Source organism: Dipodomys merriami, unplaced genomic scaffold, assembly GCF_024711535.1.
Source record: "Dipodomys merriami isolate MVZ:Mamm:240054 unplaced genomic scaffold, mDipMer1.0.p SCAF_10, whole genome shotgun sequence".
Taxonomy (NCBI): Eukaryota; Metazoa; Chordata; class Mammalia; order Rodentia; family Heteromyidae; genus Dipodomys; species Dipodomys merriami.
The window spans coordinates 51567041-51711219 of record NW_027202271.1 but is presented as its reverse complement, the minus strand read 5'-3'; the positions used below and the strand labels follow the sequence as shown (position 1 = coordinate 51711219).

Genomic DNA, 144179 nt, shown 5'->3' with positions numbered 1-144179 from the left:
GTGGACAGAGGGACAGAGATACACAGACAGATGTTTATTTGTGCCCAGTTAGACTTTAAACTTCCCAACAGTGTCTGATACATTATTTAATAAATATTTTCTACAGTTAGCTTTTATTGAATAGATATTCATAGTACTTTCAGGATGAATTTTTTAAGTTTATTTCTTGTCTGCATGTTGCCTCAAATTTGTTCTTTTATTCTCATTTTTCTATTTCTTTTCATAATTAGGAATTAATTGTTACAGAAGTAAACATTTTAACATCTACATTCCTAACCTTCACCTTAAGAATTTCCACTTTGGACTTCTTTTTCATTCCAATGGACTTGTCACATGTATATATGCTGTTAAAACTGTCTGTCGGTGGGCATCAGTGGCTCATACCTATAATCCTACTACTCAAGAGGCTTCATCTGAGGATCACAGTTAAAAGCCAGCCCAAGCAGGAAAGTCTGTAAGACTCTTAGCTCCAATACTACTCAGAAAAAGCCAGAAGTGGTGCTGTGGTTCCAATGGTAAAATGTTAGCCTTGAGTACAAAGAGGTTTAGGGACAGAACCCAGACCCTAAGTTCAAGCCCCAGGACAGGCAAAGACACACACACACACACACACACACACACACACACACACACACACACACACACACACACACACACACACACACACACACACACACACACACACACACACACACACACACACACACACACACACACACGGAATAATATCCAACAAAATTTTTTAAAAAATCATAGTTCCTATAAACAAACACGGCATGGAGTATAAAGTATACAAAAAAAGAAAGAAATAAAAAGACCCTCAAAAATAACCAGAGCAGCCAGGCATCAGTGGCTCATACCTGTAATACTAGCTACCCAGGAGACTGAGATCTGAGGATCCCAGTTCAAAGCCAGCCGGGGCAGGAAAGTCAGTGAAACACTCATCTCCAATAAACCACCAGGTAAGTTCACAAAACCCCTTCTCAATTCATAACTGGGTTGGTGGCACATACCATCATTCCAAGGTAGGTGGGAGGCTGAAGTAGATTGAATCCTGATTCCAGACCAGCCTGGGGCAGAAAAGTCCACAAGACTCCATCTCCACTGAATGAAGTTTACAACAATAAATTTTCCTTCCCCATTGAGAAAGATTTAACATAAAAATAAGATGACTTACTCTCTCACTGCTTACTTCTACTCCTAGTTAGAACATTATAGAAGAGCTGTAGTTTTTTGTTTTTGTTTATGTCAGTTGTGGGGCTTGAACTCTGGGCCTGGGTGCTGTCCCCCAACTCTTCAGCTCAAGGTAAGCACTCTACCGCTTGAGCCACAGTGCCACTTTCAGTTTTCTGGTGGTTTATTGGAGATAAGAGTGCTACAGACTTTCCTGCCCAGGCTGGCTTTGAGCCACAATTCTCAGATCTCAGCCTCCTGAGTAGCTAGGATTACAGGCATGAGCCACCAGCATCCAGCAAGAGCTGTAGTTTTAAAGTGGAAATCTTCACTAACTAAATATATATATAATTAATTATCATTCAACATCCTTCCTCAGCTAATACCAAAAATATCTATCCTCATAGAAAATCAGTCAGTCTTTACAACAAGTGTTATGTTGTCAGGATTCAACACTTGAAGGACAAACTTAAATTTGCAAAAAGAAAAAGATAAAAAGAGGAAATTTGGAAGTGATGTTGTGGCTCAAAGTGGTAAAAGCTCAGGGAAAGTGCCCTGAGTTCAATCACAAAAGACAAAAAAGAAAAAGAAAAAAGAGGAAATTTAAATTTGAAAAAAAATTGAAGGTGAAATTTAAATCTTGCAAAAAGAGAAAGATAAAACAGTTCAAAGAAGATAATTGGAAAATAAAAGTTGGAAATAAGGCCTTTAAGTAAACTGATGAAACCCTTAAACTTTTTTTGGCAAAAATTGACTACAAACATAACCACACTGAAGAAAATCAAAAGCATATATAAAGACTATTGTCAAACCATTTGTCAAAATTTTTATAATAAAAAATATTTGTCATTCCTTGTTTCAAATCAATACATAGTTACAAGCAAGATTTTATGTTGTGAAATACAATAAACTTGTCTTAATGAGGTTTGATGAATGATATGGATTCCTAACGAATGTCATAGTTAAGCCTTTTTTATATATCTCCAAATTTCTGTCCCCATTTAAAATGAATTTCTCTTAAAAGCAAACTTTTTCTGCTCTCCGCAGAATCCTGGGCCTTTCAAAGTCAAACCTGAAGTCCTTATTCCTTGTTCTCAGTTGAGAATCACACACACAAAAAAAGAAGTCTTCATTATTTTCCAAAACCTCAGAACATAATGCACAGAAGAGAACTGGGCACAATGTGCTCAACTTTTGAACAGTGTGTTCCATTTTACAGCCTTAAATTATAAGATGCCATGATGCTTAGAAAAAACACCAGATCTCACATCTTAAATCTACTTTCCACTGAGGTGGTCCCTATTCTACACAAATTTTAAGTTTAGATGTTTGGAAAACTAAAAACACATTATGGGATTTAACTCAATCTAAGGCCTCAGAAAAAGACAATTCACACACACACACACACACACACACACACACACACACACACACACACCATCTCCATTAACACCAAAAAGTGACTAAACAAATCCAAATTAACTATTTTGATTAAAACCACAAATTCAGAGTAAGCTTGGAGACTAACCCTGTTAGACTTACTATACCTCTGGGAGCTTTACATCATACCATGTGTCTCTGATTCAGATCTTTCCCTGAAAGATCTGTGGTTGACAAAGGGAAAGAGTCAGCATGGAAACAAAAGTGGGCTCAACTTTTCTCAAGTCCTGAGGAAAAGCAGGGCAAGTCTGTTCTTACAGCATCACTTTTTTTTTTAATCTGAAAACAACCAGACTCCATGGCTTTTGGCCTAGTTCACTCTTCTCAGATTTCACCATCTAAAATGTAATATCTTTGCCAAAACACCTTCTTCAAGATTCAATAGCAATTAAACTAAAGCACTATGGCAGAGAAGGAATTGAGACTGGCTCCAATGTTATTGTCTAACACTCCATGACTAATACAGTACAGGTCATGAGCAAGAGTAGAATAAAGAATCTAAAGTAAATCTGATTAATCTAGGATCCCAGTATAGTATATGAGAGGTCTGTGAGTAGGGGTGGGGGAAATATTAACATCATTTTCCCCCCACTGAACTCTAAAGTGACATTTCCCTTAATTATAAATGCAGGCAACAAACTACATCAATATCAGCAGCATCTATGACTTTGTTACCAAGAGAAAGCACAATTGTTGCTACTGATCTATAACAATATCACTTACACTTACCCTATGTGTGTTTAACTTTGTCAACCTGTTTGGAATGATAAGTGCATACATTAGTAAAGCACACATCTGGATGTGTCTGTGACGGCATGTCCAAAGACAATTATCTAATGGGAAACATCTACCCTGAATGTGGGTAGCACCATCACCAAGTTGGAATGATGGATAGAATAAAATGGGAACCTGGACACTGGTGTCTCACACTTGTAATCCTAGCTACTCAGGTGGCTGAGATCTGAGGAAAGCAGTTCAAAGCCAGCCTGGGGAAGGACAGTCCATGAGACTCTTATCTCCAATTAACCATCAAAAAACTGAAAGTGAAGCTGTGGCTCAAAGTGGTAGAATACTAGCCTTAAGCAAAAAGAGCTCAGGGAAAGCTTGAGTTCAGGGAAAGGCCTTGAGTTCAACCCCAGTGACGAACGAAAAAAGAAATAAGGAAGGGGTAACTGTAGAGAGAACTCCCATAGCATAGGCATTTTTCTGACTGCCATGAAGTGAGTAGCCTCTGTCTCCTGCTCCTGCCACCATGATTTTCTGACTCACTCTGGGCTCAAAAGCAAATGACAATATACTAAAACCTCTAAAATCATGAGCCAATTAATTTTCCTCCATCTGTTCTTTAATAAATCTTTCTAAAATAAATGATTCAATTAATCTTTACTCAAGTTATGTGAAGTATTTTGTCACAGTAACAAAATGTCTGGTTAATACATCTACTTCAAAATTATGGTAGCAGTTATCCTGTAGCTAGAATTGCGTGTCATTACCACTTTCCTGCTCATCACGCAATGTGTGTGGCCAACCACTGACTTCATAGCCACTCAGAAAGTGTATTCTCTCATGTTTTCACATTGAATTTGCACCTTCTCATGTGGACCCAAACCTTTGTTGCTTTCTAGTATTCCCTGTCTACAATTATGACTAGTTACTGAAAAGGGAAAGTCAGAGATTATTGAGGTTTACTTCTTCATGGAACCTAAGTAACCACAGCTTTCACACTAGTGTCTTTAAGAAATAAAGTTGACATTAATTAAGCTATACTTTAAATTCATTATTTTACAAGAAAATAATAGGTTAATAAAGAAGCAAACTTATAAGGATGGAACAGTTCAAATTTTAAGACTAGTAAATCTAATCCATTTTCTTAGTATTTCCCTTTTTCAGTTAAAAACATTATTCTGAGTAATGCTCTATAAACTTTCACCAGATGGCTAAAAAGGCCCATCACACTAACAGTCAAGATCTGCTGACAAACAGATTATGACAAAAACATTAGAATCAAGCAAAATACACTTTTCTAAGGTGAATTTGGGTCTATCAATATAGTCAATTATATGAGTTAGCCTATATATATACTCATTGGACTTGTATATACAATTCTTTCTAATACTTCAAGCATTAATATTACATCTGGCCAGTAACTATTAACATGCATTTCCTTATTTTTAGTTATCATTACAAGCACTGTGAACCAAGGCTGGAATCCTAGAGAATGTTTTGTTCAAACGCCCTTCTCTACCCACCACCCAACATGTTATATACAAAGGCAGACATTAAGTTCTTCTATCAACACAGAAATATATGAAATTCCTTTCTACCCATTCTCAGTTGAGTTCAATGCTACACCGCTTCATTCAGAGCTGCCAAAACCACTATGTCTCATGTGAAGTCAAAACCCCTTTCTTAACTAAATAGACAGTAAACAGCAGCAAGAATTTTAAGGCTCAATTTAGAATGGAATGATTCAAAGTAGGATTAACTGGCAGTTTGTTTATTAGACTATTTCCCTACCTAATATAATTTGCTAGTCTTTCTTTACAAGTCAATGTACATGTTCTTTTAACTTAGTAAAAGTCTCTCCTTGAACTCTGGTAAATGCTCTTAAACACTCCTTTTCATGCCTCTTCTACTCTTCTTCTCATTTGATTATAACTTTTTTTTTTAAAGTATGCAATTTGCTAGGACAAGTCGTCTTGTATTCAGGACCTTTTATTTTCATTTCATTTCTCCTTCACCTTGTCAGAAACCTGGCACTCTGGATTACATTCTCTGTTTGACTTATTTATTCTCCTGACAAATTAACTGCATCAGTGGGCCAGACACATACAATATACATCCCTAATCAATCTACATTCAGAGTAGAAATGTGAGATTTTCATTGGCAAAGCATTATGATAAGGGCTTCAGTAGAAGAATATTAAAATAGCTATAGTGATATAGAAAATGTAGAGATTAGCTATCTGGGGAAAGATGGATTTATTCATAGGGAAGGTAATTCCAGAGCTAGTTTTATTTTAAAGGGTCATAAAAAACATACACACTAAAACCAAAAATGTGGTAAGAAAATATTTCCTGATCTGAAAAGATACATATCTAAGACCAAAATGGCTCCACAGTCATCCAGAAAGAAAGAAAAACAGAGAGGAAAAAATCAGTATTTCTATAAAGAATAAGTATTTCTATAAGAAAATAAAGCAAGGAGAGGGGGTACACACAGAGGGATGCAGAGTGAGAAAATACAGCCATTATATTCAATTTACATAATGTAAAATTGAATTATGTAACTTGAGGATAGGGATGGGATAGAGAGAGATGGAAGATAAAAATGAAAGGAATGACTGATTAAGATGCATTGCATTTGTAACCTGACTTATAGAAATGAAACTCCTTTGTACACTACTTAATAAAAAATAAAACAGGGCTAAGAAGGTGGCTTAGTGGTAGAGTGCTTGATTTGCTTGCATGAGGCCCTGGGTTCGATTCCTCAGTACCACATAAGCAGAAAAGGCTGGAAGTGGCCCTGTGGTTCAAGCAGTAGAGTGCTAGCCATGAGCTGAAGAGCTGAGGGACAGTGCCCAGGCCCAGAGTTCAGGCCCCACGACCAACATAAATAAATTAAATAAATAAATAAAATTAAAAACAAGTTATTAGATGTGTAAGTTGAATAGAGAAAACAGAATAAAACTAGCATTGATCTTAGCTTACTCCCCCTCTCACTAAAATGGCAGAATAGTTCATTTTAAAACTATCAACTCATAGGTATAAAGACAATCATAAAGGAGATATAAACAATTCAGATTTAGAAACAAGAAAGCATATAAACAAATAGAAATGCCTAGTAGATCACAGAAGCACAAATACCAAGGCAGAAACATGAGGGGAAAAAAATGTATGTAAACATTTCTCCTCCAGGTCAACAATGCCACAAAATGGACTCTAACCATGATGAAGTAGATGAAATCTCAAACAAAAATTCCAAAGAATGAGTATACAAATTTGCATGAATAAGGGCCATGCACATTGACTCACACATACATTACATCGTTAGAATAAAAGTTTTTATATGGTGTAATAGAAAGTATTGAGAGAGGAGGGAGGAGTTGGGGAGGTGGGGAGGAAAAGGATGGTAGGGGAAAAATAAAGGAGGGGGTAATAATGCTTGACAGGAAATGTGCTCATTACCTTGCTCATGTAACTGTAACCCCTCTGTACAGTATCTTTACAATAAAAATAGATATTTTTAAAAAAGAAAAGAAAGTATTGACACAGAAGCTGTCTGGGATACCATTAAAAGATAAAAGATACAAATCATGGCCAAAGAAGAAGGAGGAGGAGGAGGAAGAGGAGGAGGACGAGGAGGAGGAGGAGGATGAGCAGGAGGAGGAGGAGAAAAGAAATGAAAGTTAAATGCATAGAAAACATATTAAATAAATAGGGAAACAAAGGAGGAGGCAACAATGCTTGATAAGAAATGCACTCATTACCTTGCTCATGTAATTGTAACCCCTCTGTACGGTATTTTCACAATAAAAAAGAAAAAAATATTAGCACAAATTTTCCAAAATCTTGATAAATGGTTGGGCATTTTATTCAGCTACAGGAGGCTTTTAAGAGAGCAATCAGACAAAAAACTAGATTACTAAAAGAAACTGTTCCAAGGCAAACTAGTTAAAATACTAGGTATACAGAATTAGGAAAGACTATTGAAGGCTGCAAGAGTCAAGTTAAATATAAAGGGAAAACACTTCAGAATAACAGCCAATTTCTAAACAGAAACTATAAGTACAAGAAAGGCAGAACACTTTGTATTGTAATTCATGACAATTATTAAAATTATTGTACCCTGCAAACAATCTTTCATAATCAAAGAAGGAATCAAAATCTTCCATGATAAACAAAATATGCAACATGATAGCTATAATATTGTAGTTGTGCGATAGGAACAAGTGAAGAGTGGAAAATTATCTGTTCAACTTGGGGGTGGGGGTGAGAGATGGAAAACAGGAGAAAAATGAGGGAAGGGGTAACAAGTTTGACAAGAAATGTACTTATTACCTTACTTATGAAACCGTAACCCCTCTGTACATCACCTTGACAATAAATATATATATATATATACATATAACTCCTTATCTATTAAAATATGACAATTCCTAGGGAAAAAATTTAAAACTGTTTTGTATATATGTAATATTTATGTGTTAATGGTGGCATATGAAATATAGCAAAACAAATTAATGCATAAATGGTGATTAAATATGTAGCTAACAATTTTAAGAATAATAAGCTAACTTTATATTACATTAGACAAAAATTTCAGACTTATACAAAAATATCAAAGAAATACATAAACATATATATGTAGATATGTGATGTTAGCATTTGACACAGATAGCTCCTAAATTTGAAACCATTTGAAAAAATTCTGAAGTTGTTATAATGGAACATTTTTATTTCATGAAAAATTATACTAAAAACATTTTTAACTGAAAATATATGTGAAAAATATAGATCATATAGCTTTGAGAAAAAGCTCATTTCAATCCATAGGAAGCTGGCTATAGCACCAAAAGTAACAAAAATCACTGAAGGAAAATAATAGAAAATTCCCCAAAGAATATCTATTTTCTACCTAATAATTAAAAGGGCAAACTAGAAAAGTATGTCATATTAGAATGTTAAATAGGCAAAGTTCTAAGCATTTACTAGTAAAAATATAGAAATTATCATGCACTAATACATGAGTATAGATTTGTATGATTTTTCTAAAAGGCAGACTTGAATTTTTTAAATTTAATAAATATACCAGTTTTTGATATTAATCCTAACAAAATAATAATAGATCTCTCAAAATGGATGTGCATGATACCTCTAAGGTTTTAGAGTCAGCTTGCTGATTAAGTCCCTGCCCTGTGTCCCTACCTGTTTACAAAAATCTGTTAAGTTTCTATTTCCCTGATGTTGTATTGTTTTCCCAGTGTGATGTACAAATTCCTGCCCCAGATGCAACAATCTCGTTACACTCCTTCTCAGAATATGACTCTCCCCCCAATTCCTATAGTCCATGTAACACCTTCATAACACTTCATAACACTTCTTCTTGGAATTGACTCTACTCCCCTCCCCCATTGACTCTACTCCCCCCCCACCCCCGAATACCCATAGAACAAGTAATATGACCCATGTGATGTGACCCATGTGATTGCCCAATAAAGCCTTGAGCTCCTATTGGTAGCTCTCGCTCCAGTCTTATTTTTTACAATACCTGCTCACAAAATGCCAGACTAAGACTGACTCTTCATTGGAATAAGGATACTTCTGGCACCTTGATAGAAATTAAGATGGGCACTTTCTGAGAACTCTAGAGGTGATAGAGAACATTCTTCAGATTGCAAATATGTCATGAGTCTTTAAGCTCCAGGAAAGTCATGCTTCCCCTAGACAACTTGGGTCCCTATAGCCCTGATTGTTCCCTTGGATAGTTGGTTTTGCCTATGTATAAGATTTTTACTAGCAATAAGTATTGCCATCTAGTTTGTTCTGCCTATGTATAACACTTTTGTTACGGCTGTTCAGGTTTGGTCTCCACATCAAGCATGTGGTTTTTGTCTTTAAAAGCTGTGTGCTAGCTCTGTTGTGGGCTGCAGATCTTTGAGACAGGAGTCCATCTGCAGACCACCAATGCTCTAATAAAGACTCCTGATTTGACCTCTCAAAATGTGGCTTCACTGTTTTTTCTCCATCTAACAACACAACTTTCTCTAAGAAATCATCTCAAATCATCATTGAAAACTAAAAAAGGAGGAATTCTATTTTATATATATATAAGTACATACTATATTATGAATATAATTATATATAATTATATTATGTATAATATGTATCATGTATAACATATAGCATAATATATAATTATATATAACACATATTATATATAATGTTATATATATATATATATATATATATATATATATAATTCTTACTAAAGCTAAGAGATACTTGATCAACTTGACCTACAAATTTTGAGGATGATAGCTTTAGTATGGCCTTGTTTGTGATCATTTGGGTAAATGCCCCAAAGTGGGATTGCTGGGTCATAGGGGAGCTCTATGTATAGTCTTTTTGTTGTTGTTGGTGGTGGTGGTGGTGGTGGTGGTCATGGGACCTGAACGCTAGGCCTGAGTGCTGTCTCTCAGCTCTTCAGCTCAAGGCTAGCACTCTACCACTTCAGCCATAGCTCCACTTCCGGCTTTTTCTGCTTATGTGGTGCTGAGGAATTGAAAACAGGGCCTCATGCACACAAGGCAAGTACTCTACCCCTGAGCCACCTTCCCAGCCATATGTGTAGTCTTTTGAGGAGCCTCCATACTGCTTTCCAAAGTGGTTGAACAAGTTTACACTCCCACCAACAAGGCAGTAGGATTCCCTTTTGGCCACATCCCCTCCAGTATCTGTTGTTATTAGATTTCTTGATTATAGCCATTCTAACTGGGGTGAGGTAGAATCTCAATGTTGTTTAGATTTGCATTTCTTTTATGGCTAGAGAAGTTGAGCATTTCTTCATGTGTCTATTGGCCATTCATACTCATCATAACTAGGATATGGAACCAACCCAGATGCCCCTCAGTAGATGAAGGGATCAAGAAAATGTGGTGTATATATATATATGTATATATATATATATGCATATATATGTATATATAGACATGTATCTATACACATATATATATTTAATGGAATTGTATGCCTCCATCAAAAAGAAAGACACCCCCCCCCATTTGTTACGAAATGGAAAGACTTGGAAAAAAATTATATTTAGTGAAGTAAGCCAGGCCAAAGAAACTTAGGTCCATGGTTTCCCTTATTTGCAATAACTAGTATATGTCAAGAACAAGCAGAAAAAGTCAAAAGCTATGTACATATGACCATATAAGCTAATGCTAAGCGAAATGAACCCCAAGATAGGGATACAAGTAGATTTTTCTTTCTTGCTGTTGTTTTTAATATATTTATAATGTACTATATAATTTTTTTGTTTCTGTTGTATGTTCTTGCCCCATGGTATAACCCCTGTTGTCACTGTATTTGATTCCGGTGCCCTGCATCTTGAATATACATTTTTCTAATTTGGGGAGGGGAAGGGAAATAACAAAATGCTGAAATATGGATACAGGTTGACCCATTGTAACAATGAGATGTACAAGACACTATGTTGAAAATGAACTTTACAACTCAACTTCAGGGGCAGGGTGGTGGAGCCCAGGGAGGTGGGGGAAGGAGCTCGGGAATTGGGGAGGGAAGGGATGGTAGGGGAAAAGAAACAAAGGAGAAGGTAACAATGCTCTATAGGAAATGTACTCATTGCCTTACTCATGTAACTGTAACCCTTCTGTACAGTATCTTTACAATTAAAAATATATACTAAAAATAATAATAATTCAAAAAATTGAGGATGAGCTGCCTACAAGAGAAGGTTAAAGAAGAAACAGGGAACTATCTACAAAGGCATTTGTGGATGAAAATCTCAAATAAATCAGGGAGAGCAAAGTTATCCAAACTATGTGGCATGACAGGAAAGGGCATACCGCAAGCCTTCTCTGGAACAAGGGAACAAAATGCCTAGGTTCTTTGGAGGCAGGGGAAGGGACCACGAGTTTCTCTGGATTCTTTGAACCCACAGAATAGGCAGGGAATGTAGGACTGCACAAAGAAACACACGTCTCTGAAAAGGAATGTATCATTGAGGAAGAGGAACAGAAATGGATCTGAAATTATGAGCAGCTCAGAAACTGCTGATTTCTCTGAATTAAAGGAAAAAAAAAGATCCAGACAATTTACATTCATGTATGCACAGCAAACCCTGATTCATAAAGAGCTTAGCAGTGAATGAAAGAAAGTTACTGTTTGTCTAGAAATGTGTTCTCCTTCCCAGGAACTTCTGGCCTATAACTGGAAGAATCTACCCCATTCACAAAAATGATAGCAGAAAATAAAAAGAACCATCCAAGTATCTATGCAAAGTTACTTTCAGGAAAAGAAAAAAAACAATGTGGGAAAGGCAAGTGATAGATGAAGAAGACACACCAGAATATTGCAATTACTCAGATGAAAGTTATGACCAAATATAAGGTCATGAGTATGAGGCACCTAATGAATCAAAATGCTGAAACCAGAGAACCAGAGTTGATGAAACATCAGCTGTCAAAACTTAAGATATAAATAGAAGAAAAAAAGCCATCCAAAAAAACCAAAGCCACATTGGGTAATACAAAGAACCATCACTGAAATCATACTGAGATGGAAGAGTACAATTGAAAAAAGTACTCAACATGATATGAAAGATAGACTCCATTCCCCCAAAAGGCTAACACAAAACTAAAACACAGAAGAAAATTTCAAAACATACTTTTGAAGAATTAAATGATTCAAAGCAATAGCTTGAACTAGAAATCTGTACCTAAAGAAAGTAACAACAAAAAATACAACCAATTAAAAACCAAACTAACAACAACAACAAAAAAACCCTAATGCGATCAGACTAAACTATATCATTGACAAAGTACTGAATTTCAGTGATTTTAAACAAACAAACCAGTTTTCATTTGCTCATGCCAACTGATTTTTAAGCATGTAAAACATCATTCCTGATGATAAAATTAATCAGGCCAGCTCTATGTGAATAAACTGAATTTTTAAATGATATTATTTTCTATAAAAGTAGATCACTAAAATTTACCTCAAAAGAGACTAAAAAAAAGCCTTTGAAGATTATTCCACCAAAAATATATATAGTCTATAAATACCGTAGTCTATAAAAACCATTAGGCTTTATAGACTATTATATTCTCTTAACCAGTAACAAGAGTGTTAATTAAACTCTGACAAAGCATTCTTAAAACAACTTACATTTGTGATGAAAACATAATAATAATACTAAAAACCTGAAATAGGCATTCCACAAAGACAACTAGATCGGTTTTACTTATTACTAAATGCAAAAAAGTTTAAGTAAATTATTAATAAACAAAAGATAGCCAAATTATTAAATCGTATTTCTACCAGGGCAATTATGATTGAACATGAGAAAGAATATTAATATAATTGTCATATTAACATATAAACATGAACATCCTATGATCTTCACAGATGCTACACAATTGTTCAGTAACATTTGAAATTAATTCTGGATTAAATAAAACTCTTGATTAAAAAGGAAAAGATGGGGCTGGGAAGGTGGCTCAGTGGTAGAGCGCTTGCCTTGCATGCTCGAGGCCCTGGGTTCGATTCCTCAGCACCACATAAGCAAAAAGAAAAAAGCCGGAAGTGGCACTGTGGCTCAAGTGGTAGAGCGCTAGCCTTGAGCTGAAGAGCTGAGGGACAGCGCCCAGACCCAGAGTTCAGGCCCCACAACCGGACCCCCCAAAAAATAAATAAATAAAAAATAAAAAGGAAAAGATACATGTATCTTTGTATGAATAACATGACCAATGAAAAATTTGGTGCTTAATGGGAGAACCATAGAAACATCCCTATTACAATCTGACAGATATCCAGATATCCATATCATCTTCTTCATCGCCATCATCATCACTGTCCTCATCATCAGTACCACACCACCATTACCACCAGCAGCAGCATTGATATTCTTACCATCATCTTTATCATTCTTTCCTAGAACTTTATATATCTTAATTGCCAAAAGAGAGATAGGTCAAAATTATTTTTACCTATTGACAACTATTACTTGAAATTTTTTGGAGATACTAGCCTATGAATTTCATCTATGCAAAATGAAAAATACAAAAGTTCTTAAATGATAATTATCTATTGTTTGAAAAATATTTGATGATATAGTCAGGAAATATACAAGACCCCACCAAGGTCAGGTATTGTAATTAATGCATGTAATCCCAGCCCTTGAGAAGGTGAAACAGGATCATGAATTCGAGGCTAGCCTGAGCTACATAGGGAGATTCTGTCTCCCATACCTAGTAAAGTCCATATAAAAACATTCCCATTTCCAGTTTTGATGGAAAAGCTTATAGGAAATGAGACTTTACTTCAGCAAGACTAGAAAGTTAGATAAAATTAAACCAACGTGCATTTGAATGCATTAGAAATGATTAAAACAACCAGAACCTGAGAGAGGAATCTGAAGCAAGAAAGGAATTGAGAATAAAACCAACATGATTCTTCCCTTTTCCTCAGAGCACTCGCTGACTGGTTATTAACACAGGACCTCCAGCAGAAAGAATGGCTATGAGGATGAGAAGCTATAGCCTAAGTTTCTGTTGACTCATGGGACTGAGGAGAAAAACAGGGAACTAACAAGACAGCAGGATTTAAGAAGCCAAGAGGAATTCCATTTTCAGAAGGAATGGAAGTGTATTAAGATGAACCCAACTTTCAACAATACAAATAGCCTCCTAGGCATAGGGTAATTTACAAATAATAGGGAACTAAGATCTCAAGAAGCCAAGCATAAAGTTATAATTAGGATATTAGTTCTCTGAGAAATGTCACAATGAAGTACTATAGACTTTTACTTGTGCCAATCCTGGGGCTTGAACTCAGGGCCTGAGCACTGTTGTAAGCTTTTATACTCGAGGCTAGGACTCTACTACTTTGAGCCACAACTCCATTTCCAGCTTTTTGGTGTAACTATCAAAAAGATAAGCGTCTCATGAACTTGCCTGCCCAGGCTGGCTTTGAACCTTGATCCTCAGATTTCAGGATTACAGACATGAGCCACCAGCACTCAGCTTTAAACTTCTTTTCTGTACAAATCACTCAGATTTGGATTTTTATTGTAGCAATAAAAAACTGACTAATATAGCCAGTTTACGGATAACTAGAGAGACTAAGTTGGAGTCCAGGACTCAACAAAGAAAAGAAAGATGCCAAGTACGTAGTTAGGCCCCCTGGAAAATTACACTTTTAAGAAATAAGCCAAATTAAGAGATCAGCATTCAGATATGTAAAACTTAATCTTTGAACCAGGTAAGTGCCAGACTCAGTTTAAGTGAACTTTTGTCAGAGGCTACCATTTCAATATGATGTTGACTATAAACTGTTGAGACATCCTAGATAAACATGGAGGTTTGCAGAATTAATGAAAATATTTAAAACTTCATTCATAATAAAAGAAATGCAAAGTGGGATTGTAAGGAGAAGAAATATTAAACTGGCATTTAAGATTTGGATAAAGAAAGCATGCTATTCAATACTAGCATTATGCAGGTGTAGGGAAACAATAAGCTACGAATGCAGAGCATTTCAACTAGTTGCAACTCAGTATTCTTGGTAACTGCAAGAATAAATAAAAAAGCAGAATGTTGGTCTTTTCTTGGTTGCCCTCTTCCAGTCTCATAATATTGAGAAGGAGGGGGAAAAAGGCTAGTTTTTTGTTTGTTTTTTGTTTTATTTGGGAGGTGGGGGTGTTTTTTTGGCAGGAGATGTTCAGGGGTATGGTGAGGTGTGCTAGGGTTTGAACTGAGGGCCTGGGCAGAGTCCCTTAGCTTTTTCACTCAAAGCTGGCACACTAACACTTCAACTACAGCTCCACTTCTGGCTTTTTTTGTAGTGAATTAGAGATAAGAGTTTCATGGACCTTCCTTAGACACCAAGTTGCAAGAATTACAGGCATGAGCCACTGGCACCTGGCTGAAAAGAAAGCTACTTGAGAAGTAGTCTCAAAGGGAATTAAATTCTACTAACAATAAGAAGATGGAGGTAACCTTTATTTTAGAAGTTTATATAGAACCATGAAGGAGATTTTTGGTTCTAACTACTCATGGGGAGGTTCTGCTATTAATTCATGATTGTTTCTCCAGTTTATTTTTCCCAGACTGGTCCGGGCTTCTTTTAAAGCCCACACACTTCTATGATCCCAACCCTTATTTTTTTTTCAACAGATGATGATAATTCCCTTTATTTACTGAAAAGATTGAAACCATCCAACATAAACAATCTGATTGAATCTGGGCCCCTAAGTGTTGCAGAAGATTGAGACTCTCTTATATAGGTAAGGATAAGGCCTCATTCTGAGGACATCATTTCTGGTTTCTCAGAAAAGAGAATTCTGCTCTTTCCATTCATGTGCAATATTTTCTTTGCTGTACTGAAAATTAACACTTTGATTCTGTGGTCTCTCAGCTTTGCCCCCTCCCATACTCTCCTCCTTCAGACCAAGAAATCTTTCTCAAGATCCTGAGGTAAATATTACCAGATGTAGAAAATTCCCAGTTCTCTGGCTGCTACGTTAAAAGCATCAACAGTCCATGTGAACTACTGTTACGCTATACATTGTATAGGAAAAGGAACAAAGGCATTAAACCTTAATTATACTCACTATGCAAACAGGATCAAAGCTGGAAACTGCATTTCAAGATTCTTGACCTTCATCAACTCTGTTTCCAACCCTGTTTACACTGGCTTTTTAAATTATTATTAATTTGTACTGGTGCTGGTACTTGAACTCCAGGCAGGGCACCCTCCCTTAGCTTTTTTTGCTCAAGGCTGGTACTCTACCACTTGAGCCACATCTCCACTTCCAGATTTTTGCTAGTTAATTAAAGAGTCTCACAGATTTTTCTACTTAAGCTAGCTTCAAACAGGGATCCTCAGATCTCAGCCTCCTGAGCTGGTAGGATTATAGGTACAAGCCAGACAACACTTGGCTTCCTATATCATTTTCTTGATAAGCACCTTTATTATGAGATCTTGAATTGTATCCTAATTCTTTGTAAGCTGTGAGAGTATTTACAAAACAATACCCCCCCTTCATATTCACTATCATCTAATACGACAAGTGTAGCTGATCACATTTGTCCCACAGACTGTTAAGTGAAATGGATTTTCTTAGTGTGAATATGCAGAAATCCAAAGTGCTTCCTGAGATTATTGCAAATCCCCAAACTTAAGTTGTTCTGATCTCTTCTACTCAATTCTAATCATGTCAATCCCAAAGTGAAACTTGGCCTCTTTACTAATTCTTGTAGAAAATCCTCCAGTCATATAAATTATAGGTATTTCAGTGAATATATAGGGATCACAAAACCAACTTCTGAAAACTCTTTCTCCTGAAAACTCACTTCTCCAGAATCCCTTCTGGCCACCCACCACTAGGCTGTCCTCTGTTCATCTCTACCCTACACAGCACCCAACTTCATGTCTTTCTATAAAAGGGTCTCCCCTTTTATAGAGATCTTTTCTACTTCTTACATATTTGTCTAGGAAAATACTATTTCTTCCATAATAGGACTTTTGATGGGAGCAAATTTTATAGTAGATTTAAAATCTACATCAATTTCTGGAGATAATTTAGCAAGACATTCAAGTCTTGCTTTCATTATCTTTTGAATGAGGAAACTGAAGCTTAGATATCTTAAGTGCCTTGGTTACTCTGGCTTTTAGAATAGTGTTTATTTAGAACTCGTGATTCAGAATCAGGTGAGAAGTTTATGGCTTTGATTTTTTTTTTCATGCTGAATTTGGAGCTGCATCTTTGATGTACAGGACCAAAATCTACTAAACAAGTTCCCCCAAATAATTTAGACACACAAGATCAATACTGTAGATGTGTCACTTGGGGCCTAGAAGAAAAACACTAAAATATGTTAGGAGTTTAATTGAAATCCAAGCTCTAAGAATGACAGCTTGGATTCAGGAAGCTCCTGAAAATACTTTTAGACAACTCTGACACAGGACAAAGTAAATAAGTAAACTCTGGTGTCATTTTGGTGGTAAATACACACACACACACACACACACACACACACACACACACACACACACACACACACACACACACACACACACACACATCAGACTAAGAATCAAGGCTAATTGGATGGCCTTGAACAAGAAGTTACCTAACATCTCTGAATCTCAGGTTCCTAGCAGAAAATACTACTTTCTGTACTTAACTCCAGGACTGTTTGAAGGATAAAATGAGGTCATATATGTGAAAACTCTTGTGAGGCAAGAGGAAAATAAATACCTCTCTACCACTGCAAGGTATTATTTCAAAGTCTTATGTGGGCCTGGAAAATATCTTCTGCATGTTACCAGTATGCTAGTAAGGCAGCCTGTGGAGTTTTTCAAGAAATCTGCAGGATCCAAGTTAGGCAGCTCGTTGCTCAGGCAAATAAGGGAATTCTTGATTCAGAGCAGCATCTGCTTGTAATTAAGGTTTCAGAGGCATGTGTCTGAACTGAAAGCAATGCCACAGAATTTGTCATAGCAACAGTCCCCATTGTAAAACAGATTCCATCCTTTTAAAGTGAATATGAAAGGTAAACATGAAAGCATTAGTCCTTAATTTCTTGAAACAAAACCATGCTTGTTAAACATTTCCTTACAACACAAACACAAGTACACACAAAGACAAACAACAGGCAGAGGCTGCTGTGAAAGAGAGCAGTACCCTACAAAGACCACCACACCAAGCTCAAAAGAAACTCACTCATACTCCATTAATTGCAAAATATATTTGCAGAGTGGGTCTCCCTGGCATCCACCCTTCACATGTTCTTCCTTTAAAGTTCAAATTTGTTCAATTTGGACCCTTGAGGGGAAAAAAAGCTAAAGAGAACAAAAGAAAACCTCTTATCCAAAACTCACTATTAATTCTGTGTCAGAGATCTGACTGTAGTCAAAGCAAGGATGATTCTTGAAACTCAGAAGTCACAAACAGAGACAACAAATACCAGTGTGCTGAAAATGATCCTAGGAAATCCAGGTGAGCTGAGTGAATGAGAAGTTCTGAGAAAGGTTAGGGGTTAGAGGCAGAATGAGAGCCCATGGTTTTTATTAGGGTTATTTCATGAAATAACCCTGGGCTGTGGACCCAGATGAGTGGACCATTATTTGTAGTATGTATACACAATGGAATTTTATTCATCCATTAGAAAGAATAAGATGTCATTTGCAGGAAAATGGATAGATCTACAACAAATCATGCCAAGATTAGAGAGACAAACATGTTTTCTCCAATAGGTAGAAGCCAGATCTAAACTACAACTGGACAATAAACTTAATAGCAAGACTCTGGACATTCACACACAAACAGTCAGACTAAATAAAAGAGGATACCCTTAGGGGAGGAACACAAAGGTATAACTTCTCTGAATATTTAAAATACTATTTATCAAAATGAATTCCAGGAAATGGAAACTTGGGATTCTGTTTTGTTTTGTTTTATTGTTGTTGTTGATAGGAGTGGTGGTGTTTGTTTTAGCTTTGGGCTTTTTTTTTTTCCTTTTAAGTGGGGAAAGGGGGAGGATAAAGAGGGAAGGAGTAAAGGTGAGCAAATATAAGCACAGTATTCAGTATATAGTATGTGGAAAATGACCTGGATAACTTGTGAGCAAGGATGGGGCTGGTAGACTAGGGGGAAAACAAAGAAAGGGGAGTCATTGTCCAAAAATAGAAGAATATCCGTTACCTGACTTATGAAATGGTAACTCCAGCTGGGTGCTGGTGGCTCATGCCTGTAATCCTAGCTACTTAGGAGGCTGAGATCTGAGGATAACGGTTCAAAGTCAGCCTGGGCAGGAAAGTTGTTGAGACTGTTATCTCCAATTAACCACTAGAAAACCAGAAGTGGCAATGTGGCTCAAAGTGGTAGGGTAGGGGGCTAGCCTTGAGCCAAAGAGCTCAGGGACAGTACCTAGGCCCTGAGTTGAAGCCCCACAACTGACAAAATAAAGAGAAAGAAATGGTAACCCCTCTGTGTAACACATTACTAATAACAACAAAGGTTTATATATATATATATATTTTTTTTTTAACTCAACCAACCAAAATAAAGGTGTGGGGGGAATGTGGGAAATGCTAACTTGGACTTAGAATGAAAGGTTGAGGAATTAATCTGTTTACAAATATTAAAAAAGGCCAGACTAGAAGTTTGAGATAAGCCAAAATTTACTGAGCAAGCTATAAATTTGAGCTGAAGGTACATGAGTAAAAAAAAAAAAAAAAACATGATGTTCTGCACCAGGAGAAAATCCTGTTTTTTTATGGGGAACATTGAGAAGATATCCAGAGATTCAGCAACTTGAACAGCCTGCCTGGGCTCAGCTCATTCTTCTAGAAGCACTTCAAGCAAAAGCAAGGAGTGTTGTGCCTATGCCCAAAACAAGTGAGAAAAAAGAAGTTACTGTAAGCTAGATAGCCCTAAGGACAATCTTTACACAAGAAACTTCCCCAGGTTAGCTGAGCATCAGACCTGGGCTCTGCTCAAGGAGGAGTAGAGTAGATGGACCATAAGTGTTTCTATTCAGTATGGGGTTTGTTTTCTTTCCATCAGAAAATGGATGATCAGTTTGTAAATTAAAATTGCATAAACCATATAAGAAATTTTTATTTTGCAATACTGGAGTTTGAATTCAGGACCTTGTACTTGCTAAGTGCCAGAAACTACTTCTTTAGGGCATTTAACACATTAAGGCATAAACTGTGAAATAAGGTTAGAAAGTTTCCATATGACTAAAAAGACCTGGGTTCTAAAGTTGGGTGCCAGTGGCTAACACTTGTAATTATAACTATTCAAGATGCTGAAATCTAAGGATCACAGTTTGAAGCCAGCCCATGCAGGATAGTCCATAAGACTCCTATCTCCAATTAATGACCAAGAGGGGAAATAAAAACAAGCAGAGTTGTGCATCAAGTGGTAGTTCATCAGCCTTGAGCCAAAAAGCTAAGAGACAGCACCCCAGTTCTTGAATTCAAGCCTCAGTACCAGAATTTTTTTTTAAAAAAAAAGACCTAACTAAGTTTTAATCCAAGTTTTGTAAAGTCCTATCCAAAAATGCCTGTCCAAGGTGAGATTTCATTCAAGTGGAGCAGTTAGCTTTATCTATATACTTTCTGGAATGGGTGGACAATGAGAGGAGGTGGAGAGAGATGGAAAAATGATCTCCAAAATCCCTTCCAGCTAAAACAGTCCATGGTTCTGGTTGGCATATAAAATAATTGAAGAAGTTTGGAAGACTATATATCAAAATATTACCAGAGGCTACTCTGGGGAAATGAGATTTGGGTTGGGGTAAAGAGACAATTGGAAAGAACACAATTGGAGAACACTTTCAGAAAAGAAAGAAAATACAAAGGCAGAGGGATTTAAAATGAAATATTAAGCTGGGAAAAGGTCCAGTTAGATATAAAACAATAAAGAATGTGCAGAAGGCCAGATATCAAAACATGACTGGTAGTCAAATAGTCTAAGCAAAAGGAGAGAAAGGTCTTGGGAGAGCCAACAACAGTAGGATTTTATTTCTCCTCTTTCTCTTTTGCTCTTATTAGAAGAGTCTTTTGTGGAGCCATTGGATGCCGCTGATTCCAACTAACTGCTCTTTGTGCTCTAGGGAGTAACACCCCATGGTGAGTGATAGGAAAGGAGGAGGGAAGCTACATGGAAGCCAGTCCTTTCGTTTCCTGTGAAATACAACTTCTGAGTTTGTCCCACCATGTGAACAAAAGCAGAGCTTCTCTTCTGCCCAGCACTAATCCTGCGTGTTTCCCTGAAGATTTCAGGATCACCAGTCAGGCTTTGTATTTCATCTTGGATTTCCTCCTTATCAGTATCAGCTTCAGGGCTATTAAGCTGACATCCAAATTGTTTAAAATACAAAAGAAGGGCCAGGTATGGTGGCACACATTTGTCATCCCAACTACTCAAGGGGTAAAAGTAAGGATTTTACAAAAGCATGAGACTTTAGCAGAAAATGAATTAAAGACAGAAGGGCTAGGAGTGCTTGTCTTTGCCTAGTTAAAACCCCAGTACCTCAAAAAAAAAAAAGTCAAAAGAAGGGTATACAATCAAACTCCTTTTTCCAAAAATTTTTCATAATTATCAGAATGACCTGGTCAATTCTCTGTTTTCATAGAAGATCTGTCTTCATGTGGCAGAAGAGCTTTGTTGGAACAGTTCTAATGAGGTTATTTATCAATGAAAGATCTTTCCATCTTTGCTGATTGCAAATTTGGTGTTCTTATGAAAAGTGCAAAAGCCAGATTGACCATTGTATTTGCATCACTGTGGATCAGCCCAAGTCCATTGTTGAAAGACCCAAACTAAAATCTCTGGCTTTCCAAAGAAAAATGAAGAATAAATACACTGGAAAACAACAGTTACTAAAGCACTACTGAAGTTATAACACTGCAAGTATCACATGAAGGAATATGTCCAGGGACGACTTCCAAACTTCTATGTTTCTCTCTCTGTACTCTCGGTACCAGGTTCCAAGAATATGTAGATCAAATAGGAACTGACATCCTGAAACCAAAAGAGTAAGAAAACAAACCTGGTGCTCACTTCAGCAGCACAAATACTAAAATTGGAACGATACAGAGAAGATTGGCATGGACCTTGCACAAGGATGACACGCAAATTCATGAAGCGTTCCATATTTTTATTTCAGTATGTGAAAAAATCAGTATCATAATGTAATTTTGGAATATTTTAATCTCTCTTTAAAAAGTACTTGTATGCAATAAATTTTACTTCCTTATTGCTGCTCAATATCCAAACTTTATGCAACAACCTCTTGCTCTATTATGGATAATCTGCTTGTTCTAGATATTTAACCAACTTCAATTGCACAACATGTTTTATCATTTTATAACTTCTTTCACTTAGAATAATATTTTTAGAATCAGTTTTGCTCTTGTATATGTTAAATTCCTCTTTATGCTAACCTTTCTACCTTAATCTATGAAAATGCTGACAGTCACTATGAAATAATGATTTACATAATTGGATAGCAAACAGGGCATGATTATAATCTCTGAGAGAATTTGATTGACAAGGTAAATCCTATAAATGCAATAGCTTACATTATAAAGGTAGTTTTCAGGTGATGAAAGTCAGGTTAACTTCAGAAATGTCCACTAATACAGAGACAAGAGATTAGGTCTACAGATACTGAAGTAGACATTATTACTTGTGAGAAAGAATACTTTGAAGGAAAGAAGCTACATATTTATGCATACACACACAAACACACACACACACACACACACACGCACACACACACACACACACACACACACACACACACACACACACACACACACACACACACACACACACACACACACACACACACACACACACACACACACACACACACACACACACACACCCCAGACAGTAGTAGGTTACCTAGAAATGTGTATAACATATTCCCCAAACCAGACTGGAAATATTAAATACAGAGCACATCTAGTAGAGTTTTCAAGTTCTTTCCTTAGAAATAGAGGTAAATTAGAACTAAGCCAGGTTTGGAATTTACCACAATCAATATTAAGATGAAGTTGTTATCCAAATGATGGAGGCTTTATGAATTTTTGTTGTATTTATAAATATCTGCTGGGTTACCAAAGTGATATCTTGCTGAATATTGATACATACTTGTTGAATGTTTGAATGAAGTGACAAGATCTTGCCAACCTTATAAAAGTTTAATTAACAAGGCTTCTGGCTTAAAGAAATGTCCCTATTCTCTGCTTCTCCATGACACTTTAATCTGCTGGTTTATATCTATCCATTTACCCACCTCTTTGCTACTTGTATTTCCATCAATTTTTATTGGTAAAATAAACTTGTAAAACAAAGCCTTCCTAAAAAAAAAAAAAAGAAAGAAAGAAAAAAGAAAAGAAAACAAACCTGATGGCTCACACTTGTAATCCTAGCTACTCAGGAGGCAGAGATCTGATTATCATAATTCTAAGCCAGCCCACCAGCCTGGGCAGACAAATCCAAGACTCTTATCTCCAATTAATCAACAAAAAGCCAGAAGTAGAGGTGTGATTCAAGTGGTAGAGTGTCATCCTTGAGCAAGAAAAAAAAACTAAGGGAAAATATGAGGAACTGAATTCAAACCCCCAAATTGGCACATTTTTAAAAGAAGAAGAAGAAAGGAAGGAAGATTCAAACCTATAGGACAAGCTAGAACTTTAACAGCATGGAGCTTTTACTTGTACTTTGGAATAATGATAAACACAAAAAAATGAAATAGAAAACACACTTCCAGTTATCTAATACTCAAATACTTGTCTTAACCCAATTTTGCACTGTAGTTTTATCATTATTCTTAAGTTAAGAATTACAACACAAAAATTATTTGGGAGCAGGACTAGGATAGTGCCTAGCCAGTTAACTCTTAAATTTTTTTTGGTCAGTCATGGGGCCTGAACTCTGGGCTCGGGCACTGTCCCTCAGTTCTTAAGCTCAAGGCTAGCACTCTACCACTTGAGCCACAGCGCCACTTCTGCCTTTTTCTGCTTATGTGGTGCTGAGGAATCGAATGCAGGGCTTCATGCATGCAAGGTAAGCACTCTACCACTGAGCCACCTTCCCAGCCCTAACTTGTAATTCTTTACATACATTATTTATACTCTCCCTTGATTTCATCTTCTTGTCCCATAATATGACAAGTTCTAATTACAGTCTCTCTTCCTCCATCTCACTAGTCAAAATAACATTTAGTTATTAGCTGACATTGATAATCCTTGATAACTAAAATACACTCTGATGAATGAGACTGGAAACAGAAATGAGAGACACTGAGGAGTCTACCGCTCCTTTCTCTGGAAGGAAATGCAAAGATTCACCACTGCTTCCTTTCCTCCACACACAATTCTCAGCTAGAGTGTGAGAACAGTGTTTCCTGCTTTATTCTTTATCTACCTCACTCTAAGCTTAACAAGCAAGGTTGTGTGTATGAAGTTAAGTGCCTCTAGCCTGTATAAAAATAATACTCATGACAGGATAAAGCCCTTGCTTAACATGCACAAAGCCTGGGTTTGATCCTAGTACTACAAAGATAAATAAAAGATGAAGGTAGTAGTGATGATAATGGTGATGATGTTGATATGACAGTTGCCTCCAAGCAATGGAAGAATTTCACAGGAAGTTATTACAATGAGTGTATGTCAATAGTTGTACTGAGTTGACTCATAAATTGCAAGAGAGCTAAATAGGGAAGGACTCCTGGATACTTACTCCCTAAACAAGAAAAATGAATTGAAAGTGAAAGGTCTATTAGGTATATTTTATTTAAAAACACACACATCTTTATCTACTATCTCTTCAAACTGCAAGAAGCTTATATGTGGCCATCTAATTCCCTTGGGTCACCAAGTGTGATTTGATAGGGTCAGTGGCCTCATTTAGCCCCTATGTGATAAGCAGTCTCCTCAGTAACTCAGGTCCCCAAGCTTTTCAGATATACATGCATATAGTGGATTAAGCTTAATAATATAGGTAAATAGCATATACACAGATACTTTGAGCTGATAATGCTTCCAGTCTAGTCTGAAACTTCATTGCCTCAGTGGCCAAAGAATGAGAACAAGTGACAAAATCAAGGCAGTGTTCTGGTATTGCACACTAACACTGAGTACTAAATATGTGTTAATGAATAAAATGCGATGTAACTTAAAAGAATGGGTCAAATCACAAACCACAAAAATAAGAGTTCTGATAACACAAATGAGAAAATATCAAGTAGCCCATAGAGCTAAATATTGTCCTTATTCAGTTCATTTTTCTTTCTACAGACACTAAACCCACAGAAGCAGAAACAAATGGGTTCTGTGCAACTCTGGCCTTTTCCGAGAGCATAATTGTTTCTTCTCAGAAAATCAAACCACTTCACTATTCCCAAACAGGCCAGAAAGTTTGCAGGTAGCATGAGCCAAAGAGCCTGGTTTGGTTATAAGGGCCAAAACATGAAGCGACCCATTTAAGCTGACTAGACACATAGGCAGAAGAAAATCTTAGTTTATATACCGCGTGTGCATATACGTTGATCCAGATAGTATTGTGCGTATGTATGGTCACTGGGGCTGACAGAAAGAAAGAACAGTGTTTTTCCTGGCTTGTCTTTTTGGATGGCTTGTTCTTTACTATTGAAGGTAGAGCTGCAGTACTGAGTGACTAATTTGCCTACCTCATTGCTTGACAAGAAGGAATAGAAATTATGGCATTCTTTGTTATTTCTGCAGCTGATATAACCATTTAGAGGTTCCCTGCCCCCCTCAAAGCATCCTTCTTCTAAACTCAAATACATGTCCAAGATTCTGTGTGGTGTATGAATAAAAGAGAGGCTATTATTTATTTATTCAATAAATTATTCACCTGCCTAACATGTATATTGAACTGTGGCTATGGGCAAGGGCAAGTAAAAAGCAAAGCATAACACAAAATCTGAGGGTTCTGGTTCTGATTTTGGGTGTGTGTGTGTGTGTGTGTGTGTGTGTGTGTGTGTGTGTGTGTGTGTGTGTGTGTGTGTGTGTGTGTGTGTGTGTGTGTGTGTGTGTGTGTGTGTGTGTGTGTGTGTGTGTGTGTGTGTGTGTGTGTGTGTGTGTGTGTGTGTGTGTGTATATGTGTGTGTTGGTCCTGAGGCTTGAACTAAAGGCCTGGGCACTGTTCCTGAGCTTTTTTGCTCAAGACTAGCACTCGGCCATTTGAGCCACAACTCTACTTCCACATTAATTGGAGATAAGTCACAATCTTCCCTTCCCTAACTGGCTTTGAACCTTGATTCTCACATCTCAGCGTCCTGAGGAGGTAGGATTACTGGCATGAGCACAGACACCTGGTAACCCGTAAAGTTTTTAATTCTTATGATAGGATATGAAAATATATACTAAGGTATATGTATATGCATAGATATAGAATTAGATGATACATAATTATAGATATAAAAATATAAATATAGGTGCCAGTGGCTCATGCCTATAATTGTAGCTACTCAGGAGGCTGAGATCTGAGGATGGTGGTTTGCAGCCAGCCCAGGCAGGAAAATCCATTAGACCTTTATCTCTAACAAACTATCATAAAGCCAGAAGTGGAGCTATGGATCAATTGGTAGAGCATCAGTCTTAACTAAAAAGCTAAAGGAAGTGTCAGGCCCTGAGTTCAAGCCTCAGCAGTGGCAAATACAAAAAAAATACATATAGATTTATAACTCTTACTTATACATAAGGATTTTCTTCTTTTATTAAGAAGTTTTTATTGTGAAAATACTGTACAGAGGGGTTACAATTACATGAGCGAGGTAAAGAGTACATTTCTTTTGGGGGTTTTTTGGGGGTGTTTTTCATGAGTACATTTCTTATCAAGCATTGCTGCCTCCTCCTTTGTTTCCCCTTACCATCCCTGCCCTTCCATCCCCTCCTTTGCCAAAGTTGTAAAATTAGTTTTTTCGACATAGCATCTTGTACATTTCATTTTTGCAATGGGTCCACCTGTATCCTTATTTAAACAATTTGTTTTTTTCCCTTCCCCTTCCCAAATTATACCAACATTAAATACAGTGAAAACAGGAGTTATACCATGGGGGAGGGACATACAAAGCAACAAAAAAAAATCACGTGGTACCTTATAAATAGGTTAGAAACAATAGCAAGAAAGAAAAACTATTTGAGACATATCTTGGGGTTCATTTCACCTAACATCAACTTATCAGACCATTTCTGCTTGTCTCAGACATTATTGCAAATAAGGGAAACCATGGGACCTATGTTTCTTTGGGCCTGGCTTACTTCACTGGCGATCTGGCTGCGACATCTGTCACCCACTGATGGCCAGGGTTGATTGGGCTGATCCGGCTGGTGAGGCGAGTGTCCCCTTCCTCCCTCACCACTGGCTCCTTGTGTGTCCCTCCCGAAGCTGCGGGCTCGGTGGAAGAGGACGACCATCCCTGATGGAGGAGGACCAGTCTTCGGTCAAGGGCATATGAGTAGCTGCACTCCCCTGCTACAGCCTCCAAACAAGCTCTCAAGGATTTTCCTTGTGTATTCCATATAGAAGCATATGTCCATAAACACCCAGACTTGGAGAAAACAGTGAACTAGTGGCCTTGAGCCTTCCCTGTGGTCCCTTTAGCTTTTCTGTTCTCTCAAGATCCATTTTGCTCACAATTACCTGATTGCCAAGGATCCTGCACAGTGCCCCTGGGCTCAACCATCCACCAAGACCTCGCAAATTCCCTCTCCCCTCACTCCACCTTTCTGAGTGTAGAGTTCTCAGGAGGCTATTCAGAAACACCAATTTTGCTAAAGCCTTAAGAAATGCTGGTAGATTACCACCAGGAAGTCTGGTGAGTTGGCTATACGTGTGGGTGCTGGATTGAGTTAAACAGTTGTATAGAATCCTGGCTCAAGCATCTTCCAGTTCTGTGATTTATGAGTAGCTTATTTAACCCCTTCCTGTCTTGGGGAATTTTTTTTAGGTTATATCAGGCAAGGGAGGATAGTGGGTATGTGAGTTACTTTTGCATAGCTATGACCAAAATACCTGAGAAAAACAACTTAATTTTTTGTTGTTGTTGTTGGTTGTGGGGCCTGAACCTGGGCCTGGGCACTGTCCCTCAGCTTTCAGCTCAAGGCTAGCACTCTACCACCACTTCCAGCTTTTTCTGCTTATGTGGTACTGAGGAATTGAACCCAGGGCCTCATGCATGTGAGGCAAGCACCACAGAGCCACCTTCCCAGCCCTGAGGGAAACAAAAGCAGAAAAAGTTATTTTGGCTCACTATCTCAGAGGGTTCAATCCATAGTCTCTTAGTCCCGTGTGCTTGGACAAAACATCATGGTGACAGGAATGTTACAAGTGGTAAAATGTGGAGCCACATTATAGCAGACAAGAAGCAGAGAAAAGGGATATAGTAGAAGATACAGTCTCCAAGCCAGAGCCACACGAACCTACTTCCTCCAGCTAGGCTCTACCTCCGACCTTTTATCACCTATAATAATCCCATCCTATTTAAGGGACTTGTCCTTTGATTAAATGTAATAATCTCTGGAAATGGCCTCATAGACACAACCAGAAGCACTCTTTATTACTCTCTTAGTTATTAATCAAATCAAGTTGATGATCAATATTAATGATCACAATGGCTAATATCATATTTATTTTTTGGCAGTACGAGCTTGATAAGTAGGTGCTCTTGAGCCATGCCTCAGCCCATTTTTTCTTTTAGTTATTGTTTGGATAGGGGTTTAAGCTTTTTGTCTGGGGCTGGCCTCAGACTGCAGTCTTCCTGCCAATGTCTCCCACCTATCTGGGACATAATCACATACCTACTTCCAGCCTCTAATATCTAGCACATTTCATCTGATCTAGAATGCCTTCTCATTATTAGGCTTACCATGATTTTACATGTCACTAAGTAAGAAAAGAATGTTCTAAATCATGATTGTGAAATGTCAGATTATAAAACAAATCCCAATTTCAGAGTATTAAAATATGGGGTGGGGACTGTACAATTAAAAAGTGACTAAATACAATAATACTTACCTTATACATAATCTATTATATTAGTATTATAGATCACATATCATATGAGTTTATACTATTTTAAGGCCATATTTATACTATTTAGGCCATAGAGAGTGATAGGTACACTACTAGCTCTTCAGTGTTAGCCAATATTATTACTATGTTACTCTGCCCACAACAGACTGTACTTTGACAAAGGATGTTTTATTTTATTTTATTTTTTGGGGGATCCAGTCGTGGGGCCTGAACTCTGGGCCTGGGCGCTGTCCCTCAGCTCTTCAGCTCAAGGCTAGCACACTACCACTTGAGCCATAGCACCACTTCCACCTTTTTTTTTCTGCTTATGTGGTGCTGAGGAATTGAACCCTGGGCCTCATGCATGCAAGGCAAGCGCTCTACCACTGAGCCACCTTCTCAGCCCCCAAAGGATATTTTAAACACAGAATATTAAACTACAGACAGATACTGAGGATGGAAGATAGAGGGTAAAAGGCAATGGAAACAGACCTTATGGTAGCGTGGTGTACACTTTCCAACACCTTTCTTCAGGGTACACACCTTGAAAGATATTTGTATGATTGCTCCAACTCAAAACCTAGCAACACAAATTTGGTATCAAAACTTTTTGTCACTGTGTAAACTTTTTCCCTATATTAAACAAACATTTCAATGGCTTTTATAATTAGGTGAAATTCCAAATATAGTATCAAATTTATTCAAAGACATAGATACACAAGATTTCCTGACTTACTTTTTTATGACTCTTTAAACAGGAAAGTTTGTTTTACTTATGACTATTTCAGGTTTATATCACCTGTAATTATTTATTCTTAGAGGACAAAAACAAAACAAGAAAGAGCACGAATATTTCACCACCAGAAAACTCAGTTATCTTTCAGATGAGTAAATTACAGAACAAGAATATTTTAGCAAGCACTCTGAGTGACATAAACACCCTATCTTTAGAAATCTAATTCTGTCAGCTTCATGTGAAATTGAACCCAGAAAAATCTAATGACACTCATCCAAGAGTTGGATATGATATACATAACAAATGTAATTCCCATAAATATTCTGGGAGGCATGATTCCTTTATCAGTCCTCAGTTTAGTCTGCAGCTTGATAACTTGTTTATGCCAGCATGCCTGTCTGCCTGCTAAGTACTACACTAACTCTGCTGATGACTTGACAAGCAGCCCCACAGCTGACAGTATGTTGTCACAGTTGAATAATTGCCATCAAAGCTTTCATCTCAGTCTTGCCAGAAATTCAGACTGTGTCTATTTAAACTAAATCAACCCTTTTCAGGGAGTCAATCCTTTTGTACCTCTTCCATGAACAATATGCTGTGATCTAAATTGGTTAATGAGGTTGATGAAAACTTTTTATACACATTTGCCAAAGACAGGTTTAGTATGTGAGCTCGAAGGCCTATGCAGAGAACAGCACTTACCACAAGACAATGATTCCAATTTCCAAGGCTGGAATAATCATAGTAACCCTGTATCTGAATTCCCTTCAACTATACTAGCTTTTCCTGTACTTATTTGGAATATCTATTAACACTTCAGGCTCTCCTGAGATAAGTTGTTTCCTTGAAGATAGAAATGGTGTCATCCATCTTAGCAATTCTAATTCTTTTTCCTCTTTACAATGCTTCTACATGAAGTTCAAGTATAGGGTCTCCTCTGAGATGCAAGGCAAACAGACATTTTCCTGTAAGTTAAAAAGAAGATGACATACTTTTAAGATACAATGGTGGGATACGTACAAGGTAAAAATTCTCACTCTAAAAGAGAGGAACAGGAAAATAGGGAGTAGGGATTGGACCAAAGAAAGACTGATACTCAGCAGATCAAACTGTCAATCCTTCTATATCTAGCATCCAGGGCACTCAGTGGAAGGATGTGAGCTTCCAAAATTTTGGTTAGCCCCTCTCCCATGGCTTTCTGATTGTAGACTACCTAGCTAGCTTTCACACTACCTGCAACTTTTTCTTATCAGGTCTGGTATGTTCCAGGCACTTCAAGCTTCTTGGAGGCTCCACTGCAACTTCATCTTCACATGCAAAACCCTACAGAGGGCCTTACAGAGGCTTCCTTGATTCAATACACTGCCTGATGTCCGAGGCTTGCCTTTGAAATCTTGCTAGAGGCCCCAGTGACCCCATAGCCCTTGCAGTCCATATGCCTGCAAAACCAGCATCACACTGTGCATTGTCTAATGCCAAGCTTTACCATCAGTCTGAGCTATATATACCTGAACCACAGCTGCAGGTGAAGTGGACCCTGAAATGGGGCCCAAGCTGGTATGATTCCATTTTGAGCTTTGCCTTTGTTTTCAGGATTTTAGACTCGATGGGCCCCCTCTCCTTAACATCCTAACCAACCCTTGATTGTTGAGTTAAAGACTAATCGATAAAACAGATAGGCTGTAATCTGGCTCAAACTGGTGACACCACATGCTTACAGTAAACCCCGCCTTTTGCACATGCTTAGGGTAAACTCTGCCTTTTGCCCACTAAAAGGTAGAGCCCACCTTACCCTCTAAATTTGCATGTCATTTTAAATCAAGGTGGTTTAAACAGCCATTACAGGCAAACTGTAACCTCATTGGCCACCTGTGTGTGGTCTGGTATGAATGTCCAATCCTTTGTGTGTGTTACCATCCCATTGGTCACCTACATACTCGTGACCAGGATCAACCTCATGGATTTTGCCTTTAAAAACCAAAGTATGTGGGCCACTCGGGGTCACAGTATCAGCTCCTGAGCCTGTGCTGCGGCCCTGACCAGTAAGTGTAGGAATCTTCTCAGTAAAGTTGCTTCTTTGTTAACAATTTTGTTGTAGTGGGCTCTGTCACTCCGGATGACTAGGTAGGCTTCCCTGCCTGAGTAAGAGTCTTCCTACTGCAAAGGGCCCTCTGAGTGACTGACAGACTCAAGACATGCAGGATGCTCAGGGACCCAGAGGTTTCTCTTGCCAAATAACACTCTTTAAAACAAATTGGCCTCATGCCTGTAATCCTAACTACTCAGGAGGCTGAGATCTGAAGATCACAGTTCAAAGCCAGTTCAGGCAGGAAAGTCTGTGAGACTGATTTCCAATAAACCAGAAAACCAGAAGTGGCACTGTGGCTCAAGTGCTGAAGAGCTAAGGGACAGCGCCCAGGCCCAGAGTTCAAAGCCCCACAACTGACAACCTTGTCTTTGATAAGGGAGCTAAAAAAATAGAATGAAAGAAAGACAGCCTCTTCAGTAAATGGTGCTGGCAAAATTGGTATAACATCTGTAGAAAACTAAAGCTAGATCCTTATATATCACCTTGTACCAGAATCAACTCCAAATGGATCAAAGACTTGAAGTAATAGCAGACATCCTGAAAAGATTATAGGAAGGAATAAGAGAAACTCTAGGGCTCCTTGGCACAGGCTGAAATTTTCTTAAGACCCAGAAACTCAACAAATCAAAAAAAGTTTGGACAAATGGGATTGTACGAAATTGTAGAGCTTCTGCATGGCAAAGGACATAGCTAGCAAGATCAATAGAAAGTCCATGGATTGGGAGAAGATCTTCACTAGCCATACAACGGACAAAGGCCTCATATCTAAAATATACTAAGAATTCAAAAACTTAAATCCCCAACAACTGCCCGATAAATAAGTGGGCTAAAGATTTAAAGAGAAACTTCTCTGAAGAGGAAATAAGAAGGGCCAATAGACACATGAAAAAATGCTCAACCTCTCTAGCCATAAAAGAAATGCAAATTAAAACAACATTAAGATTCCACCTCACCCCAGTTTAGAATGGCTATAATCAAGAAATCTAATAAACAGATTCTGGAGGAGATGTGGCCAAAAGGGAACCCTACTACATTGGTGGTGGGAGTATAAACTTGTTCAACCACTTTGGAAAGCAGTATGGAGGTTCTTCAAAAGACTCCACATAGAGCTCCCCTATGACCCAGCAGTCCCACTTTTAGGCATTTACCCAAAGGATCACAAACAAGACCACACTAAAGCTACCAGCACAACTATGTTTATTGCAGCATTATTTACCATAGCTAAGATATGGAACCAACCCAGACGCTCCTCAGTAGATGAATGGATCAAGAAATATATATATGAGACACTGCCTCATTTGTAAGGAAATGGAAAGACTTGGAAAAAATTATATTAAGTGAAGTAAACCAGACTCAAAAAACATAGCTCCCATGGTTTCCCTTATCTGCAATTACTAGTATATTTCTAGGACAAGCAGAAGAGGTCAAATGCTATGTATACATGACCATATAAGCTGATGCTAAGTGAAATTAACCCCAACATAGAGACAAGAGATTTTCTTTTGAAGCTGTTGCTTTCAATGTATTTATAATGTACTATGTGATTTTTTTTGTTTCTTTTGTATGTTCTTCCCCCATGGTATAACCCCTGTTGTCACTGTATTTGATTCTGGTGTCCTGCATCTTGTATATACATTTTTCTAATTTGGGGAGGAGAAGGGAAATAACCAAATGCTGAAATAAGGATACAGAATGACTCATTGTAACAAAGAGATGTACAAGACACTATGTTGAAAACGAACTTTACAACTTTGGAGGGGGAGGAGTTGGGGAAGTGGGGAAGAAAGGGATGGTGGGGGAAAATAAAGGAGGGGGTAACAATGCTCAATAGGAAATGGACTTATTACTTGCTCATGTAACTGTAACCCCTCTGTACAGTATCTTTACAATTATATATATATATATATATATATATATATATATATATATCACTAAATAAATTGACATTCCTATCTTTAAGCCTGGGATGGGTGGAGTGGTTGCAGATTTCTTAGATGGCTTCTTTAAGGTTTTCCTACCAGCCAACAGTATCATGGGCTGGCGACCAAGCCTCTAACACAAGGTCTGTTGTAAAAACATTTACCCGCACCTCTGGCTTCAAAGGTTTTATGTCTAGTTCACAATACATAATACAGTCAGGCCATCCCTAAGATTTTCTTTCTTCCTATTACTCCCGTGCAAGGTATTGGTTTCTCCCTGGCCACATGATTCTTCATGTCCATTTTCTCACCAAGCTTCAAAATTTTCAAATCTTTCTGTTCTGCTCCTTCTTGATTTTTATTGTGAAAAGCAGTCAGTAGAACCCATATTACTGCTTGAGTGCTTTTCTACCTTGAAATGTCCTCTGTCATAGAAATTGGTCTATCACCTTTAAGCTCAGCCTTCTATCAAGTCTCAGGACACAGACAAAATGCAGCCAAGTTCTTTTTTGGGGAAGGGTGGGCAGTCAGTCATGGGGGTTAGGCACTGTCCCTGAGCCTCTCTGTGTTCAAGGTTAGCACTCTACCACTTGAACCACAGCACCACTTCCAGCTTTTTTCTGTGTATATAGTACTGAGGAATCAAACCCAGTGCTTCATGCATGCTAGGCAAGCACTCCACCACTAAGCCACATTCCCAGCCCTCAAATTCTTATATTACAATTTTAATACAAATGGCCTCTAGTTCGATTCTTCTGGTTTCTCATCAGAATTGCCCATAAAGCCCCACTTATAGCATTCTAGGCTTTCCCTAGCTCACTCCTCCAAACATTTCCAAACTTGTCCTGAAAATCAATTCCAAAGGCATGTTGTGAGGAACATAGTAATACAGAGTGTCACACTTCTCCGTATCAATTTCCTGTATTAGTCAGCTTTCCATCACTTAAAAAGGTTTATTCTAACTTACCTTTTAGAGGATTTGTCCATGATTGGATGGTTCCATTGCTTTTGGGCCTTGGGAAGGTACATCATAAAAAGTAATATATGGAAAAGCAAATAATGATTATCTCATGGCTAAAATACAAAAGAAAATTAGAGGGGAGTAGCTGACGTCACACTATTCCCTTGAAAAAGTAGGCCCACAAAGACATAAAATCTTCCCATTAAGCCTTACCTCTTTAATGATCCACCAACTTTAACATATGGATCTTTGGGAGACATAAAACTATAAAATCTACTTTCTAGTTGACAAAAAGCCCACATATAAGTCTATATAAATTCTTGAAGTTAAAGTTCTGGAAAAAAACTAGATAATCAATCTACTTTTATGCTTTTCTGGATTGAGAAGCTTGGACAGAGAAGAGGATATACCAACTAAAAATATCAGTAACATCATATATTTCATCAAATGATAGATTTTTTTCTTGGTATCCAACTAGAAGAAAGTATAATAAAGTATTCTAAAATGAAATGCATTTTCTAAGATGAAATGGGTCTAGGAATGTAGTTGAGAATGCCCCTTCCACCTCCCTAGACTACCAGTACTCCAAGGAGACCAGTTATACTATCAAAAAATTGTGGAGCAATTTGCTTCCTACCAGTAAAATGCAAGTAAGTAAGCTAAATTAGAAAAATTCTCTAGAAGCTGACATTGGGACAAAGTAACTGGAAGGAACTTTGAGATCATTTAATGATTCTAACCAAATCCATCATCTTAAAAATAAAGATTATAAGTCCTAAATATAGCCATGGGACGTAATCAAGTACACAAAACTTATCAGCAAAAATGTGGAGAATCCAGGTATCTAAATTTATATATTTTTACTGGCTGGAATTTCAATGCTACTTTGAAATGAACACAAACTAATTAAGAAATTTTTTTCTTGTGTGTGTATATATGTATTAGAAATTTTAATAATATATAAACATACATATATATATACACACATATGTATGGTAAAAAAAAATGACATACTCTGCAGAGTAAGACTACAGAATAATATGTCAATTGAGGGCCAGGGTCATTAATTTATACTTATTTGTATCTTAGTTTTATAGTGAAAAGTGGAGATTATGAGTTTGTTTCTATATAAATCTACTCTTTGTATATAAACCTTCTCACAATAACAAGATCTATTGCATCAGACAAGCAAAATAAAGAGAGAATCAATGACCTCAAGATTTCTACCACATTCTGGCTTTCTTCCTTGCTCTTCAATTGCCTTCTTTCCTGTTAACTTCATTAACTGCTCTCCAGCTTTCATCACTGACATATGAGTGTATCCTACGGCTCCGATCTCAGATACTTGCTATCTCGTTTCTAACATTTTTCAATCCTGTGGTGATCTTACCTACCTCCTCAACTTCAACTATTGTTGATACACAAATCAGCTCCAAATTTGTATTACTAAATGATGTATTGTAAATGCAGAACAAGGTCTTTGAATCCACAGAATAAAGCCCAAACTACTTGGGTTGGTTTTCCAAAACCTAGTTTCACTCCACATTTCAAGCTGATTCCCACTAGTATCCTACATTAGCTCCATGTAAAAGAGTAGAAAAGTGTTATTGCTTTGTATACATACAACATACATTTTCTAGTCCTTAATGCATCAATTTCTTACCCCTGAAACACTCTGCTCATTCTTCTCTAAATTCATACCATCTTCAGAACCAAACTAAACACCTTCCATGAACACTGAGACCATCCCTGTCTAGAAATGATAATTTCCTGGTTTGAAACTGTCCCTGTTCATTCACAGGCCTTTTTAATTGTTTCTTTTAAAAAAAATTGATATACATTAAATTGTACATAATATGGGGGGTTTCTGTTACATTTCCATTCTTGCATATATTAAAAACTCAGGTTTATTTAATTTCTTCCACCAGTGTTTAACTCCTGAGTTCATGACTCTGTACAGTATTACTGATTGCCAGGTAATAATTCAGGTAAATTTTCTGAATCCCATTTTTAATTCCAACTTATTAAAAAGTGTGATCTTGTTATAGATTCTCTTTTAACTGTAATTATTATTACATCATTATTGATAAAAAAGTTCTTTTTTAAAATTTTTTATTGTAAAAATACTATACAGAGGGTTACAGTTACATGAGTAAGGTAATGAGGATACTTCCTATTGAGCATTGTTACCCCTCCATTGTTTTCCCCCTACTATCCCTTCCCTCCCTCCCTTCCCCGAGGTTCCTTTTATTTTTGTGTGATTAAGTGATTACATAATTTCCCAAATTTCACAGTATTGTGGAATATTGATGCTCATTTAAAGTCACAAGTTCATTCTAATTTTCCTGGAGCAAATTGTCTATCACAGTCTTTAACATATAACGGTGTATACATATACACCATACATGTGATCAGCAGCATGGGGATATTTAGTAGTGGTTCAACCAGATGAGTGGAAGTTCTTTGTTTCTTAAGTCCTGTTAATTTTGTCATATCACCTAACATTTTGGACTTAACATCCACTTATCAGGGATGATAAAATAGTTCTAAGAAATCTCCAAGCTTTGAAAATTAACTAGATGTATTTTTTTATTCTCAAAAACAAGTTTTACTTCCTGTAGTTTTAAGGTGCAACCATACAGAAGAAAGGGAATTAGAAACTGATGTCATCAGAAAATAATATTGTAATATAATAATAATAATAACTATGCTCTGTTTTAAAAGAAATACAAAAAGGAAAACTTTCAAGTTACGTAAATATCACTACTTACTTTTCATTAGCTTGTGGCTCAGATTTCATGTGTATTATTTCAAATTTCATATAACATGATTCGGGTACTAATACAATCACAAAGATGCTGAGTGCTTAATACAATTCAAGTAAAACTGCTAACTATATTCACAATTGAAAGAGCCAGCTAGTTTGATAAGTATATATATATATATACATATATATATATATAATGTGAATACTTACCCTACTTATTAACTGGGACCTTATCAATTATATTATTTTGATTAGCAAGCAGATCGTCTCCAGTTAAGTAAGCCAACACATAGATAATTAGATTCTCAGTATCTATGTGTTCTGAGACCCCTCCCCATATTATTCTAAAATTCTCTGATATAACATACTTCTCAGTTTCAGCAAGACTGCCTTTCAAGGCTGTTTTCCACATCTGCTGAGCCTAAGATTTGATCTCATTTTGCTCTGCACTATTTGATAAGTAATTAACCACAAGTGAGGTAAGGTACTCTATTGCATATGTTTAGAAGTCAAGGGAAGTTTTCTAAATTGTTTCAGAACAGATTCTTATGTGCATTTGAGTCTAAGATGTTTTCATTGTTGAGTGCTGCTGACTTATATGATCTTTTTAGAATATTTTTTCTATGTTGTATACCTCAGTTTGGATATAATATATTCTCTGTGCCAAATATAATGAAGCCACTAAATAAATAGTTATTAAATTGAATTCTTATCCCTGGAACAAATAAATTGTATCCAAGGAGGTTAGGATCTAAATTATTGAGCTCTGTTTGAAGTGGAAAATAAGTTTCAGAAGTTAACTAGGTAGAGAACTATGGTTGTTCTCCTAAGATGACTTTTGAAATGAAAGCTGACCACATGGGAAATCACTATGACAGGCCTTAACTCTGGTGGATTTAATCACCTATGAAAGAGCTTCCCTGATGTGCCCATCAGGAGGCTTATAAATTGGATACAGGCTACTCAATTGCTTTCAAAAGTCAGCTCTCTCTAGAGGAACTGGAAAGAATGGTTTTATAATGCCTATAGTAAGAAGAGCTGCCACAGTAAAATAGCAGCAATTGGGGCTAGGCAGGTTCCTCTTTCCCATGCAGATTCTCCAGTAAGTGTTTTTGTTTCTCGGTTTTGTTAAAATCTGATCCAAGTTATGGTTTCATAATTTCCCCCGTCACTAGCCCTGAAATGAAGTTACTACAGCCCTTAAACTGGAATGACTCCACTCACTGCATAGCAAACCTTTGTCCAAGATTCAAACCAAACTGAATGTTTGAGGGTTTGGGTTGTTTTGAGTTTGCTAAACTTCAAGCTTAAATTTTCATGAACCTTATTGCACTTCCTGATCTTTCCTGGGAGAGAGAGTGGAAAAACTGACTGCGTTAGTGCCAGTGTTAGATATGGTCCCCCAAGAGCACTAACTGTGTGGAGAGAAGGTAGGCCTAGAAAAGAATGCAGTAAGATCTCAACTCTAAAAGTATTTCTTAAACTGTCTCTGATGCTCTCTAAACCCCTATTCTCAAGCACTCCCATCATTTAGCAGTGTGTTATGCTCAAAAAAGCATAATTGTAATGAAAAAAGTCATCAATTCCAATTCAGAATTAAAATAAAACAGCTATTACCTATTGTGCCAATAATAACAATAAGGATTAAAGAACCATGCAACATCCTCAATGTCAGTTTAGAAAAGAATTTGGAAAACCAAAATGAAAATTTTGGACTTAAGACGATTCATTGAAATCTACTGATTCTTGAGAACAAGGAAGAATTGCATGAAGAAAAGAGGTTATGCAAAAAAAAAACCAGAGGAAACAGGAAAATAAGACTTCACAGCAGTCACTCCGCATGATAAAGACAATGTAACCCATGTGCATCATTATATATACAATTAAGGGTTGTGTAATCGTCATTAAGTCCAGTCTTTTCTTGGCTTGGGTAGATGCCAGTTCAAAGACTAACCCCATGAAAGACAGCCTTGGCATTTCATGCTGCTGGTCCATGTCAAGAGGAAGTTCATAGGAAGAATGACTCACTAAAAGCAAGGACTACAAGGACAACTGTAACCACAGCACCACTAGTACTGTCACATTCTTCACCACTGATGAATAAATGGCTCACACAGAAATACATCCACGGTGGCTATGTACACAAATGCATGTGAAATTGTTCAACATGAACTTTTGTTTGGTAAGTAGAATGCCATGCTTAGGTAGTCATATCTTAGGAAATTATCTCTTAAATGATCTTAAAGGGAATCACTTAAAGAGCAAGGAGTGGGGCTGGGAAGGTGGCTCAAGTGGTAGAGCACTAGCCTTGAGCTGAAGAGCTAAGGGATAGCACCCAGGCCAAGTTCAGGCTCCAGGACTGACAAAAAAAAAAAAAAAAGAGCAAGTAGTATTCTAAGTGATGTTTATACAAGTCTTGCTGAACATTTGAATCTTGAATATAGTGGACAGAGGCTTCATTTCCCCCAAAATCTCATAACAAAATATAACATGCACATTTCCCCCCAAAAGTTTAACCAAGGCAAAGCTGATACACCAGATTCAAATTCTTACTTACCACTATCACCAAAGCTTGAAGATAAAATACATCAGGGCCTGACTTATAGTCCCTATTTTTCTAAACAAGATCTAATAGAAATTCATAATATAATCATAAGAAAATACATTATATTTGGAATGTATTTTCCTAAAATGACAAGGCTCTAAGTTCAGATTTTCTATTATCTAAACAACAATTCTTGGATAAAACAACTTTTTTCATTGATCTGAATATTAAACAAGATTAATCTAAATTCCAGTTAAGCTGTAGGTATATTTTTGACGTTGTCATTCAGGTTTTATCTATTCCTGGTTCTGTATTTATTATATTATTTTAATGATTATATCTTTTCTTTCAGAAAAAGAAGTTTTTCTATGTAGATATAAGGCCTTGCTCAATTTTTTCCCCCACAGAATGTATAGGTTTTTTGTTTTGTTTTGTTTTTGCCAGTCGTGGAGCTTGAACTCGGCCTGGACACTGCCCCTCAGCTCTTCAGCTCAAGGCTAGTGCTCTACCTCTTGAGCCACAGCACCACTTCTAGTTTTCTAGTGGTTTATTGGAGATAAGTCTGACCAACTTTTCTGCCTGGGCTGGCTTGGAACTGTGCTCCTCTGATCTCAGCCTCCTGAGTAGCTAGGATTACAGGCGTGAGCCCCCAGCACCGGGCGTATAGGTTATTTTTTCAGCAGTCAGTGTACAAACCAACATTAAAGCAGTTTATTAGCAAGTATTATTTATATAATGTGCTACATCTCTGTACAAGTGGTACTGTTTAGTTTGTATCAGCATCACACAAAACATATTACTAATGTTATGTGCTATGATACATATGATATATATGATTATAATGGCTACAACTAGGAAATAAAGATCTTTGAATTTTATGATGATCTTATGAGAATAACATATATGTAATCTGTTGCTGACTAAAATGTCAGTATATGATGTGTGGCTGTGTAAATACACAAACAGATGAAGCTTTTTCAGGTTTTTGTGTGTGTGTATATGTCATCATTTTCTCTTTAATGTTTCTAAAAGTTTAATGTTTTGCTTCTTATTAATGCATTTGCTGAAATTTCTAAAACAATGATAACTAGTAACAGTGGCCATACAAGGAAATGTTTCCTTGTCAGTTATTTATTGCTGTTTATTTACAATAGCATGCTATTTTATATGTTATTCCCAGATTTAAGAATTGTTTGAAGGACTAGTAGCTTTTAATCAAATGCTTTGGGGCACTAGTCAAGACTTGTAAGCTATTTAAGGATACAAAATGTAAATTAACAATTTTATATACAATTACTCTTCAGTAATAAACTGTGCTCTTCAGTGACACACAGTTCAAGCGACTGATAACATTCAAAACTTTAGGGGTTGTTGTTCCCATGAGTCCTTATTGAGCATTTATAAGAGAATTTACTTCATACAACCAAAATGACTAGACAATTTACCCAATGAGTACTATACAGTAATGAGTATTGACTGTACAATTACTTATAAGACTAAAATTAAATGAGCTAAGCTGATGAGCACCAGTGGGTCATACCTGTAATCCTAACTACTTAAGAAGTGTAGCTGTAGACTTGCGCGAAAAGTTCAGGGACAGTTCCCAGGCCCTGAGTTCAAGCCCCAGGACTGGCACAAATAAGGGAAGAAGAGAGGGCAGGGATAGCATGAATGGTAATATGCTCAGATACTGGTTAACTCTGTACAGCCATTAAAAATATAGAGAAAACATACACCCAATCCCCCCCCCAAAATATTTTCTAGATAGGCACTGGTGACTCACCATGCCTGTAATACCAGCTATTCAAGAGGCTGAGATCTGAGGATCCAGGTTTGAAGTGAGCATGGGCAGGTAAGTTCTTGGGACTCACATCTCCAATTAACCACCACAAAGCCACAGTTGTGCCTCAAGTGGTAGAGTGCCAGCTTGAGCAAAAAAAAAAACACAAAGCAAATAGTATAAGGCCCTGAGTTGAAGTCCTAGTACCCGCACGCGTGTGTGCGCACACACTCACTCACACACACACACACACACACACACACACACACACACACACACACACACACACACATCCCTTTTCAGACTTCTTCCAGTGAGTATATTGGTAGTAGAAAAAGCAGTAGCTTAATATTTTGAGATTGTTTTATGTGTCAGAATAAAATAAATGAGTAATTATGAAATATTCAAATATCTACTGTAAACTATGAATTTTAGAAGATGGAGAAAGCATTATATAGAGAGATTAAGTTTAAAAAAATCATTGTAGAAATTTGAACCAGAAGCCATGTAATGAATTAATTAGATTTTTCATTTAAGGTATTAGTTTTATTTCCTCTCTTCACTGACAAGATCTAGAAAAAATGATCACCTCAGTATCAGTGAGCAGCTCTGCTACCAAGATTATGACACTGAAATTTCAGTTCACATTTCAAGACTTCTTAAAAGCAACAACAACAAAAACAGATCTCAGGTCTAGGATGAAATTGTCAGTCAGCAAGAAAGCTATTAAACTCAAGAGCTCATGTATTGGTAGGACTAATCAGATAATAAATTCTGTTGACGGGAACATATTAAGTATGTTTAAACTTGTGAGTTAATATAGATATCTAGAGAAAACAAATTAATTGACCATCTTTGGAGAATGAAAGGGCACTCATTCATTATTCTGAATATTATTTTTAAAAGGAAAAACTAAAATCATTTTTTTCTGAATTTCTTGTATAATCTGTATACCCGGGTAACAAAATATCAGATAAGGGGAAGAAAGTCTTTTTAAAGTATTACCAATAATAGATGAAAAGAAATGATAAAATTGGGATACCACCATTTCAAACTCCCAAATAACTAAACATCAACAGCTGATAATGGAAGTATATGCCTTCTGACTTCAAACAAACAAACAAAACTGCACTTAGATTCTTGTCAAAGGGCTCAAACATGAGTCTTCCTACTTTCCTGAGCACTACTTCCAATTTGCATAAAGAGAAGTAATCCTAGCTACTCCGGAGACTGAGATCTGAGGATTGTGGTTCAAAGCCAGCCTGGGCAGGAAAGTCTGTGAGACTCTTCTCTCCAATAAATCACCAGAAAACTGGAAGTGGTGTTGTGGCTCAAGTGATAGCGCACTAGCCTTGAGCTGAAGAGCTGAGGGACAGTGCCCAGGCCCAGAGTTCAAGCCCCATGACCGACAAAAAATAAAAACAAACAAACAAATAAAAAGAGGAAACAAATAGATTAGGCTTTACTGTGAGTACATGATCAGCCTAATTCTGTTTGGGAAGTTCTACATGTCAGCTATCATAGGTCCTTCAGCAGTAGAACCACAAGAGACAGAAAAGAATAGGTGTGGAATTGATATATAAAGGGAGGCTTAGTTGCATCAAAAAAATGTTTTTAAAGGTAAGGCTAAATTATAGCATGTAGGTAAAAATAACAATAATAGTAATCATTTAGGGGGCACAGGTAGTGGTTGAGATACAGCCTGAGTTTACAGAGGCTTGTGAAACATGAAAATGTTCTGTTTCTTCACTGGGACAGTAGTTATCTCATTAAACTGTAGATATGTGGAGGGGTTTTTTCCCGGTTTTATGTGTTTCTCTATAACACAATGGCAAAAAAATCTCATGAAATATTATTTACATATATCTATTGTCATATGCATTATTAAAAGAGGAAACTAGCACATGTGTTGTTTTCAAAGTGAAGAAACTGAACTACAAATAAGGAATTCTCATTTACATGCTTACATATGTCATAAAATGGAATTCATCATTCTCGTTAATCTAACAGTCATTTGGATTAATGAGGAAACCACATAATGGACTCTGCTAAAGAAAGATAAGTCAATCTGATCCATTTCAACACAACTCATTGGGTCCCTACTGTATACCTCATTTTAAATTTCCTGAGTGTGTGTGTGTGTGTGTGTGTGTGTGTGTGTGTGCGCGTGTGTGTGCGTGTGTGTGTGTGTGTGTGTGTGTGTGTGTGTGTGTGTGTTTCAGTCATGGGGCTTGAACTCAGGGCCTGGGTGCCGTTCCTGAGCTATTTTTGCTCAAGACTACTACTTTACCACTTTGAGCCAGAGCACCACTTTGAGTTTTTGAGTGGTTAATTGGAGATAAGAATCTCACAAGGACAAGGTGGCTCAGTGGTAGAGTACTTGCCTTGCATGCCAGAGGCCCTGGGTTCGATTCCTCAGCACCACATAAGCAAAAAGAAAAAAGCCGGAAGTGGCACTGTGACTCAACTGGTAGAGTGCTAGCCTTGAGCTGAAGAGCTGAGGGACAGCGCCCAGGCCGAGTTCAGGCCCCACGACCCTACCAAAAAAAAACCAAGAATCTCACAAGGACATTTCTGCCAAGGCTGGCTTCAAACCACTCGATCCTCAGATCTCAGCCTCCTGAGAAGCTAGGATTACAGGCATCAGCCACTGGCACCCAGTATTTCCTTACTTATTAATACTTTGGGTCACAGGAAACACTTGATCAAATTTAATTTAATCAAAGGTAATAAATATTTTAGTAACAAAATCTATCAAAAATGCTTCATGAACCTAACAAGTAGAAAGTACATCTCTGTAGTTTTTCTACCTGCCCTCTGCTCACCAACAATAATAGTTGTTAGTCAGTGAGTCAGACTGCTACCAACACAACTTTTTCCCTTCCTTTTTTCCTCCTTTTCTGTACCTCCTTTACTTCCTTGTCTCCCTCTTTCCTTATTTCCTTCTCTTTTGTTTTTCCATGTTTTAAAACAGGGTCTCACTATGTATAGTCTTCCTGCCCCTATCTCCCTAGTGCTAGAATTACATGCGTATACCACCATGCCTGGCTACAACACAATGTTGATACCCCTAATTTCTTTTCTAATAGAACTTCATTCATATGGAAGGTGCTAGCTGGATCAAGCTGGCTTACCATCCAGTTAGGAGTGATCATGTAAAAGGTAGGCAGAAGCCACCTGATAGGATTTTCAGAAAAGTATTTTACAGGAACATGCTGATTCAAGGTATGGACCCCCTTTGTCCTATTCCCCTTCTCCTTCTAGCCAAGAATTTGGGATGGCTGGATTTGCAACAGCAGCTATTATGTGTCTTTGAGAAAGAAAGTATGGTCAAGAAGAAAGAAGATGGGTGGGGGGCAGGGGGAGGATGGGAAGGGGATAAGAAATGTACTCATTATCTTGCTCATGTAATTGTAACCCCTCTGTATTTTCACAATAAAAAAAATCTTAAAAAGAAGAAAGAAGAGCGAATCTAGTTTCTAGTAACACTGTGGAGTCACTAGACTATTTCTAGACTTCTCTTGGCACAGAAAAACTAAGCTAAATGTTAACTGATACAATAATTATCTTGATTACTATGAATAACAATAGAGGGAGTGTTTAACTATAAAAAGTACATGCATAAAGTTGCAAATATTAGCAAAAGAAAAATAACTTTCAGAGACAGAAAGTGTATTTCAGAGCTCTTTTCATATTAAATTAGATCACTAGAACATACACTGAGACTTGGTGATGTGAAGAGAGAAATATAATAAAGATAATTAACAAGGTAAAGCTGCAGTCTCCCCAGCTTAACTTTCTATGAAACCTCATTGACAACATTAGTACCAGTAGCAGCATCACAAATATGTATTGGGCATCTGCAGAACTTCAGATTATATGAAAGTAAGAGCTATATGAATGAATGTCATAATGTGAGTACACATATTCATATGTGTACTTCATAACATAGGAAAGGAAGGCTTCAAAACAAAAGACTGCCAACAACAACAACAAAAACATGATGTTTAGTAATTGCCAGGACACATCATTTCTTTCCATCATTAGCAAGACTTTGGCTGGCATCCTTTGCATCACTTATTACTTAATGATGAAAAGCATGTACTCCCAGAATAACTGTGGCTTTCAACCACAGGGCAACTAACTTCATCTTTGCTCTATGTCAGAAACAAGAAAAATATGGAAAACAGCCTGAACATTACTCAATTTATTAACTGCACTGAGATTTGATGGTGTCTGTATACCTCAACTATAAATTAGTCTATAGTTAAGATGTTAGTGTAACTTTGCATCTTAGTCAATACATTGGGTCACTTAAACAGCTACTACACTCCCTACAATATAGAGATTCTAGTTATTTGTATGATGTTTCAATGTAATACTGTGTCTTCTAGTAGAATGTATGTTCCATACAGAAAAGCCTGAGGCTATCTTGCCTGCCACTGAACTCCCAGTGCCGAGATTATTATCTGATACATATTATTACATGCATCGTAAACATTTGCTGAATAAATAGATATGAGACTTAAAAGACACAATTCCTTTCGTGCCCTACTGGAGAGAAAAATAAAATAAAATAATTCTTATTCTGGCAATTAAATGTGGTTAGTACAGCTCCACCATACTACTCATTGTCATCTTATTCCATAAAATTAGTTTTTTTTTATCAAGCCTTTACAAATAAAACTTTATAATAAAACACCTGGTAATAAGGTCTGCAGAGAAAAATAAAGCATGGAGAGGTGGTCAGAATATATGGTGAGAGCCTCATGCCTGTAATCCTAGCTACTCAGAAGGTTGAGATCTGAGGATCAGGGTTCAAAGCCAGCCTGGACAGGAACATTCATGAGATTCTTATCTCCAAAAAAACCACCAGAAAACTGGAAGTGGTGCTGTGGCTCAAGTGGTAGAGCACTAGCCCTGCCTGAGCTGAAGAGCTGAGTGAGGGACATCGCCCAGGCCAAGAGTTCAAGCACCACAACTGACAAGGAAATGGGCTAGCTAAGGAAGGCCTCACTGAAAAGATGATTTTGAGACAAGACTTGGAGATAAAGGGAACAATAAAGCAGGTGTCTGAGGAAAGTTTCAGGCAAGGAAACAGCAAGGTCAAGCAACTTGAATATATAAGGAAGAGCAAATACCCCAATGTGCCTAGAGTTGAGTAATCTTGTGGAAGCAATCAGAAAGGGTACCAGAGGAGAACAGGCTTTGTTATTTCAGGCCACCAAGTTTGTAGTAATTTGTTACAGCAGTCCGAGGAGTATAATAAATATGTTATAAAAATCTAAAGCTTATCATACAGTACTATATGCTTTCTTAACAAGAAAATCATTCATACACAATATATCATGTATTTATTGAAAGCTTATAAAAAGAAAGGAGAAGGGTCAACGCAGTCCCTGCCCTGGGGAGATGGACAATACACATGTAAACCAATGAGATAATTTCAGAGAGAAAATTTTTTAAATGAAATGCATTAGATAATGGGTGGGAGGGGCTCCATTAGCCAGTGGGGTCACAGAAGCACGCTTTGAAATTATGATACTTGGGCTGAGCCTCCCAATGATGTAAACGTGAACATTACAACTTTGGTGGGGGGGAGGGGAGGGGGGGGGAGGGGAGGGGAGATGGGAAGGGATAGAAAGGGGAAATAAAGGAGGCAACAATGCTTGATAAGGAATGTACTCATTATCTTGCCCATGTAATTGAAACTCCTCTGTATGGTATTTTCACTATATATATATATATATATATATATATATATAATAAAAATAAAAAAGAAGCTCCTGTCAGAGAGAATGGCAGGGTAAGTTTTCAGCCAAAAATGAACTTGACCTATCATGAGAACATTAAGAAGACCAACCAATATGGAAAGACAGTGATGAAAAAGGAAGAAAGTAGTAACAATACACTTTTAGTAAAGAAGGCATACATCATGCCATAAAGGACATTTGTATCAATTGTCTATTGCTACAATACTTTCTAGAGACATACTGACCATGCACAACTGCATGAATAAGTGCTTTGAGTAACAACTAAGTACTCAGAAAGGTGCAAGAAGGATCTTGAAGGAGATTGTAGGTTTAGATGGATGGAGACAAGATGAGAGAATTTTAAGAGCAGAGAATATTATGAATAAACATAAAATGACAATAAAGAACAATGAAATGAAAATGGAGTGAACATAAAATGAAAAGACTGGATGCTTTTATCTGAGCCTATCTCTATCACAAACAAGAACGTGAAGTAGAACAAATGAATCACATTCATCCTACACAGTGGAAATCACTGCATTTCAAAATGTTTTCAGAGTCTAGAGTTCTCAATATAATCAGTAGGAATGTCTGAGGGACAAAGCCAGCCGTGAGAGTACAAACATAAGATTCTTTACACGCACAACAAAGAAGACTCAATGAAGGATTACCATAAATAACAGCAACGAAACCTGAAATTATGAATCAATGTATACACATAACAATTCTTGTTGGTAAGCCAATGTGGAAAGCTATCATCAGATTGTTATTCTGGAAGCATACTATCAGATGACTCCAACATTGTTAAGAATAAAAATAAAATCCAAGAATTGCTATAGAAGGCAACTGGAACAATAACCAAGAAAATCATCTCAAATATATTTATGTGAATCTTAATGTTACTTATACCTTGATTTGTAAAAATAGCATTAAGAAAGCTCTCAATATTATTAATTTAAAACTATGAAAATTGAGGGTGTTCAATTCACTCAAACTGACTCTTCATTTGTTGTTTTTTACCCAGTCGTGGGGCTTGAACTCAAGGCCTGGGCACTGTCCCTGTGATTCTTTTGCTCAAGGCTAGCACCCTACCACTTGAGCCACAGCGCCACTTCCAGCCTTTTCTGTGTATGTGGTCCTGAGGAATCAAACCAGGGCTTCATGCATGCTAGGCAAGCACTCTTCCACTAAGCCACATTTCCAGCCCTCATTTGTTATTTTTAAAACTATTTTTATTAATTCTTTACATGACACCTACAGTAACAATTCATCTGGTAATATGATTCAAGGAATCAGCAAGGCTGCCAGTACTCTTAGAAGTGAATTCAAATTCTTATATAATTAAGTGAAAGAGGAAGTTATACGTTCACTTAAAGGAAAACACTACCACCTCTCATACATCTCCCACTCCTGCATCCTGCAACCCCTCTGCACTACACCATGAAAAAAAAAAAACCCTATCCAACCCCATTCAAGAAGCAAAATGTAAACTACTGCCTTCACTATACTTGGTTGGGTTACCTATTTATGAGACTGTGAGCACTTCCTACAAATTTATGTTGTGTGTAGTATCCCTCTAACCTCTCTCAATGTGGTGGCACTCACCTGCAATCTCAGCTATGCAGGAGGTTGAAACAAAAGAAACTTCAGTTCAATAGTAGTCCAGGCTTACCTGGTGAGACTCTTCCTTAAAAATAACATTTTGAGTCAAAGGATGGGATGTGGCTCAAGGTAAATGCTGAGCACACTAGAGGCCCTGCATTCAATACCCAGTACTGATGTAAAACTAAATTCACCCCTCTGCTAGGTCTATTCTAGACATATACCAATTATTACAACTGAGGGAAAGGATGGAGCCTATGTTTCTTTGGGTCTGGCTTACATCACTTAATATGATCTTTTCCAAGTCTTTCCATCTCCTTAAGAATGTCATTCTTAGCTGGGCACGGGTGGCTCACGCCTGTAATCCTAGCTACTCAGGAGGCTGAGATCTGAGCATCACGGTTTAAAGCCAGCCCAGGCAGGAAAGACTCTTATCTGCAATTAACCACCAGAAAACTGGAAGTGACAGTGTGGCTCAAGTGGTAGAGCACTAGCCTTGAGCTGAAGAGCTGAAAGACAGTCCCCAGGCCCAGAGTTCAAGCCAAAAAAAAAAGAGGCTAATTGAAATGAAATGAACTCCAACATATGGAAACAAGAGTTTGTTGTTGTTGTTGTTGACGTTGACCTTGTCATCATTGTACTGTATCAAGTTTTTTTTTTCTTTTTCCCTTTAGTTTATCCCCAGTAGTTACTGTTTTTGATTCTGGTACCTTGTGTCTACATACGTTTATCTGATTTGGGGAAGGAAAGGGGAATGACAAAATGGTGAAACAAGGACAAAGGGTGACCCAATGCAACAGAGATACTCACAAGACACTAGGTTGGAGAGTCGGGGAGAGGGGAGGGATAGTGGGAGAAAAATGGAAGGAATGGGTAACAATGCTCAACAAGAAACGTACTTATTACCTTAGTTATGTAACTATAACCCATCTGCACATTATCTTTACAACAAAATAAAATAAAATTTAAAAAATTTAAGAAATCCTCCCCTCTATAGCTCAAATTAAAGACGAACAAGTTGATTCTGCCTTAATAATACTTCAGTCCGTTTATCAGCCAGAAATACTCTTCAGAAGCATAATCTAATTCTGCTGTTGACTTCTGAGAGGCCTACAATGCTAATCGCTTTTCCCTGACAACTACATAATAGTGACTCAACCCTCTCCTACGGGAATACCAGGGCTAATTCTCTTGCCAGCCAAATGCACTGCTAAAAACCAGTAGCAAAACTGCACAAGATTCCTTGAAATTATACCTTCAAACAGTATCTCCCCAATCTACTTCCTTCCACAATCCAAAGTACCTCCTCTTTTTCTGTTGTCTTAAGTCCATTTTAGATTTTGTGTAGCTGTGTAGAACTTATCAGTGAAACCAAGTGTAGAATTTTGTGATAATTTTAATCTACTAAATCAATGATTTAGTGCACATAAAAATATTATGTCCATTAAGAACAAAGTTTTTTTTTTTGCCAATCTTGTCCTTTCTTTAATAGCATTCGTCAGTTTCAGGGGTCAGAACACTATGACCTTTATGTTGCCTATATTTGGAAGTGAAGTTTTATTGAGCAACACAGCCATAGCCACTCATTATACATTATGTATGGCAGAGTTAAGGAGAGGTGGTCATTTGGTCAGAAATCCCCAAATATTTGCTTATCTGGTTATTAACAGGAAAACTATGCCAATTCCTAATGCATTTCATCTAAATTATCATATTTATTTACAACAAGTATGCATAATTTTTACTTCCTATCCTTTATATTTGTCTTTAAAAATTATAGTAATGGCTCCATTTTCATTCCTGATATTACTGAACATGTTCTCTTTTCTTATCATCCACACTGTAAGCCAACTTATTGATCTTTTTGGCTTGTTCAATATTCTACTATTTGATTCATTTCTATTTTACTAATTCCCACTCTGACATTTAGTAATTTCTTCCTTATTCTGATTTTATTTGGTATTCTTATGATTTGTTGAGAAACAAACCTATTTTCCAATAATTTTCATTTTGGAAAATACACATTTTAGAGCTATGTTTTACTTTTAAGCACATTGGCTGAATCCCACCAGTTATGTCAGAAAATCACTATCTTCACTTCAAAATATTTTCTAGTTTGTAATAGGACTCCTTCCTTAAGCCAAACATATGGTACTTAATTTCTAACTAGAAAAGTGATTGCCTCAAAGCAGAAGGTTAGAGTGAGGAATAGTAGGAGGAAAGTGTTATAGAAAAACTATGAAGAGTTAAGATTTAACCTACTAGGGTGATGACAGTAGCCTAAATCTTAAAAGAAGTTTAATTTACATAGTTGTATGTATTTGTCAAAACTCAACAGATACACGTACATATGTGATTTGTGCACTTAATTTTCTGTAGCTTTTACCTAAAATGTTTAAATAATTATTAATTTCATTTGATATAAATACTAAAGTGTTTAATGGAAAGTAGACTGATAAATGCAATGCAGTTTGAAATGTATTCATAACTAAAATGATGAATGGTGGGATAGAAGGGTTAGATGAATGCACAGAAAAGATTAATGGTAGAATGTAGGTCAACATATACAGGTTGTTCACTGTAGACATATGAGGAGGACTTTTAAGTTTTTTATATCATTTTATAAGTGAATAATCTTGGCTTTCTTTTTTACACATAAAACTAGCCATTAAAAAATTCTGCTGTTATTTCATATCAATTGTCATTTGAGTTGTAGTAAACAATATACAGCACAGTTAATCCCAAATGGAAGGAGTTCAATAAGGGGACTTACCAATGCATAGTACTAGTACTTGTTCTTCAGAAAATACACATTACATTTGGTATAGACTTCATGTTTCCCCCAGGTTTTCTGAACCACCCAGTCCCATCTGGCAATAGTTTTTTGTCTTTAAAGTTCCTTTCTACCATTTGGGGAATTTTCATTTTCAGCATCAATGAAAAAGAAATCCACTATGCTCCATTGCACATCAGAGCAACAAACTTTTTTTTAAGTTATCATTTAAGAAAATTGGAAACTATCTCCATAATTAAATGGCTATGGGAAAACCTCATAACGTGCAGAGGCTATGACAGTTTAAGCAAAATAAAGGAAAACATTAACTAATTTTTCTAAACCATCAAAATGGTTTGGATTGTGTCCCAATTTTAAGCGAATATCAGCCAAACCAATTCTGCCAGTGGAAACTCAAAACAAAACACATAATTATTAATATTTATTACATTCCCAGAACAGCAGCTGAAAAAAAAAAAAGGCTGCCATTAACAAGTACTTCTGTAGATTGAATAGACACTTCTACAACAGGCTTCACACCATGAGGAACAAACCAGGGCAGTTATCAATAAGAAAAAGACACACACACACACACCCCTGTCATTCCAGGGCAGTTATCAATAAGAAAAAGACACACACACACACACACACACACACACACACACACACACACACACACACACACACACACACACACACACACACACACACACACACACACACACACACACACACACACGCACACACACACACACACACACACACACACACCTGTCATCAGTTATCAATAAGAAAAAGATACACACACACTGTCATTACAGCACTTGAGATGCTAAAGCAAGAGGATCTTGAGTACCAGTCCAGCCTGGGCTATTTGGTTAGACCCTTACAAAAAAGAACAGAAAGATAAGGAATCTCTAAGCACAAAAAGCCAGAAGATTTTGTAGTTTTTGTCTATAAAGACACCCAGAAGACTACTAAGTTGTAGTGTGTTTACCTTTGAAAAAGTATATTTAAGTGATATAGATAAATTATAGACTAGTACAAACTACTAAACTATTTCAAAAAGGAACAGACATGCTGAATATTTTATAAATATTGTACCAAGTTAACACCAAACCTAAATAGTTTAATAGTAAAGAATATGGGGGGGGGGGAAACCTTTCCCCTCCATTCCATTCCATTCCATGAAACTAATACACCCTACTGTCAACATAACAAAGGAAAATTGCAGAACAATCTGATTCATGACAAAATGTAGTCAATTAAGTATTGCTAAATTGCATATAATTAACAGGTTTATCTCATAAACGCATGGTTATGTTAACATTAGAAAAATCTATTACTCTGAGATATATGATTAAAATTCATGCAACTTCCAAAATTAGTATTAATGGAGCTACAAGTTCTTTTCATGAACTGTCTACCCATTAACTGCTAAATTCTGCAATAACACTAGCATTATTTTTTTGAAAACAAGAAGGAAGAAAACATATATTCAAGTTTTAGATGAAATAGGAATCATTTTTTGTTTGCACTGATGAGCATATATTCTTTAATCCACAAGAACAACCTCAAGTATTTATAAAAGAAAATCCTTTCTGAAGATTATTTCAATTTAATCAGGATTTAAAGAAAATAGAACTTTTATCCTTATCATCCTTCAATGAAATAAGTTGAGTCTTAATATCTTAATCAGAAGATAGAGGGAAACAATAACACTGAGAGTTTGATGTCCTGTGGTCTTCCTTAATAACCCACTTTCAAGAGACCATAATCTGCCCAACAGAAAGCCTTCTCTCAAGGATCTTAATCAGATTCTGTGAAAATTCAAAGCCAAAATAAACAATATTAGACCAAAACCAAAACAACATAGGTATTACCATCTATACAAAAGGCTAACCTCCCCTGATGAGTCATTTTTTAAAATGATGAAAGTCTTAAGTCTTTGAAGTGTTTTCTATTCAAGCTGGAAGATATATAAAGGTAGGGAGTCCGTTAGCAAACAGGATGACTGTGAAATTTTTCATTTTACACATCCTGTTTTACTTTATGCAAACATTATACTGAGAATGGCAAAAATGAGTCTCTCTTCCTATGTATTAATACTAATTTTTTCTTTGTTTTCTCAAGGTATCTTACTTTCAGACTCCAAGTCCATACGAAATTTAGAAGATGACATGGTACTTAATACATTTAGGATGGGAAAAGCCTTTCAGAAGGAAGATACTGCAGAGAGATCAGTTGCTGCTCCTTCTCTGGAACAATACAAAAATGATGAGAGTAGTTTCATGAACGATGAGGAAAACAAAAATTCAAAGGTAAGTAGCAATGTTATTTGTCTTGTGTTGCAATGTAAATATTTTTATAAAATTATACATTGTCTGAAAAGTAAAATTGGCATTTTAATTTTATCGATAGAAATATATGCAAATAAGAAGCATTAAGACAGGAGATGAAATTTCGTATGCAACTGGTGGCTATTCTATCCTAAAGAATATTTCTTAGCCAAAGGGCTACATTTTTTCTCCAATAAGCTTATAACCAAAGGTATTTTTGGAGTCAAAACAGTACAGAGTATTTAAGAATTGATTGATAAAGATGTTATCTAATTGAGTTATAACTTTTTCTGTAAAAAGAGCTGAAATACAAACCAACCTTCTCTTTGCAGAACATAGGCTCCAAACATAATTTTGTAAATCATGGTCTGCCGCTCAATCTGGCTATAAAGCCTTATCTTGCACTAAAAGGATCTGTAGCTTTTCCAGCTGAAAACGGAGTGCAGAATACTGAATCCACACAAGAAAAGAGAGAAATTGGAGATGAAGAAAACTCAGCTAAGTTTCCTATAGGAAGGAGAGATTTTGACAGTGAGTAGCTTTTTAAAAAATTCAATTCTCACAATGCTCAAGAAATGTACTCATTACCTTACTCATGTAACTGTAAACCCTCTGTACAGCATCTTTACAATAACATAAAATTTTAAATAACAAATAAAAAAATTCAATTCTCACATCCTAATACCATAAGAAAGGACTCTGAGTTTAACCAAATTTGAATCTAATCATAACAAAATCAAATAACACCATGGTTCATTTCTACTTGATGTTAAGTGACCCTGTCAAAAATGTGGCATGAAAAAGTAGTTAGTAATCATGACTTTGATTACTCAGAATTAGTAACAGCTAGGTAGTTTTCTTAATTTTATATAATAATTCTAGTCCTTTAAATAATTTAAACTTTTTTTTTTCCATTTAGTGCTCAGGTGTATGCTGGGAAGAGTCTACCGACCTTGTTGGCAAGTCTGATACCTGTTGGTCTACACTTATCTATTCGGGAAGGAAAAATCATTTGTCAATGAGAAAAAACCCTTGACGTTACTGTAACTTGTATATTGCTTTAAATGGTTGTAAGAAAATAGTATTAACATAGATCAGTATTCTAAATGATATGCTTTCTCTGTGCATTAAACTTTGTGAAAATCCTGCATAATTTCGTCTTATGGGTATTTTTTAACAATGGTGTGTACACATGAACTTTACAAATACTTCAAACAAAAACATATAACTTTGGTAAATGGTTTTATAGGAAAAAAACCTATAAATTTAAAGCACATAAAAGACAAAATCATAGTCTGAAAAACTGAGTTAACTTTGTCTGGCCAGCAATCAGTTTGTTCTTGGCAGTAAAGGTATTGCCTCCTTTTGCTGTGTGAGCTGTTTTGCTACTCAATTTATTCTGTGGCTCGTTCAATGTCTTAAGTGTTTTAAGATTTTTATGTTGAGGTAGTTCATTTCCATTATCACAGACAATATTTTCATCATCCAAGTCCACCTGCTTCCTTTTGGAGCATTTATTTCCTTCCTGACTACTTGCTTTTCTTAATATTTGGTTGTTTTTATTTCTGTCCAGTTGAGTATTTCCAGAGCTTATTTTCATTGTTGATCTTCCAATAGATGAATATATGCCCTCTGTTATGCAAAATAAAAAGGAGAAAGGAATCATATAGTATTTAGTAGTATTATGCATGATAATTGAGGACAAATTTCTCAAATGGCTAAAGATGCTCAAATATTTATGCTTTATAATAAAACAATTCAACCAATTAAATGAATAATAAGTACAGGTATGTTATATGAGCCTTCATTTTACCTGTTACATCATCCCTATCAACAAATATTTGAACATATACACTTAATTCTTAAGCAAAGGCTATTATTTCTCAAATCCATCAAGCTAAATTAAACTGGCCCTTATTTCTACCCTTAAATTTTTACTTAAAGCTCTGAATAAATCTAGAACTAAAAATAGTAAGCCTTTCTTTATTTTTTAAGTACATCACAGGAATAATCTAATGTTATTGATGTTAAAAACTGGAAAATTTAATTAAAAAAAGAAAGAAAGACACAGAGAGTTTGAAGAAGTCCCAGCCTCCAGTGAGGAAAAGTATCCTGGGAAGATTACGTCTATAGACAATAATAGCCAAGTTGTATAATATAAAGAACATTAAAGATTACCACAAGCAGGAAAAAAAAACAGAAACTGGGAGCCTAGAAAGCATGAGGCCCTAAATTCAATCTCTAATCCTGTCAACAAACAAAACCATTGTTAGATAAGAATTAAATTGTTATTTAATTGCTCAAATAAAATTAATTACCACAAAGGTCATTTTCCTCATGAAGAGCACGCAAAGGCTTTGATGCAGAATTGGCATTATTCCATTTATCCTTGCTTATCGTGTAATCATCTTTGTAAGTACAAGCAAACTGTGATCTAATTAAGGGTTGCTTCATCTGATAACAGAAACAAGACAACAGGCAATTTAAGCTTTATTTTTTCAGATATATGTACTCCGTACAGTCATCAGCGTATCATAAAAAAATCCTTAAAACTTCTATTATTTATGAAAACTTTGAATGTTTTATGTTTCATAATTTTCAAACTCATTCAATGCTATGGCTGTTCTTTTCAGCAATTTTAGCTTTAGGTGACCTTTGAGGATAGGTGAAGGAAGAGGAAGGTAAGGGAGGGAAGAACAGGAGGAAGAGGAGAGGGACAGAGAGGAAAAAGAGGGAAGAAAAGGGAAGTTACTTTGTAAACATTAAAAAGGGCCATGGCTCCATGCTTGTAATTCTAGCTACTCAGGAGGATGAGATTTGAGGATCAAGGTCAAAGCTAGCCAGGACAGGAGAGTTTGTGAGGCTCATCTCTAGTTAACCAAAAAAAGCCAGAAGTGGGCTGTGGCTCCAGTGGTAGAGTGCTAGCCTTGAGAACAAAAGTTCAGGGACAATACCTAGGCCCTGCGTTCAAGCCTCAGGCCCTGCACAAAAATAAATAAATAAATAAATAAATAAATAAATAAATAAATAAATAAATAAATAAATAAATAAATAAAATAAGGCTATTAAAAAAATAGTGTTGAAACTAGTAAGCCAGCCAACAGACCGGGAGAAAATCTTTACCAGCACATATATATACACATATATATACATATACACATATGCATATATATTTGTGTATATATGTATATATATAATGGAATTATATGCTTCATCAGAAAGAATGACACCATACCATTTGTAAGGAAATGTAAAGACTTGGAAAAAATCATATTAAGTGAAGTAAGCCAGACCCAAAGAAACATAGGTCCCATGGTTTCCCTTATTTGCAATAAATAGTATACATTCTAGGATAATCTTAGCAGATGAGCAGAATAGCTCAATAGCTATACACATATGACCATATAAGATGATGCTAAGCGAAATGAACTCCAAGACATGGACACAAGAGGTTTTTCTTTGTTGTTGCTGTTGTTTTTAATATACTATGTGATTTCTTGTTTCTTTTGTATGTTCTTCCCCTATGGTATATCCCATGTTGTCACTGTATTTGAATTCAGTACCTGGTATTGTATATACATTTATCTGAATTAGGGAAGGGAAGGGGAACAACAGAATGGTGAGACAAAGGACAGGAGGAACCAATTCAACAGCAATATACACAAGGCAATATGTTGGAAATGATCTATTCAACTTGGGTGGGGGAAGGGGAAGAGAAAGTACAGAAAAATGAGGGAAGGGGTAACAAGTTTGACAAGAAATGTACTTACTACCTTACTTATGTAACTGTAACCCCTCTGTATATCGCCCTGACAATAAAAAAAAAAAAAAAAAAGAACATACTGGATCAAAAAAGAAAAGAAGGAAGGAAGGAAGGAAAAGAAAAAGAAAAAAAGAAAGAAAGAAGGAAGGAAAGAAAGAAAGAAAGAAAGAAAGAAAGAAAGAAAGAAAGAAAGAAAGAAAGAAAGAAAGAAAGAAAGAAAGAAAGAAAGAAAGAAAGAAAGAATCTTGCTGGGCGAGAGTGGCTCACGCCTATAATCCTAGCTACTCAGGAGGCTGAGATCTGAGGATCACAGTTCAAAACCAGCCCAGGAAGAAAAGACCATGAGACTCATCTCCTATTAACTACCAGAAAACCAAAAGTGGTGCTGTGGCACAAGTGGTAGTCTTGAGCTAAAGAGCTGAGAACAGCACCCAGGCCCAGAGTTCAAGCTCCACTACTGACAAAAAAAAGAAAAAGAAAGAAAGAAAAGAAAAGACAAAGAAAATCTTTACCAGCAATACATTTGACAAAGGCCTAATAGGCAAAATATACAAGGAGCTCAAAAGTTCAACACCCACAAAAAAACTAATTAATCAATCAATAAATGGGCTAAGGAACTTAAAAGAGACTTCTTAGAAGTAAGACTGGCAAATAGAAGAAATGGTCAACATCCCTGGTCATTAAGGAAGTGCGAACCAAAACTACTTTGAGATTCCATCTTACCCCAGTTAGAATGGACAATATTGAGAATTCAAATAAATGCTGGCAGGGGATGTGGGGAAAAGGGAACCCTACTGCACTGCTGGTAGAAATGTAAACTAGTACAACCACTCTGGATGGTGGTTTAGAGGTTCTTCAATAAACTAAACATAGAACTTCCCCATGACCCAGCCATACCACTACTCTTGGGCATCTACCCAGAACATTACAAGTCCAGATATAGTAAAGACACTAGCACATCCATAATCATTGCTACACTACTCACAATAACCAAGTTATGGAAACAGCCCAGATGTCCTATAACAGATGAGTTGATCAGTAAAATGTGGTATATATACACAATGGAATTTTACTCATCTATTAGAAAGAATAATAAGATTATATCATTTACAGGGAAATGGACCTAGAACAAATCATGCTATGAGGTAAGCCAAGCTCAGAGAGACAAATGGTACACATTTTCTCTCTCTCTCTTTTTTTTTTTTTTTGTTGGCTGTGGGGCTTGAATTCTGGGCCTGGGCACTGTCCCCACGCTCTTCAGCTCAAGGCGAGTGCTCTACCACTTGAACCACAGTGCCACTTTCGATTTTCTAGTGGTTTATTGGAGATAAGAATCTCACCGAGTTTCCTGCCCGGATGGCTTTGAACCGTGATCCTCAGATCTCTGGCGTGAGCCACCAGTGCCTGGCCACATTTTCTCTTATGTGTGGAAGCTATATCTAAAATATAACTGGAGATGATAACTTATACCTGTCAGAATAAAGGAGGACACCTTTAGGGAAGGAACACAAAGATGTACTTTGCTAAACATCTGAAATACTAGTTATTGAAATGAATTTCAGGAATAGAAACGGGGTTTTTGTTGATGGTGGTGGTGATGGTGGTGTTTGATTTTGCTTTGGGAGATTTATTTAGTGGGACAAGAGAACTCAGAAAGAGAGGGAGGAAAGGTGAACAAATGTAGTCATGCTATTCAGTATACACTGATCTGTGAAAGCTTGTGGACAGGGATGAAAGGGAGAAACAGGAAAACAGAAGGAAGTGGTGACATTGTCCAAAAAATGAAATGCACTTATTATCTGATTTATGAAATGGTAACCCCTCTATATAACACCTTAAAGATAAAAAATACATATTTTTTAAAAGTAATGCTGGGCTGAGAGTGCAGCTTAGTGATAGAGTGTTTGCCTAGCATATATGAAGTCTTGGGGTTGATTCCTCAGAACGACATAAACAGAAAAGGTTGGAAGTAGTGCTGTAGCTCAAGTGAGTGCTAGTAAACAAAAGAAGCTTCAGGGACAGTGCCAGTTCCTGAGTTCAAGCCCCAGGACTGGCAAAAGAAGAAAAAAAAAGTAGTGTTGAAAATGTATTCTGAAAATACAAAGCCATTAAGTTGTTTAATAGGTAAGAATTAAGTAGCCTATACACCCAATGCAAGTTTCAGCCATTATAGTTGGACACTAACCATTCAGATATAATGGGGATAATTTTCCAAGTAATTTGAAGTCACCTCAAATCCTTTTAACACTTCAAAGTATAATTATATTGTGCTGAATGTTACTTTGAATGTTTCTTAATTAAAAAATGTGAATGTCAGGTTATGTATTCAGTAATTACACATTATTTTTACTCATTGCATATTACATAAGACACAATAAACACAATGAGAAAAATACAAATTTTCCATCCTAAGAAAATGTAATGTGTCATATTACATGTCTCAGGACTAGGTTAATTTCAAAATAATTCCAGGAATGCAACTCAGACAATGAACTTTTAATCAGGTCCTTCATTTTAATCATTACAATGTGTACACTGCCTTGTATTTATAACTTCAAAGAGATTGCTTTTACTGTTCACAATAGCTAGGATATGGAAACAACCCAGATGCCCCACCACAGATGAATGGATCCAAAAATTGTGGTATCTATACACAATGGAATATTATGCAGCCATTAGAAATGACAAAATAATGGCATTTGCAGGGAAATGGATGGAGCTAGAAGGAATCATGTTGAGCGAGTTAAGCCAAGAACGAAGAGACAAACGGTACATGGTCTCCCTGATAAGTGGATGCTAACTCCAAAATGTTAGGTGATACGACAAAACTAACAGGACTTAAGAAACAAAGAACTCCCACTCATCTGGTTGAACCACTACTAAATATCCCCATTCTGCTGATCACATATATGGTATATAACATGTGAACACCGTTATATGTTACAGACTGTGATAGACAATTTGCTCCAGGAAAGTTAGAATGAACTTGTGACTTTAAATGAGCATCATTATTCCGCAATACTGTGAAATTCCGGAAATTATGTAATCACTTAATCACAATAAAAAAAAAAAAAAAGAACCTCGGGGAAGGGAGTGAGGGAGGGTATGGTAGGGGGAAAACAATGGAGGGGGTAACAATGTTCAAGAGGAAGTGTACTCATTACCTCACTCATGTAACTTTAACCCTCTGTATAGTATCTTTACAATAAAAAAAAAAAAACAGACTGCTTTTCCTTTGTTCATAAAGGTGAATTTTCTGTTCAAGATTAGTGGCTACATAAAATTGAGATTACTTCCTGTTGCAATTTTTCCAAATCTTACTGTGTATTTGATTTGGAATCACAAATAAGCAAAAACAATTCCCTCTTGGAAGTGCTTTTGAAGTAACTAAGAATAATGTCCAGATTCATACATGGCTGTTAAAATCATTTTATGTTCAAATCACATGTGAGAGATAGATTAAAAGTTTTCCTTTGTACAGTGATTTCCCCCCTTTGGAAAGATTTCTATCCACAGTAAAATTGCAATGAACTTCAAACTTGCCAAGAATTGAAAAAGTCCTTTTGCCACAAGCTGTTATTAAATTGAAATTATTAGTAGGTTCCCAGTTTGAGGAAAATAGTACTTCACACAAGAAAGCCTGACTCCAGTGAAATTAAGATGAATGAGTCAAAACATTGAAAAGTCACAGACACTTTTAGTTGGCTCTATTGAAAAAAAAAAAAAAACATTCTAAGCCTGCTTTATTCTAACAAATACATTAACAAGTTTGAAAAAGGAAAGTTACCCCCAACTTATTAACCTGTTTCACTATTACATGATCAAATGTTGAAAAGAGCAGAGGTTTAGTATCTTTAATGGAGTAAGAATTGATGCATATATAAAACCATCCATATCTTTATCCATGAAATTCTATTTATTTTACTAAATAGCAGAAAAAATATTTAACAAGTAGTAACACTATAATTTTATGATTACCTCATTACAGTTACTATACTTTTATTTACTTTTGCAGGTAGCTTAAACTTTAAAGTCAGGCTTCTTATATAAACTCTATTATCCTGACAACAAATGCCTTCAAGTGTTGAACAAGGATTAATGAGGATAAATATAAAATGTATAGTATACATACTTGACACTTAGTAGATTCAAAAATTCCAACTATCTTACTTCAGCAAAAATTAATTCAATTTTAGTTGTCTATAAGAGAGATTCTGCTTACTTCCTGAAAAAATGAGACAAGTCTTTGCTTAATGTCCCCTTCTCAAGGAGATTTCTATTTAACATCCTATTTTAAATCAAAAGAACTGGGGTTATGGCTCACATGGGAGAGCACCTAACAAGTACAAGGCTCCGAGTTCAAATCCCAGTAACACTAAAAAGAAAAATATCAGAATACATGCAAGGAATATATTCACCTTAGACCCTTCCCTCACTTTTGTCTCCACAGCACTTATAACCTTGGAAGGTACCATAAAATCCACTTGTTTGTGATGATTGTCTACTCCCAACTAAACACAAGCTCCATAAATTGTAAAATTCCTAAGTTTGGCAATGGTGGCTCACTCTGGCTACCCCATTACCAGGGTGAGAAGTTCAAAGGCCTCAGATATGCCTACCAAAAGACCACGACTCCCACCCACTTAGATTTTGCTCAAGGTTTCTGAATCCCTGGGCATTGATGCTGGACTCTTGGTCTAGGCCCAGAGGCTTTATATGGAAAGTGGTATGGGGATGGGTTATGCATGCCACTGGATGGAGTGAATTAATGAAGTAAATCAATAACAGTATAACAAGTATATGCCAGGGGAAAAAAAGCTATAAAGGACAGAAAACATGAGTAAACAAAAACTTGTAAGTCAAAAGTGATATGCAGAAATATATATCTCTTTAACAGAGGGTAGAAACACCACATGATACACATGGTTAACTCATTCATCTTTTGGTTCTCACCTCTCCTTTAGGTATGTTGGTCTTCCTCAGCTTTCGGTCAAAATCTTGGGGGAAATCTCTAATGCCTTCGTCAGGGTCAATCTGTTTGTTTCAATGTTTTGTGCAAGGTGCTCTTTGACCTCCATGACACTTCATTTTCCAAATGTGGCAAATATACATACTATGGTTTGAACTCTGGGAACTGCACTTGCTAAACAGATGCTCTTATCACTGTGGCTCTAGCCTTGATTTTTGTGGATGTTTTTGAGATTGGGTCTTGCCTTCTTTCCTTCATGGAAAAGAGGTCATCCTGCCCCATCCAGTCCTGTACCTCAATCCCAATGATCTCAGCTTCCCAAGTAGCTAGATCTGTAGGTGTGAATCATGGTGGCAAGTATCTTTAAAAAGGAAGCCAGTCCTGTTTTTGAAGCAAGTCCAACTCTTGAATAGATCTTTGTCTTTTAAACACCACTATAAAGAGGCTCAGTTCCTTCCAAACAGTTTTTTAAAAAATTCAGGCTACATTTACTTGGCACTGCTATTTAGGCACCTTGAAATATGGAAACAGTTGCCAATCTCTCCAAAGACCCAAATGCTTTGTTGGTTTCTCTGTCAGTAGAGTTCCTTTATGTGGGCCCATGTCAATCCTCAGCTTATATCCAAGGCAGGCAAATACTGGCAAATGGCCAACAATGGACTAGTCCTCTCAGAAGGATTCCACCCTCTCCAGATTTTTTAGCTTATTTACACCTCTCTTCTCCCATAGGCTTGCTAGGTCTTTAAACTTCTGCTTTTTTCCTCAATTATATCTGTCTTTTATTATTTTGTCATCACAAAATGGTGTTTGACAATGATCTATTACATCCTAGTTAGACAGAAATCTCCAAGGCTGGATAGATAAGATAGAATACTGAAGTCTATCTTATTTTCTTCCTCGAGTGACACTTTGGAAGGTGCTTCATTTTTCTGTGGCCTTAGGAATGATAAAGATTGGAATAGAGCTTATATGGGGATTGAGCAGTCTAAAAAAGTTCCTGGGTCATACATTCCCTTCTGGGAGTTTACTGTGTATTTTATATACATATATAAATACTGTAAGAAGACTGATGATATAGCCAGGTACCAGTGGCTCATACTTGTAATCCTGATACTCAGGAGGCTGAGATCTTAGGGTTCAAAGCCAGCCAGGGCAATAAGTCCATGAGACTCTTGTTTACAATAAACTGCCACAAAGCCAGAAGTGGAACTGTAGCTCCAATGGTAGAGTGCTAGCCTTAAGCAAAGAGAAGCTCAGGGACAGTGACCCAGCCCTGAGTTCAAGCCCAAGGTCTGATACAAAAAACAAAGACAAAGAAGGTTGATACCATATTGTTAGACCGTAGCATTCAAATTGAAGTAGACTATTGGATAATTTCTCCAATTTGGTGTGTGGCACTCCTCTCAATGCGTAAATTCTAGAGTTCATTTTTGACATTACTATCCAGTTGCTACTTCTAGACTTTTCTCTTTAATAAGAAAAAAAAGTAAGAACCCACATTTTGTTCTCCTCTGACTTTGAAAATATTAGCTGTTCTCAATTCTACTAATTCACTAGTACTTTAACAGGGGACAAGAACTAGATTAGGTTTCTAAGTTATGATGTGAAATCTTCAGTTTCTTTCCTTTGCTGTCATTTTTGAAGTTCATTGCATTAGATTACATTATTCAAAACACTCTTAATGATTATTTTGGTTTATTTTTATTTTCTCACATTTGTGTGTATGTGTGTGTGTGTGCTGGTCCTGGGGCTTGAATTCAGGGCCTGGGCACTGTCCCTGAGCTTTTTTGCTTAAGATTAGTGCTCTATCACTTGAGAAACAACACCACTTCGAACTTTTTGGTGGTTAATTGGAGCTAAGACTACCCAGGCTGGCTTCAAACCTCAATCTTCAGACACCAGCCTCCTTCTAAGCAGCTAGGATTACAGGCATGAGCAATCAATGCCAGCTCCAGCCCAGTTTTTTGCCAGTTTTTATGGAAATGGAGTCTCAAAGATTTTTTTTTTTTTGGTCCTTTTTTACTTTGGCTTTGAATCACGATCCTCAGGATCTCAGTCTCCTTTGTTGCTAGAATTATAACTGTGAATCATCAGCATCCTATAATTTTATCAGTTTTATTCAGGATGGGGGAATGTTTGGAGATTAAGAATATACTCCACAGGCATTAACAGCAACCAATAACGAACGAAAGTCGATACTTACCAATAAATCAACTGCGAGAGCTTGCAGTATATAGAATAAACAGGTTGTAACTAAAAGCTTTGCTAAGCAAAACCAAATTTCCAAAGAGGAAAACAAATAGGAAAAAAATTACTGCTTTCCTTTTTGTTGATTTAGGACAAGTGATTGTTTGATAATTATGTTTTATGCAAGTATTCCTAAGATACATGATTCCCCCCTTCCTCCCCCCCCCGTTGGTCGTGAGGCTTGAACTCTGAGCCTTGACACTATCCCTCAGCTTGAGCTTGTCCTCTACCGCTTGAGCCACAGTGCTACTTCCAATTTTCTAGTGGTTTACTGGAGATAAGAGTCTCACGAACTTTCCTGGCCGGGCTGGCTTTGAACCGTCCATGATCCTCAGATCTTAGCCTCCTTAGTAGATAGGATTACAGGTGTGAGCCACCGGTGCCCAGCCCTACATACATCTTATACTATGTATCTAACAAATAGTAAAAACTCAATATAATATACATTCTTTCAAAACTTCAGACCAAGAAATTTTTAAATGGTTAAAGAAATATTATTATCAACTATTTATAGGCACAAATATTTCATTTAAGAATAGGAAAACTTACTTCAGACTAAATGAAAAGTCATTAAAAGATCATTAGTCTGTATGTCCATAAGAGAGCTAGTAGAACCTTAGTTCTTTCCTCTTCTCTGTTTCAATCCATGACCATGAGCTGAACAGTTTAGTTCTGCTGCATGTTTCCCGACATTGTATCTGTCACCTATATCATAGGCCCAAAGGCAAGCAACAGGGCCAACCGATCATGAAAGTGCACCAAAATAAGACTTACAAGTAGATTATCCCAGTATTTGTGATAGTGATAGAAATAGTGGGACAAAGGATGAACCAATTCAGCAGTGATACTTACCAGAAACTATGTTGGAAATGAATTATACAACTTGGGGGGGAAGGAGGGTCAGGAGGGGAAAAAGTAGGAGAAAATGAGGGAGGGGATAACACTGTTCATAAAGAAATATATTCATTACTTGACTTATGTAACTGTAACCCCTCTGTACATCACCTTTACAATAAAATTTAAATTAAAAAAATCATAGTCTCCGTTTCAGTACTAGAAACAAAAATAAGAAGGCCAGGTCCTCTTAATTTTCCCTCTCACTCATTCAGCAGATATTTATTCAACATTTACAATAGAAAAATGATTTTTCTTCTTTTAGATCCAATGGATGAAGTAGCCAGAAACACATCAATCAAGATTATATAAAAGGAAAGCTTTTGTATGCCAACTGTCATTACTCATTTTCCATCTCATTCTTATTGTATAAATATGCACTGTATAATAGCCAACACAGATTTATATTTATATGCTTACTTCTTCTAAAAAAAACAATGTTTATTATTTTTATGACAGTGAATTAAATTGTACCTTAATTCTTTCTTCTTGCATTGACTTATGGATGCGTTCTCTTAGGGGTTTCATGGATGAATTAACCTTCACTTGTGAGGGAGATCTATGTAAAAAAAAAACAAACTTGTTATGATTTGAATATTTGTGTCTCTCCAAAATATATGTTAACACTTAATCCCAAGGCAATATTAAGGAGTGGGGCCTTTAAAGACTAAATCTCCATGAATGCAATTAATGTCCTTAAAAAAGGCTTGAGGGCGAATATTTGGCTTTTTGTCCTTCCTTATTTTCTTTCATATGGAGGTGTAACAAGAAGGCATCATCTGTGAAGAACAAGCCCTCACCTATGAATAACAATGAGTCTACTCGGTCTCAGACTTGGAGAAAAAACCTTACTTGTTAACTCAAGCACTTTTGGAAATCATATTTATTATCTCTTTCACATGTCTAACTCTTCACTTTACTAAGTGAGAATACTATCACAAGGCGTTGTTGAGAGAGCTCAGATGAGTGAAAACATTTAGAGTATGTGACCAAAATAAGTATGTGAAGCAAGTACATATTTTCTCAAATCAAAAGACAAGGATAAAAACAACATTGAAACCAAACAACTGCCATGTCCTCACAAGAGACTACTTTTTCATCTATATGGCATTCTTGCATGTCAAGTTCCATCTCCCTTTAAGTAACTTTTGTAGTTCAAAAGTTTCCTATCCTAAGTATATACTGCTTTTAAAATCAATGATGAGGGAAAGGAGAGAATGTAGTAATAAAATTCAACGTATATCCAATGAATCTGGGAAAACTGATGGGAGATTGAGTTGGGAAGAATGGAGGGAAATTAAAAGGGTGATATCAAGATGCATTATACTTATAATTTGTGCATTATACTTATGATTTGTTGAATGGTAACCCTTTGCACACCCACTTAAACATGATAAAAATATGTCTAAACAAATCAATGAGGTCTTTTTTTTCCCCCAGTGATTCTCTACAGTTAACATCCATACACATATAACTTCCACATTACGTACCTAAAAAGTGTAAGAATAGAAGTTCTACTGTGATAAATTGTGTTTTCATCATCATACAAGAGCTCTGCTTTGTTTCTAGTAGGAGCACTGGCTGCTTCTTCATCCAAAAGAACTAACAAAGTTTTCACGGTATCTCTACCACTGTATGCAGTACCATGGTTTATGGCATATGATTTTGGCTAAAACAAAAAACAATTTTCAGTAAATGTACTATATCACCTTGCCTAGAAAAATCAGCCACACCTTTCCATTTCATGTGTCTTTTTTCCTTCCTCTGTTGCTGAAGAAGCAGAAAATCCGCTATTTTTTTCTTCCATCAACCTTACCGTTTTCAGATGCACAAAAACCAGTATCACCCAAGGAAGACATTAGGTTCTTGTCAAAATAACATTAGCAGTTGAGTCACTATCTAGCACTTTCTGGCTATGTGATCTCATTCACATGACTCAATCTTTCTGTGTATTTGTTTTCTCATATAGCAAATGGAGATGGAGTTTGGATAATCTGATTATTAACCCCATAGATGACTCATAAAATCTAATCAAATGCAAAACTGAAAAACTGATTTTTATTCATTCAATGATTGGTTAGTACATTCCAAGTCCCAGCCACTATGTTTGAAGCTCAAGCTACACAGGCAAAGAGAAGAGCACTGCCTGTGAAGAGACCAGTCTTCCTGAAGAATAAAAATGCCATTGCAATAAGCTAAGTGATATTTCTAATAAGTTTATACAGAGTGCAGTGGGACTCCCAAAAAGGAATGAACAGTGTACTGTGAAATCAAGGAAGGCCTCAAGGTGGAGATAACACTGAGGCAGGAAGGGAATGTGTCAGAGTAAATGGTAAAAGGGAGGAAGTGATGTGAGATGATCCTGAAAAAGCTTTGTGTATCAAATAAAAAGGTTGTAAATCAATCTGTTACAAAGGTTAAAAATCTCTTGCTTTATGAAGTAAGTACAATAAAGCTACTTAGATTTTAGAAAACTCAATGATGGCAATGTATGAAATATATTTCAGGGTAAGAACATTAACACATACAAAGACAGGGCTGTAACAAATTTTAAAACTGCAATGGACTACTTTAGAAATGAAAAACTATGATAGAGATAAATCAGATTTAAAGGGAGTGCTGTATATTACACATAGATACATGTATACACAAACTCTCAGGAAATTCTGCTAGGCTTAATAATAACTTATTAACTAATCAATAGACAGATAGATATAGACAGAGAAACAGACGGATGGGCAGACAGACAGCTAGATATGGGGAAATGCTTAAGATAAACCCAATGGCAAAATTGAGTGGCAATGATAATGCTTTATCCACAGGATATCTGGATCCTCTATTGTAGATTCCTCAGCTTTTTTTTTTTTTTTTTTTTTTTTTGGGTCATTCGTGGGGCCTGAACTCTAGGCCTAGGTGCTGTCCCTCAGCTCTTCAGCTCAAGGCAGGTGCTCTACCACTTGAGCCACAGTGGTACTTCCGGCTTTTGCTGCTTATGTGGTGCTAAGGAATCGAACCCAGGGCTTCCTGCATGCAAGGCAAGCACTCTACCACTGAGCCACCTTCCCAGCCTGATTCCTCAGCTTTTATTAACATGGTCCTGGCCTCCTTTCTCTATCTGGCAGAATCTGACCACCAGGTAAACTGTAATGTAATCACTTACCACTCTAACTGCCTATCATAATCTGGTATACCTAACACCTAGCTTTCATTAGTACCAGAGAGATTCACATTGTTGAATACTAACTCTGTTGAGCATCATTTGAAGGTATTTTTCAAGATTGCTTATTTGGTAGAAAACACAAGCAGGAAGAAACACGTGGTTTGTATCTTTATTTCTTCTGCTAGAAAATGTAAGAGACTGCATTTCCTGATTCATACAATAATAATCTGGTTGTCATTTAAGCCAAGCTAGTAGTCACAGAAATAAGAACATACATGAAATAAATGGGATAAAATTCAAAAATCCCCATCCAAACCACAGCTTTAAATCACCACTAAAAACATGCAGTTTTGCCAGGTGCCATGGCTCATGCCTATAATTCTATATACTCAGGAGGCTGAGATCTGAGGATCATGGTTCAAAGCCAGCCGGGTTCAAAACCAATCCAGGCAGGAAAGTCCCTGAGTCTCTTATCACCAATTAATCACAGAAAAAGCTGGAAGTGGCCCTGTGGTTCAAGTGGTAGAGTGCTAACCTTGAGCAAAAGTGGCTCAGAGCCTGTGTCCAGAGTTCAAGCCCCAGGACCAGCAAATAAATAAATAAATAAACATGCATTTTTATTTAAAAATAAAATGTAGCTAAAAATGATCATGGAGGACTGTGAATGAATTAATAAAAAGCAAAAATATTTCTTCATACACTGGCTATCATAATGACACCTAGCTAAAAGGATTTTTTGTTTGTTGAAGAAACTGCAAAAAAAAGAGACTGATGCATATCATAAACTTCTGTTCAGGAGCTAATAAAGTCATGGTAGTTGATTTCTCCTGTAATGCTTTAATTCTATTAATTTGACTATCTATGGAAGGAAAGCAAGAAAGAAACATACAGTGAAAGGATTGACAAGTATGAGAAAAACTGGACTGTAAGAGTCCGGGAATGGAAGGAGCAGTTATAGAGTTCTACAAAAGAAAAGTAAACTGCTGAATGGAAATGATGTCTAACAGGGCTACTGTTGTTCTATATTCCTACTTATTGAGAAGTAGCCCAAAAGACTTTATTATCCACTAAGAATTCAAAAGTGTTTAGTGTTTAAAAGTGATGCTGGAGATTATATGATGATTTTTGTTAACAAAAACAATTTCACACAAAGATGGATGGTCTGATTTATCAAAGTTGAACATAATCCCTATTGAGAAAATTAAATTTTCAACATCATCTTAGAACAGAGGAAACATATTCTCCTGACTTCAGTAGCAACCACAAACCATTTCTACAATAAACAGAAGAGACAATGCTTTACACAGAAGGACAAAGAAGAGCAAAAAGCTCATTACCCGAGCAGGACTGATGTCAGAGGTGCTAACAGCAACACCGCTTTGTTGAGAACTGATAATATTTTTAATCCTTAAATCCAATTCCTCAACAACTTCCTCAACTGCTTTACAGAAAGGATTCCCACTGTTCAGGCCTTTAATCAGCTTCATCTTTATCACTGATAGTATCTGACCCCCTGCAATGCTGAAAACAGAAATGAGATTTACTTTACTGCAAAATGATAATACACATGACCTTGAAAGCATAATTCTCAGTGTTAATCAACACCTTTCAAAGACTCATTTGATCTTGCAAATTGAATAGTAAAATATGGAAACTCTTAGAAATAAAAAGTTTGAAGTTTTTCTAAAAGTGTATCATTTTAATAAATTATTTCTTTCTTGATTTCTTGACATTTTTTTTTTCCTGAGACAGGGTCTCACTGTATAGCCCAAACTGGCCTTAAATTTGTGATCCTTCTATGTTGCTTCCCAAGTGCTGGAATCAGAAGTATTCCACCATGCCTACATTCTTTTTGATTTGAAACATAAAAGGAATAATTTAGTTACATATGAAATAAGTAATAGATCAGATCTGGTTATACACTTAAAATATGTATCATTGGCTAATGATACATTAAACAGTACAAAGATGAAAAAAAAACAGAAAAATCCCCATTGAATACTGAGAATGTTAATTCACCTTAGAACCGATTCAATAAATTATTATTACCTCTAAATCACGGACAAGAGTCTCATAAAGGTTAAATAGGTTGACCTAAAATACATGCTGTTCTGGGCTAGGGAAAAGAGGAGAAAGAAGGTGACTCATTTGAAATACATATCCTTACTGAAGTGTATTACATTAAGGGTTATTTATATGAAAAAAGAAATTAAGCAATTGAGTACTAACACAAAGGATACCAAAGACTGGACCAACTATATCCAATAGACAAAAGTTTTTAGAAAGTTAATGCCTCTTTAAATATGGTCTGAACTCGAAAACATTGGGTTACCAAGTCCCAGGATTGGCCTGGGACCAATGGAAGAAATATACAGGAGGAAGGATCTTGGCTCATTCTAAGGAAGAAATTAGAGATATTTGAAAAGAGAAGAGGACTTTCTTTAGAAGTCATGAGATGCCATCCCTTCAGGTTTCCTTGAAAACTGAACAGCACTCAATGAGAACAAGGTATGACCTGATATAATTTGCTACTAGAACCAATCATTAATTCATCTAATAACTGCTATCATCTGCTTATCAAGACATCATCTCAGAAAAATACTTGGCATGGTATACTCCAGTGATCCAAGATTCTATGGGAAAAATAAATAGGAGGACAGTGTTCCAGACAGATGGGACAGACAGGCCAAAAAGGCAAAACACTATCTCAAAAAATAACAAAACCCGATGGAATAGGAGAAACCCTAGGTCTCCTTGGCACAGGCCGAAATTTTCTTAATAGAGATCCGGAAACACAACAAATCAAAGAAAGGTGGGACAAATGGGATTGCATGAAATTGCAGAGCTTCTGCATGGCAAAGGACATAGCTCGCAAGATCAATAGAAAGCCCAAGGATTGGGAGACGATCTTCACTAGCCATACAACAGACAAAGGTCTCATATCTAAAATATAACTGGAACTTAAAAAATTAAATTCCCCAAAAACAAATCTCCAAAGAAACAACTGCCCAATAAATAAGTGGGCTAAATACTTAAAGAGAAACTTCTCTGAAGAGGAAAGAAGGATGGCCAACAGACACATGAAGAAATGCTGAACTTCGGGCTGGGAAGATGGCTCAGTGGTAGAGCTCTTGCCTTGCATGCAAGAGGCTCTGGGTTCGATTCCTCAGCACCACATAAGCAGAAAAAAAAAAAAGCCAGAAGTGGTGCTGTGGCTCAAAGTGGTAGAGCACTAGCCTTGAGGTGAAGAGCTGAGGGACAGTGCCCAGGCCCAGAGTTCAGGCCCACAACCAGACCCCCCCCACCCCCCAAAAAAGAAATGCTCAACCTCTCTAGCCATAAAAGAAATGCAAATCAAAACAACACTGAGATACCACCTTACCCCAGTTAGAATGGTTATAATCTAGAACTCTAATAACAACAGGTGCTGGAGGGGATGTAGACAGAAGGGAACCTTACTGCATTGTTGGTGGGAGTGTAAACTTGTTCAACCACTTTGGAAAGCAGTATGGAGGTTCCTCAAAAGACTCCACATAGAGCTCCCCTATGACCCAGCAATCCCACTTTTGGCATTTACCCAAATGATCATAAACAAGACCACACTAAAGCTACCAGCACGACTATGTTTATTGCAGCATTATTTACCATAGCAAAGATATGGAACCAACCCAGATGCCCCTCAGTAGATGAATGGATCAAAAAAATGTGGTATATATACACAATGGAATTCTATGCCTCCATCAGAAAGAATGACATTGCCCCATTTGTTAGGAAATGGAAAGACTTGGAAAAAATTATATTAAGTGAAGTAAGCCAGGCCCAAAGAAACATAGGTTCCATGGTTTCCCTTATTTGCAATAAGTAGTATATGTCTGAGTCAAGCAGAAAAGGTCAGATAAGTTGATGTTAGGGGACTGAACCCCAAGATAAGTATTCAAATGGGTTTTTTTTTTCCTTTCATGCAATTGTTTCTAACATATTTATAAAATGATTTTTTTGTTGTTTTGTATGTCCCTCCCCCACGGTATAACCCATGCTTTCACTGTATTTGATGTTGGTATAATTTGTGGAGGGGAAGCGAAAAAAACAAATCGTTTAACTAGGGATACAGGTGGACCCATTGCAACAATGAGATGTACAAGTTATTATGTCGAAAAACGAATTTTACAACTTTGCTGGGGGGTGGGGGGAGGATCAAGTGGGGGGGAAGGGGAGTATGGGAAGGGATGGGAAGGGGAAACAAAAAGGAGGATAAGAAATGTACTCATTATCTTGCCCATGTAATTGTAACTCCTCTGTACAGTATTCTCACAATTAAAAAAAACAAAACAAAACAAAGAAGGCTTGGGGTATGGCTTAAGACCCTACTTAGCAAGTATATACCTTGCTATGCACCTGCCTCAGCAAGCCCTAAATTCCAACCCTAGTATCTTAAAGGGTAAGAAATAATTTAATGTAGTTGCTTGTTCTCAATTAAATGACTAATTTTTCTATATCAAATTAAGAATTTGGTAACCATTTGCCAAAATAAATTTTGAAACAAATTTTTTGAGTTATGAAAACTTAAATGTAATTAACCATGCTGCATAAAGTACATCAAAGAGCATAAATAATACAAGTCTTTAAAGACTAAACAGAAGTCCAACAAAATAAGTAACAGGAAATGGGTACTTGTAAGAGAGGAGTGAGGGATCAAGGGGTGAGAGAAGAATGAAGGAGAGAAGAGAATGTAGGCAAGAATTCATTGCATATACCACAGAATTGAGAAATATAAGGGATGGGTGGGTCAAAGGGGGTTGAAGATGCTAAGTGATAACGCAGCTCAAGAAGCATTGTACCCACAAACTGCTTTGTTAAATGACAAAAAAATCAAATACATATCCTAAAGTTAAGATAAACAAGGGAAGGGATGGGTTGGGAGGGATGGGTTAGAATACATCGATCAACATGCACTGTATTCATAAACTGTGTTGGAGAATGGCAAAGCCTTTGTACAACTACCTTAAGATAATAAACATTTTCAAAATAAATAAGAACCAAAATTGTTTCTAAAATATTTTAAATAAGAAAAACTTTAACATTAGAGTACACTGAAGATTTTCAACCAGATTTAACATTCTATAAATGTGTACTTAATCCAACATATATGCAGGTACTTACTAAAGAACTGAAATATAGCATTTTGAACTTCTGAACAAAGGAACCAACTAATTCATATAACATGAAGCCTTTAATTAAAAATATTTTTCAGGTTAAAGCTCCAATATAGCATACATTCCATGGTGGTAAGTGTAGACATGCAGCCAACCTAACTAAGATGGCCTCATGAAAAGCTGGCCATGGTAGAGTTGTTAATTTCTTTTTTCTGTTGTTATTTTCATTCTTTCCTATCTGCCTATCCCATTCTTCCTTGGCCTTACAAGGTATTACAATTCCTGTTATTTGGTAAGTAGCACAAACTCATCTGCAGATGCAAGAGTTAATACACTTGAAAGAGTGTGAACAAATGTAGTCATTATATTCAATGTACATTTTGTAAAAAAAATGTATTATTAAATTTGAAGAATGACACTGACCAGTAAGCACTGTACTCATAACCTGACTTATGGAATTGTAACCCCTTTGTACAATCACATGATTAATAATAATAATAATAATAATAATAGTATATTTTTCCCTCTAGTTGTAAGGCTGAGGGACAATGAGGATCAAGAGGCCAAAGCAAGAAAAAGAGAGGGCTTAGACTGTATACAAGAGAGTATAAGGTACTGAGATCCCTGAAGTTTTATTCTGTACCTAATAAAATGCAGCATCAACCTTCCCTATCTCAAATCCCAGATTACTGCCAGACAGATCTATAGCTTTCAGAAATGAAAGGATGAAAAGATTTTTTTTTTGAAAGCCACAAAGAAAAGACAGGTAGTTACTGGCATTTGAAGAGTAGTACCCAACAAAAAAGATAATTGGACATCATCATGATGTAAGTAAGCCCACTGACCAAAGCTGCTACTCAGCTTTCTAGGGCCTCACTCTTAAACCTGAAAAAGCAGTGAAGAATCACCATTCATGCTAGGAATGCTTGTAACAGAAAAAAAGGCAGAACAAAACTAACCAAAAGGGGCTGGGAAGGTGACTCAGTGGTAGAGTGCTTGCCTTGCATGCATGAGGCCCTTGGTTCGATTCCCCAGTACCACATAAGTAGAAAAAAACAGCCAGAAGTGGCGTTGTGGCTCAAGTGGTAGAGTGCTAGCCTTGAGCTGAAGAGCTGAGGGACAGCGCCCAGGCCCAGAGTTCAGGCCCCACGACCGGACCAAAAAAAAACTAACTAAAACAAACAAACAAAAAAAACTATCTAGATAAACTCTGTCAAGGTACAAATACTTCAAATTACATATGATGAATAGTGTTACAGAAATAAATAAGGCATGATATTAGATCATGTACACTCAAGTGTGAGAACAGAATTAAAGATATTTGGCTTCTATTTGCTATTAATCAGAAAACTACTAGAACAAAATAAAGGGGTGCCAGTTAAAAGTAAAGCCAAGAAACAAAGCATAGGCAAAGAAAACTGGCAAAGTGATGAGAAAGTTTCATGGTTATCAGTCTGACCAGGGCCCAAGAAGCAAAAGGTATGAAGTGAATTAAGACAGGTGTCCTCCAGAATTGTCCTTAAGGGTTATAGGCAGCCTGGAAGATGGCCCAGTATTAATAAGAAATTTTTCGTCCCATTGTCAAGCTTGAAAATGAGAAAATGAAAAACAAATAGAAAACAAAGTAAAAGGGAAATTTTTATTTTCTAACTTGAGAAACTAAATTTATACAAGAAAGTACAACTGTAATAAGCATAGTGTCGAGCTATAGCTAATATTTATAGTCATAATTTAAATCTAAAATATTATTAAACAAAATATTACTAAACATAAAGTACTATTAAACATAATGGGAGCAGAGGAGTGAAGGGAATGGAGAATGAATTATAAATCCTCATATTCCAAGGGAGGAAGTTAGCAGGTAACATCTAGAATTGAAAAAAAATCATAAAGCTGCATACAAATTTCATTGTAGTGGAGATAAATATATACACACTATAAAACAGTTAAAGTAAATTCATTTGAGGAAAACTTCTAATTATAAATGTGTAGTGCCATTTGATTTTAAATATCTATCTATATCTATCTGTGTATCTATATATACAGTTATAGAAAATATGTTTGATATTTTAGTTATCTGTTATTTCAGAAGAAATGGCTCATCAATATATTATCTGGGAGTTTAGAAAACGTCAGTGATTTTTGTTTACAAGTCATTTTCAAAACCCTCTTCCAAATTAACTTCATCATAGATATCCACACAAGAAGATAGGGTGTAATTCAGAATAAAATCGTGCAATGAAAAATTCTTACTAGAGTCTTAGAATAACAAGAAGCTTTGTAGAATAAGATAAATGAATAGGCTTCAGAAGTGACTGAGTTAGGGGCCAGTTCTGTTACTTAGTAACACATACCTTGGTCAAAGGAATTCCCTTTCTGGTCTTTAAACTGGGGGTACTAATGGTACCTATCATGTAAGTTTGTTAAAATGTCTCAATGATGAACTGGGAATGTGGCTTAGGGGTAGAGTGCTTCCTAGCATGCACAAAGCCATGGGTTTGAATCCTCAGTACCAAATAAACAGAAAAAGCCAGAAGTGGCACTGTGGCACAAGTGGTAGAGTGCTAGCCTAGAGCAAAGAAAGAAGCTCAAGGATAGTATCCAGGCCCTGAGTTCAAGCCCCAGGACTGGCAAAAAAAAAAAAAAAAAAGACTCAATGAAAATCCACATAAAAGAAGCCAGGTGCTGGTGGCTCATGCCTGTAATCCTAGCTGAATAGCTGAGGGGGAGGCTAAGATCTGAGGATCATGGTTCAAAGCCAGCCCAGACAGAAAGTCTGTGAGACTCTTATCTCCAATAAACCACCAGAAAAGTGGAAATTACACTGTGGCTCAAAGTGGTAGATCACTAGCCTTGAGCGTAAGAGCTAGGGGACAGTGCCCAAGTTCCAAGTTCAAGCCCCACAAAAGCCAACAAAAAGAAAAAAGAAAGAGAAAGAGAAAGAAAGAAAATGAAGAGTAACTAGTAGAAAATAGAGGATTCATTATACCTTTTTCAATTGTCTTAAATATATATGTATATAAATATATATAAATAAATATATATATATATATATATATATATTTAATTTCCTTTAGTTTATTCCCTTGCCACTGCCCCAGATCTCTGTAAACCCCTATCCTATATATAAATCTATTTGATTTGGGGAGGCCAAGGAGAAGCACAGAAACAGTGGGACAAATGGTGAACCAATTCAACAATGACACTCACCAGACACTGTGCTGGAAATAAACCATACAATTTGGGGAGAAGGGGGGTCAGGAGGGGGAAAACGAAGGAAGGGATGACACTGCTCAAAAAGAAATACACATATTGCCCAACTCATTCAACTGCAACCCCCATCACCCCCACAACAAAATCCAAGAGAGAGAGAGAAAGAGAAATGTCAGTTACCTATGAAAGTGAGTTTCCTTTCTGTTTTGGAGTGCCAATAATATCAGCAAGAGAGTGATGGGAGATAATGAAGTAATCTCATTTCTTCTGTAATCCCATGTTTACATATAAACATGGTCATAGAGACCATGAGGAGGACCTCTGTCTTGTCTCCTAGACTCTGAATTGAATTTGGCCTCCTATAAATCAGTTTTGTCAAAACATAGGTCCCAGGGTCTCCTTTATTTGCAATAACTAGTATGTATCTAGACAAGCAGAAAAGGTCAAAAGCTATGTACATATGACCATATAAGATGATGCTAAGCAAAATATTAGTCCCAAGATAGGGACAAAAGAGGTTTTATCTTTGTTGCTGTTCTTTTTAATGTACTGTGTGATTTTTTTTGTTTCTTTTGTATGTTGTTCCCCCATGCTATAACCCGTTTTCACTGTATTTGAATCCGATGCTCTGAATCTTGTTACATTTTTCTAATTTGGGGAGGAGAAGGGAAATAACAAAATGGTGAAATAAGGATACATGTTGACCACTGTAGCAATGAGATATACAAGATACTATGTTGAAAACAAATTTTACAACTTGGGGGTTGTGGGGAGGGAGAAGCTGGAGAGGTGGGGAGGGAAGGGATGGTAGGGAAAAAACAAAGGATTGGGTAACAATGCGCCACAGTAAATGTACTTTAGAATAATGAAAAAGAAATTTAAGGAGGAAGTCTATGGAATTATGATTTATTCATCTAGATAGTTATGTTTCCTCTCTTTACTTTTGATGTGATGATACTCGATCATTTCAGTATCTTTTTCATTCCTACTGTTGATGTTGTAAGGTTTTAAAAATCAATGAATAATACACATTGGTAATTTATGAAAAGCTATTACCTTGGATTTGGTACTTCGCCAAGAATCTCATCTAATTTGTCAATGAAATTAATAAAATTAGACAATCCCTTTATATGGGTCCTTAAAGGATCAGATGATGATGGTGCATATCCTTTCCCTCCAAGTTCTATTGTTCTAATAAACGATGTGGCCACCTATGAATGAAATGAATGATTCAGTTATATTTAAGTTTTACTGAGTTAAAATTGAAATTTAAGTCATGGAACTAGGTAAAGTTATACAATTCTAAATTTTCAGGTAAAATGTGGCAAGTTTTATGGCTCCTACTAAACTTTGATTCAGGCATAAAACCATAGAGACTAGTGCCATCCAAAATTCATACCAACAAGGGTACCAATGATACCAATTGCAGATGAAAACAAATTAAAGATTAAATACAGATCATTGATTATAAAGAATCTGCTTATGAATACATTTTTACCTAGCTTTATGACTATCAAAATTGTCATATAAAATAAACTCATTTTCAGCGTTAACTGATCTGTTGTGTTAGATAAGTGAATTAATCTGTTAATCAGTACTTCCAAATATTTATTTTACCTTTACTGTGAAATAGATTACATAGTTACTAAATTCCATCCAGCATTCAAATTTTTGGTTTTTGATCACGTAGTTAAAAAGACTTATCTCCCCCTCTGTACAGTATTTTCACAATAAAAAAACTTATTAATAAAAAAAAACAAAAAAAGACTTATCTCTACAATAATTAAAAATACACATGCGATGGCTATACAGCAGAGTGTCCTACCGAAGATAAAAATGTTCTAACATAGCATTTTCTAAGACTGTTCTAACTGTTTCTAAGACTGTTTCTAACTGTTAGAGGGACAAACCCTATGAAATGTCAACACTTTACAAGAAGTTCCATGGGCATAACTTCAGAAACAATAGGCTAAATAACAAAGTTAACTCTTAAAAGTTACCAGTAAATTTCTTTGTGGCAGGATTTCTCCGAGCTCTTGATATATACACAGTGCTATGTAAATCATCAGGGAGATATACTATTTCTAAATTTTCCCTTGGCATAGTTTACTCAGGGAGTACTTAACAGAGACTTTCTGCCTTTGGAAACACCTGTTCAAAAGTTTATCAAAGTTGGGGGTGGGGGGGGGGTAGTTGTGGAGGTAGGAGGGAAGGGATGGTAGGAGGAAAAAACAAAGGAAGAGGCAACAATGGTCAATAGGAAATGTACTCATTACCTTGCTCATGTAACTGTAACCCCTCTGTACAGCATTTTTACAATAAAAAACATACAAAAATTTATCAAAGTTGGGCATGGAGGTACAAATCTACATTCCCAGCACTGAGTTACAAGGTAAAACCTTGTCTCAATCAAAAAACAAAAAATTACCAGAGCTAATATTCTGCAAAGTATAGAGTAGGGAAACACTGCTTTAGATAATTTTTTCTTTACCAAACTTAAAAAGATATAGTGGGTGAAAAAAAAAACCTGCCATGGATTTTAATATAGAGATAAAATAGATATTTACCACTTAAAAGTTGTTTATATCATATTACAAGAATACTATATTAAGGTACAACATCAACACACCCATACCAAAAACATAGACATCTGTTTCTCCTGAGCAGCATGTTTCAAGTCAGTGAAGGCTTCTTTTCCAAGTCCTCTATCAGGAATATTCAGAATATGAGCCAGAGCCAGGTCATTCTTTGAATTCACTAGCAAGTTTAAATATGAAAAGACAATTTTCCTTGCTAGTAGCTGTACCTGTACAAAAATTAGTCATATTAATTCATTTTTTTCTAAGTCAATAACCTCTTTTTTATATGCATTTTTTTAAAACTCAGAATACTTCAGGGCTGGGAAGGTGGCTCAGTGGTAGAGCGCTTGCCTTGCATGCTCGAGGCCCTGGGTTCGATTCCTTAGCACCACATAAGCAAACAGAAAAAGCCGGAAGTAGCGCTGTGGCTCAAGTGGTAGAGCGCTAGCCTTGAGCTGAAGAGCTGAGGGACAGCGCACAGGCCCAGAGTTCAGGCCCCATGACCGGACCCAAAAAAAAAAAAAAAAAAAAAAAAACTCAGAATACTTCATTCAGTTTTAGACAAAGAAAATTGTCCAATAAATTGAAAACTGAGACTGGATAACCAAAATCAATTCAGATCCAACAAGAAGCTATGCATACTAGACACTATGTTGAAAATGAACCATACAACTTGTGGGAGGAGGCAGGAGGGAAAAATTGGGAGAAAGCAAGGGAAGGGGCGACACTGTTCAAAAAGAAATGTACTAAGGTAACAAGTTTGACAAGAAATGTACTGATTACCTTACTTACATAACTATAACCCATCTATACATCACCTTGACAATAAAAAAAGAAATGTACTTATTACCTGACTTATGTAACTATAACTCCTCTGTACATTACCCTTACAATAAAGTTAATAAAAAGAAGGGTTAGTTATGTAAGTCAGATGAGTATATTTCTTTTTGAACAGTGTCACCTCTTCCCTCTATTTCTCCTCTTCCAACATCCCCTTCGCCACAAATTGTATAGTTTATTTTCAATATAGTGTCTAGTAAGTATCACTGGCTGCATCTGTTCACCCTTTGTCTCACCATTTCTGTGCCCTCTACCCTCCCTCAAACAGATAAATTTACATACAAGACAAAAGGCACAGAAATCAAAAACAGTGACAAGAGGAAAAAAAGAAAGATAATTTTAAAAACCTTGCTTCAATTTCTTTGAATTCATTTTGATAAACATTTTATATGATCATATGCACATAGCTATTGAGCCTTTGTGATTTTCTACTAAGAATATCTTCCCTTTGACCACTATAAATTTTTTTTATTATTACTTTTTTTATTTTGCCATTCCTGGGGCTTGAACTCAGGGCCTGGACACTGTCCCTGAGCTGCTTTTGCTAAAGGCTAGCACTCTACCACTTGAGCCACTTCTAATTTTTTCTGTTTATATGTTACTGAGGAATCAAACCTGGGGCTTCATGAATACTAGGCATACTACCACTAGGCCACACTCCCAGTCCCCACAATATATTTTAACTCAGTACCTCAAGCTCCCTAGCTAAGTACTGTACCACTTGAGCCATAGCCCAGTCTAAAGCATACATTTACACGCTTTTCCTTTTTACCATCTGATAATGCTGTGTGGTTCTATTCTTATTTATTTATTTATTTATTTATTTATTTATTTATTTATTTTTGCTAGTCTTGGGCACTGTCTCTGAGCTTCTTTTGCTCAAAGCTAGCACTCTACCACTTGAGCCACAGTGCCACTTCTGGCTTTTTCTGTATATGTGGTACTGAGGAATAGAACCCAGGGTTTCAGCATGCTAAGCAAGAACTCTTACCACTAAACCACATTCCCAGTCCTCTTTTCTGGTCTTTTAATTTCCTTATCCTTCCACTGTTTCATGACATCTATGAGAGCAAATATTTCTATTTTTAAGTCTACAGTATGTCTAAACTAGTAATCTCTTCTGTATCTCTTTGACATTTACAAAAGAGTAACACTATTTGCCAAAAAGAAAAAAAAATCAATGCGAAGAAAAAAGTGATATTTACACTGTAATAAGAAACATTTTTACATTTCTGACATTTAATGGAATTTAATTTCATTTAATTTCACTGTTTCTGTTGCCCAAAAGTAATAAGGCCTTACTATTATTTATATGCTGGATCCTTATTGAGCACAAAAATCAAGCCTGAGCCTTCCACACATACAACTTGCTCTTCAAAGCTAACAAGTTCTACTCTTGTGATTTGCAACGCTGGGCAAACATCATGGGGGAAGTATCCTGGAGTCTTCACAGATGGAGTGTTTTAACTCATGGCTACCACTGACATCTATCTCTATCGTTGTGGTCAGATAACGTGGCAGTTGTGGTTTCCTTACTCTTGTATGTGCAAGTGGGTTTTAAGGAGGTTCTTTAGACAAGCAATCCACATAAGAACGGTTGACAAAGTCCTACACTGAAAAAAAAATCCACAAAACTAAAGCTTTACCAAACAAGGATATTGTTCTCTTTGCTTAATAAACTAGTTCTACCCATAGCACCAAAGTATTTGCTATGTTTCTTGAGAAATTGGATCCATTTTTTTTTTTTTATTGTCAGTCATGGGGCTTGAACTCTGGGCCTGGGTGCTGTCCCTCAGCTCTTCAGCTCAAGGCTAGCACTCTACCACTTGAGCCACAGCACCACTTCCCGATTTTTCTGCTTATGTGGTGCTGAGGAATCAAACCCAGGGCCTCATGCATGCAAGGCAAGCACTCTACCACTGAGCCACCCTCCCAGCCCCAGAAATTGGATACTGTAAGGTTGCTTACAGTTCTTAGTTTCATTTCCTGTCCCTGCATTCTTACTGAGATATAAGTATTCAGCCTACAGTTGAAGAAAGTTTTTCTAAATTGAAAAAAATTTAAGAGTTTGTACAGGTACTCTTTGCTAATTGTTCATATGTTTCCACACAGTATTTAATACATGCATATTCTATAATCAGATTGACCTCACACTCATGCCATTATCTATATTATTCAGTGGCTTTAACTGAGTTTCATTATGACAACTCCATATATCAGTACAAAGTATTTCAATATTGTTCACCCTTGAACATTCACCTTTCTTCTATCCTCTCCAATCATCTCAAACAGTCCCACAATTACAAATGGAAGTAGATCTGTGGCTCAAGAGGCAGAGTGCTACCTTTGAGCGAAAAAAGCTAGGGGCAGTGCCCAGGCCCTGAGTTGATGCCCCTGTTGATCAAACTAACAATAGTTAGGTTATTAACTGGTAGTCTGAACAGTAAACACTGATGATAGACTTGGGATATTTTCTGACACCAAAAAGGAAAAATAAAAAAATGTTCATGTAAGGCCAGGCACTGATGGCTCACACCTGTAACCCTAGATCTTAGGAGGCTCAGAACTGTTCAAGGCCACCCCATTCAGGAAAGTCTGTGAGACTCTTACTTCCAACCATCAAAAGAGCTGGAAGTGGAGCTGTGGCTGAAGTAGTTGAGTTCTAGCCTTATGCAAAATAGCTTAGGGATAGCACTGCCTTGGCTCTAAGTTCAAGCTCCAGAACCTGGATAAAACAAAACAAAATCTCCAATAGGGCATGTAAAAGAAGATACAGGAGCTGTCTAAATGGGTTCCTTCTATACTAACATCAAAACTACATGTGTGTAACCAATTGAATAATTAAAATTCATGTATGCTCATGCCTGTAATCCTTCAGGAGCTGAGATCTGAGGATCACGGTTCAAAGCTAGTGCGGGCAGAAAAGTCCCCATTAGACTCTGATATCTCCAATACACCATCTAAAAACTAGAAATGGAACTGTGGCAAGGAGTAGAGCGTTAGCCTTGAGCACAAAAACCACTTGAGCCACAAAGCTGACACACATATACACACATACACACATACACACATACAATCATGTGTGAATCCACAGAAATATACATACAAAAAAGAGAAAGATAAATAGAAAAAATATATAATTTGCCTCTTACATATATCTATTATGTCTACTCCAAAATTGGTAGAGAATTAAACAATGGCCTTGACATTTTCAGAGATTCATACTTTATCCAGGTAAAATTTTGCCTTACTGGAAATGGCAATGGCAAGTAATTAATGTAATCATGTAACAATTAGAAACTCACTATCTACAAATACTAAACAAATAATTGCCTCAGACAAAGATCATCAATGCATGCATTAAAAAACATTAACTGAAAGTTTGTTGTGAAACAGGATCATTTACACAGTGCCAAACAAACTATTACCCCATAGACCTTTGCTGATAGGAATGGGAAAACTAGATCTTTATACTGGAGAGATCTGGCAGCTTAGAATATGCTGAGTTATTTCCTGATTAAGTACAAAATTAAATGCTCTAGATCACTTAGAAAGTGTTTCTTGCAAAATGTTAAGCCTAATTCTAAGCTTTTAAGAAATTATGAAAAATACAGAAGAGAAATAAATAAGTTAAATTAAATTAAAATTGCAAAGTATTCAGCAAATAAAAAAGACAAAATATTAGGAGAATGTTTATTAATTAAAATAATTTATATAAAGACCATTTTAGGGACAAATGGAGAAGATTGATATCATGGTTATCGCTCATTTTTAGGAACGGTATGCTGAACAATTTTAGAGATGCCACAGGATGTTGGCAGCTTTAAATTAGACATGAAAATAAATTGATGCTGATAAAAGGTACACCCATAAATCCAGGGACTAGTCTATAGGGATTTATTTGAAAGTAGTGATGATTTAAGTGCAATCTATAAAATATGTAACTTATAGAAGAATCATCTCAGTAACATTTCCTAAAAAAAAAAAAAAAAAAAGAGCAATTCATCAAAGTTACTGAAACAATTACAAAAATAGGTGTATAGTTTTAAAATATGTTGGAAGCAAGCAAGTGTCTCATACTTATAATACTATCTCCTCAGGAATCTGAGATCTGAAGATAATGGTTGGAAGATACCCAGGGTAGAAAAGCCTGACTCTTATCTCCATTAGCCAGCAAAAATGCCAACTGGAAGAATGGTTCAAGTAGTAGAGCGCTAGCTCTGAGTGAAAAAGAGGCCTCGAGTTCCAACTCCCTCAGCCCCACCCCCCCCAATGTAGTCAAACATGTTAAATACAATTTTATTGACTTTGAGAATATATTTAAACTTTCATCTTAACAATGGTGATTTTATTACTTCTAGAAACTAATAAATGTTAACTCCCATGGTTAGTTAAGATTACTATACATAGGTGCCTAGCTTAATCTTAACAGTCAGTTGAAGTGTGAAATTACATTAAACTTGTACATGGCACTTTCTTGTGGTTTGTTTGTATGGTAAATCTTGTCATCAAAACTCCTAATACATCAGTAGTGAAACAGTCACACAAGAATCAATTACCTAAAACAATAAAATTACCAAAGAGGAAGATGCAAGAATCTTTGGTACTCTGAATGGTACCCATATTTGCTCAGTACCAGTTACTCTGGCCAAATCCATAAAGACCCTGATTTATATTATGTGTAAACTAGCCTCCAATATATGACTCACTTACCAAAAGTTTTAAATAAATTTTTAAAATTGTAAGAATTTTAAAAGAATCAAGTATTAGTTAACTCATATGAAATGCCAAATTCAGTGATTTGAAGGGAATCATACTCTGCTTGAACTCACAGGCAGCTTATCAGTACCTTTCCATTCTCCTGCTTGAGTTTCATTGGTGATGTGGGTTCGTAAACATTAGTTCCATCAGCTATTGCATAACTTTTGCCAGACAGAAAATCCCGTAGTTCAATCTGTAGGAAATATAAGGCATTGCTAATAAAAACTGGTTTACCTTTTGTTTTCTTTTCTTTTTTGCCAGTCCTGGGGTTTGAACTCAGGGCTTGGGCACTGTCCCTGAGCTTCTTTTGCTCAGGGCTAGTGCTCTACCACTTGAGCCACAGCACCACTTCCGGTTTTTTCTGTTTACGTGGTACTGAGGAATTGAATCTGGGGTTTCATGCATGCTAGGCAAGCACTCTACCACTGAGCCACATTCCTAGCCACCTTTTTTTGTTTTTGTAATCATTACCAGGTCATTATCAGTCATAAGCTAAGTATTCATTTTCCAAATGAGAAAATGTGGACCTTTAAAGATGTAGAAAATAAACACTAATAAAATATGGGGTATTACTAATAGTTGCTAGATAGACCACTAAGAATACCTTCCATCTAGTGTCCCTGATGTTCATATGTGGAGTATTACTTGACAATTGTTCAGTCCCTAAGCTTACAGGGAATTCATCATAGATGTCAGCATACATCTTTCCCACATTCTCACCGATCCTTCCTTTAACTTGACTTACAGATGATTATCTTGGTTGGGGATGTGATTTTCAGGTTGCCAACCTCCTCTTTCAGGACACACGATTATACTGATAATATCTGAATTATAATTAAACTGAATACTAAATTATGTTTAAAGGAACTCTGTAATAGAAACTATACTACACTCTTACCTAGGTATGTATCTTTTCTCTCTCTCTCTATATATATATATGTCTAGGTATATATCTTTTTTTTTTTTTTTTTGGGTCCGGTCATGGGGCCTGAACTCTGGGCCTGGGCGCTGTCCCTCAGCTCTTCAGCTCAAGGCTAGCGCTCTACCACTTGAGCCATAGCGCCACTTCTGGCTTTTTTCTTTTTGCTTATATGGTGCTGGGGATCGAACCCAGGGCCTCAGTCATGCAAGGCAAGCACTCTACCACTGAGCCACCTTCCCAGCCCCGAGGTATATATCTTGATAAACTCATCAGCCTCAGACTCATTTCTTTCCAGCCAATATTACAATATCAATTATATTATATTGTTATAATTATACTTCCACATTACAATTATAATAGAAATATAGTTTTATAATATATAATTTTGTTTTAGCATACTTTTACATATTTAATTATACCTTCATATGCATGTCTTTCCTTCTAGGACTCATCATTTTCTTAAATCTAGATAGAACCTCCAACTTCGAGATCTAACTTGGAGGTTAGATCTAGAAGTCAGATCTTCTTTCATTTTTTCAATTATATACTTTCCTGTTTTATTGGGCACAATTTTCAAGATACAAATTTGCATCTCATACTAATATACCTGTTATATCAGAAAAACAATTTTTTTAAGTTTTTATAAAAGTTGTTGGTTTTTCATAAAGCTTGGAAGGATGCGCCCTAATGTATTTATTTCTACATAACCACATAAGAAATTTCTGCTTCTTTATATTTTCAACATTTCCTCCTCTTTCATGATTGACAGTTTTATAACCTGATAATTGCTACACAAGGTTTGGTGAGCCAGTAGAATAGTTAATTTATATAGGAGGAAATAGCTCATAAAAGTCATGTGTTGTAACATTCCACACAGCACACAGAACATCAATGGATGAAATCTGAACTGTCCCAGTAACTGTCATTGCCAACCTCCTTCTCCTCCTTCTGATCCCTTCTTGATCACAATTCTCTGTTGGAAACCTCCACCTCAATGTCTGGAGTTCCAGGAAGAATGGTAAGGAATACTTTCCACCCAACCTGAAGCTTATTTTTTTTTTTTTACTTGTCTCTTAAAACAGAATACCTAGACCTGCCTATTAGTAGAATCTATTACATGAAATTTTTCACTCACGTGTGTGATTTCCTTAGAGATTGGAATTTGGGTTCTACTCTGACAATACATTCTTATAGCCTTTCCTGAGGAGAGCTAGTACACCTGTCCAAAATACCAGAAGGGGAAGCTGGGAAAGCAGTAAAAGAAAGAGATGGATAGGGCTAGAGGGAAAAAAAAGAAAACTTTTTTTTTGATAAGTGATTAGGGAAAACATTTATTAGAATAAATGAAGTCTAGCTTCGGTTTAGTAGCCAAAACAGGTCCATGAGTGTCTCTGACATGTGTGAACTTGGTAGGCTTCCAGCTGGGTGTGTGTGTGTTAAACTGGAACTCTGTGGCTGCAATTCTTCTCAATTTCCACAGTGAGGTGATGCTGAGTGGCTTCTTCAATGTTCTGAAGCAGGATGCTTTCCCACTGCCTCACCCGCTCCATGGCAGCTGCCGGCTTCATTGGGCCCCATCTCCCCCTGTGGACTGTGTGGTGATTCCTGGGCACCCTTGAGTTTTGAGAACCCTTTGGGAAAGACTCTTGCTTCTGCTTCTGCCGCTGCTGCTGAGCCATCCGGACAAAGGCGGTAGATTCTTCCCCAGGAACCAAGGGGTCCATGCCAGACCCTAACTGCCCGTGGAGCACCTCGGAGGCCTGGAGAATAGGTCGTCTCTTTGTGGAAGCGGCTGTGGAGCCAATCCCTGCCAGATGCCTACAGAAGTCCTGGGAAGTACATGCAGATAGCAGGAACCTATCCCCTGGACCCTCTTCCTCAATGTAAGGGGCAACTTCTGGTGATCTTGGGCTCCTGCTGAAGCTTGCTTCCTCGGGAGTCTTTTGTTTTATGGGCTTTCTCAATGGTGGCCCCATTTGGAGAGCAGGGCTTTCCTGTCCGGAGTTCAACCCCTTCATCTCCAGCTCCACCCCATTTCCAACCGGAAAAGCTGCCCAAGGCAGTTGCAGCACGCGCCAGTGCCGGTCCTTGAGCCCAAGCTGACGTACCTGTGGCACTCACACGAGACACAAACGAACGTGCCTCTTTTGGGTACTTAGGTGTTATGAGTTCTCTTAAGTAATGTGCTCGTATGTTCAAGTTGTCAGTCCCCTGTGACTGCATTATTATGTGGGCACATGGGTTGCCAGCTAACTTCCCCTTCTCTAGCTCCTGGTGACTTTTTGGATAGTTTGTTGTTTTTCTTCATTGGCTCTTTGGGGCTCAGCTGACATGTCGGCTCTGTAAGTGACAGAATATAAAATGGCTCCTATGTCCATAGTGCAGGATGGGAGTCACATGCTGACTGGCCAATAAAGTCTTGCATTCTCTCAAGTCTTATTAACAGGAAGTAATGCAGCTACTTCTGGCTAGAGGCATAAGTTATCTAATCAGCTCACAAAGGACCTTTGTTGACCTGGCTCAGAGGAACTACAGATCTCTGTGGCTCTACCTTCTCAGATATTTTTTTCTCATTTTCACTCCTCACCCTGGCTGGGTCTCTGATGCAGTGTTCCAGATACTCACAGTTCATGAGAAAGCAAGTACTGAACCAAACTGCTCCACTTAGACCACACTTAGAATTCAAAGACTTAAAGGGTACCATATGCCTACAGTTCCTCAGAAGATAAATTATAAACAAGGGAAAGGGAGTTCATACACAGTTCCACAACTGTCCTCTTAGCTCATTATCTCATCATTCCTGCCTTATTTAAGTTACAACAAAAAATCATCAACAACAACAACAAAACCTATCAGGGTCATGAAAATTTAAGATCATAAAATTTGGAATATTTTGATGTAAAAGCTTAGACTTTTGGTACAAATTAAGGCTATATTTTGTTTATTTTTGAGAAATTGATCTAGGGATATATTTTCTTATCTACTTTCCCCTCATTGGAAATGTCCATGGCGCAAATATAAGTATTAGACCAAGGTACTGGTGTTAACAAACATTAACTCCAAAAATTTTCTTCATGTATTACTATTTCAAAAGAAGGGATAAAGAGGGAATGTTGAAGACAACTTTCCATATAGACAATCTGAAATGTGTATCCTTACATATTCCATTTTATTAGTTGATCCATTCAAATAAGAAAACTTTTTAAAAGAACTTAAAACAGGGGCCAAAGATTGGATGAAAACAATATGCCCCAAAATATCAGTATCTCATGGTATCATTAGATAATCAGACTTTATTGTTCCCATAGCTCAGTGCTTATTAATTAGCCTTTATAAATTAGTTATGTAAAACGTAGTGAAGCAAATAAAATACAGCTAGGAAGGACCAAAAATCAATCTTCAATCATAAGTATCTCTACTTCAGTATGAGTATACACTTGTGGTCATGCGGGGAGGTTTACATAAATATATCATTTCCTTGATAGACCAATGTGGCAAATACAAAAACCTGTACCTCAGTATCCATTTTCCCCTTCTTCTTTATACAGCTTTAGCTTTTATCCTAGTATGTTATTAAACATAATGAAGACTATGTTACTACACTTTTCAGCTTGGTATAGCCATATGACTAAGCTTTGAGTAATGAAATGGAAGCAAAAGAGCTATAACTCCCTAAAAAGAGAAAATTCTGTTCTATTTCTTGCTAAAAAAACAAACAAACAAAAAAAAACAAACAGGGTGGGGGCTGGGAAGGTGGGGGAGAATGAGTTAAAAATGTTAAAAAATAAATAAAAATGTCTGAAACTTCCGTCATAATGGACCAGAAATGGTCTTGAAGATAGCAACCAACAAGTAAGAGAGAGTAAAATAACAAACATGATAGTTGAATGGGCCTCCATGATAGCCATAGAACTATGAGAGTGCCAAGTGTGTATCATTAAGCATTGTTTATAGAAGACTCTACACTACTTGTAGTATGGCGCATGCATACCATTCCTGAGGCCTAAACTCGGGGCCTGGGCAATGTTTCTGAGCTTTTTTACTCAAGGCTAGTGCTCTACCATTTGAACCACAGTTCCACTTCTGCCATTTTGATAGTTGATTGGAGATAAGTCTCACGGATTTTCCTGCACGTGCTGCCTTTAAACCAAAGTTCTCAGACCTTAATCTCTTGAGTAGCTAGGGTTATAGGAGTGAGCCACTAGAGCTTAGCTTAAACTAGTTTTAAGAGTAGAGATTTATATAATTAGCTAAAAAGGTTTTCTTCAATCTTTTGCTGTAATTAGTTATTTTAGTTATTATATATTTATTATTTATTACATTTAGTTATTACACCTTATTAGTACTCAACAAAAGTTAAGATAAAGTATTTCAACACTTAAAAAACTATACATGTACAAAGATATTCTTAAATAGTTTATAAAATCTCTTGTGGACAAAATGAATTCCGAGAGATATATTCCACTTAATTTTTAAATTTACATTCCAGGGCTGGGAAGGTGGCTCAGTGGTAGAGTGCTTGCCTTGCATGCATGAGACCCTGGGTTCGATTCCTCAGCACCACATATGCAGGAAAAGCCAGAAGTGGTACTGTGGCTCAAGTAGTAGAGTGCTAGCCTTGGGCTGAAGAGCTGAGGGATAGCACCCAGGCCCAGAGTTCAGGCCCCATAACTGACAAAAAAAAAATTTACATTCCATTAAAAAATAAATATGCTTGTATAAAAAATGAAAAATCCATTATCTCATGTATACTGTATCACACTATACTCATGGGAAAAAAATGTCATGTTATCTAGGAAAATATTATTATTATTAATCCATAGGGAAATATCATAAGTCATACAACATGTCAAACAGCTGTACAGTCAACTAAGAAAAAAGTTCTAGGAAAGTAATCCTTGACATAATTCAAATAGAAATTTGGCATTTGAGATTGATTTTTTTTTTTTTTTGGGGGGTCCGGTTGTGAGGCCTGAACTCTGGGCCTGGGCGCTGTCCCTCAGCTCTTCAGCTCAAGGCTAGTGCTCTACCATTTGAGCCACAGCACCACTTCCGGTTTTATTCTTTTTGCTTATGTGGTGCTGAGGAATCGAACCCAGGGCCTCAGGCATGCAAGGCAAGCGCTCTGCCACTGAGCCACCTCCCCAGCCCCTGATTTTTTTTTTTAATCTAATAATAAAGTATTCTTACAATCAAGCCAAATAACAACAATACAAATCTATTTCTTCCAAGTAAAAGCTATCTTTCAAGTAGCTAAATTTTCCATTCTTAACATGATCCTCAAAGCCAAAATATTACAAAATTACTAGGTGTTTTTTTTAACCTGGCATGTTACTACCTAGAATAAAGACTATATTCTCTGTCATCTTCATATGTTCTCTTTCATACCCACTCTTGGGATGCTCTAGTAACAAATCAAAGTAAGTCTAGAAGAATTTTAATTTGATAAAAGTAGGACTATTTTAAAAAATACTTACAGGAGATATCATGTCATTATTTTCACAATTAGTAGTTAAAAGTCTACATTTTTTATAAATGTCGATCAGATCTAACATATTACTATTCTTCAAGAAATCATTGTAAGTCTTCTTAATGTCTTCATAATGGTCAACCACTTCCATATTATCAACAGGTAAGTTCAGTTTCTCATGTAGTAGGTATTTCCATGTCAATAAGACATCACTGAGAGAGACTGTAAATTCTCCATCATACTGAGATAATGCAAAAAGGAAAAGAAAAAGATAAAATTGATGAAAAAGATAAAACTGATAAAAAGACAAAATTATTAAGATAGGAAATACAAATAACATTTTCCTACAGCCAAATCTAAGAGTTTAATGATTTTACAAAATATGAATAAGGCAATTTTACACATGACAAAAACTGGTAAATATATAACTATTGTCTCATTTCACAAATTCCACTACATTTCTTTTAGTTCAAGTAGATACAGGTGGGTAGTAAGCTACACTTTAATACTACTGACCAGAGAAATACTTGCTTGTATCTTTTAATCTCTTATTTAAAACTGCCTATGCCATAATGAATTCCCTCATAATGAAATGTCTCAACTGTTGATCTTAAGTTATAGTTATAGATGAGGTTTTTTAATTAATGTTTCATTTGATATACCATTACAAGTTATCAATGCTAAAGTTACCAATGCTAAAACCTAGGGTAAGGAAATAATCATCAATCCAGTCACTGCTGGCTCACATCTATAATCCTAGCTAATCAGGAGGCTGAGATATGAAGATTGCAGTTCAAAGGCAGCCTAGGCAGGAAAGTCCATGAAAGTTTTATCAATCATTAACCCCAAAACTCTAGAAGTGGACCTGTGGCCCAAGTGGTAGAGCACTAGCCTTGAGCAAAAGAGCTAAGGGGCAGTACCCAGGCCCTGAATTCAAGTCCTGGTACTGACAAAAAAAAAAATCAACTCTTTACTCATCCATTTGTATCATAAATATGAAAATGAACTAGTTTCCATGAAATTAGCACAATGAGCAAAAAAAAAAAAATCAGCATCTCTCAACTCTTGAATCCATAGCCCAAACAAATATAAGATAGATTTGTAACTTCCCATCATTTATCTCAAATATGGCTGAAACAGTTTTTAGCATGACATTCTTCACATTTAAAATAAATTAAGATTCTGTCTAGTGTAAATGTACAATTTATTCTAACCCTGTTGAGTATAACTAGTTAAAACAAAACTATGTAAGCTCTTTTGATCTTGTGAGAAAGGTTTTTGATTAGATTAACTGTGTTTATATTGAGACTGTAAAAACATTTTAAATCCAAATAAAAAGGCACTCCAGATATCAGTTTTCATGATCAGGTGCCCACCATGACAGCATATACTATTATTCAAACCAGTAACAACTGATTGAGACTATGTGGTCAAATCAAAAAATGTTTTGCTAGGAAAATATGCCAGCTGGCTAATATATGAAGGAAGTTCAAAATGTTCAATTCTTCAATTCTCTGATGGACCTAAGAAGGATTATATTTCACAAGAATAAAATGAGAAAAGAGCTACATTTTAGAGTGGTTATATTTTAATTATGCATATTAGTTATTTTGTAATAATTAAAAATTTCAAATAAAATTTAGATTTTAATTAGATTTTTTGTTACGATTAGAGGAGAGACCAGATCCACTAATGAGTACTAAGATATTGAAACCCTCTGAGTCAATACCCTTGGCTATATAGAGGTTTTATATAAAAAATAAATAAATAAATACACACACACACACACACACACACACACGTTGTTTGGGAGAGGGGACAGTTGTCAGCCATGGGGCTTGAACTCAGGGCCCAGGCACCTGTCCCTGAGCTCTTTTGCTCAAAGCTGGCACTCTACCACTTGAGCCACAACTCTACTTCAGGTTTTTAGTAGTTAATTGGAGGTAAGAATCTCGTGGACTTTCCTGCCCACTCTGGTTCTGAACTGCAATCCTCAGATCTCAGCCTCCTGAGGAGTAGCTAGGATTATAGGCATGAGCCACCGGGGCCCAACTAGTCTTTTATATATTAAATATACTGACAAGTAATTGGTACTAAAAGTGACATTTTATTTTCTTTCCCCTTTTTAAAGTCAAATAACTGTTGGAAGGGTGATGGAGAAATGAAATACAGTTAAAGACTCTGTTCCTTCTTATTTACTGAAGGGTATTTTCAGGTCACTTTCAAATGTGACAGTCTACTGCAGTTATTGTTAGTATTTTCTATGAAGCCAGTACCTTTGTCTATATTGTACAAGGGAACATTTGTAACTTTCCTAGTAAGACAAGTAAGGTGAAAAATATCCAGTATAACATCATTTCCAGACAGATCCAAAGTATAAAGTCATTTCCAAAGACAAAGACCAATATAGTATTTGCCACCTAATGAAGTCATATATAGTTGCTATACAATGAAGTCATCATTCCTCAACGAATCTATTATAGGTTAGTTTTTAGCAGTATAAAGCTGCTGAGAGATGTTTACATATGAATTCCCTCCTAATATTCCCTCCTAAAAAAGCATATGAAATAGCTACTCAAGAGGCTGAGATCTGAGGATCATGGTTCAAAGCCAGCCTGGGCAAGGAAGTCCATAAGACTCTTATCTCCAATTAACTATCAAAAGAAAAAAGCCAGAAATATATCTGTGGCTCAAGTGGTAGAGCACTAGGCTTGAGCAAAGAGAGCTCAGGGACAGTGCCCAGGCCGTGAGTTCAAGCCACAAGACCAACATCAAAAAACACAACATGTGAAAACCATAAATCTAGATATTATTTTATATACCATTTCTTTTCTTTTCTCCCACCTAAGTAAGTAGTTAAGAAAACAAACATGTCATAGTCACATTTAGTTGTAAGGATTATGTATTAGGACTCAACCTCTCTAATTTCCGTGAAATAAAAACCTAAACAGTTTAAAGGATTTTTTTTTTAATGTAAAATTTATCTACAACCAGCCAGGCACTGGTGGCTCACACCTGTAATCCTAACTATACAGGAAACTGAGAACTGAGGATCTTGGTTCTAAGCTAGCCTGGGCAGAAAAGTCTGTGAAATTCTTACTTCCAACTAACCAGCAAAAAGCCAGAAGTGGAGGTGTAGCTCAAGCAGTAGAGCTTTGAAAGAAAAAGCCAAATTAGAGCATGAGACCCTGAGTTCAAGCTCCAGTATCTATAGTCTGTTCTATCTACAGTGTATCTATCTATATAATCAAAGTATCTATTGCCAATTCTCTTTTGTTACTATGTGCTATTAATGAATGCACTGTAGGTATATATGTATGTTTTTCACATTGTTGAATGTTTAGAAGTCTGACCACAGTTGTATTCAGATGCCTGAGCTAATAGTTGTATATGTGGGATAATGAAATAAAATTGAGCTGCAACCACCATCACACACACGTACTACACATCCGTGAACTGTGAAAATCTCGGTTGCAACTCATCTTTCCTCTTCTTTCCCACCCAGAGCCTGTACTTTCACAATGAATTAGATGAATTAGCAAGTTGAAAATTGGTAAGCACAAAAAGGCCCCAAGTAATTGCTACATAAACAAGCCTGAATAAAAACTGACTTGGCTGCAATATTTCAAATGTATCAAAAAATTGTATCAAAAATGTATCAAAAAATTTGGGGATACATTTTATGCAGCTTATTGATAAAATACATTCATTTCTATAAAAGTAATTCATAAACAAAAATCAGATGATTTGAGTATTCTGATTCTAGAATAAGTCTTCAATCATATACTACAATGATTCTAATGAGCTGAATTTCCAGTGAATGTTCAAGGGTTAACATCTTAGTTATAAAATAACCTCAAAATTTCTTCCTTACATTCATGTCATTTCTTCATATTACTGTAGGAAATTTTAAATAAAATACTCAGGTAGTAAAATTAAGAACAACTAGATGTGGATTACAATGAGGAGGGAGGAAAGAGAACCTGGGATGATTCCACATTTCAAAAACTTACACAAAAATTAGCTTGTAATACAAAGCTCTTACACATGGAACGACTAGGAACTATTTCAAGATTTGGAACTTTAAAATAAACATCCCATCACCTTGGAGTTATCTTTTTATAGATATGATCTCTTTCCTCAGTTTAGATAGAAATACTATCATTTATAAGTAATTCAGAATTTTCCCTAAATTTTCAACAATGGGTAAACACAAACATTCTAAAACTTAACTTTTATTCTTACTGCTGATTGGAGAAATTGATAATGAGTGGGATAACAGGAGAAAATCCATAAAAGATATAATCCTTGCTTACAAAAACTCAGGTATTAGGATTTTACAAAGGAATCATTCAGTTATTTTAAAGGATATAAACATTTCTACCTGAATTCTACCAGTTTCAATGAAATCTCCCAACCCAGTTCCTATTCACCATCACAAACTGAAACAATGGTTTCCCTTTGCTGATTTTTGTTTCAGTGACAAATGCAAACTATTCTCTAGGTCATTCAAGTAAGACAAAGTTCACTTCTAATTCTGATTTCCCTTAGTTACTATGAATCACCAGAGGCAGTTTTTTCCCTTTCCATTTTAACTAATAGTAGTCCAAATTACTGTAATCACACATAGATATGTAACAGCCTCAAAACTGGTCTCTCAATCTCCAGACTCTTCGACTTGGTTTATATGTCTATATGTTTATACTCCAAAAATGCCATTCACTGGTCAGTAGCTTTTTGTTTTCTGTTTTGTTTTTGTTTTTCCAGTATTGGAGTTTGAACTTAAGGCCTTTCACTTGCTAGGATGACACTCTAACTCTTGAGCCAGGCTCAAGCCATGCTTTTTTGGAGATGGAGTATAATGGAATTTTCTGCTTCTGATCAGTAACATCAAGATTCTTTTTTAAAATTAATTCTTAGCATTGAAGAACAAAAGTCATTCCATAGAGGGATGCTGATCCTTGATGAAGTCCCTTTCAAACAAAATATGAACTGTATATATACCTTGTTAGGTGTTCAAGGGTCCTGAGCTACACAAAGGTGTACTACAGTTACCTACCTACACATTAATGTGAACTAGTGACTTTGACTAGTATTCTCAATGAATAAAATGTATTGTTAAGCTTTTATTTTCCCAACTCACCTAGTAGGTTGTAAATTGACTGAAACAGGATTGAATGGAAGCATGTATTAAACACGCATTGCTTCCATTGGAGAGGAGAGTTACAATAATGAAGAAAGGTAACTAAAATATTATTGTTTTGGGTTGGAATTATAGACACAAACTTGTGAAATTATGAAAAATTCTTAGTTCTGTCTTCTGAAAGCTTAAGAGTAGCACTAGATATAAAAGATACAAACTGAAGTGCTCAAAGACCAAAACTCAAATTGCCTGCTACTTATTATCAAATGGTTCACAGAATAATATGTATGCAAGTATATGCGTATAGCATTGTACAATATACATATGTGCATAGATGTATATATTCATATAAAGACACATATATATACTTGTATATGTTTAGGTATATAAATTCATAATCTAAAATATGTAAATATAATATCTATAGTTTATAAATATAAAAGGAATAATGAAAAGGCAATAATAAAATTATCAGTGGTGGCCATAGCAACCTATGGCCACCTATGGTGAGGAAAGGATGAACAAACATAGTAGATTTGGGAGCAGTAAAACTATTTTCTATGATACTATATCAATGGATACATTATCAGTATACATTTCTTAGAACTCACACTTCAATAACAATATGCCAATATTAGCTCTTCAATTGTAACAATTGTTGTACCACATTAATGCAAATAATGTCAATAATAGGTAAAAATGAGTCTACGCAGGGCAACTACAGGAATTCTAATTTTAGCCCAATTTTTTTCACACTTAATATGCTCTAATAATCTATTAATAATCTATTAATTAAAATAGGTCCACACAAGCAGAAAAAGAAGGAACCTAAAGCTAGAGTTAATGCCAAATGGTACAACTTTTTTTTTAAATGAACAATAAAACTGAGCATGGTGACTCATGTTTGTAATCTCAGACAATTATACCTAGGAAAGATTATTCCTTGACTTAAGATTACACACATTAATTTTTAGATATAAAATAATTATTTTTTCCCAAATGTTACCATACACATTAGCTATTTTTCTCTCAATGGTCTTATTTGACAAAAAAAAAAAAAAAATGGTGAAATCTGTCTATTAGAAATTTTACTGGTCTATAAAATTTAAAAATCTGGAAAAATGTTGACATAGAAGATTAAAACAATTCATCCATTTTCTAACACAAAGACCCATTAAAAACAATTCTACCATTCAAAAGTCCTCTTCTCGGGCTGGGAAGGTGCCTCAGTGGTAGAGCGCTTGCCTTGCATGCTCAAGGCCCTGGGTTCGATTCCTCAGCACCACATAAGCAAAAAGAAAAAGCCGGAAGTGGCGCTGTGGCTCAAGTGGTAGAGCGCTAGCCTTGAGCTGAAGAGCTGAGGGACAGCGCCCAGGCCCAGAGTTCAGGCCCCACGACCGGACCCAAAAAAAAAAAAAAAGTCCTCTTCTCTAGTGTCTTTACCAGCTTCAAACTACAAGGTTGAATAAACTTTCAATTTCCTTTATGACTCTTCTAAATCCTTCTTTTACTTTATCTAAAATCTACCTAAAATCAGAAAGTTTTTCCTTATCACTGAAGCCTACATTTATCGTTTCTTACTCTGAATATCTCAAACATCTCTAATGTCTTAGCTTACTCAGCCCAAGCAACCTATAAAAAACTGACAATGAGGATTCTTTTAAGAGACACATCAGTATATTTTAGGAGAATGGAAACTTCCAACATTGGAAATTTAAAATTGTATTTTAAAAAGTCCTTCCAGGAGGCTGAGATCTCAGGATCACTGTTCAAAGCCAGCCGAGCAGGAAAGTCTGTGAGACTCTTATCTCCAATAAACCACTAGAAAACCGGAAGTGGTGCTATAGCTCAAGTGACAGAGTGCTCACCTTGAGCTGAAGAGCTGAGGGACAGGGCCCAGGCCCAGAGTTCAAGCCCCACGACCGACCAAAAAAAAAAAGGTCTTTCTAGGGTTGGAATTGTGGATTAGTGGTAGAATGCTAGCCTAGCATGCATGAAAACCTGGGTTCAATTCCTCAGTACCACAGAAAAAGCCAGGAGTGGCATTGTGTGGCTCAAGTGGTAGAGTGCCAGCCTTGAGCAAAAGAAGCTCAGGGACAGTACCCAGGCCCTGAGTTCCACCCCAGGACTGGCAAAAAAAAAAAAAAAAAAAAATCCATACCTTAGACGAAAAGTATTCATGATTATCTTTTAATAAAAATTACATTTGTCTTCTTGAGCTTCTTTTATGGAATAAAGGAATATTTATTACATAGGAATAGATTAAACCTTAATAATCATACTATTTGCTGGGCGCTGGTGGCTCACACCTGTAATCCTAGCTACTCAGGAGGCTGAGATCTGAGGATCACAGTTCAAAGCCAGCCTGGGCAGGAAAGTCCATGAGACTCTTATCTCCAATAAGCCACCAGAAAACTGAAAGTTGCACTGTGGCTCAAATGGTAGAGTGCTAGCCTTGAGCTGAAGAGCTGAGGAACTCAACACCCAGGCCCAGAGTTCAAGCCCCATGACTGACAAAAAATAAATAAATAAATAAATAATCATATTATTTATCTTAAGAATTGCCATGAAACCTAAAATGTTCCTGATTCATGTTCAGTTGTACAGTCCAAGGATTTAATTTCAAAACAAGTCATTTCAAATGCAACTATAATATGCAGAGGCATTTTTGAAAATAATATATTGTAAGAATGCAAATGTTGCAAAAAAGTTAACATACTTGTGCTTAACTTTAGCCGAATGGGCAGCAACCAAAATTTGATTTAAAAAAAAAAAAAAAAAGTTAGCCTAAATATAGTCTTACTAACCTGTTTGTTGTTCTCTGCCATGGAAAGCTGTAATGCCAAAAGCATGGAGTCTGCACCACATAAAGTAGTTCTTTCAGAGTTACAAAGAGCATGCCAATTCCTTCTAAACTCTTTAATCATATCCAAGACAGAGGTCTGATTAAGCACAGCCATTCTCTTAAAGTAGAACAGAACAGAACAGAACACAATGATAAAGTACTTTAATTGGAAATTAACATTTGACATGTGTAAGCCAGCACAGTTAAAGAAAAACAAGTAGTGGAGAAGAGGTCATTTCATATTTACCAAGATTGTTTTTAATTAAATTTAGGAAAACAGAATAATACAATTTCAGCCCAATCATATTTTCCTCTACTTTATTTTTCTTAAGCCAAATCTTTTGAAATAACAAAAATCCAACCTTCAATTTTGAAAATTCACCCAAAACAGACATGCAAATTCTGCAAATTTATAATTATAGACACAGACATCACTAATTAAAGCTGGATTTTAAAAGTATTTATTTGAATACATGATAGTGTCTGTAGTGATTGAAAGAAAAAAAAAAAGCCAATTTCCTCCCATCCCTACACTCTCACAAAAGAAGTAGTCTATTTTTCCAATCATTTGATCTAGGGCCAGTTTTGTGACTTGATTTGACCAATAGAACGTGACGAGAATAATATAATGAAAATTCTGAACCTAGGCCATACAAAGTCTGTGCAGAAGAATTAATACAAGCAGGAATGATTTCCATCCTTTAAGCTAAAGTCTAGGAACTTGAGTTTCAGGAAGATTTCCAATAAGCCGCTCATGTGCTGAACTGTTGGTATAAATAATATAGTCTATGCTAGAATTTTGGTACATACCACATTGGGCATACTTGTATATTTAGCCCCCAATAAAAACCCTGGCACCAAGTTTCTAATACACTTCCTTGACAGACAACATTTCACCCAGGTGGTCATAACCTGTTGCTGAAGAAATTAAACATGACCTATGTGACCAGAGTGTGTCTATTCCCCCTAGACTTTGCTCCACATGCCTTTTCCCTTTACTGATGTATCTTTTTGCTATAATAAACCATAGGCATAACTATAACTATTTGCTGAGTACTATAGTCATCCTATTTGGACTGGTCATTTTAATATATATCATTTGTTTTTATTAGCATATATTGGTGGTACAATTGGAGGTCTCATTCCAGTATTTCAAAACATATATAAAATATCCTCTGATCATTCCTCCCTCATTCCTCTTCTCCCCCATAATTGAAACAATGTCAACAGGATTCATTATGTTTTCATATATTCATGTAAAGTATTTAAACCATATTTACATTCCGTCCATTCTCTCCATTGGCTCTCTCTCTCTCTCTCTCTCTCTCTCTCTCTCTCTCTCTCTCTCTCTCTCTCTCTCTCTCTCTCTCTCTCTCACTTACTGGTACCCAGCATTGTTGTTTTTTGTTAGGCTTATGTTAATTCCACAAAGGGATTTCACTATCATTATTTCACACATTCATCAATTACACATTAGTCAGATGAACCTATTCTATTGCTCTCTTTCCACATCCTAGGAGGTGATCTTGAGGACTTCCCAACACAAAACCTTGAAGCCTCAATTCTCACTTTCCTGCTGCTTGGAGCTAGATGTACGAAGTCCAAGGTAGCCTGCTAAAGAGCAGATGGGAGGAGAACCACAGCACACCAGGTGACAATGAATACCAATACACAGGCATGTGAATGAGGGAGGCTACCTTACACTATGTACCCTTAGTCTACCTGCCAGATAAACTTCAACAAGAACAAATTACAGGCAAGAAAAACAGAAAAGAATCATCTGACCTAGTCCAACCCGAATTGCTGACCTACAGAATCATACACAAATAAATGTTATTTTTACATCCAGTAAGGTTTTTTTTTGTTTGTTTTCTTTTTGGGAGTTTTGTTTTTTGGTGTCAGTCTTGGGGCATGAACTCAGGGCCTGGGTGCAATACCTGAACTTTGCTCCTCAAGGCTAGCACTCTACCACTTGAACAACAGCTCTACTTATGGCTTTTTAGAGATAAGAGTCTCAGAGATTTTCCTGCCCAGGCTGGCTTCAAACTACGATCCTCAGAATATCAATCTCCTGGGTAGCTAGGATTACAGGCATGAACACCTGGCTACAGCCACTAAGTTTTGAGGAAGTTTGTTACATAACCATTGATATCCAATATAACAGCTAACATGTAGGGGCTACTTGGTGTCCATACTTTTCAAATTTCACAAGTGTCCTACTGAAGTGGCCCTATTCTTCTTATTTTGCATCTAAAGAAAATAATGTCCCATGTCATTCTGTTAGTAAATGACCAAGCAAACATAAGTCTTCAAGTTGGGATTCTAAATCTCTATACTTCAGAACTTCTCCTGATACAGGCAAGTCTTTTCAAATAATCTGATGTAGTGCCAATATTTTATACACCCAAACCTCAACAGGGCAACCAATTCCTTTCTGAATTTACCAACATACCTGCCAAGTTATTTTCTTTTCTTTCAACTACCTGTTTCCAGCATGCCCATATATTTCCATCCCATTTACTGATTCCTTCTGTTATTTCTTTCTTCTACTTAATGTAGCATAAACAGAATTCTAGATGTTTACAAGGCATTTGAGTTTTGTACAATGAAGAAAAATGGCATATGTCATTAACAAAACAATGATTTGGGTCACAGACATAATCTGTGATACAATGTAAACATAAAGGTAGAAGACCACAAATGAAGCACCAACTTCCTAATCTTTGCCTGAAATAAATTTTTAACAATGGACTATTGTTAGTATTTTAAGGTATTAATGAGTTTACATTGCTATCAATTAAAGTTCACCTAGAAGAGATCATTCTGAATCTTTATTCTAACCACTTACTAGCTATGAAATCTTGGTCAAGTTATATCACTTCTATCTCAGATTCCTTGTAGTGAAAATGGAAATGGTTACATAAAAATAAGGAAAGCTTTTAGAAGTGCCTGATACATTTAGAAAACACATTAGCTATTATCATGCATTATCAGTTTGTTGATGCTGGGGTTTTTTTTGTTATTAAATTTGAAGGATCTTTACTATCTGTGACAGAAAACCAAGAGTCTCATCTAGGAATTATCAGACCTTTTCGAAAGGTTTAACAAGTACTAAATATTTGAGATATATAAGGCATATAGTCTATGAAAGTATGAAAGTAACCGGAATAACACATAAACAAATGATCATAGTTGTGTTCTAGCAAAGTTTATTAATAAATATTGAAATGGGTTTTTCATGTACTTTTCATGTATGCCACAAAATATGGTTCCTTCATTCTATTCCCAGCTATTTGAACATATAAAGTACATTCTTAGGTAAGGTCCTGGCTGCCCACAAACAATGCAACTGTTTTCCAACCTGGAGTATAATCCCATTTCTGCCAATACCTCCTTTAGTATAAACCTAGAAAATAGGCTTTATATCTGGCTGTCCAAGTAGAAGTATCATCACATAAAAAACAGAACTACGACTCATCCTTTCTACATACCTTCCAGCCTGATGTGAGAAGTCAAACACTGAATATGCAAGCTCTGAATGGCCAGCAGCACTTTACAAAACACGACAGGTGACAGCAGTAATACACACTTGTTTTTAGAAACTGGATTCCAAGATGCACTAGAAAAGAATTGCTGACAGGAAATTGTCACTTGGTGAAAACGTGAGATGAGTTTAAGAACTACACTTTCCCCACCCAGCACCCTTCCCTTCACTAATTAGACGTTATGAAATCTCTCTGATGGGCATAAATTTCTTCATCTGTATAATAGGGAAGATATGTTCCTAATAGAATGGCAAGAATCTTAGTGAAAGAAGTATATATTGCCAGGCAATCAGTAAATACAAAATAAAAAGTGTGGGGGGGCGGTGGGGGAGGGGACTGGGAATGTGGTCAGTGGTAGAGTGCTTGCCTAGCATGCTTGAAGCCCTGGGTTCGATTCCTCAGCACCACATACACAGAAAGATCCAGAAGTGGCGCTGTGGCTCAAGTGGTCGAGCACTAGCCTTGAGCAAAAGAACCTTAGGGACCGCACCCAGGCCCTGAGTTCAAGCCCCAGGACTGGCAAAAAAATAAAAATAAATAAAAAAAAAGGGGAAAACTTTTTTTAAAAAGTAGCAGGGGATTCCACTTTTGTCCTAAATACTCCTTGGGATGAGGATATAACATCAAGTAAGGAAAGGGAAATTGCGGGATGGGAGTCTGCACACGTCGTGAGAACAGAACCTTAGTTTCACGCCTATTTAGTGGTCTTCACACAGGCTCTTGCTGGGCCTCCGTCAACCAATCGGCGGCCTATCGGCCAAGACCTTCCCGCTCCAGCACCAGACACTACCAACGAAATCTGCCCAAAGTTCCCACGTTGAAAGTGGGGCTGTGGCCAGAACGCTAGCATTGAGCAGAAAAGCTCGGGGCCAGCGCGCAGACTCTGAGTTCAAGGCCCATGCCCGACTCAATAAGTTCCCACCAAACCACCAACCCAGGCAGGCAGATATCACTTTCCTCCCATCCAAACACCTTTACAAGCTACCTCTTGTCGCCACTCCCAGTGAGGCAGGCAGGCTGGAAAGAGGCTGGCGGGACTCACCCGGCTCAAAGATGCCCGGGGAGAAGCCAACTCCGCTGAGGAAGGCTCCAGACGTGCGGCTGGAGGGCCCAAGTCTCTCCGTCGCCGCGGTTTACATTTCAAATCTCGCGGGAGGGTCCGGGAACCAATCACCGCGCTCGCCCTTCGACCCGGAAACAGAACCGGGATGCGCGCCGCGGCTTCTCACAGCCCAGACTGACAGCCCAGTGGTGACTTCCGGCCTTCTGCGGTGCGTATTGTACCTGGACACCCCACACACACACACATACCCCGCCCCAGGGCCTGGCAGCTTCGCTCCCGGAGGCCACGCGCCCCAGTATCTATCTCGGGGCGTCCTTCTCGTTCACCTCGGGTTCATGGAGATGGGAGCGGGATGCCGAGGGACGCCGTCGGCTCGAGGCGAGGCTCCTGGCGGCCCTCCGTGCCCAGGAGGCCTTGTGGATGTTAATAACGCCAGGTTTAGTGAGGGGCTGGCGCCCGAGTGTCCGACCTCGAATCGCTAGTGGTGACCGCCTCACCTGCCGGTCAGCTGGACACGTGTCCACTCGGGGATGCTTCCACCTGAAGGTTACTAGCTCCCCCGAGACGGGACCCTTCTGAGTCTCAGTGGACACTCAGGGGCCACATGGTGATGTGTGTGTACTTGAGCCCAATTCTTGGCCCAGCTCTTGTGTAAAATCGTTAATAATAAACCACTCAGATTCTTAATTCTACGGAAATACAACTTCCAGCGTATACAGATGGCCTTGACGGGATAGTTGAAGTTTTCGTGCCTGGCATTTTTGCTTGGAGCTAGTGAACTCTGGGCCTGGGCACTATCCACAGCGCCACTCTCGACTTTTTCTGTTTATGTGGTACTGGGGAATCGAGCCTACGGCTTCACGCTTGCTAGGCAAGCATTCTACCCACTAAGCCACATTGCCAGCCCCTAGTACCTGGTTTTATGAATAACCTTTTTTCTTTTTTTTTGGTCGGTCGTGGGGCTTGAACTCTGGGCCTGAGCACTGTCCATCAGCTCTTCAGCTCATGGCGAGCGCTCTACCACTTGAGCTACAGCGCCATTTCCATGACTAACTTTTTGTCACACATGTTGGCACTCCCATTTCTCATCCTGAGTCATAACTATCCCTAGATAAAGGCTTTTTTTTTTGTAGCGCCGTTGCCCAACATACAAATTTTCAGATCCTGATCCTGCTTGTAAGTTTGACAAATTCTTAAAACCTTAAAATCTTTACTGTTATATTTAAGTGCTATCAGTAGTACCGCATTTGTGCAAATATTCAACGTGATAATGTCAGTAAAATGGCAAACATGCCATTTACAAATAATGCTCTGTAAATATTGTTAAATTTTGATATGAGTATATTTTCTGTTAAAATAGCTACATTTTTCAAATGCTATATATTTTAAACAGAATTTTACAGTGTTACAATTGTGGCTGTCACAAATGTGGAAAAGGGGAAAGCTGTGGAGCAGGTACTAAACTGTTCATAATTAGGTTAATTTTTGTTTTCTTGAAGCCTCTGTCATTTGATAAATCCTTTTACTTTCTGTTGAACTGTATGTGACATTGCCAATTCCCAACCATGTTTTGATTCATTTTTTAAAAAATTACTATCACTGACCTGGGAATGTGGCTTAGTGGTAGAGTGCTTGCCTAGCATGCATGAAGCTGTGGGTTCTATTCCTCAGTCCCACATAAACAGTAAAATCCAGAAGTGGCTCTGTGGCTCAAGTGGTAGAATGCTGCTAGCTTTGAGCAAAAGAAGCTCAGGGGCAGTACCAAGCCCTGAGTTCAAGCCCCAGGATTGGCAAAAAAATAAAAACTACTATCACTGACCATTGTAATTGTATTTGTGTTGTAATCCACAGTTTTCTCACATTATCCAAAAGGCATTTTATTCATTCAACTGCTGAAGTTTTGACATACAAGATGAAGCAAGATGCTGCAAGAAATACTGCTACCTACACTGTGGATTGTGAAGATTATGTGCATGTGGTAGAATTTAATCCCTTTGAGAGTGGTGATTCGGGAAGTTTAATTGCATATGGTGGCAATAATTATGTAGCTGTTGGCATGTGTACATTCCAGGTTAGTCTACAAACTACCACTTAATAGCAATGAAGATAATTCACTGATTAAGAAAAATCTATACAAACCTAAAATATATTTGGATTGAGTTTGTGTTTAAAAAAAGAAATTAACACCCACACAGAGACATTACCATTAATATATGATTGTGATTTGTGCAAATTTTTCATAGATAGTAGAAAAGAAGAGCCTGAAGCTTCTCTTTTGCCTTGTGATTAGTAATAGAATATTCTAGTCATTAAAATCAATGAGTAATTGCACACTGGTATATGTGGAAAAAAATAGTGTGAGACTAAAAATGATCTCCAAGGAAAATTGCAGGTCTCATATTTATCTTTCCTATTAATCTACTTTCAATTTTTTTTTTCATCTAAAGCTTATGTTTAGAATATCCGAAATCTTGAGGTCATATTAACAGAGCAGACAGTCCAGCATGTGAGAGCATGAATTCTGGAGCCAAAATGTCTACAGTTCTAAATGCACCTCTTAACCATACAATTTAATATCTTTTCTATAAATATGAGGAAAATAATGCTCAATACAGTTTTGTAGGAATGTAAGTTAGTATTTGTAATGTTCCTAGAAGTCATGTGACACATAATCTCTATGGATTTGTTTTGTTGTAGCTTTTGTTGATACAGGCAGTTGTGATAGTCAGACTTACAAATATTCATCAAAATAACATTCTTCTAAGTAAGTCCATGTCAAATTTTCCCACAGAAAACTAGACCATATATGAGAGAAGATCAACAAATTAGGTTTAACTATAAAAGACAAGAAAAAAAAAAAAACAAGGCAAATATTTAAGGCCCCATGTTACTAGGAGCTCCCATATAAATCAACACTCTCTTTCCAGAGGAAATAATATATTTGAAAATGAATTTTAGAGTAGTATTAAAATGTTTTAAAGTGTTACGTGAGACAGGTTCTTAGGACTTTGTTACTTGTATCACTATTTGCAATTGCTGCTTGTAGTGCTGTAAGACCGGTACTAAATCTGCTTCTTTGTGTGTGTTCACCTAGTACAGATCAGTTATGGACAGATATTTGCCCTCATTGAATCAAACTTACTCTGTATGGTTCCAGAGACAGAGTTCCAGAGCAAATGAGTAGAATTTACATGGACCCAGTCTTTGGGTTAATGTTACACACTCTTAACACTGTTTCCCAAGTGAAGGCAATCAGAAATGGTTTTTGCAGATTGTTCTGCTATTGGTGAAAGCATTAGATAGAAGAGTCAGACTAGACTAGATAAACTCCAGTTTTGTCTAACTGAAGTTCTGTATTTGGCCTTAAAGGGGTGTGGTAGAAGACCTACCAGTTAAAAACCTTTGAATAGCACTTCCACCACCCTGACTGTGCCCCAACGTCAGATTGTTGGAGCTTTGTAGAATCATTCCTCTTACGACAAATTTTCCGAAGTCTCTTAATTTCCTGTCTATACAGTAATACCTACACCCCAAATTGAACCCAAAATAGCATTCATCTCTGCCTATACCACACATACAGTCTGCTCTTTTTGTTGGCTCAATAGCAGATAGTGGTGCCAGGAAAAAAAGGTTTCACACTAATACATAAAAACTCAAACTATGTAGTACCTGTTATGCCTATGACCATCCAATAATCTTCATATAATTTGGGTAAAAGAATATAGGGCCTAATTTTTACCACTTCAGTTTGAATAGAAAAATAATTTTTATTTTTATGTAAAAGCTCTTTAGAAGATTTGATTTATCAAGTGTAGAAAAAGTAGATGTTACCCAGACTATTAAATTACTATGCCTAAACTTATTTTTAAAATTCTTTAGTTATTGCTGTCTTGGCATATCTGGGTGTTATGTGTGCAGCTGTTAAAAACAAAAATTAAGAAATAACAAAATGTAGCAATATTTTTTTCATCTGCACAAGTTACTCTCAAAATGTTTCTGAATTAATGGAGAAAGATGTGTGGAGTATTTGTAAAACAACTTGTTAGGATTTCAGAGTCTGTTTTAGAAAACAGTCAAGGCATGATGGGTGATGGTGGCTCACACCTGTAATCCTAGCTATTCAGGAGGCTGAGATTTGAGGATCCTGGTTCAAAGCCCAGGCAGAAAAGTTGTGAGACTCTTATCTCCAATTAACCACCAGAAAACCGGAAGTGCACTGAGGCTCCAAGTGGTAGAGCACTAGCCTTATGCTGAAGAGCTCAGGAACAGTGCCCAGGCCCAGAGTTCAAACCCCATTACCGACAAAAAAAAAAAAGAAAAGAATAATCAAGATATGTACTGGATTTTATGAGAGTACATATTATGTAACATGCATTTACATTAAGGGTAAATTCTTAGAACAGTCCTTCAGGTAAACCTGTCAACATAGATAGATATTCTACTATATATCAACTTTCACCTGCTTTGTATTTTTTTTCTTGGAAGTTTTTTTGACTGTTATTATAAAAGTGATGTATAGAGGGGTTACAGTTATATAAGTCAAGTAATAAGTACACTTCTTTTTTTTCTTTTAATAAGTTTTTTATGGTGACAATACTGTACAGAGGGGTTACAGTTACATGAGCAAGGTAATGAGTACATTTCTTATCAAGCATTGTTTCCTCCTCTTTTTCTCCTTCCATCCCTTCCCTCCCACCCTCAACTATACTCCCCCACTTCCCTGTAAATACACTTCTTTTGGACAATGTCACCTCTTCTGTCACTCTCTTCCAGTTTTTCCCTCCTGTTCCCACCCACAAGTTGTATAGTGTATTTTCAACATAGTGTCTGTCTAGTGAGTACCATTGCTGCATCTGTTTTTTGTCCCTCCATTTTCTTGAAAATTTTATAATACCATACCTCTTATAAAAGATAAATCAGTTTTCTAATAGGGAAAATTCCTTGGGCAAAGTTGTTATGAACATTTTTGCTCTAATCTTTAGACCCAATTCAAAAATCAATTTAAATAACAAAAATTATATTTTTATTTTTAATTGTAATATTTAATACTTATAAATATGCATTTTAGCCTGGCATCTGTGGTTCACATCTGTAATCCTAGCTACTTAGGAAACTAAGATCTGAGGATTGAAGTTCAAAGCCAGTTCAGGCAGAAAAGTCTGAGGACTCCATCTCTAAAATAACCAGCTAGGGGCATGGTTCAAGTGGTAAGGTTTCAGCCAAGCAAGCTGAGCAAGCATGAGGCCCTGAGTTCAAACCTCAATATCAGCAAAATAATAATAGTAACAATAATGTTATCTCTATAAGGCAGAAAGAAAAGTAATAAAGAGCAGACTCCTGTATACTCTATATTCATCAGTGTCTAGCCTAAGAAATGTGGAACACATGTAGATCTTTGGAAAACTCTTGTATATACTTGCCTTACTGACTTCCTTTCTCATCCCCAAGAAGAAACTATGTCAGAAATTTTGTGTTGATGTCAGAGAAGTTTTTTGTTTTCTTTTGGTGCTAGAGATCAAACTCAGGGCTTTGTACATGCAAGAGAAGTGCTCTATACTGAACGACATCCCTATGTAGTTTACGTTTATGATTCCTTGTTTTTCTTTGTAATCTTGCCCCTGTATAGGTGCACTAAACTAATATGTTTTGTGTTTTATTGTTTTTTTTTTATTGTGAAAATACTGTACAGAGGGGTTACAATTACATGGGCAAGATAATGAGTACATTTCTTATGAAGCATTGTAGCCTCCTCCTTTGTTTCCCCTTCCCATCCCTTCCCTTCCACCCCCCACCCCCCCAATATGTTTTGTTTTATGTTTTAAACTTTATACTGATGGTATTCTGTATTTTGTTCATCTATACTCTATTACTATTGCTTAACATTATATTTGTGAGATTCCTTGATGTTAAATTTCATTTATTCCTGCCACTATGTCATATATGACCATGCCACAACTTATCCACTCCAATATTGTTGGGTATTATAGATATTTTTTGTTTTCTAACATGGAAACCATCGTCAATATACATATTCTTGCCATGTTCTCATACCTCATCCTTTAGGGTTTTTCTTCCTTGATAAAGTTTTATATCTGATTTCTCTTTTTAGTGTTACTAAAGACTTTTTTTGTCTGTTGTCAGGCTTGAACTCGGCCTGGGGCCTGACCTTGAGCTTTTTAATTTATTTTTCTTTGCCAGTCCTGGGGCTTGAACTCAAGGCCTGGCTACTGTCCCTGAGCTTCTTTTTACTCAAGGCTAGCACCCTACCACTTGAGCCACAGTGCCACTTCGGGATATTTCTGTCTGTATGGTACTGAGGAATTGAACCCAGGGCTTCATGCATGCTAGGCAAGCACTTTACCACTAAGCCACATTCATCCCTGTCCCTGAGCTTTTGTGCTTAAGGCTAGATTTCTACCACTTTGAGGCACAGTACCAATTCCAGTTTTCTCATGATTAATTGTCAATAAGAGTCTCACAAACTGTCCTGCCTGAACTGGCTTTGAACTACTATCCTCAGATCTCAGCCTTTTGAGTAGCTATGATTAAAAACATGAGCCACCAGCACATGGCTCATATCATAGATATTTTAGACTTTGCCAAGCACTTAAGGTCTCTGTTACATATTACTCTTTTTTTTTACAACCACTTAAAAATGTAGAAAAGATTATTAGATCATGAACTATATATAAAGCAAACCATAGGATAGATTTGGTCCTTGAGCCATAGTTTGCCAGCCCTTGATAACAAAAGGGATCTAAAGAATCATTTAGTGAAACTTTATTAATGTATAATGTCTTGGCTTTTGTTTTTCTGAAAACATTTTTAATACAACCTCATTCTTGAGAAATCAGATTTGTTGTGTCTACAATTCTAGTTACTTTCAGCATTTTAAAGATACTAGTTCCTCCTATTGTTTGCTGTTTCTGCTGAGGTGTCAGTTATTGATTTTTGTAATTATTACTGGTAGAAAATCTCTTTTGAAAAGACTTTCTAGCTTTCACTGCTAAAATTGATATTTCCATATATTTGTATGTGTGTTTTCTGAAGAATTACCATATTGCTTCTAGCTGTAGATTTTGTTTTTATCTTGGCTCTGGAGGATTTATTATATTCTAAATGTGGCTACTGGTGCATTCCATATAATATAGAGAATCCTTTGTACTGTCTCTTCAAATACTGACACTTCTTCTTTCCCTCTGTTCACTCCTTCAAATAGTAGAACCTTTCTTTACATCATATTTTTTGTTGAATTTTAATCATTTTTTTATAAATCTAGCTGCATCTAAGATTTTTTATTTCAAATATGATATCTTCATCTTTTGAGGGGTTTCTTTAGCAACTATTCACTTTATTTATTAACTTGCTAGTGTTTTACTGAAATAATTGCATTTTTTTGTGTTTTTTATTGTTTTTGTTGGTCATGGGTCTTCAGCTTTGGGCCTGAGCTCTGTCCTTCAGCTCAAAGTTAGAGCACTACCACTTGAGCCACAGTACCACTTCCGGTTTTCTGGTGGTTTATTAGATAAGAGTTTCACAGCCGTTCCTCCCTGGGCTGGCTTGGAGCTACAATCCTCAGATCTCAGCCTCCCTAGGATTACAGGCGTGAGCCACTGGCACCTGGCAAATAAATGCATATTGTTTTAGGGTACAATGTGATGTTTTGTTACACTGTGTAGAATGAGTAGACATTGTACATCCAAAGAGAAATGTCTATGTTTCTATAAGGTGCTTGGGACTACTATATACATATGGCCACTTTGAAATAAATTTTATTTTCCCATCTTTATAGTGGGAGAACATCTCAGGTTATTGTTCACATTGCCAGAGATAGATGGCTTGTTTTAAAATTCAACTTTTCCTCACTTTTCCAACTATATACACTTGAATGTGTTTTAATAGAATTTGGTGAAAAGATGACTTTAAGACATTTATACCCCTCAGAATGAAATAGTTAACTTAGTATTTTGAATATTCATTTCATGGATTGTACAGCACAGATGAATTACTCATAACATCTTACACATATATAATGCAATATGTAAATGCTGCCTGGAACTCATTGTGGCAGAACTTCCCCCAAGTACTTTCCACATAATCAAGACTTTACTTAGTGTATATTATTATGTTGTCAGCTGATAATGCCTATATAATTCATTTATTTTTTACCGGACACCTGTGGCGCATGCCTGTAATCCCAGCTACTCAGGAGCCTGATAGCTGAGGCGCAGTTCAAAGCCAGCCTGGGCAGGGAAGTCTGTGAGACTCTTACCTCCAATCAACCACCAGAAAACTGGAAGTGGTGCTATGGCTCAAGTGGTAGAGCAGTAGCTTTGAGATGAAGAGCTGAGGGACAGGGCCCAGGCCCAGAGTTCAAGCCCCACAACAGACCAAAAAAAGTTTTTTTATTTACTTTTACTACTCATATAACAAATACCTCATTCTTAGCTTTTCTTAGAGGTTTATATGGTAAGACTTACACAACTTTGTGGGTATTTAAGAGTAGGAGTTGATTTTTGTTTTTCCTATATTGCAAGAGACCAAAGCATGGCCTCTTAGGCAAGCTGAGCTTTATTCTAAACCCTGGAGATAAAATAGTTCAGTCTCACCATCTATTTACCTTTAAATGGTTCAAATGCATTTATGTGACTTCCTGATAAATTTATCAGGAACTTCATTATAATGAAATTTGGACTATTACATTGTTTGTCCTAACATGTACTATGTGTGCTTAGGAGGAAGAAGCAGACATTGAAGGAATTCAGTATAAAACATTACGAACATTTCACCATGGAGTCAGAGTTGATTGCATAGCATGGAGTCCAGAGACAAGACTCGATTCATTGCCTCCAGTAATCAGGTAAGTTTAAAAGTTTCAAGTGCAATATTTATTAATGTCTGTTAAGTAATCCCAAGTCTAATTGTAGGGACTTTTTTCCTTCATGCTTAGATTTTTTTACATTTACTATTGTTTACTGATTTAGCATTATCATCTTTGTGACTTACATATGTAACCGTAGCAGTTATGCCTTGACTGTGTCTGGTCCAAACTAGAAAGCTGATGGCTCACACCACTGTAAACCTAACTACTGAGGAGTCTGAGATCTGAGGATCATGGTTCAAAGCCAACCCAGGCAGGAAAGTCTGAGACTTATTGCCAATAAACTACTCAGAAAAAGCCAGAAGTCATGCTGTGGCCTAAGTAGTAGAGCAGTAGCCTTGAGTACAAAGAGGCTCAGGGATGGCACCCAGGCCATGAGTTCAAGCCCCAGGACCAGCAAAAGCAAAAACAAAAACAACAATAAAAAAAAACACGGCAAAGCTGTTTAACTAAGAGACAACTTTTTTAAAATATAAGTTTTTTATTGTGAAAATACTGTACAGAGGGGTTACAATTACATGAGCAAGGTAATGAGTACATTTCTTATCAAGCATTGTTGCCTCCTCCTTTGTTTTTCCCCTTCCATCCCTTCCCTCCCATCTCCACAAATACACTCCCCCCACTACATAGCATAGGACATAGGACATAGCACCTTGTACATCTCATTGTATCCCTATTTAAACAATTTGTTTTTTCCTTTCCACTCCCCAAATTATACCAACAGCAAATACAGTGAAAACAGGGGTAATACCATGGGGGAGGGACATACAAAGCAAAAAAAAAAATCACGTGGTACCTTATAAATATGTTAGAAACAATAGCAAGAAAGAAAAAACCACTTGTGGCCTTATCTTGGGGTTCATTTCACTTAACATCATCTTATCTGACCTTTTCTGCTTGTCTCAGACATATCCTAGCTCCATATCTTAGCTATGGTAAATAATGCTGCAATAAACTTAGTTGTTTTGGTAGCTTTAGTATGGTCTTCTTTGTGATCATTCGGGTAAATGCCCAAAAGTGGGATTGCTGGGTCATAGAGGAGCTCTATGTGGAGTCTTTTGAGGAACCTCCATACTACTTTCCAAAGTGGTTGAACAAATTTACACTTCCACCAGCAATGCAGTAGGGTTCCCTTCTGGTCACATCCCCTCCAGCATCTGTTGTTATTAGATTTCTTGATTATAGCCATTCTAACTGGGGGAGGTAGTATCTCAATGTTGTTTTTATTTGCATTTCTTTTATGGCTAGAGAGGTTGACCATTTTTTCATGTATCTATTGGCCATTCTTATTTCCCTAAGAGACAATTTTAATACAATAAAATTCTCTTTTCTTAACTGAACAGTTAGGTTTCCACAAATTTAAATACTTTTATAATTCCCTATTAATGTAGCCTTATGTCATCCCAGAAAACTTCATATTCCATCCTTGTTTATCCCTAAGACACACTCACTACCAGGATGTAAGTTTTTGATGCTTCAATCTATATTGATCTATGGCCAGAAATTAGTTTTCCTATTATAGAAATCAATATAGATTGAAGCATCAAAAACTTACATTTTGTGTCTGGAACATAGTTTCTGAGTCTTAACTGGGTTCTTTGAGAAACAGTACCATTCTAGTTGATAACACACTGACATTTCAATCATCAGTAATTGTGAGGACTTTTTGTTTTCATAGAAATGTCTACCTATACCAAAGTTTGAAAATACTCTTTTTGTTCTTAGAAGTTTTTTCAGGTTTTAGCTAACTTAATATTTAATAGCTTTAATTATGAATTATTTGGCTGCTGTTAACATACATATACCCTTGCAAACAGCTGGTATGATGTTCATTTCCTATTTTATTTATTTTTTGTCAGTCATGGGTCTTGAACTCTGGTCCTGGGTGCTGTCCCTGAGCTCATCAGCTTAAGGCTAGCACTCTAGCACTTGAGCCACAGCACCACTTCCAGTTTTCTGGTGGTTAATTGGAGATAAGAGTCTCACAGACTTTCTTGCCCGGGCTGACTTTGAACAGTGATCCTCAAATCTCAGGTTCCTGAATAGCTAGAATTACAGGTGTGAGCCACCGGCACCCAGGCATTTCCTTTTATATTAAAAAAAGAAATGTTCACAGTGTCTGGACCTAAACAAGACCAAGTCTTTATGTTTTTTTTTGTTGAGACTAGAGTTTAAACTCAGATCCTCATACTTGCTAGGCAGAGACTCTACCACTTGAACCTTCACCTCTAAGTCTTTGTATTCGTTAGCATATTTTTTTGGGGGGTCTGGTCGTGGGGCCTGAACTCTGGGCCTGGGCGCTGTCCCTCAGCCTTTCAGCTCAAGGCTAGTGCTCTACCACTTGAGTGCTCTACCACTTGAGCCACAGCGCCACTTCCGGCTTTTTTCTTTTTGCTTATGTGGTGCTGAGGAATCGAACCCAGGGCCTCAGGCATGCAAGGCACTTGCTCTACCACTGAGCCAACTTCCCAGCCCTCATTAGCATATTTTGAAAATGATTTGACCACTGGATTTAAATTTAGTTTTTTTAGTACTTACTTAAATATTCTGCTAATAAATACTGCACTCACAACTTCCAGTGCTTATGATTGTGTTGCCATCTCCTACTCACCAAATTTTTGGAAATTTATCATTTTGGGTTGTTTAGAGATTATTTTTAGATCAGCCTGACAGTAAATTTTCAAATAAATTATATATTTTTATAATAAAGATATAATCCATTTATGTATCTAACTCATTTTATGTGTAAATATACAAAATTATTATTAAACTAGTATGTAAACTGTGGGCTCTGAAAAAATATGTATATCTCTTCAGTAGATGTACACAGGAGCTTCAATTCAAGGTGTCAGTTTATGAGTACAATGCATCTTTATCAATGCCATCCCTTTCATTTTTATCCCCCATCTCTCCCAGCATAGCCTCTCCCCTCAAATTTTCTGGTCCTATTTTCACATATGTCTATTGAATATTATGACTATATTCACCACCCTGAACTTTTTTTTAACTTAATAGTTCTTTCAGAGTACTTCAAAATAAATAGAAGTTTTGTCATGACTACATAGTGTCTACCAAGATGGCAAAGGTATAACTTTTTAATCTTTAACATCATCAACTTCATCTTTTTTTTTCTTTTTTGGTCAGTCGTGGAGTCTGAAATCTGGGCCTGGGCACTGTCCCTCAGCTCTTCAGCTCAAGGTTAATGCTCTACTACTTGAACCACAGCTCCACTTCCGGCTTTTTCTGCTTATATGGTGCTGAGGAATTGAACCCAGGGCCTCATGCATGCAAGACAAACACTCTGCCACTTAGCCACCTTCCCAGACCTATTGACTTTATCCTACATTTACAAAGAATACTTCCTTGGGGTTTATCTTTAGCATATGATTGTGTTCATTTTTCTTTCTCTTCCTTCCTATTCTTTTCATCTCTGCTTGCTTTTTTTTCCGGTGGCAGGAGAGTAAATTGTTTACCTCTTTCAGTGCTCTGAGGTTTTCTGGTTTTACTGAAAGATAAGTTAAATTCCTCTAAAGTTAAAAAAAAAAATTCAGAGAGGAGCTGGGAAGGTGGCTCAGTGGTAGAGTGCTTGCCTTGCATGCATGAAGCCCTGGGTTTGATTCCTCAGCACCACATAAGCAGAAAAACCCAGAAGTGGCACTGTGGCTCAAGTGGTAGAGCACTTGACTTGAGCTGAAAAGCTGAGGGACAGCACCCAGGCCCAGAGTTCAGACCCCACGACCAATAAAAAAAAAATTTTTTTTTTTTCAGAGAAAGGTAGAGCAATATAAGGCATTCCTTACTGTCTTATTATAAAATTCTGAACTTCTATAATCTAAGAGGTTAAATCAAGTATATACTAAAATTTTATGTGTTCTAAAATAAAATATTTTATTTACCTATTACTTTAATAGCTAGATATGTTTTTTAAAACCCAGCTAAAATACTGTTTCCCTTCCTCAGCCCCCCAAATACATGATTATGAGTTATAATAAAGCATTTTGTTGACTTTGAGGGAGAGCTACATTGTAGGGAGAAAATTTGCTTATAAAGGCTAAAAGTAGGTTTATTTGTTTGTTTCCAGATTTGGTACTTCAGCTGCTGATATGAAAATTAGAGTATTTACTTCAGATCTTCAAGATAAAAATGAATATAAGGTATGTTGACAAGTATAATTTACAAATCTTTTCAGTATTTTAAGATACAGCCTCACTTTTTTGCTAATTTAATTATATTCCAACTTAAATTACCTTTGCAGTCATTAAGTTAAGGTATATAGTTTAGGATCTCATTTTCTTTATTACATGCTATAACTAGCTTCTTAGTAATAACTGAAAATATTAAGTCTTATATCACTTTTGAATAAAATATTAAGAACAGCAAATTAGAAAAATAATAGTTCACAATAAACCAGGAGCTAGTGACTCACCTTTATTCCTAGCTACTCAGGAGGCTGAGATCTGAGAATCAAAGCCAGCCCACACAGGCAAATCCATGACATTCTTATTTCCAACTAACCACCAAAGAGCTAGAAGGGGAGTTATAGCTCAAGTGGTAGAGTGGTAGCCTTGAGTGAAAAATCTGAAGGACTGTGCCCAGGGCCTGAGTTCAAGACCCAGGACCTGCACATACACATACAATAAAGTTCACAGATCAGGGCTGGGAAGGTGGCTCAGTGGTACAGCGCTTGCCTTGCATGCTTGAGGCCCTGGGTTCGATTCCTCAGCACTGCATAAGTAGAAAAAAAAAAAAAAAGGCCAGAAGTGGCGCTGTGGCTCAAGTGGTAGAGTGCTCGCCTTGAGCTGAAAAGCTGAGGGACAATGCCCAGGCCCAGAGTTCAGGCCCCACGACCAGACTCCCCCCCAAAAAAAACAAAAAGTTCACAGATCAAGAAAATGAATGTCAAAATATGATATAATCATGAACAGAAATGTCACAGTGAAACCCATAAAAGGTATGAATATGTACTATTAATTATAACAAGATAATCAACTACTTGAAATTTGCTAAAACAGTTCTCTCTCTCTCTCTCTCTCACACACACACACACACAAACACACACGTATACAAGGTAAGTAACAAAGGAAAAAGTTGAAATGATAAAGATATTAATTTGATTGATTGCAGTAATTATCTTCAAATATGTATGTCAAAGCATCACCATGATCGTGTCATGGCATCTGTGGCTCATTTTGTAAACCTAGCTACTCAGGAGGCTGAGACAAGAAGAATGAAGTTTGAAGCCAGCCAGGGCACAAAAGTCTGAGAGATTTCATCTGCAAATATAGCCAGCAAAATGCAAGGCTGGTAGAATGCCTGTCATTGGCCAGTGAGCTAGAATGTCAAGGCCCAGTAGGTCAAGCCCCAGTTCTAACACAAATAAAGCATCACCTTTTACTCTTTACATACATATAGTATGTTAATTGTACCACCAAAAAACCTGGAAGGGGCTGGGAATGTGGCTCCGTGGTAGAGTGTTTGCCTTGCATGCATGAGGCCCTAGGTTCGATTCCTCAGCACCACATAAGCAAAAAGAAAAAAGCCGGAAGTGGCATTGTGGCTCAAGTGGTAAAGGGCTAGCCTTGAACTGAAGAGCTGAGGGACAGCACTCAGGCCCAGAGTTGAGGCCCCCACGACTGGACCCAAAAAAAAACCCTGGAAAACAAAAGTCCACTTTTAAAATAACAAAACACAGTCTGTAATAGTATAGACACAGAAGCTAGACCCCCAGCATTTAAAGCCCAGCTCTTCTTTTTAATGATGATCTTACTGGTCAAGTAACCCAATCCCTTTGTTCTCTTTCCAATTTAAAAAATAAGGATAATTGCCAGGTGTTGATGGTTCACAACTAACAACTCAAGAGTCTGAGATCTGAGGATTGAGGTCAGTAGCCACCTTGGGCAAGAAAGTCTATGAGGCTGGGAATAGGCTCAGTGGTAGAGTGCTTGCCTCACATGCATGAAGCCCTGGGTTTGATTCCTCAGCACCACATACACAGAAAAAGCCAGAAGTGCCACTGTGGCTCAGATGATAGAGTACTAGCTTTGAGGAAAAGAAGCTCAGGTGAAAGCCCTGAGTTTACAAGCCCCAGGACTGGCCAAAAAAAGAAAGAAAGAAAGGAAGGAAGGAAGGAAGGGAGGGAGGGAGGGAGGGAGGGAGGGAGGGAGGGAGGGAGGGAAATCTATGAGACTGTATCTCCAATTAATCACAAAAGCCAGAAGTGGAACTGTGGCTCACATGGTAGAGTGTTAGCCTTGAGCAAAACTCAGAGATAATGCCCAGGCCTTGAGTTCAAGCCCCAGAACCAGCGAGAGAGAGAGAGAGAGAGAGAGAGAGAGAGAGAGAGAGAGAGAGAGAGAGAGAGAGAGAGAGAGAGAGAGAGAGAGAGAGAGAGAGAGAGAGAGAGAGAGAGAGAGAGAGAGAGAGAGAGAGAGAGAGAGAGAGAGAGAGAGAGAGGGAGAGGGAGAGGGAGAGGGAGAGGGAGAGGGAGAGGGAGAGGGAGAGGGGAAAGAAAGAAAGAAAGAAAGAAAGAAAGAAAGAAAGAAAGAAAGAAAGAAAGAAAGAAAGAAAGAAAGAGAAAGAAAGAAAGAAAGAAAGAAAGAAAGAAAGAAAAGAGGAGAATTAGAGCTTCTGCCTTGTATGATTATCAGCATTGATTGGACTAACTCAAATAAAACACGAGAACAATATATCATACTTACTATAATTATTTCTACATTTGTTTTCTTATAATGTAGTAATTAATATTGGTTAAAATTACTTCTTACAGGAATGATATTGCCTACTAATAAATTTAAAATATGAATATTTTAAAGAGTAGTAAATAATGTACAAAGAATGACATTAACCTTTCCAGTGATTTAGATAATAGTAAAGTTATAGTATAAGCTAATTATAATCACCTTTATGTATTACACTATTGATTAATTTAAGAATATATTGTGAATAACCAAATGTATTAATGCTACATATAATTCTTATAATTGCTTCAGTGATACATGTCTACATAGTAACTGATATGATACAAAACCACTTTATTAACCTTAGAACTGAGATCCAATTTGAATTAGGGGCAGGAGAAGATACCTATTAAGATGATTCAATATCTGGCAGGTGCCATTAGCTTTCACCTATAATCCTTGCTACTCATGAAGCAAACTTAGAAGACCACAGTTGAAAGCCAACTTGAGCAGAAAAGTCTGTGAGACTCTATCTTCAGTCAACCAGCAAAATGTTAGACTGGAGATATGTCTCAAGTGGTAGAGCATCACCCAGGAGCAAGAAAATTAAATCAGAGATTAAGGCCCTGAGGTCAAGCCAGCACACATACACAAAAAGATGCTTAGGGGCTGGGAAGGTGTCTCAGTGGTAGAGTGCTTGCCTTGCATGCATGAGGTCCTGGGTTCGATTCCTCAGCACCACATAGCAGAAAAAAGCCGAAGTGGCACTGTGGCTGAGTGCCAGCCTTGATGAAGAGCTGAAGGACAGCGCCCAGGCCCAGAGTTCAGGCCCAACAACCAACACACACACAAAAACAAAGATGTTTAGATAACTGACAGGTCAATTGAGGATTTAAACTATGAAGATTTTAGCAAAATGAAACTTTTTTGTTGACACAGTTCTCCACCTTACAATTTTCCATTTGTTCTTTCTATGGCTAGAAGATGATTGTCATGTTGATTGTGACTGCTTTTGTATCTGCAGCTGTCACCAGTGCTAGCAGTCACATTGAACAAGTGAATAAATACAGAAGAAAGTGAATTTTATATTATCTGTAGGTTGTAGTGAGTGTATAGAGAAGCAGATACACAATAAAAGTCTAGAGTACCCTAAGAAGATTTTATATTTATTTAAGCTTTATGTAGTAAGTGACAAAGGAGAGGAATATGAGATTATGGGTGTTTTTGTAAGAAAACACACACATATATGCTAGAAAAGAAAGACTAAACTAATACCAGTGACTTGAATGATCAACTTCTTTCCAAAATAAACCTTTTGGAAAAGTGGATGGATAACCATGCTTTAAAAATAGATTACTTTAAAAATATTTAGACGAAAACAGAGCATGCAGTGAGTTTCAGGTTGGGAGGTAGACAAATAAAAATATTAGGTAGAAATATTGTAAATTATTAACCTTATTGATTTTTCTCCCCTCTGTCAGGTTTTAGAGGGCCATTCAGATTTCATTAATAGTCTGGTGTTTCATCCCAAAAGTGGCCAAGAAATTGCAAGTGTGAGTGATGATCACACCTGCAGGTACGTTGCTTATATTAAAGCCACAATTTTGAATTTTCATTTTACCTTAATGAGACTTATTTTTCTAATTAGAGATCCATAACTTAAAACTCCACAAAATGTTGTAAAAGAAGCATACTTAATTTGAATTTTAAGTATGAACTTCAAAACTAATGAAGTGAGTTCTGATCCCAGTTAATGGAAACTTTCCTAGATGATTTATCGTTTCTCTTCCTCTCACTTGAGATGTGTGCTTTTATAAATTTAGATGTATATTGGATCAAATTCTCCAATACTGGGCAAGATCAGTTAGTTAATTTCCATATTATGAAGTTATTTCACAGATCCTCTATGATATTGGTTAATTAAAAAACTGTGGCATCAGGTGGGATGATACCTATGGAAAATTGTGTTTTGACAAATGCAAAACTCTTTATAATATTTACTGCAGATAGAATACATTTCAGTACCATGCTTTTCCCTTCACCCCCAATTTAGAACAGATGAGGTAACTTTAACATTGTAATAGTGCCTAAAGCTGGAAAATATCTCAAGTGAAAAATAAGATGAACAAGAATAGGAGGTGGAAATAACCTGAGGAGTCAGGAGTGAAATGAGTGAAATCGTTGGGGAGGTGTCAGTTGTTTCATTTGCTTTAGTAATATTGTGAGCAGAAAATCAGTGCTCTGCTGTTCAGCATAATTTAATGTATGTGTCATTTCACTTTGGAAATTAAGCTGCTAGCTATTTTTTATCCTTTTATAGCTGACTTTTTTCAAATTGTATTAAATATTTTATGTCAGAGACATGAGGATTATAATAGACATTACAATTCTGGGGCCTTAAGTGTTAACAAACGCAACTTAAGACTTGAATAAACGACTATTTCTAAGGTACTAATTATTAGCAATTGAATTCTCTAAAACATGGACTTTGCTAATCACAAGCATTTGAAATAATGAAACCTACAAAGGGAGGAAACAAATATCTTTGCAAGCCTAGGAGCAAATTGTAAATAATGCACAGCAGTCAGAGAAATCTAGGAGCACTCTTTTTTCTCATGGTAGACTGAATTTTTTTTTCTATTAATGTCCTCTAAAAATTTGGAGGATTGCCACCTTTTTATTATATCAAGCAATAAGAACTTTTCTAAGTCACAGAGATTAGGGGGCTAATATACCAATAGTTGAGAGCTAAATTGGGGAAGTCATCACTTCGTTCACTAAGTAGTAAACAACAATTCTGTCTACTGGAGCCAAACCTCTTACTTAGCATAAAAAAAAAAAAAGGAATACCTAGAGAACAGAGTAGTATCATATACCCTCACAACAATAAAGAATTCTGAGGAAGCCGGGCGCTGGTGGCTCACGCCTGTAATCCTAGCTACTCAGGAGGCTGAGATCTGAGGATCGCGGTTCAAAGCCAGCCCGGGCAGGAGAGACCGTGAGACTCCTATCTCCAATAAACCACCAGAAAACCGGAAGTGGCGCTGTAGCTCAAGTGGTAGAGTGCTCGCCTTGAGCTGAAGAGCTGAGGGACAGCTCCCAGGCCCAGAGTTCAAGCCCCACGACCGACAAAAAAAAAAAAAAAAGAATTCTGAGGAAACAGATTATACAAGTAACACATTTCAGTACCATGATCTTTATAAGTTAAAGGACAGAATCAAAAGTTACATATAAAGACACCAGTTAAATGGAAACTGCATATTGTCCAAAAGAGCCATTTACATCATGGGGATGTGCTTTGTCATTATTCTTAAATAATGCCAACCATACATTTCTACCTGTTGGTAAAATTGTGTACAAATTGATAGACAAAAAAGACTGACCTCTTAAATATCCAATGAGTCAAAGAAAAAAAATCACAGGAGAAATTATAAAATATTTTGAGATAAATAAGAACAGATTATATCATGCTTTTTTAAATGGATAAGAATACACATCAAAAAGAAAAAAGTCAGATAACTGGAAAGTGTAAGGCTGAGGCAAGTTTGCCAAGCTGATAATTCCGGGAATATTGTTGGCATAGAGTACATTGTGAATAGTGCCATCTGGAGTTCTACAGTGTCACAGCCCTGAGCAAAACTATAGTGTTAGTATAAAAGCAGTTAGTAGTAAGAAATCAAAACTAAATAGGATGGAGAAAATAGAAAATAGTGTTAATCAACATAAGAATAACATGGCAAGACAAACTGTAGCATGTCAAGGTTAAAGAAGTGTTCTCACATTCAAAAGTTATGGAGAATCACTACTCTGTTACCTGTCATCCTCTTAAAGCCTAACATGAAGACAACCAAATTGCCATCTAGATAGAACCACCTCTAGTTGAGAATCATTGACTTACGGTTTGGGGCCACAGTATATGACCCAAGTACTACGCTGAGCAATTTCTATGAATTAACTCACCTAATCCTCAAAACCCTTATAATGTAGTTTCTCTTTTACAGAGGAGTCCAAGCAGTCTTGTTTCTTAACTACTAAAGTATAATATTTCTGCATTAAATTATCTGTTTCATAAAGTTTTGTCAGTTTGTGTCGTCATCTGCTGATAATGTAGTTGTTTATGTTTGTTTGCTTCCTCCAAATATTTCTTTATTGAGAATACTTTGGCATAGTTATACTTTGCTAAAGTCACAAACACATTTTAGCCTTCACAATGATCATCATTATCTTAATCTATGAAGCTTATGAACTCTATGAACTTTAGTTCATAATCCATGAAATAAAGATACCTTTAGTCCTCCCTAGACCATGAACCCATTCTTTTCAGTTGAATAAGAGTAAATGCAATCTGCCACAGAGAACTCAATAGTATTTATTATTTCTAAGTAACATGGTTTGATTGCTTCTGAGAAGCAGACATTTTTAGAGGATGAGAAAAGTTACTCGGGAATAGATTGCTTTGGCACTTCACTAACAAGGTATTGCAGGATTAGCCATGCTTTATTACCTTAGGCCTTTGGATGTTGCCACAATATTTAAAAGAGTAACCTTAGCCTGATGCTGGTGACTCACCCCTGTAATCCTAGCTACTCAGGAAGCTGAAATCTGAGGATCACAGTTCAACACCAGCCTGTACAGGAAAGTCCATGAGACTCTTATCTATAATAAACTATGAAAAAAAAATCCAGAAGTGGTGCTGTGGCTCAAGTGGTAGAGTGCTAACCTTGAGCACAGAGAGGCTTAGGGAAAGCGCCCATGCCTTGAGTTCAAGCCCCAAGCCCAGCAAAAAAACAAAAAAAAGAGTAACCTTGTAGATAGTCTGTGAGTGAATGGGCAAAGGGATGAATACAATTATATATTCATCACAGCATCTGGCAGATGTGTTTAATTAATGAAAACCCAAATAAATAATGGGATTGGTAGTTGGGGTCACAGTCAACAGCATTTCCTTTACAATTCCTCATAATATTCCACTACGTACAGACTCACACAAACAGGTACATATACCCAAATATGTGTGTGCACATATACAGTATGATATGAATACCAATGTTCTTTTCTATATAATAATTGTATTTGTATATACACAAGAAAATACAATCATTGATATTTGTAGTTACTATGCAGAAACATCAAAAGAAAATTAAATTAATTATAGTACTTGAAAAGTAAAAAAAAAAAAAATACGTATTCATTTAAAAGGCTTATTATCTCCTACCTCCAAAAGAAAGTTAAAGTAGTATTTTAAGTATTCAATGGGTTAAGCTTATTATTTTAAAAGCCCACTAATTCAGAACATCTCCTTCCCAGTCAGTGCCAAATAGCAGATGTTCTTGTATATTAGAAACAGTACCATTCTGTAAGAACAAGGCAGATCAACAAGTATTTATTAAACACATTTAGTATAGCCAACATTTAGTACTTTGGGGGACACAAAAGAAATAGAAGTCTCAGTACTCTGTAACTACAAAGGCTGTCAGAGCAATTCCCTTTCCTCTTCCTCAGTCCTTAGGAGTAGTGTAGAATATTAGATAAAAATTTATGGCTAAGGAAAACTACTGACTTCTAGAAACCAGGGAATTCTTAGTTTAAGACTAATATAATAAAGGCATTTCTGTTTAAAATATATTTGTAGATGTCATGTTTTAGCTAAGAATAGGAGAAAAGGATATAAAGAAAAATATTATTTTTTAGGAGTGCAACTGGATAAGGGAATATTAAATTACTCAAGATGTTCACTAAGCCAGTAGTATACTGTTTTGAAAAATATTACTAGAAGAACAACAATGTTTATCAGATGTCGTCTGTTTACTACATGCTAGCTAAATCCTGCTGTTAGGAATATTTCAGAATCTTTAAGATCCATGATTAAGGTGGAGTGTTTCTCTTTCCAATATGTTACATATTTAAAAAACAGTCCTTGTGGGAAGCAAAAAAAAAACAGGGGGACTGAGAGCCTTCTGAAAGTAAGCCAAGGCAGCATTCCTTGGGAGGTAATCCACATTTAGGAGCACACAAACCATGCCTAAATAATTCCAGGCACAAAGTAAAATCAGGATAATTTAAATTATTATAGTTTGGTGGAATAATTCAGGAAATAACGTTTCCTGTTTACCTTCTAAAATTCCCCCTAATTTTTTTTAGAACATTTTGAATCAAGATCGATTGTTCCAAAGTTCAAGAACTTTGCTAATCAGATACAATTTACAGTTTGTGTTCAATTTGATAATGCTCTCCAGTGACTGGGACTTAAATATTCAATGTATTTAAAAGCACTCTCTAAAAATTGTATTAGAGCCTGTTAATCACATTCACCTACTTTTTTTAAAAATTTAAGGTAAAAATTAGTATGATAAAGACAGTTCCTACAATTTTACATGAGCTTGTACTGCTCATGTACTGCTTGTACTGCTAACTCCTCTCTATAGAATTCATCACATTGTTCTTATGTACTCTTGCAGATAAAATATATACCCAGTGTTCCATAAAATATCTTACCAAATTGAATAATTTAAGTTGTTTTTTTGGGGGGGGTCTTTGGTTGGCTACATTAGTGAATTATAGAAATAGGAATCATGCATAAACACTTACCAGGGTTATTTTGTAAATCTATTGACACACATTTTAGGGACTACTTTCCCTCCTCTATAACTCTAATACTTAGCATATGGAAAATTTTTAAGTTGTTTATTAAAATTTTTCTTAGAGATAATGTGGTGCTAATATTTCCTAGGTCATATTAGTGGTACTTGTATTATGTTAGTTAAAGGAAAAGTACTCTAAATTTTTTGAAGATGAAATCATTACATATGATCTGTTTGAAAACAGCCATATGGTATTTCTTGGCAGTTGAAAGTTTGATTTTGAGGTTTATTTTTAAATGTGACAAATTTTCTCATAATTTCCACTCTTCCAAAATCCAGTGTTTATGTAAGTTAAATGAGATGTTAATAATTCTGCTATCGTATGGTCTCAGTTTCTCGCCTCTGTGATGATAAACTTTTCTGTTCAGTTTGTTTACAATTTCAAGAAGTCAAAATGAAGCAACAACTTACAAGTTTATATGATTTTTTTAATCCCTTCAAGATGTTATGAAAGTACACAACCATGATTTTTTTTATATTATATAACTGGTTTCTTAGTGGGTTTTTTTTTTAAACAGGCCACTTTCTCCCTTTCCTCTACTCCCTAAAAAAAATATGTATACCCTTGGTTGTCATCTTTTATTTTTAACTCATCATTAATTACTAAAAGACAAAACTGGAAGCATATGCAGTTAGTTTTTAGGTATGCTGTTGCAATACTTTTTATTGTGAAGTCAGTAAAATAATCCACCTCTGGGGATGGAAAAGCTATTGGGATGGACAGCCGTGTCAGCTAGTAACCTGGGTCTCGTTACTCTTGATATGTAACTACTAAAGAAAGACAGAGAAGACAAGTAACTGTTTCTTCAACCTGCCCTAATCCGGGAGCTAGCAAGCTCGACCACTTAAGGAAGAAAAAAACTGGAGAAGTGAACCAAATAAGAAAACTGTAGGGACTGGGAAGGTGGCTCACTGGTAGAGTGCTTGCCTTGCATGCATGAGGCCCTGGATTCAATTCCTCAGCACCACATAGGCAGAAAAACCCAGAAGTGGCACTGTGGCTCAAGTGGTAGAGCACTAGCCTTGAGCTGAATTGCTGAGAGACGTCGCCCAGGCCCAGAGTTCAGGCCCCAAAACTGACAAAAACAAAAAACAAAAAAAAAACCTGTATATGACGGGAAGTAGCCACCAGGATTGAAACCCAAAAGCAAAGGAATAGCCAATATGGAAAACAGTTGTGACCTTCAATTCCCATCATTGCATATTACCCTTTTATGTTTTATTTTGAAAATGGAAGAACAACTGATTGATGTGCGTGCCTGTGTTTAAGCACTCAGGTAGAAATGATGTTAACTGAAAGCACTACTCAAAAAGGAATGCAGAAACTTGAAGTGACCCAGAAACTTGATTTTACCCACAGAGTTCGTAAATAATTGAATGCGGTTATTATTAGATGAATTAAAAAATGTAGGCAACTCATTTTTCATGATTATGGTAAAACATGATGTGTACATCCTGCGTTTCCACTTTCTAATAGTGGTGTTATAATTTTCATTAAATGCAAGTATCTACCTAATAATCAGTATTGAAATAGCTTTGAATCGGTTTGTGAAGATTTCATTTTCAGTAGTGATTTATCAGGAATATTTAACATTATATTCCCATTATTTTAGGATTTGGAACTTAGATGGAAGTCAGACAGCCCATTTTGTTCTTCACTCTCCTGGAATGAGTGTATGCTGGCATCCTGAAGAAACTTTTAAGGTTATTATGTACATTTTAGCTTCCTTTTATCACCTGAGAAGGCATATAAAGAAAATTCTGCCACCCATATACAAGAAAAGTCAATGACTTTTTATACCTCAGACTCATGGCATAAATTCATTTGGGCTAGTCAAGAAGTCTATACTTTCTTTTATTGTTGTTGTTGTTCCTGTCCTGGGCACTGTCCCTCTGAGGTTTTTTTGTTGAAGGCTAGTGCTACCACAGCTCCACTTCTGGCTGTGTGTCTGTGTCTGTGTGTGTCTGTGTCTGTGTGTGTGTGTATGGTTAATTGCAGAGAAGAGTCTCACTTGCTTGCCCATCCTGGCTTCAAACCAAAATTTCAGCCAGGCATACATGAGTGGTTCGTGCCTGTAATCCTAGCTACTGAGAAGGCTGAGATCTGAGGATCACAGTTCAAAGCCAGCCCGGACAGGAAAGTCTATGAGACTCTTATCTCCAACAAACTACCAGAAAACCAGAAGTGGCACTGTGGCTCAAGTGGTAAAGCGCTAGCCTTGAGCTGATGAGCTAAAGGACAGCACCCAGACCCAGAGTTCAAGCCCCATGACTGACAAAACAAAACCACAGTCTCAGCCTCCTAGTAGTTAGGATTAAAGGGGAGTTAGTCCTGGGTGCCCAAAAGGAGATCTGTATGTTTATATAAAGTTTCTCAAGGCCAAGGAAGGCACTGTGGCTCACACCTATAATCAGAGCTCAGGAATAGGACACAGAAGGATGTAAGGCCACCCTAGGAAAAAGTTAGCAAGACCAGATTGGCCTGATGGCATGTACTTGTAGTCACAACTACTATAGAGGCCCAGGTATGAAAACGGTAGTTCAGTACCAGCCCAGGACAAATTAGCCCAGGACCCATCTGAAAAAGTAAAAGCCAAAGGTCTAGAAGTATGCTTCAAATGTTGGAACACTTGTCTAAAAAAAAGTTTCTTTAAAATTTTTATGATATTTTGTATTTGATAGCTATTACCCATAAATAGCATTTATTATTATTTCCTGACCTTTAGAAGTTTGCAGTCTAAAAACTAATGGTCAGATGATCTAGTTAGGAGTATATAGCAGTGGTTTTTTTTTAAGTTATATCCATGTGTGTGAGCCACAACAAATAGACAAAAAGAATCAGTGGCATCCTAGCTTCAGTGGTATTCAATTTTATCCTGAGTAGAGCATCCTAAAATATTAGCCATTGGGCAGACATTCTCTCATTTTCCAGTTTCTTCTCTTAGTCCCACTGTACTTATTGTATCTGTAGAATCTGAGAAGTCACCACATTCATCTTTCTTAAAATTAGCCTGCAGCTGTTCTCTAGAGTTCTTACCAGATCCATAGGCACCCTGCTCCCATGGCCCTGTAAAGTTGTCATACTTTTTCTACCTAACTTTCTGGAGTTTTCTCTCTCTCTCTCTCTCTCTCTCTCTCTCTCTCTCTCTCTCTCTCTCTCTCTCTCTCTCTCTCTCTCTCTTTCTGTGTGTGTGTGTGTGTGTGTGTGTGGTGTGTGTGTGTGTGGTGTGTGTGTGTCTCTTAATCCCTGTGTTTTCTCTTAGAGTGTGTGTGTGTGTGTGTGTGTGTGTGTGTCTCTTAATCCCTGTGCGAGTTTTCTCTTAATATGTGTGTGTGTGTGTCTTAATCCCTGTGCACTTGAATTTCATGTGTAGTGTATGTATTTGCTTACATCTTACTGTATAATACTGCATCTTGGCTTCTCAGATTTAACTGTTGAGATAACAGCATTGCCTTTTATTTTTCTTTGAACAGCTGATGGTGGCAGAGAAGAACGGAACAATCCGGTTTTATGATCTTTCAGCCCAACAGGCTATTTTGTCTCTTGAATCAGAACAAGCGCCATTAATGTCAGCACATTGGTGCTTAAAAAACACCTTCAAAGTTGGTGCTGTTGCAGGAAATGATTGGTTAATTTGGGACATCACTCAGTCCAGGTATTTATTAGCTTATCTGTCCATTGTTTACCAAAAAAGCCAGAAACTGCTACATGATGCATTGGGCCCTCTTGCAGTCTCCATGTTGAATACAAACAACTCTGCTGTAGAAAACTGGAATTGTGGGGTTGTTAATAACATAATCATGCTTGTGGATTTACTTTGGGAGTAACCCAGAAAGGACAATGCAGGGCAAGCTCATCTTTGATCTGAATGATGTTTGTTTATGTTAGAAAAGAAGAAAAACCCTGACTCTGTTGAATTACAGTGCTCTGTAGTGGTTGTAAGTCATGTCTTTACCATTTTTCATCTATTTTAATTTAGCTCACTTGGAATTTTGTTACATGCTAAGTACATTGGCTCTTTAAAAAGAAAATACCTTTAAAATTGTAAGTTTTTGCCTGAGTCTAACATAGTTCACAAAATGTCAAATCTTATTTTTTAGTTATCCTCAAGAGACAAGACCTGCTCACATGGACCGAGCCTACTTATTCAGGTAATAATGTTCTATTATTGGGAGAATTGTCATTTGATTTTTTTTTTTAATTTTGTGCTGTTACACCACCAAAGTACTTTCCTAGTTCTCTTCTTTGCACTTGAGTTTTTTTTGTTTTCTCTACTTCATTCTGATTTTCTTCTAAGTGGTTATTTTGCTTTAGTTTTTGTCTTTTGGTCTAGACAAGTTGTGGATTTGTTTTCCAAATATTTTCTTTAGAAAAATGTGTAGCTCACACAAAAAAGGTTGCCATTCCACCAGTTTTATCTCAACAGTTGTTCTGTGCTCACAATGATAATGAATGCACATGCACCCATATTTACATATAAACCTTATGGGAGTTGTTTTGTTTGTTCTGTTGCCAGTACCAAGATTTAACTCTACCATTTGCCACACCTCCAGCTCAGCATTTTGCTGGTTAGTTGGAGATAGAGTCTCACAGACTCTTCCCCACAGGCTGCCTTTGAACTGGAAACCTCTAGGTCTGTCTCCTGAATAGCCAAGGTAACAGGTGTGAGCTACTGGTACTTGGTACAAGCATACATTTTTAAGTCAATAAACAGTGATACAGAGGACACAGTCTCAGGACTGCTTTAGCAGATCTTTGGTTGCTTCAGACCTCAGACCTTTTTTGTCCTGCTAGAGTTCCAGGCATCTTAGCCTTATGTCACATTGTCTTAAGTCAGAGGAGAATAAGGAAGATCCCTTACTCATTGGGAATTGCCTTAAGCCAGTTGTGTTTCATCCCCCAGGGGAGGACATGCCATGCTAGAATGAAGTTGGCAATTTACATAACAAAATAGCAAAATGGCTATTACATTTTTTTCACTGCCTTACAATGTCAGTTTCTTTATCAGAGCTCCAATATCACTGATTTAGTGAACTGCTGTGTCTAGGATACTTGGAAGCTTAAATATTGTAGATGTTTAAACCATCCCATCACTGAGTTTTTACAAATGTCAGTAACCATTAAATGTATTGAACTGTTGAGTGCTTTGTATCTGACTGATGCCTTGGGTTAGCTAGTTGGTTATAAAAAAAAAAAAAAAAAAGGAACTCTGTTAACCTTGCATAGCTACAACTTGATTCAGTGACTTATAACAAGCACTCAAGAAACAGTTACAGAATATGAAAATTGACTCCAAGTTAGAATTCCTAGTTTAAAGTTAAAGCCATATTAACAAGATTATAAAATTGCTGCTTTTGTGGTTGAAAGAAATGACCTCTTCCAGAAACATTTGTAGTTGGCTGTTGGATACTGTCATTTTTGTACTTTGATTCTAGGTGGTCTGGAATTAGTGAAGAATTGTTTGCAACTACTGGCTATCCTGGTAAAATGACAAGTCAGATTCAGATACATCACTTAGGACACCCTCAGGTAATACTTAAAGTGGTTTCTGGCACGTGTTTGTGTTTTGTTTTAAATTTGTTTTTTGCTTTTCCACTCATAGCTCTCAGATTTGTAATTTGTAACTAACTACATTTATATGTTATCTGCTTAAATTAAAAGGCTTCTTTTTTTCAATGCTTAAATAACCGGTGGCAATAGAAATTCTTTCTGCCAAAATTTATGTAAGAAGCATATTTCTTTGTTGTTTCTACATTTTTTTTTCATTTAAGTATGTTAATTTAATTTTGCTTGCTTACTTGGTGTAGACTGAAAATGTTTGTTTCTAGACTGTGCAAGTTATTCATAGATGACTTGTAACCTTCATTCAAGCCAGCTGCAAGTAAATGTTGTGTATTTCATCTCTACAGGAGCATATTTTTCATATGTTTGTGCTTTAAACAGAGATAATTTATTAGTTTTTGTTTATTAGCTTTGTGCTTCTTTAATTCTTTACATATTTTGCAGCCCATCCTCACTGGTTCTGTAGCTGTTGGGTCTGGCCTTTCCTGGCATCGAACTCTCCCACTGTGTGCAATTGGAGGAGACCACAAGCTCTTGTTTTGGGTGACTGAAGTGTAATATACATCTTCTCTGGACTTGGAAACTTTGTATTTTTAGTACATATTTTTGAGAATTCCTTATTTTTGTACCAAATATACTGTAAACACTAGAAATGTCTCAATAGTCTCTTGTTAAATAAAATGTTGATAGTTTGGAAAACTTTTCCTACTATGTTTTCTTCTATTTCAGCACACATGTTGCATGCATGTGTGCGTGTGTGTTTTAAATCATGAGACGCTGTAATCAACTTAACAGCTCAGCTGCAAAGAAATTTTATCAAAGCTTTATTGTCGGTCCTGGGGCCTGAACTCGGCCTGGGCACTGTCCCTGAGCCTCTTTATGTTCAAGGATAGCACTCTACCACTTGAGCCACAGTACCACTTCCAGCTTTTTCTGGGTAGTTTATTTTAGATAAAAGTTTCACACACATGTGTATATATGTGTATGCATACTCACATTTTTCCATGTGGTGTCTTGAATTACTTTTTTTCTTCTATCTATCTGTCTTGGGGATTGAACCCTTGGCCTCAGGCAATGTATGAAACTGTACTGCAACTGAACTTTGCCCCGGCCCTTACAAAGTAAGGGTTTTTTACAATAAGTATCTTACAAAATCAAGAAAATTACCTTTTACAAGACAAGAAAATTGTCTTTTAAGAGACAGGACAATGTTATAGGTAACTCATAGGTGTTTTGGATGACAGAAGGATGTTGCTTGCTTCATATTTCCAAGTCAATTATTAATACAATATTAATCAAATTAGATAAATAATTTACTCAGAAGCAGATTTTGAACTTTAAAGGAAAATGAAGGGCTAAAATCTCATAGATGTTTTGGAAGACAGAAGGAAGTTGGTTGTTTCACATTTCCAAGTCAATTATTTAATGCAGTATTAACCAAATTAGATAAATAATCTACTCAGATGCAGATTTTGAACTTTAAAGGAAAATGAAGGGCAAGGGATTTTGATATCCCTCTTGACAGAGTCTATGTGATGGGACAAAGTTCTCTAAAAAGCATCAGGATGGGCCAAAATGGATAGAGTATCATTAGTGACTTAGAAGATTTGTCATTTCACTATGTATCCACAAAATTAAGATCTTTTTTTGGTCCAATATATTAGAAAATTGTTGGATAAAGTGAATTGTTTAAGGAGGGAGTTTGATGAGATGGATACTTTGGATGTGGTTATCTAAGAATGGAGTCTCTGGAATAAGTGTAGTGAGTACGACTGCCATCTGCCATAAGGGGGAACTGTCTAGGAACACAAATGAGTGGTAGTTGTGTAAATGCTGTTGTCAAAAGGAAATTGGAAGTGTTATCCTGGGAAGAAAATGGAGGTTCCATTTGTGAATTAAATAGGATTTACCCACTAAGACATTCTCAAGAAATGGGAAGGATACCAAGTATGGAGAACCACTCTAATCTCTGTTATCTCTTTCAGTCTTACATATAAGTTATAGGACTACTTTCAAACTTCTGTTTTGTTAATTTGTGTTCAATTTATTTAAAATGGTATAATGATGCTCTTTTCCCTCAAGTATACTTTGTTCCTTTAAATATGCATATATTTGGTTAAGACTATATGTTTTGGGGAAATTAATTATGGCTCATTACCTCAAATTCCTGATGCAAAACAAAACAAAAACAAAAACAAAAAACACTTGATTGGTCTGAGAATGTGGCTAAGTGGTAGAGTGCATGCTTGGCATGCATGCCCTGGGTTTGATTCCTCAGTACCCCATAAACAGAAAAAACTGGAAGTGGCTTAAATGGTAGAGTCCTTGCCTTGAGCACAGAGAGGCTCAGAGACAGTGCCCAGGCACTGAGTTCAAGCCCCAGGACTGGCAAAACACACACACACACACACACACACACACACACACACACACACACACACACACACACACACACACACACACACACACACACACACACACACACACACACACACACACACACACACACACACACACACACACACACACACACACACACACACACACACCCACCAGAGGTGGTATATTTCCAAGTTTTGGTTTTTTCATGTTTGTTTATAAAAATGTCTTTTTTTCTGTTGAAGTTTTCCTCGTGATTTCTTCTTCAGACAATGTGGAAAGAAAAAGTATACTTATGTTCTAAAACTTCTATTATTTAAAACTGCTAAAGCAAAAGTCAAGCTATCACAAATCTGCAAGATGTCAGAGCTAAATCCTACCCTTTCAAAATGATGTGATCATAAGTCTCACTTGTTTTTATGATTTGGCCTGTATGTTTTGAATATTTCATTGTCTTTCCCATGCCAAAACAGAAAGTCCTACACCCATAGACTCCAATTTATTTCTTACTTTTGTAACTACATATTGACACTGACCTAGAAATGTTCCTGTGGCTGTTTTAAATCTCATGTCCGTAGAAAAGACATTGAAATCTGGTTTGCACATTTCTGTCTGGGTTTTTTTTTTATTACTATTATTGTCCAAAATCAGACATGATCCCAGAACTACTGATTGGAGAATCATGAGACATTGTCCACCAGACTAGTTTTAAGAGTTTTGGAAGAGTAAAAGTAGTATTCAACTCTTTCCATGGTTTTCTGTGGCTCAAAAATTCAAATCACTTTGATCCAACTTTATGCAATACCAAGTGGTAGCCTTTGCTCTGTGCAGAAATAAAGTTTGCAAAGTAAAGATGACCATTATGATGGTTGTTTCCCACAAACCCTTCACGAGACCTGGTTAAGTCCCCACAAGTAGCATTCTGTTCCAGTATATCTTTATCAGCTGTGTGCTCAGTAACAAGGACAGGAGAGAACACTCTGTTTCTTTCACACCTTGGTGATTTCAGAAACATTTTAATAAGCATTTGAAAAAGAATTTCAAAACAGTATTTCTAATCATACATTGGCAGGATTGTGCCCTTGAAAGCATAGGTAGATGTTTTTAATTGGCCTGATTTTCATTTACAACAGCCAGTTATTACCTGAGTAAAATAAATAGGGTACCTGAAAGGTAAGAAAAAGATGTAACACACACACACACACACACACACACACACACACCTCAAATTCAACAGATGCAGTTTCCTTTGCCTGCATGGACAACAGACTTTGTGGAAAGTCAAAGCATTTAATCCACTTTCTAGCCTATCTAGCTGTTCTAGATTAAAAAGTATCTTAGTAGAAACAGTTGCTTTGGTAGGTTTAAGGGACATTATGTCTGGGAATTTCTTAGAATACAGCTTAACTTATTTTTCTTCCCGATTTTGTTTTATTTGAGTACCAGTAGTGGGGCTTGAGCTTCGTTAACTTTATGACTTTTTACTTAGTTACTTGCCTTCTCACCTAATTTTTAACGGAATACCTTGGGATTTGTAACATTTATGTAAGCTCATAAAATTCACATTAACAGTGAATGCAAAGTAAAATAGAGATCACCAGGTTTCTCAGCCTTTTTGAACAATTTGAGTAACTGGATTTATAAAATGTCTTTCTGCCAACTGTATTTATAATGCTGTATTGAATATTTCTTTCTTGTAAAAGATAGAAAGTGCTGCTGGCCTCCTTATTTCTAATGATGGTTAAGTCCAAAACTTTGATCTTTCTTATAAACACAGCTGTTCTCCTATCATTGAACCAAATCCAGACAAGATTAGACTCCGGCCAAAATTGAGGTTAATCTTTGCAACCATCTCAAGTAAGAGCTTTTACTGTTTTAGGAAATCTCTACTTTTGAGACAGTGTTCAAAGGAAATAAGTCCCAGACAACTAATCTCTAAAATAAGCCAGAGGCAATTAATAATAAATTATACCACAGTGATAAAATGAAAACCAACCAAATAAGTTAATTCGGATTCATTTTTATTTCGATGCTCATTGTAAGAAATAACTTTCAGTTCATATTAAGCTTAAATTTAACCAATACATTACTTTTTAGTCTTCCTACCAGTTTTTCTTAATTTTTGTCTTTGGTTCTTCCACTAATACTAATGAACAGTAGTTATTAAAATAGAATAACTCAGATATATACTCTGATTACTGTATAATATCTGTTTTTGCTTTCCAACGTACAGGGGGAAAATACATCTTTTTTTCACCAAGATTTAGGCTCAGGGATTTTATATACTTGACAAATGTTCAGAAGGGCTGATTCTCCTCCTGAGAGTTGGACACTAATGCCTCAAGCTGTGCTGTAAATTGCTGGTCATGCATTTCTCTAACTGGCTGTATTATTAGATCTTTTAAGATTTCTTCAGTTTGGTTTTGAGCAAGTGTAGACCTAGTCATGTACACAGCTGCTTCAAAGGTCTCATATCCAGGATTTGCCCTACAAATGCATTGAACTCCCAGCCCATGGAGCAGTTGTGGAATTCTGTCAAGTGTTCCTGACCTGTTCCTTTTCCTGTTATTTCATCCAGCTGCTATAACTAAGATGTGTTTGCCTGTGTGTCCTCTTCACAAAATCCCCACTCATTGCTTCCCAACCTAGTGATGGCAGATACTTGGTGTAATTTGCATATTATCACTATAAAAATCATCTTAGAACCAGCCATGATTCCCTAAGTTCCTGGGATAATGTAGCTCATAATCAAGCTTGCTCACATATTCCTAACACATTGACTTAATCTTTCCTGATATCTACCATAGGAAGGAGAAACAAGGATGTCAGTAACAACTTCACTTCCGTTTAGACTTGGTAGCATTTGAGATCTTACTCAGAAAGCTTCAGGTGTTATGCTTCCAATATATCATGATGTCATTTTGTTGCTATTGTGTTGATGCCAGGAAAGCAAAAGCCACAAGAACCACCCATTGTTGCATAGGAGGCAAAACTTTTAAGATAAGGATATATGAGGAAAACTAATGATATCTAAATCTAGCCTAGAAAATAAAAAGGAGCTACGTAATATTGTTGGATGACATGGGGATTTGTGACAAATTTACAGAAATAGGTTTATTTTCGTTTTATATTCATAATTTAACTTTTCCTCAACAATGTATTTGCATTTGTCCAATGAATTTTAGCTATCCAGCTACAATTACTTTGAGAAAGAGAGATAATGTGTGTGTTCCTCTTAGGCTCAGTGATAGAATGCTTGCCTAACATATGTAAGGCTCTGAATCTGAATCTGATCAGCAATGCATGCATAAATGCACACATGTGCACGCACGCACACACACATACACACACACACACACACACACACACACACACACACACACACAGGTGTTGCTTCACATGCTGGAAAAGATTGCAAGCCACTTTCCAGGACTGATGGGTTCATGACTTCTGGCCTAGTCATTTTCTGAAAAGTAATAGCAAAGACTCAGTTGTTTTGGACTCCAGAAACAAGGCTTCAGGAAGAAATGTTGATGTTGAATTTCTAGAGTACTTTTAAGTGATTTTATGAGGTTGTGATTCAAAATAACCTAACCGCATTAAGGAGTCCAGGTGCTGAGTCATTTACTGAAACATCCAGGGGAGGTTAATGAGAAGCAGCTGATAATGGCATCCTTCACTGCCTTTCCTTCTTAAATAACTAGAGAGGGTCTTTCTTCAAACAGGACAGAATTCTTTTGAAAGTGTACAGAGCTAAACCTCCTGACAAGCTTACCTCATTTCTACCCTCATCAGTGTGGGGTGGGGCAGAATATATTAGTTCAAGATAAAGAGCCAGGGCTGGGAATGTGGCCTAGTGGTAGAATGCTTGTCTAGCATGCATGAAGCCCTGGGTGCGATTCCACATAAACAGAAAAGGCCAGCAATGGTGCTGTGGTTCAAGTAGTAGAGTGCTAGCCTTGAGCACAGAGAGGCTCAGGGACAGTACCTGGGCCCTAAGTTCAAGCCCCAGGATTGGCACAAAAAAAAAAAAAAAAGAACCATAGCTCAGTGAAAATAATGTTACTCCTTAAAAGCAATAACTGATACTTTCCCTGCCTGTGCATTTTTTCTTCCCAAGTTTTTAATGATGAGTATCTCACTTTTACAATAAGTTTTAAATTTCAAAATAGGTAGATACTAACTGGCTTTGTTGAAGGTATAAGGGAATATTTTCAGTGGACTGGGAATGTGGTCAGTGGTAGAGCGCTTGCCTTGCATGTATGAGGCCCTGGGTTCGATTCCTCAGCACCACATAAGCAGAAAAAAAACAAAGCCAGAAGAGAGTAGTTTCAAAATGAAGCCATGTGTGGTGGGCTTACATCTGCAATTCCAGCTATTTGGGAGGAATTCAGGAGACTATGAATCAAGGTCAACCAGGGGATAGAGTTAGCAAGGAGACAGGAATTAGGAAGATCCCCATCTCAACAATCAAGCTTCATATGGTGATGGTACCTGCCTATAATCCAAGTACATGGGAGGCACAACATAAGGCTTACCCCAGACAAATGTATGGAACCCTATCTAAAACATAAAGCCAAAAGCCGGGTATCGGTGGCTTACACCTGTAATCCTAGCTACTCAGGATGCTGAGATCTGAGGATCTCGGTTCAAAACCAGCCCAGGCAGGAAAGGCTGTGAGACTCTTCAAACCTAGAAGTGGTGCTGTGGCCCAAATGAGCTGAAGAGCTTGAGGGACAGTGCCAGCCCCAGAGTTCAAGCCCCATGACCAACTAAATAAATAAATAAATAAAGCCAAAAAACAAAAAGGCCAGTGGGAGTTGGTTCAAATGGTAGAACACCTGCCTAGCAATTATAAGTATAAGGCCTTCCGTTCCAATGCCAGTACTGCCAAAAATAAAAACTGACCTTTGACCTCAAAAAATGACCAATTAGCAATACTCTATGCTCACAAAAGGAAAGCGGTAGCATGTATTAAGTATCATGAGTGCTGCAGGCAAGGAGGGATCTGAGGGCTACAAAGCAAGGCGGCCAGCCTCATGTTGTTCATGGGAGGAAACGTATTATTTCCAGAGCAAATCGTTGCTAAGGAGCTTGTGGCACCAGCTCCTCTGAATGGCAGGGCAGTGTTTCCACTGTGCACAAGTATTGGAGGTATAAATGAAAGGCTGGATGAGGAATATTATAGTCTCTCACAAATGCCCTACCACTGCCCATCACAGCTAGGCAGCTACTCCTCCCCCTCTGATCACTTCTTGAGAAGGCAGATCCATGGGACTCTAGACTTACTGAGGCATCTTGCTGAAACCAATGAGATTACCTGAAAGTTTCCACACTGGGAGGTTAAGATTGTATGTTTTCCAACAGATGCTGGAGGGATGTGGACAGAAGGGAACCTTACTGCATTGTTAGTGGGAGTGTAAACTTGTTCAACCACTTTGGAAAGCAGTATGGAGGTTCCTCAAAAGACTCCACATAGAGCTCCTCTATGACCCAGCAATCCCACTTTTGGGCATTTACCCAAATGATCACAAACAAGGCTATACTAAAGCTACCAGCACAACTATGTTTATTGTAGCATTATTTACCATAGCTAAGATATGGAACCAACCCAGATGCCCCTCAGTAGATAAATGGATCAAGAAAATGTGGTATATATACACAATGGAATTCTATGCCTCCATCAGAAAGAATGACATTGCCCCATTTGTTAGGAAATGGAAAGGCTTGGAAAAAATTATATTAAGTGAAGTAAGCCAAGCCCAAAGAAACATAGGTCCCATGGTTTCCCTTATTTGCAATAAGTAGTATATGTCTGAGTCAAGCAGAAAAGGTCAGATAAGGTGATGTTAGGGAAATGAACCCTTAGATACGTATTCAAATGTTTTTTTTCTTTCATGCGATTGTTTCTAACGCATTTATAAGATTATTTCTTTGTTGCTTTGTGTATCCCTCCCCCACAGTATAACCCGTGCTTTCACTGTATTTGATATCAGTATATTTGTGGAGGGGAAGGGGAAAAACAAGTCATTTAAATAGCAATACAGGTGGACCCATTGCAACAATGAGAAGTACAAGTCATTATGTCGAAAACGAACTTTACAACTTTGGTGGGGGGGGGCGGGTAGGATTGGGTGGGGGGTGAAGGGAGGATGGGAAGGGATGGGAAGGGGAAACAAAGGAGGAGGCTACAATGCTTGATAAGAAATGTATTCATTATCTTGCCCATGTAATTGTAACCCCTCTGTACAGTATTTTCACAATAAACAAAAATAAAAATTAAAAAAAAATTTTAAAAAGATTCTATGTTTTCTTAGAGTCTGTATTTTTCTATTGAGCATCTTTTCTTCACAGAGTCAATCACATTTTAGTAATCTACTAAGTTGGTAACATGTGGTTTGGTTTGGTTTGGTTTTCTTGTCAGTCCTGGAGCTTGAACTCTGGGTCTGGGTGCTGTCCCTAAGCTGCTTTTGCTGAAGGCTAGCACATTCTACCACTTGAGCCACACCTCCATTTCCTGCTTTTTCTGGGAGAGTCTCTTGGGCTACAACTATCCTAGAGTGCAGCCCATGGTTTGGCTCTCTCAATAAACTCTCTTCTGCCTGAAACCAAACAAACAAAATAAAGAGTTTCACACTTTCCTGCCAGGGCTAGCTTCAAACCTTGATCCTCAGATCTCAGCCTCCTGAGTAGCTAGGATTACAGGCCTGAGCCACCTGCGCCCAACTTGGTATCATGTTTTTAGAATGCGAAACAATTAGTCTTAATCCTATGTCCTATGTCCCTCAGCCTTACTCATCATACATCAAGCCAGAATTTCATCTACACTAAATCAGAAACTAGACAACTAGGCACAGCTCCTATATACCAAAGCCCATCAGAATTATGCAGACTTGTCAATTTTACAGTGTTTAATCATGCCCTGACCTGCTTTTCCTGTCAGAATTCCAATAAAGATTCTGGCCTAGGTATCCTCCATTCCTGTTCTATCTGCTGGCGCCAAATTTTAGTCTCTACATGGCATGAACATCTATTCTTTCAATGGTGTTAAATTCTGTGTCACCATTCAAGACATCTCCAGAAGTGAAAGCCTGTACAATGTACAAACCTTTCCTCCAATCCCCTCAAAGAAAGCAAGGCAATCAAAAGGCTGTCTTCTTGTTGTTGTTGTTTTTTGGCGGTGGGGGCACGGGAACCTCCCTGACCAAATATCTTTAGCTCTCTTCCCTTCAGGTAGTCAGCTTTCTAGAAAGGAATTGGGTCTGCCCAACTGCAGGAGATAAGCCCTCAGATCAATGTTCTGAGTGAAGTTAGGAAAGATAGAAAACTGAAAAAGGGAGGAAGTCGATTGTTGAAACAGGATTCTTCACACACTGAATGAAGCTAGAGTGCCTTCACTTAACCAAGTCTCAGCAGACATTTGTTATGACCCTTATGGATAAGAGGTGAGGAAAAAATGAGGAGGCAACAGAAATTTGTTCCTTGCTGTTATAAACCAGTAATCAGCCTCTGCAACCGTTCTATCCTGAAGCAGAGTAAGAAGAAACAAAAGAGGGGGAGGACATTTTTCATCCTTTCCTCCACCTAAGAATTTATCCATGATAAAAATTAATGGCACTTTCCTACCAAATCTGCTATGAAAACGAAGACACTGAAAAATCGTTCAGATGTTTGTATTATGTGATACATGTAGGTGGCCTGTGTAGTCTCCACCCTTGCAAATCACTATTCATTACAATCCACTCAGTTTGCCTCCAAAATTCACTAGACTAAATGAAATCTGGTAATACAATTTACTTTTACCAAGGAGAGAAATCCTGAAACAGTACATATTTCAGAGGGTTTCAGGCAGTTGGCTAGAAAACTCCTAGCTATAGATTTTTTTAATAGTTCTGGAAATTCAGTTATTACTATGGAAAAGGCATTTCTGTCAGGAGCTTTGGATGATTGATGAACAGTAACCCTCAAGGATCCCCGGAGACAGAGAATTTGCCACTCTGCTCCCTGTGAACTAGAAATTACATATTCTAGCATTCTGTTTATTTTTTTAATGATTTAAAAATTTTTTGTCAGCCTGGCACCGGTAGCTCATGCCTGTAATCCTAGCTACTGGGGAGGCTGAGATCTGAGAATCACGGTTCAAAGCCAGCCTGGGAAGGAAAGTCCATGAGACTCATCTCCAATAAACCACCAGAAAATTGGAAGTGGCACTTTGGCTCAAGTGGTAGAGAACTTGCCTTGAGCTAAAGAGCTCCAGGACTCATCCAGGCCCAGAGTTAAAGCCTCATGAGTGACACACACAGACACACACACAGACACAGACACACAGACACACATACACACACAATTTGAGAAGTTAGTATTTTGTTAGTTGTATATATAACCAGAGATTAATAGTTTGGTGGGGTTTTCCCCCCCTTTGTAGCTGTGATCCTGTCTTAGCTCTGGAGAGGAAGTCGGCTTTGCTCACCCAGAGTTGTGAATCCAGTCTAAACCCAAGGGTTCATGGAACATAAAAGAGGGTATGAAAAGAGCATAAAGATCACAAGGCCCCAATATCATTCAACTAACTCTGAGGGTTTACCAAAGATCAGACATTCATAGTCATCAAGTCACTGTCTTCCCTAAGTCAATAGCTAGGGGACAGACATTCAAGCAAACAAAGTATATGTGCTAATAAGTGAGGTTAAACATAGCATGGCGGGATACATATGCCTCTGTCTATTCTTGACAGATCAAGGAAAGCTCTAAGAATGGCATGGTAAGACTTCTGCTACTGGTTAGAATATAGGAATACATAAGAAAGCCTTTCAAATCTTTAGTAATAAGATGAATCAACCAGATAAAATAGACTTTTCCGTGAGAAGCAACATAAGTGCTTCATGAAGTGAATTCTACAAAAACGTTCTGGAAGTATACAAGTGGATTGGGAGCTGTGGCATTTCTGTGCCCAGGGAGAAGAGCATAGTCTGTATATTAGTAAGTAGAAGCAAGCCTGTGGCATTGTAGAAGATTGCAGAAGAGTACAGGACAACAGTAGAAGCTGTTAATTGATGTGTAGAAAGATCATAATAAAAAATAAATCACCTAGGCCTATATCTTCCCCCATTTGCTTAAAAAAATCAACAGTGAGACAATGGTTTTTGTTACATAGAGAATTAATCAAGTCTTGCATGTTCTCATAGTGATTGGGTTCCCAGGCCTTCCTAAAGTGAAATCCAAAGGTAAACCAAAATGATGTGAAAATTCAATCCATCATTGTCTACCTCAGCCATGGACA

General features: G+C 36.9%; 4 protein-coding genes and 1 non-coding gene across 9 annotated transcripts; 3 read left to right on the top strand and 2 right to left on the bottom strand.

Moving 5' to 3' along the window:
* The first annotated feature begins 21929 nt into the window (after positions 1-21929).
* On the top strand, positions 21930-22036 carry LOC138806520 (U6 spliceosomal RNA). Its single transcript, XR_011365907.1, has one exon. It is a non-coding gene; the product is annotated as a U6 spliceosomal RNA (small nuclear RNA).
* Positions 22037-53864: 31828 nt separating this feature from the next.
* Pmch (pro-melanin concentrating hormone) lies at positions 53865-55215 on the top strand. Its single transcript, XM_070037156.1, has 3 exons — positions 53865-54173; positions 54524-54722; positions 55111-55215. Exons 1-3 carry the CDS (start codon positions 53925-53927, stop codon positions 55158-55160), a joined length of 498 nt encoding a protein of 165 aa, XP_069893257.1. The 5' UTR covers positions 53865-53924; the 3' UTR covers positions 55161-55215.
* Positions 55216-55451: 236 nt separating this feature from the next.
* On the bottom strand, positions 55452-104816 carry Parpbp (PARP1 binding protein). Of its 4 annotated transcripts, none has more exons than XM_069991414.1 (12): positions 104738-104816; positions 103642-103769; positions 100113-100268; positions 92170-92403; positions 85859-85963; positions 80220-80396; positions 78647-78801; positions 70562-70745; positions 67555-67733; positions 66539-66623; positions 56510-56645; positions 55452-55823 (listed from the first exon to the last, which is right to left on the bottom strand). In XM_069991414.1, exons 3-12 carry the CDS (start codon positions 100263-100265, stop codon positions 55480-55482), a joined length of 1752 nt encoding a protein of 583 aa, XP_069847515.1. In that variant the 5' UTR covers positions 100266-100268; positions 103642-103769; positions 104738-104816; the 3' UTR covers positions 55452-55479. The 4 variants fall into 4 exon arrangements, with proteins under 4 accessions (XP_069847515.1, XP_069847505.1, XP_069847523.1 ...); XM_069991404.1 differs by having other exon boundaries at positions 103642-103783; positions 104681-104810; XM_069991422.1 differs by having other exon boundaries at positions 80226-80396; positions 103642-103783; positions 104681-104810.
* LOC138806016 (coiled-coil domain-containing protein 201-like) lies at positions 87993-88780 on the bottom strand. Its single transcript, XM_069991446.1, has one exon. The coding sequence runs from the start codon at positions 88708-88710 to the stop codon at positions 88129-88131; it is 582 nt and encodes a 193-aa protein (XP_069847547.1). The 5' UTR covers positions 88711-88780; the 3' UTR covers positions 87993-88128.
* Positions 104817-104900: 84 nt separating the features above from the next.
* Positions 104901-133209, top strand: Nup37 (nucleoporin 37). Of its 2 annotated transcripts, none has more exons than XM_070037143.1 (10): positions 104901-104966; positions 106631-106829; positions 113494-113618; positions 117721-117793; positions 121798-121892; positions 128571-128661; positions 130432-130613; positions 131059-131109; positions 132394-132487; positions 132965-133209. In XM_070037143.1, exons 2-10 carry the CDS (start codon positions 106671-106673, stop codon positions 133076-133078), a joined length of 984 nt encoding a protein of 327 aa, XP_069893244.1. In that variant the 5' UTR covers positions 104901-104966; positions 106631-106670; the 3' UTR covers positions 133079-133209. The 2 variants fall into 2 exon arrangements, with proteins under 2 accessions (XP_069893244.1, XP_069893238.1); XM_070037137.1 differs by having other exon boundaries at positions 104918-104966; positions 106610-106829.
* The last annotated feature ends 10970 nt before the right edge of the window (positions 133210-144179 follow it).

Excerpts from the sequence above, each read along its gene's own strand:
- Pmch (XM_070037156.1), top strand. The coding sequence starts at position 53,925 with ATGGCAAAAATGAGTCTCTCTTCCTATGTATTAATACTAATTTTTTCT. Across the intron at positions 54,174-54,523 it reads AGGAAAACAAAAATTCAAAG|AACATAGGCTCCAAACATAA; the intron begins GTAAGTAGCAAT and ends TTCTCTTTGCAG. Across the intron at positions 54,723-55,110 it reads AGGAAGGAGAGATTTTGACA|TGCTCAGGTGTATGCTGGGA; the intron begins GTGAGTAGCTTT and ends TTTTCCATTTAG.
- LOC138806016 (XM_069991446.1), bottom strand. The coding sequence starts at position 88,710 with ATGAAGGGGTTGAACTCCGGACAGGAAAGCCCTGCTCTCCAAATGGGG.
- Parpbp (XM_069991414.1), bottom strand. The coding sequence starts at position 100,265 with ATGGCTGTGCTTAATCAGACCTCTGTCTTGGATATGATTAAAGAGTTT. Across the intron at positions 85,964-92,169 it reads ATAATGACATGATATCTCCT|ATTGAACTACGGGATTTTCT; the intron begins GTAAGTATTTTT and ends TATTTCCTACAG. Across the intron at positions 56,646-66,538 it reads TGCAAGAAGAAAGAATTAAG|ATGAAGCAACCCTTAATTAG; the intron begins GTACAATTTAAT and ends TTCTGTTATCAG.
- Nup37 (XM_070037143.1), top strand. The coding sequence starts at position 106,671 with ATGAAGCAAGATGCTGCAAGAAATACTGCTACCTACACTGTGGATTGT. Across the intron at positions 106,830-113,493 it reads TTGGCATGTGTACATTCCAG|GAGGAAGAAGCAGACATTGA; the intron begins GTTAGTCTACAA and ends ATGTGTGCTTAG. Across the intron at positions 130,614-131,058 it reads TGGGACATCACTCAGTCCAG|TTATCCTCAAGAGACAAGAC; the intron begins GTATTTATTAGC and ends CTTATTTTTTAG.